This window comes from Phyllopteryx taeniolatus, chromosome 4 (genome assembly GCF_024500385.1).
Source record: "Phyllopteryx taeniolatus isolate TA_2022b chromosome 4, UOR_Ptae_1.2, whole genome shotgun sequence".
Lineage (NCBI taxonomy): Eukaryota > Metazoa > Chordata > Actinopteri > Syngnathiformes > Syngnathidae > Phyllopteryx > Phyllopteryx taeniolatus.
Window position 1 is genome coordinate 11960636 of NC_084505.1, and position 131165 is coordinate 12091800.

The window sequence follows — 131165 nt, forward strand, 5'->3', positions numbered from 1 at the left end:
GTACTCAATATTATGGCCGACATGTGAATGTTGTATACGGGACATGAATGAACGTCTCTCTTCTTTCCTCTGTCTGACTCCAGGTGAACCAGGGATGTTAGTGGGCCACATCAACGATAAGGATCCACTCAGAAGATTCGATGGCTATGCTGATCAGGATTCCACCAATCAGAAAATAGCACACCATGTCTTCAAGACGGGGGACTCAGCCTACGTCTCAGGCATGATGCCATTTGTCATTTGCTGAGTCACATACTGCAAATAATGCTTCTGACTGAGACAAGTGAGGATGATTCAGACAGAGTTGGAACATGTCTGAAGTGTTTCCCAACTTTCAGCCATTGTGGGACAGCTCAGTGTCTTGTGCATGGGAAAGCAATGACTGTTGATGATTAATTACACAAAAATAATAGAAAATACAAAATTATGATACACTAAAGGAAGTGAACCATTCAGGTGAAGTTATTGGTAATATTGTCTCCCGACTGAGTATAGCACACAGGGGGCAGAGATGTCAGAGATTGCCTAATGTCAGCAGGGATTGGTTTCTTTCATTTACAATCACTTATGTTGCCTGGTTAACAATATTCGTTCTAGTTAGCCCAAAGGTTTTTGATGGGGTTAAAGGTCAAGGCTCTCAAATTCCCCTACACCAAGCATGCCTATATGGACCTTGCTTTGTGTACCTGGAACAGAATAGGGCCTTTCCCAAACTGTTGGAAGTACGGAATTGTCCAAAATGGGTTGAGCCAACCCTAATAGATTATTTAATTAGTAAAGTCGTTTGTCACAATGATTAAGATTTTATAGCGTGCGTCTAAACATGACCAGAAGGCTTGTCTGTGTTCATGAGTGGGCGGTACCTGGATGACACGACCTGACGTGACTTGCCAAGAACTATTTACTTGGCAGTATATGTAGCAATGTGTCCACAATACAAAAACATAAATAAATCAATACATTTTTAAAAATCCATACTTTCTTTTTTTGTGCTGTGTTGTGAGAAAGACAAAAATTGGATTTCCTACCTGTAAAATTCTGTCTCGTCATCTCTCAGGTGACATAATGGTGATGGACGATTACGGCTATATGTACTTCAGGGACCGCTGCGGCGACACCTTTCGCTGGCGAGGGGAGAATGTTTCCACCATGGAGGTGGAGGGAGTCCTCAGTGGCCTGCTGGGACACACTGATGTCGCTGTCTATGGAGTTTGTGTGCCAGGTGGGTGCCAATGCAGCGATTGCGCAATGATACAGTCTATTGGAAGAAATCTAATATACAATATATCCAATATAGCCAATCTTTGAAGACCTAACCCATGTGGTCTACTGAGGCCTTTGCTGCAACTTCCAGATGTCAGTCCTTGTTAAATGGGACACTCAAGCCATACAGTCTGTTCCCACTCTTACGATGCTAGATGGCTACATGTTTACATGACTAAAATCATACAATAAAAACTATTTTAAGCTGAGTTCCAAGATCCCCTGAACATTTCATGTGCTAAGCTATCTCGCATGCTTTGGCATTCGGACCCTCCGGTGTGGATTTTTCAATTCAATTAACCTACCATCCATGGGGGGGTAGGAACCCAGAGTACCCGGGGAAGACCCATGCATGCCTGGGGAGAACATGCAAACTCCACAAAGGGGAGGCCGGATTTGAACCCGGCTCCTCAGAACTGTGAGGCAGAGGTGCTAACCAGTCATACCGCCGAGTCTGAATGCTTGTTTGTAAATATGAGCCCTGTGATTGGGTGTCGTCCAGTCCAGGGGTGTACTTCGCCTGTTGCCCAGTCACCTGGGATAGGCTCAAACTCACCAGCAACCCTAATATGAGGACGAGCCTTAAAGAAAATGGATGGAAGCATCAATAGCAACCAAAATGAGAGAAATACAACCAAAATATACAATGAGCTCTTGAGTGAGCTCTTAATAAGGCCACAACATGAATACTGTAAGAGAGCACACGTGTTTTAGTCAATGCTTACTTATCCCAGCAATATAGTCTAGAGCTATAACAAAAGGAAAACACCCATGCTTCACATTGCCGGCATACAACAATTTAAGATAAAAATAGACAAAAATATGGATGGTAAAATTCCAAACAAACTGAAATTAGTGGTCTAGAAATACCCACAGGCCAGAACTGTGCACAGCTGATTAGCACAAGCGGATGGTAAGCAATAGTCCAGTGCAATACAAGAGTATTTCAACACACAGGCATTTGTAACGGGGGTCATCCGTGAGGTTTGAAGCCGCACGACCACCGTCCCCTGAGTTGGGAGTCGAGTGCGCTAACCAGCTGGCTAAAAACACAAGCTATCAACCCACTGACCAACGCTACTCTTAAGGCTTCCGAGAAGTGAGGTTTGACATGTAATTTTGCACAGAGAGCTGGCATCCATTAGACATAAGCGATACTATACAGTACATCAAATCTTTTGTTTTTGTGAATTGAGTGCTGCTTTACATAGCTTTCTTGTCACAACTTGTGAATATATACAGGTGTGGAGGGGAGGGCTTGTATGGCAGCAATAGCACACGAAGAAGGCCAGTTTGACCTTGATGCCTTCTTGTCCGTTGTCCAAAAAGCCCTCGCCCCTTACGCTCGTCCAGTCTTCCTGCGACTTATGCCAGCTGTAGACACTACAGGTGAGACACCAGTGGAAACTCAAGACACTACACACACACACGCATGCACTTACAGACAGACAGATACACACACACACACACACACAGTTGGGGGCGTGGGATCTCATAAGCTTCTTTTCTGCTTCCTCAATAGGCACCTTTAAGATTCAGAAGATGCGGCTGCAGAAGGAAGGTTACAAGTCACAAAACTCCAGAGAGAAGATCTATTTTCTTAACAGCCCTGTCAGGCGTTATGAGGCTGTCACTGATGAATTGTATGACTCCATCATGGCGGGACGTGTGCGTCTATGAGACTGAAGAGACAGACATTGTTAACCACAGCAAATGATTTCTTTTTTTGTATCCTCACGGAAGGGATTTAAGACCAATAAAAATGGAAATATGGAAATGATTTTGCATTAGTATAGTGTGAGAGAGGTACTTTACACCCTTAAGTACTAAAATCCAGTCCTTGGATAAGGAGTTTAACCATGCTTACACATTTTAGGGGGAGACTGATGATAAAAGATAAAGCACACATTATAGAACAGTTTTTGTGGTTATTAGTAGCTGTTCACTGTGTTCACAGTTTAGTGTTCAGGGCCTGATTCATTGTTTTATTCTCCAGCTCGTTTAGCACCATCTAGTGAGCAAAAGGATAATCACTGCAAAACCACACTATGGAACTACAAGATATGGACAAAAGTATTGCGGCACTTGAAGGAAGAGAAAATGGAATACAATCTGGATTTCTTTTTCACTTCGCTGCTATAATAGCTTCCACTCTTCTGGTATAGTTCTCCAAATGATTTTGGGGTGTGTCTGTGTGAAATTTTGACATAGTCGTGATTAATTAACTGAGCCGGCTCATAATCTCACCCCAAAGGTGTTCAATGGGGTTGAGGTAAGGGTTCTCTACCCCACCGAACTCACACAATCATGCCTCGGTGGACTTTGTTTTGTGCATGAGATACAGCCATGCTGGCACAGAAAAGCGCCTACCCTGAATTGTTCTCAAAAAACTGGAACAATCCATGTGACAGTCATCATATCCATGAACTGCATCATGCAGCCTGCTGCTACAAAATGCTCCTATAATATACAGTGTGTGTGTTTGTGTGCACACTGTATGAATTATCTATGATTCATCTAAAAGGCATCTGTTTGCAAAATTTATTTACAAAGGATGAGAACATGGCCAAGCTGTGGTCACAGGAAAGCTTTTGGATGAAATTCTAGGCAACAGGCATGAGAGGGTTTCTTTTGTGTGCTCCTTGGAGAGGTCTGCTCTCACTTGATGACTTTGTACAACTGTATGGCTTTGTAACAACCTTGTAACCCAAAGAAACAGTAATAATCAGACAGACTGTGTGTACACGCTCTGTGAAAGTGCTGTTATACATCACTATTGATGGGACAACTGCCCCCTGCCAATTTTTATCCTTTTGTGGTCTTGAATAGCAGGGAGAGGGACCATGAAAAATGTTTCTGATATGGTCTTGCAACTGTTCAAAGTTAAAGAAGCCAATTAAGTTTTATAGTGTTACTACTGTCAGTGTGCCTAGTAGGTGTTTTTTTTTTTTTGTAAATGAAAGACACATTGCTTCATTTTATAACAGTGTTTTCATAGCAGACAATATCCATAAAAGTTGAATTGAGGGAACTTTTCTTGTTTCTTCTCAACAACCATGAAGAGTCCAGTTGCCTTGATTCAACTTTTGCGGATATTGGTCTTGTTATGAAAACACACAGAGCCGGATGCCTGAGAATATACAAAGACATACCTGACAAAACACAATACATGAATACCTGATTTCTTCTGGCAGTCCACTGAGGTCACAAAAGTAAACGATGTCCTCCATGTCTGCATATTGTTTACGTGAAGACTGCTCACTTTGCTTTGATGCTCAAGGGACCATACAGGCTCTGACTCATCATCAGGAAATGAAACAGGGAGGTTTGGAGGGGGCAGGTGGTGGTGGTGGGGAATCCACATATGAAGACACTTTGGTTTGGCTCAGCTGGAATGTACCAAATGAAAGCAGGGAACACTGGAGTGTGTATTTGGTAGGACACCTGTTACAGGCACTAGTCTTAATGGGAGGCCAACTGGAAGTTTGTGAGATGTGTGGAAGGCACTGATAATGCAAGATGTAAAGTGTGATGTTCAGACAAAGTGTGCAATTCACCCTGTAAGTTGGTACTTAGCTGTACTGATAGGTGTCATTTGGTTCGTGAAATACAATTATGCTGGTTCTTGGCTTTGGCCACATTGAGCTCAGAAAACGATATTGTCGAAGATTAGTTTAAAAAGTGATTTTTCACACTCGCATACATTACTATGCAACAGTGGCGGGCTGTTCATTTGGTACCTAGGCCTTCAGTGGGGACATGTCTAACTTAATCCACCTCTTAATGCCACTCTCTATTATAAAAACCATCAATAACAGCAATAACAACTATATCATACAATAACAACTATATCATACTCACCAGAGATGCTGATTATTAAATATATTAATGTGTGCAGATGGCTACAGGTGTGTTTTGCTAGTCAAAGTTGGCTGTAACAAGTTTTTATCTGACCATCCAATCAAAGGGTGGTAAAATGCTGACATCATTAAGGGCCATGTGAGCATGAATTTAAAATCAGATTGGTTCAAGAAACACTTCCATTGCGAATGTAGTTTAACCCTCTGATGCGTGCGGTCACTACAGTGGACAGCTACTTATAGGAATCTCATTAGTCATGCATCAGAGGGTTAAGTTATATAAACCAGTACTACTGATTCTGAAGGCCGTGGGCAGATTAGATTGAGATGGCAAGTTGGCAAAACACCCTCAAACCTGACTAGACAAAGAATCTACCACGTAAATACCTAGCCAAGTGAAATGCTATGAAAGGAAGAGCAGCAAAACAAGGTGTTTGACATTGGCAGAGAAGATGTGGCAATTTTTCCTGGGTGCAACCCACATACTCAGCGCTGCTGCTCATGATGATTGCTATTATACCCGTTAGATATTTATTTAAGTTTTTCATCACTGTTTGAACATTGCACAACGGCATTTCATTATTCGTGACCTACTTTAATCAATAATAATCACCCAATAATAATTACTCTACATTACACAGAATGAACTTCAAATAGTGAAAGGTTTTAATTCTGGAGCAGACATACAGTACTCAGAGACAACAACAGGTTTTGTTGACAGTATCGTGTTGTTAACCCGCAAGCGGTTAGAGCAAGTCTGAATCAGTCAGAACTGTTATCTGCAAGCTTCCCCTCTTCCCCCCCCCCCCCCCCCCTCTTGGAGAGGGGCACGGCAACTGCTACCAAGAGTTTTATTTTGTGTGATTCGAGGATTTTGTTTCATCGGACCTGTGTGTTGATGCGAAAGACCAGCGCTGAAATTATCCTGCTATACAGTATTGCTGATTCTATCAATATTCTTTGCAAACTTAACGTTTGCCTTTTCACTGAGTCTCTTCCGACAAGCAAGAAATTCTGTTTTTTTCTGTAGTTACATGAGTATCATTGTCTGTGTATAATGTACAATGTATGCATGCTGCTATTGCTCCTGGCATTTGGAAAAGGTAGGGGTGGAGGGCGAAGTGATCGCTCAGAAATCATGTTAGTTTTACACGTGTCAACACATTGCAAGTGTGCAATGTACTGTACTGTACAGGTTCGCGAGTACAGTTGTTTTTATCTGCTTGTCGCAAAATGCCACAATAAGCAAGTGCTGGTGTTTATTTGGCCATTTAAGACGAGCAAGTACAGCATTTACAAATATGTCAAAGCCACTTTTGAAAAAAAGGGTTCATTTGCCATCCATGCTCACTGGCAGGCCTTCCTGAATGCAGTGTCTTAGATACAATAAATCAGTCAAAGAAGGTGCTGTATGGGGGCCCAGACTCTGGTGCCCCTGCCAATGATGCATGCATGGTTTTCATGCGTCATTCGCTTGGGCTGCGGAAACAGAATCACCAGCCATAAGATTAGCACAACCGCACTGTATAAATAGCTTTACAATTATAACAATGTTTGTGTAAAATTGACAATGCCAGCGTTAAACCTCATTCCATCAAATTAGGTTGTCTTTGTGCTGACTATTTAAAGGATGGAATTTCTTTTTAATTAACCGCAAAGACAGATGTTTAAAAGCTTTAAGGCTGCACGCATTATTTAGATCAAGTTTACAATTGATACATTTAAATATGCATTATCCTCAACTCCCTGGCTTATCAAATGATATTACTACTATGGATGGGACTAAGCGAAACAAGCTGAGCGGTTGCAGTTCATCAAATTCAAGGATAATTCAATGATTTCCAACGACAACTCACACATGATGACGTTTCACCCACCATTGGGCCTTCTTGAATGTTGTTTTAATAAATGTTCCTCGCTGTCCATCATCTCTTTCCACTCTTCTCTCAGAAGGCTGACATTTGAGCTGAAATGTTCTTCAGCTGGTGTCATGATTCCTGACTCTCGACAGCTTGCGCAGTTGAGCTGTGTGGGGTCAGGCATAGTGTGGGTAAGGTTTGTGTGAAACTTTATTGCAGTTCATTTTTGATGTCATATTCACTGCCAGAATTTATATGTATTTGCATCTACGTATGTGTGCATGATCATATTTATTTTGGTTTAAGAAGCTGGCTGAGAAGAGGGAATCGCTGCAATTCCGCATCTTCCTCTTGAGCACAGAGACGTTTCCATTGAGACTGTCAATTAATTGCGGCACATTTAAAGGGAATGAGAGGAGCCACTTTGATTGGAGGCGAACTAGGTCGGCTGTAAACACTCCCACCCAGTGGCACAACTCGCCCACTCTTGGATCTGTTGGCCTGTGATGGCCAACACGTCACAAAAGGTATACTGTATATACACCAATATAATGATCTCGTCTCAGTTTACTCACAAATGTACTTAGTGTGAAAGTAATAGCGGTATTCATGAGATGGTGCCAAAGTATAAATACCCTGTTGCTGTACTTATAGTAGATTTTTCTGATATCTGTACTTTGCCTGAAATGTATTTTTCTGGCAACTTTTTACCTTTACTCTTTATATTTGAAAACAGATATTTGTACTTTCTACTGCTTACTTTCCAAGGTGGGTTTGTCACTTTTCTCATACTCTGCGGATAATGACGAGAGGTAAAAACGAAGTAAATATATAGAAGTAAAGTTAACATGGTTGGGATCTAGATTGACTACGATCTTCGGGTTTTAAAAGACGGAAAAAACGGGGACAGCAGCGACACATGAAACATGGTGCAGGGAATATTAACGACCAAGGCAATAGATTCAGAGAAGTAAGCTATTCCTCATCCATGGCCTTATTTAAGAGAATTGTTGGATGTTGTATGGCAGTCTACTAGAATACGTGGTGGTGAATGTGATGTCTTGTGCCAGCCTAAAAACCACCATCTTCTGCTGTTCAAAATTGCCTGTCTAATTTGAAAAAAAAACAAAAAAACACAAGTAAGGTGTATTTTTCAGTTTTCTTCATGAGCTTATTTAGCATTTTTGTTACTCAGTTCACAGCTTTAGCAAAGCTATGGGGACATATTATTTCGACAACATAAAAGTCGTACCAATGCTAGCTAGATCTTAAAAAAAAAAAACATGCGACAGGTAATATGATTTTTTTTCCTTTTTCTCAGTATGAGCACCACAGTAAGTTAGTATAAGATGGAAACTTTTTTTGTGTGCTGGTAGGTTTTTTGTTGTTGTTGTGCCAAGAGATCAAGACAGGTATTGCATATAATTGACAGTGGATTATTATTCTTATTTTACTGTTGCACTAAAGTAGATTTCAGAGTCTTTACTTTTGTTTACTTAACAACATGAGTTGAATCAATACAACTTTTTCCAGATTGTTTTGCCTATCTGTACTTCTAGCGCAGTGTGTGAGTGGGCTGGTAAGATTCTGCAGTTAGCAGTAATCCCCGGGGTCCATTCGTAAATGCGAAGAAAAGTAACAAGCCGCCTGTGTGGATGCTCCTCGACTTCCCGTATGACAGCCAGTCGAGCGCCAGTATTCTTAAAGGGGAGGAGACGAGGGCGCGCGCGCGCACACAAGCGGGACAGACCGGGAGGAGCAATGGCCATCTATGGCACGGACGGAAATAATAGTTGACAAAATGTTCCTATTAATATAACTGTGGAAGTGCGCTGTGGGTTTCATCGTGTTAACCAAAGCACGACGACCCATTGTTCGGAAGGCGAAGCTTCCCTGGGACCGGGCCGGACCTTCCCCTTTAACTCCGCCACCTCCTCCGCCATGTCGCCACTATCGGCATAACGCAACAGTCAGCAGGACCCGTTGTATCGGTGTCTTACCTCTCGTCCGTCCGTGTCCTCGTCGTCGGCAAACTGCGCCTCTCCCTGCCATGCCCCGCGTCGCCTCGCTGCTATCCGCCCTGCTGTTCGTCCACTTTTCGGGCCGGGGCCGGGGCTACTTCCCCGAAGAGCGCTGGAGCCCCGAGTCCCCTCTCCTCGCCCCGCGGGTGGTTGTGGCGCTCGTCTGCCGCAACTCGGCGCACTCTCTGCCGCTCTTCCTCGGAGCCTTGGAGCGCCTCCGCTACCCGAAGGACCGCATTGCTCTGTGGTGAGTACTGCCGCCGCTGCTGCAAAGTCACTAATATAGCATTTGCACAGAAGAACAGATGTCTTGCTAGTTCAGTTTGATGAAAAGTGTCAAAGCAGGTGTGACAGAAACGTCTGTTTTAGGAGCAGACGTCCTTATGTTAGTCCCATTCGTCCCAGTATATCTAACCCTGGCAATTTATTTATCCATATGTTGTGTTTAGATCGTTTGGGGAGGGAGGCTTGAACTCATTCATGTCTGCGAGAATCATCTGGGAGTGATGCTCGTCAAAGGAGAACTCTGGGCCCGTTGCGCTAGTCGAGTCGTGTCTATGAAAAGTTCCATTCAGTTTGGGATCTTCTCTCGTCCCCCCTTACTCTCCCTCCTCTGTCCCTCCCCCTCTTTTCCTGCCACATCTTTAGACTCGACTGGAAACACCGCCTCACGCTATATTCCACAATCCTGGCACAAAAGCTGCAGAAGGTTAATTTCCTTGTATCCCAGACAGAGCAGGCGAAGGTTCTCACGATCTCTACTCAAATCGAAATAAAAGGTACTTATGTAAAACAAACAAACAAACAAACAAAAAGAGACCCTGGTTAAATGTAGTATTGATTTCACTCCTGTTTGTGGAAAAAAAGGCGTAGACTCTAAAACCAGATTAAAAATGGATTTTATCTCTCAATTATCTACAATTATCTTCTCCGGCTCCCTGTTTTTTTCTTCTTCAGTCTAATAAAACCCTAAGATCACAATCAATCAATATTCTACCCACGTTAACTTTAATTCATTCTATTTATCTTTTTTTTTTTTTTTTTTTTAACGTCGTGATATCACCTGTGGAGTTTGAAAAAAGTAATGAGCCTTTTCTTGAACAGGTAGGTTTATCTGTTTTCAGATGTAGGGAGTAAATGTAAAATGTCATCAGAAAAATTAATACTGCTAGTACAGGTACTTCCTTTAGAATTTAGTTATTTCCCACTACTTATCCCACTATCTTTCTCCTGCTTTTATCCAGTTCAAGCCTTTCAGATCTTTATTATCTCTGCAGCTCAATTCCTCTCGTTTTGATCATGTCAAAGTAGACCTGCTTCTTGGAGATGAATCTAATCTTTTCATTTGCATTCATATTCGACAGGTTAGTTTATATTCTGGCACCCAAGTGGTTTAGCAACGCAACGATGTGTCAGCAGCATCAAGGAGGCTTGAATGTGGTTCGAATAATTTCATGCTTTTGAGCTACATTTAGACAAAAGTAAATATATTGTTCAATCAAGTGGGAGCTCGGTCTCCTTTGAATGTTGAATGTAGTAAACCAGCATGCATTCATCTGTTTCCCTGGATTCTGGCCAGACATTTAGGATTAGTATACCCAGGTGGCAACCTGACACAGCCCTTTTTCTGCGTTCTCCATTAAAGAGCTTCCTAAAAGTCTCAAAAGATAAACTCAGTGGCCCTGGCCACCTGTCGATACCTGCAGCTGTCAACCTGACACGTGAAGATGAAGTACCCTGCCAAGCAGCCTCATATAAACCCATACATGTCGGTTCTTATGGTGTAAGCGTGTGCTGCGTGGACTTGCAGGATAGTGAATAACCTTCCATAAAGCTTACGTTCTCACGTATCTCAGGTCTCTCCCAGTGTTTAGCTCTGGTTTTGTTCCTAATATTTAAATAGTGCTGCATACACATGTGGGGAACTTCATTTTGAATGCAATGCAAGGTTACGTATGCCTTTCTAAAGATTAGTACAGTGCAACCTACAAGTTTTAATGTCCTTAAAGTAGTACAAATTATGAATTCCGCCAACATTTTGGGAATAAAAAAAAAACGTATTAAATAAGAGAAGAAAAACAAAAAAGATCAAAACAAAGACAAAAAAATAGAAGGCGAGCAGTAGATTTTACCCTTCAATACCAATGTAAATGTTCAGTAGGAGTAGGAAGACGTAAAAAACTTATCGGGTCGTACCCTTAAAACCTAAGAACAGATTTGACTTTGATAATAATAATAATGGAATAGGAAGCTATTTTTATACAATATACGGGTACACGAAGGGAATCACTACAGTCAAGCTAACATAGCCAAGCTTCATCGATATCAAAGTTTTGTTTATACAGTAATTGATTTGTATATATTTTTTTAAATTACTCTTGTTTTAAACAAAGTAAGGGCGCTGCATGTTTTCAATTCATTCTCCTCGTCGTTCCACATGTTAACTCAAATGGAGAGACATCTCTCTTTTATATTTGTTCTTGTTTTAGAGTTTTTAGATACACTTGTTCCCCTAAGATTGTAATAACAAAGTTGTTTCTAATGTCGCATAATACAGTATCAAACTGGAACATCTTTTTTAATTTTTTATTATGCATTTTCTTAGGCTTTTTTTTGGTCACACTTATTCCAGAGCAAGTACTTGGGACATTCACATTGTACAGTGGTTAACATATTTTGGCATTTTTGTGTCACTTAAAATGTTAATAAGTGAGATACATGGTGAGGCATATCTGCTTTGTGAATCATCTTTAAAGAAATGTTTTTGTGGCCTAAATATTAGACATGCCAACAAAAAGCATATCATTCAATCAATTGATCACTCACTCTCATGATAAAATAAACTGTGTCCTTGAAAACTTACATTTTTATATTTATAGTTTAAGTAGTGGCACAGTGGCCGACTGGTTAGAGCGTCAGCCTCACAGTTCTGAGGACCTGGGTTCAATCCCCGGCCCCGCCTGTGTGGAGTTTGCATGTTCTCCCCGTGCCTGCGTGGGTTTTCTCCGGGCACTCCGGTTTCCTCCCACATCCCTAAAACATCCATTAATTGGAGACTCTAAATTGCCCGTAGGCATGACTGTGAGTGCGAATGGTTGTTTGTTTCTATGTGCCCTGAGATTGGCTAGCAATCAGTTCAGGGTGTACCCCGCCTCCTGCCCGATGACAGCTGGGAGAGGCTCCAGCACGCCCGCGACCCTAGTGAGGAGAAGTGGCTCAGAAAATGGATGGATGGATGGTTAGTTTAAGTAAAGCACCACTAAACTGGGCCTCTCACCAAGTTGACAATAAATAAATTAAATTACTCACCTTAATTTCAAAATTTTTCTTTTGGCATTCTGACTGCTACGATTTGAAAAGTAGTTCAGAATGTTCAGAATAAATTTGTCTAAAGAAACATTTTTGGTTTACATGTTGAGTGTGGCAGCACGGTGTACGACTGGTTAGAGCGTCTGCCTCACAGTTCTGAGGACCGGGGTTCAATCCCCGCCCCCGTCTGTGTGGAGTTTGGATGTTCTCCCCGTGCCTGTGTGGATTTTCTCCGGGCACTTCAGTTTCCTCCCACATCCCAAAAACATGCATGGTAGGTTAATTGACAACTCTAAATTGCCCGTAGGTGTGAATGTGAGTGGAAATGGTTGTTTGTTTCTATGTGCCCTGCGATTGGCTGGCAACCAGTTCAGGGTGTGCCCCGCCTCCTGCCCGATGACAGCTGGGATAGGCTCCAGCACGCCCGCGACCCTAGTGAGGAGAAGCGGCTCAGAAAATGGATGGATGGATGGATGGAAGTTGAGTGTATTATGGACAGCAAACTTTATGTCAATGTCACGGAGTGACAGGTTCATCATGGACAGATTGCTCATGAAGTAGACTGTTTTAGACTCTATTCAACGTGGCAGCATTACACCTGCTGATTATTTGATGTTTGAAGAGCAGAATGTACTGATAAAAGTCTTCCTGTTCAATTACTGAAACACTGTGGTGGGACACAATTTTATGAAGAAAACTACTATATTTCTAAAGTGTTTCGCAGACTGGAAAACATTTTTTGGGGGGAAAAACCTTGTGTGGTGTGGCAAGTATAAAGTATGACTGTCATGTAATGCTACATTAACAAAGGAATGTTTTATTTTATAAGCGGTAAGTGCCTGAGACATCTGTGGCCACAAAATATATAGAAATCCTCTTTTGTGTTGACTGGATTATGCATAATGTACTTCAATTGATCCATCCGTCCGTCCACCCATCCATCTTCTATACTGGCTATCCTCACTATAGGGTCGCAAGTGAACAGGAGCCTATTCCTGACTTTAGGCAAGAGGCAGTGTACACCCTGGGCTGGTCGCCAGCCAATTGCATGGCACATTTAGACAAATAACCATTCACACTCACATTCACATGTAAGGACAATTTAGTCTTCAATCAACTTAATATACATGTTTTTGGAATGTGGGGGGAAGTCGGAGTACCTGGAAAAAAACTCCGCAGGGAGCCATGACCACTCCAAACGCGAAGGTCCGGTCCGGATTCAAAGCTTCATCCTCAGAACCGCGAGGTGGATGTAATGACTACTCGGCCAACATGCAGCACTTAATGTTGTCATTACATTATATTTTAGAGAAGTGCATTTAGAGTTTTTCTCAAAGTATATAATTCTACTTGTCTGTAAAAAATACAGAAATGTTGTTGCAGCCCGTCATTAGACTGTGCAAGTGTGCTATGTGGTACAGATGGTTCCAAGTGCAGGGAAAGGCATGTAGACATTAGAGAGAGCATGAGAACATGCAGATGGCTGTGCTGTGAAGTGGTCGCATGGCAGTGCCGAGACAGCACTTGAATGTGAGAACACCACACACAGATGGCAAAGTAACCGCCTGCAGCACGCTGCCCGTCAACGGCTACATGATGGAGTTGGGAGTGAATCCATTTTCTCTCAGACCTACACATTCCATGTGTCACTCTTTGCCTCTGTCCATCATGCTCAAAGATTTGTTTGGATAACGGTGACAGTAAGCAAGCCGCCCCCCCCTCCTCCCACTAAGTCTTTGTCTGTGTGCCACAGGTCACATTGATTCGTACATAGCTGCACTCTCGTCAAAGAAGCTACAGACTCATCATATGATGTCAACACTATGAAATAGGGTTCTGTATCATCCAGTCATTATGATACAAATCAAACATTGCCTGTAAATTGGTCAGATTGTTTACAGCAGAGGTGTCAAACATATGGCCCGAGGGCCAGAACCGGCCCGTCAGGGGGTGCAATCCGGCCCGTGCAGATGGAGAACACATTCACTGCTATTTTTCAATAAAAGTAACTTTTGTTGCTAATTTTGTCCACTGGAGGCTGCACTTACAACACTTAAATGACATTGATGCACTTGTGAAGGCCAAACGATGCCAAGTTTCAGGAGCACACTCATATAAAATTATGTGCCATCTTCACATTACAATTCTGTGAAAATAAATGCCTCCTGTAGAAATGTTTTAAGACAGTGAATATTACAAAATTTCAGTCAAAAGCTTTGCTTAAAAAGAGGTTGGTTTTCTGGAACCGTTTTTTTTCTCTTTCTCCCCGATGCAGAGTCAAAATTTTCAAAGGATGCATAACTGAATGGTGCACGCTCACTGAATCATAATACTGTTGAAATAATGTTTGGTTAAAAATTTCAGACTGAAAATGATTTGGGCAGCACGGTTGCCGACTGGTTAAATCTTCCAAATAATACTTTTCAAGAAGCTGTGACATTGTATGTAAAAATTAAAATAAATGATCCATGCATTTCTCCAGCTCAGATCCTAATGAGGGCTACTCTATAGAAGCATCTGTAAGGCAGACATTTTAATGAAGTACTTGTATTTTCACTCTGCAAAATCTAATGCAACAGATATTTGAATACATTTCATATAAGTATACTCTTCCTTTGTAAGATGACAGCACATGCAAACTTAAACTACTACGGATGTTCACATTGAGATATTAATATGCATTACAGACATGAGAGGCTTTGTTCTTTTACTGCTTGCTATTGGTGGCAGTGGTGTCCAGGTTTGAAGTCATTGGAGATGGAGCAGGACAAAAAAACAATAGGCCCGCGCTCTGGGCATTAGTGTGTCAGACTAATGAGGTGATTATATTACACCACTGTGATTGATACGGTGCTTCATATTCAGTCATTGAACTGGTGCAGCCAAATTATATCACCGTAGAATCCTTTTTATGAAGACCATATTTTATAAGGAGACATTATAATTAGGCATCAGCACCTCTGCTGTTCCAATATATTTAATCATTGCATCTCTATGAAGTGCCTGGTGTTACGTTCACACTTCACTGAAAATGTTTCAATGTCTCTCATCATGCCACAGGGTGGCGACAGACCACAACATAGATAACACCACCGCCCTGCTTCGAGAGTGGCTCATCAAGGTGCAGAATGACTATCACTATGTGGAGTGGAGACCTGATGATGGATCCAGGTAATTTCGAGTGAGTGACAAACAGACAGACCGACCGACCGACCTTGAGTGACAGACAGACAGACAGACGGACACTGTGTTTGAGTTCCTAACACCAGTGTTATCTGTGCTCACCTTAGTGCCTTTGAGGATGAGGTGGGGCCCAAACACTGGAATAATCTTCGTTATGAACACGTAATGAAACTTCGTCAGGGGGCACTGGACACAGCCCGTGAGATCTGGGCTGACTACCTCCTGGTATGTTGTCAATCAGTTAACATCCTGCATAGAGCTGCTTTTGTTTTGCACTCCGCATGATGGATAAATGGATGGTCAGACATTAATACCACGAGGGAATTTAAATTAAGTGATGATATGAAACTGTGTGAAAAATACTCAGTCTAACTGAAGCAGTTTAAATTTTAATGTAGAGGTACTGATGTCTTTCTTTGTTTTAATTGCAAAATCAATTGTAATGCCCAGACACCCACAGTATGTCCTAGTGAAACATGAGCCACAATGTTAAGACGTATTTTATTCACTCACTTTGGCTTTGGACATTTAAATGGAGGAGGTGGAGGTAACAGAGATGTTCAGCAGTGGATGATAAAGCGTACATCCTGTTGCTATGGTTACATGTATCGAAATGTAAATTTTCTTTTTTTATTATTATTTTTTATTTTTTTTAATCAGGGAGAGCTCCTTGCATATTTGATATGTTTCCCAGCCAGACACATTTTCAGCCAGTATATTTGTTGTAAAAGAACCCACAGCAGATCCAAGAGCAGAACAGTAGTCTTTTCAATAAGGCATGGTGTTCAACTGCAGAATCATACTCTTTTCTTTGTCTACAGGTGGCCGACTGCGACAACCTGCTCATCAACCCAGATGTATTGTGGAAACTGATGAGCGAAAATAAGACCATTGTTGCTCCAATGTTGGAGTCCAGAGCCGCATACTCCAACTTCTGGTGCGGCATGACTTCACAGGTAATGTCGATGGTCGTTTATGAGTCATTTACACTGTGTACACGTACTGTATGTTAGAGCCACTTTACATGTCCTTCAAATTTGAAAGATTAGCCTAGCTCTGTAAAATATATTGTTTCACTAATATTCACTTGGTACATCGAAATGCTGTTTAAATAAATTATTATATTACATATTAAATAATAATAATTATGAAAGTTACATACCATTTAGGTGTCTATCTTTGGCAGTCATTTTGCTTATCTGATTATCGACACAGTAATAATGTCACATATACACTGTGTCAATGTAAATTCAGCATTAACCCGAGTATATACAGTGGACATAAAAGGTCCACGCACCCCTGTTGAAATACCAGCTGTTTGTGATATTAAAAAAATTAGACAGAACAACATATTTTCCCACGTGTTTAGAATATGTTGTTATGTTTAACATTTTGGCCATAATTCCATATGCTATGTATGCAAACCCAACACTGCACATCACCAAAAAAACAACCACCATAACGAGAGTGAAGCATGGTGGTGGCTGCATTATGCTTTGGGGCTGTTATTGTTCAGCCGGAACTGTAGTCTTAAAAAAATGGTGGAAGGAATTATGAGCAGTTGGAAATGGAAGTCAGTGTTAGCACAAAAACTTCAGGCTTTAGGTAGAAAGAAAGAGGGGGAAAAAAATAAGTCACGAAAAGCCTACTAAAAAAACAGCTGAAACTTATTTGGGGTTAATCAGAGGCACTTTAAATGGTGGCAGGTGTGTGCTGACTCCCATTTAACATGAGTTTGAATGCGATTGGTTAATGCGGAACACGCACATCCCAGTGAAAAGAGCGTGTGCACATTGTGCAACCACATTATCTCAGTTGTTTCTTTTTACTTCCTCTCTTGAAAGGATTTAAACAAAATCAATTGTGTTGTACAGTTTATAGGTCTCGTTAATGGTGGAAAACGTTTTCAAATGACTTATTTTGGTTTCATTTTATTTATATATCATAAAAACCTGGCATTTGAACAGGGGTGTGTTGGTGGTTCAAGCGGTACTGTTTGTGGAGGACAATGGAAATGCCATGAAACTTCCTGCCTTCATTCTGAGATGATGACAACTGAGCATTAAAATGTTTGTAAAGGCATGCTTTCAGGTACAGCTCTTGTACGGGGTCTGATTTAATTGTCCATGTGAATCAGAGTGTATCATACAATGCATGCAAATACTGTACTTATATACTGTTCCTTGTAAGGTGATTGCACACGATACTTTCTTGTATTGTATGCATGTGAGATTTATGGCCCAGCTGCACATAGTATGCAAGTTATGCACCCGAGAAATAATAGGAGTCGGGACACTGGGCATGCGTCTGAATTCCAAATACAGGAATCTCCTCAATAGTTCCGAAACAGATGTTCAGCTGCAGCAAAATAAATGATGGTGACCATCTACGAAGATGTATTAATTATAATTCTGATCGAGTACTTTCCTCTATATAGTTAGTACATCTGCCTCTCAGCCATTAACCGAATATAACATTGTGTAAGCAAATGTGCTATTAGAAACAGACAAACTTTTTTGGGCATGGTTAATGAATGAGGCCCAATGTGTGTGACCATCTTGGCAGGGCTACTACAAGCGAACGCCAGCCTACATTCCAATCAGGAAGCATGAGCGTCTCGGGTGCTTTGCCGTGCCGATGGTCCACTCAACGTACTTGGTGGACTTACGGAAGGAAGCCTCTCATCAGTTGGCTTTTTACCCACCACACCCGGAGTACAGCTGGGCCTTTGATGATGTCATCGTCTTTGCCTACTCCGCTCGCATGGCAGGTGAGAGGGATTTAATTTTTTTTTGGCTTGGCGGGGATAAATATCTTACACGTGTGATTCTGCATTGACTGTCATCGTCTGTTGCTGTCAGATGTTCAGATGTATGTGTGCAACAAAGAAACCTATGGATATTTTCCTGTGCCCGTGCGTTCCCACGCTACTTTGTTGGATGAAGCAGAGAGCTTCTTGCACACTCATTTTGAGATTATGGGTGAGTTCAAAATCAAATTGTAACACAAGAGCGTGCATATATAAAAAGGCAACACAACATATTGTATAGGGCAGTTAAAGCAGGTTTCATTTTACTACTAAAATAGCTCTATAGTCAGTCTTTTTCTCCAGTTTCAAACATTAGCGGACAATTATAGAAAATAATACATTATGCATTATGCACAGCAGAAACTACCCTGTAATCTCTGGAGTTCATCAGAGCGTCCAGTGAATGTTTTTGATTGAGGTATTAATCCTACTGAAAAAATCTTTTGGTAACCAAAGCTCTCTAGTCATAATGTTTTATATGCCACACGATATGTAATCGTCCATAGAGGAAAGACACAAGCCGTGAAGAATGATAAAATAGACAGTATACCTTTGCTTTGCTCAGTGTGACTGGGCAAGGCATTTGGAGCTGAAGGCTGCATTTTGGGAGCCTCTGATCCATTACACATTCTCTTTGTAACCCGATGCCATCTTCTTTCAAAGTGAAAAATCCTCCACTGGAATATTCCAGCTTCCTTACTCTTCCTCCCAAGCAGCCCAACAAGATTGGCTTTGATGAGGTACAGTCTTGTCTTTCTCACACACTTGTATAAACAAAAAGACACACAGGCCTGAGCACATTGGTGAGATTTTGCATCTGCCTGCACGCAGGTCTTCATGATAAATCTGGTGCGGCGAGCTGACCGGCGTGAGCGCATGCTAAGAACTTTACACGAGATGGAGCTAAGCTGTAAAGTTATTGCTGCTGTGGATGGCAAGTACGTTTCTCCTCGTCATCCTCCCTCCTCACAGCAGCCAGCACCTGTATCATTTGGGCTAAGAGTCGCCCAGCATTTGCAAATTCAATTAACATGACATGGATTGGGAATTAAGAGCTCGAAAAGAGTGTGTACTTATTATGTACACCTGCTGACAAATGAGATCCAATACAAGTGTTTATCAAGTTATGCAAAGATAATAATCAGTTAAGATGAAAATATAAGGGAGCTATTATTCACCATATGGTTTATTGTTGTGCCATCAGACTTAGAATGATAGCTTACAATATATTTTGCCCCTTGCTAAATGTAGAAAATATTACTAACGTCTCTCATTATTATACATTGCAGTTCTACACCACTGCAATAATAAACATTTTAAATGAAAACTTCGAGTACCAATTGTGAAGCTAGACATTTTATTAGGGCTACAACTAATGATTATTTTAATAATCGATTAATCTGTCGATTATTTTTCAATGAATCGGATAAAAAATTCATTTTTTAATTTCCATCTCTTTATCAAAAAACTGGACCTTATTTCAAATTGACATTGCAAAAAAAAATGCACAAGGATAAATAAATTGATTACAATTCAGTTACTGGTCTGTAACATGTCAGAAAATAGGCAACGATTTTGATCATTGTTTTCCAAAGTAAAAGCAAATGTTTTCAAATGTCTTGTTTTGATTAAACACAAACATAATCAGTCGGCTTTCATGGAGGCCTACAGAAATCGGAGAATATTTACTGGTGAGAGGTGAAATTTTGAGGATTTGGACAACTTTTCTAAAGGAATGTCGATTAATTTGCTAATCGATTAGTTGTCGACTTGTATTTGGTCTCATAAGAGTGAGGTTGTAATCCCTGTAAAACAATCTCATCCATACGATGTGTTATTCCCATCGCTAATCTCCATGTTTATCCCTGGTCTGTTCATCAGAGCTCTGAACAAGAGTGACATCAAGGCGATGGGGATTAATATGCTGCCGGGGTACAAAGACCCATATCACGGTCGACCTCTCACCAAGGGTGAACTGGGTTGTTTCCTCTCTCATTACAACATCTGGAAGGAGGTGAGGGTTCTGTCACTAGATTCATAACAGTTATTACAACATTTTGCTTCAGCACGTGTGAAGTATTTTTGTTAATATGAATGCCCTCTAAGTCTGCTAAACAATATATTGTCAAGAATTTAGTTATCTTATGCAGGTATCAGATAGACCAAATTAAAAAAATCAAAAGAATCCTTGACTTTTGAATAAAGGGGCAGCGTGGCGCTCAGGGTAAGAGTACGGCCTGTAACCAGAGGGGCGCCGGTTCGTATCGAGTGCATGTCGTCGTTGTATCCTTGGGCAAGACACTTAACCCACATTGCATAGAAATGAAAGTGGTTGTATGTTTGATGGTAGTAGGAGGGGCCGTAGGTGCAGACTAGCAGCCATGCTGCAGCTGTGGCTACACAAGTAGCTTGCCACCACTTGGGTGTGACTGAGGAGTGAATGAATAATGCATGAAATTGTAAAGCGTCTTTGAGTCTCTCGAAAAGCACTATGTAAGTCTAATGCATTATTATTACTGTTAAAGTGATTTAAAATTTCTGAAATTGTAACTATTTTTTTATTTCTCGCTGTGTTTGTTAGCTGGAGAATTAGTCAGATGCTTTATATATTTTGTGCATAAAATGCCCTTTGCAAAAGATGCTTTACATAATTGTGCTTGTTTGTAGCATACTGCCATCTCCCCTAATTCAAATCATATAAATATATAAATAATAAAGTGTGTTTGTGCAGATCGTGGATCGCGGTCTGCACACATCCCTGGTCATTGAGGACGACCTGCGCTTTGAGGTGTTCTTTAAACGCCGTCTCCAGGCGTTGCTGCAGGAGGTGACCACACACAAGCTTGACTGGGATCTCATGTGAGTGTTGCTTCACTCAATGCAATGAAAACTCAGTTTTAAAAATAGAGAGGATTATTTCTCCCTTCTACAAAGAAATCCTTCCATCTGTCATCTGCTGTTTCCTCGACACCAGTGACCAGACACAAATCACTCTGACCTAGTCTTTTCACATTCATAGGCACCACAAAAATAGTAAAAGGAATGATTTTATATCTGCTGTAATATATAATTGTCTCCCTTAACTCACTTATGCAGTTATATTGGACGGAAGCGAATGCAGGTGGATCATCCAGAGAAGTCAGTACCAAATGTTCACAATCTGGTGGAGGCTGACTACTCCTACTGGACTTTAGGCTACATGTTGTCCTTGCAAGGAGCCCAAAAGCTCCTCAAGGCTGAGCCTCTGAAAAAGATGCTTCCTGTTGATGAGTTCCTTCCTGTCATGTATGACAAACATCCTGTGTGAGTACAAATCAATTCTCTTCTGTTTTTTTTTTTTTTTTTTTTTTTAACCTCCTCCAAAAAGCTCATATTTTTCCTGAATTGGTTTTGCTTGTGTCCAACATCTCTTATATCACAGATTAGGAGATATGCACCTTTTTTTTTTTTTTTTTTGGTGGGGGTGATATTGTTCTGGATTGTCCCATTTATGTATTTATTTTTTAAAAACTATGCTGTTTGATAATGTCAATAAAATGGTTTAATTTTCCAAAGAGACCAGCTGAAATGGTTTTCCCCAGATCTGATCCAGAGACTTCATTTCAATGTAATACGGAAAGTCCCATTTAACAGTTGAGATGATTAAATTACTGGCAGATCTCATTGGATCATTTTGCAACTCATTGTAGAGTTATGTGGGCTTTTACTACTTTTTGTTGAAGAAATTCTCCATCGGGATGGATGTTAATTTCTAGTTCTTTACTGGGTTCTGCATAAATGTTGGAATTTTACTGTTGTGTTTTCAAGGTTTTTAAAATGACTTGAGTTACGGATAAAGGGCTTTAGAGTGCTTCGAATTGTCTATTCTTTTGTATCAATTAAGCCTAATCTTCTTCAATATGGTGACAAAATGTATTAAGTTAGTGTTTTTCCCCCCATAAATGCTATCTCTTTAAAAACTTCACAATTCCACTTAGAAGTGAATCCTGTTATAACATCCGAGACCTAGATCGTTGCAATGCACTCATTGTGTTGCCCCAAATGGTCAAATCTTCACACAGGTGTGCTCTTTTTTTGCCAGTATCTCCTCCTATTTTTATAGGTGTGTCCCTTGGCAACCTAGTAAATCTACTTTTTTTTGCCATCCTTTCCCTCTTCAGTTTAGACTACATGGAGCACTTTGAGGATCGGAAACTGCGTGCGTTCTCCGCAGAACCGCTTCTGGTGTATCCGACCCACTACACAGGAGATGCAGGCTACATCAGTGACACGGAGACCTCAGTAGTCTGGAACAATGAGACAAGCAAAACTGACTGGGACCGAGCCAAGTCCAGGAAAACTCAGGAGCAGGTGGAGCTAAGCCTCGAGGCACAGAACTCTGATGTACTACAGTCTGAGCTGGAGAACTGGAGTGCGCGGGATGAATTGTGATGCCTTCGGAGAGCACTCCGTGGCACACACTGAGCAGGTTGACATACTGTACAACAGAACAAAGCTGTGATAGTGGGAGGAATGTAAAAGAGGCTCGAAAGATAGACACAGGTCCAGTGAGGCTTCTACCATCACTTGATTTTTCTCTTAAAGGAGGAGGTTCGATATAAAGGTAAAATAACTCTTGAAGAGTCATCATTCGGGTGTCATTCGTTCTTTCCATTTTCAATTTGCAATCAAAAGTCAAAGCTTGAAAAGTAGGACTGATTATTTTATTTGTTTCTTTAATCTAACAGATTTTTCACATTTCAGTTTTAGTCTGCATCCATCCATCCTCCGTACTGCTTATCCTCACTAGGCTCACAGACGCGTTGGAGCCCATCCCAGCTGACTCCGGGCGAGAGGACCCTGAACTGAACTGGTCGCCAGCAAATCGCAGGGCAAATAGAAACAAACAACCATTCGCACTCACATTCAATTTAGTCTTCAATTAACCTACCTTGCATGTTTTTGGGATGTGGGAGAAACCACACAGGCACGGGGGGAACAGGCGAGGCCGGGATTTGAACCCAGTCCTCAGAACTGTGAGGCAGGTGTGCTAATCAGACGACCACTGTGCCTTACATTTTTTTTATTAACTAACAGATGAACAACTGCACAAATCAAATACAGGTACTGTACAACAGTCAACACAATTTGAAGTGCAATAAATACAATTGAATAATACTGCTTCTGGAGTAGATGCATCACAATGTACGTAAAACCATTCATTATTCATTCATGCTGTGGTATGGCCTTTTAATTTAAAAAAAATGTTTTAACTTAAATAGCCTTCTGTTCATTATTGTTATTATTTTTTTAATATAACAAATTCAAATACTTATTTGCATGATTTCCATTCCTTGCTGCTAAATTGCAAACTTCACAAGCGGACTCTCAGATTTGTGGCTGTAATTTCCCTTGATAAGTTTTCACACATATCACCCACCTCCGCTACGAGCCTCTTGCTTGTGTCTGTTACAGTCATAGTCAAAATATTAGACAGAGTAGATAGATAGATAGACAGACAGCTATATTTACTGACTTACTTGAACTAACAACAGAGGAGAATACCTCCATTTCAGATGCAATACATGAAACCGATTACATAAATAATTCAAACACATTTGTTTTATATAATATAGCTGACATGTCATTTAATGGATCATAGTCATGGTCCGGACTGATTGTGGCGGCTAATAAGCCAACGTAGCTTTATTAATGCTCAGTATCAAACTTTTGGGTCATGTAAACACGGCTAAATAAATATTAAAATCTAATTCAGTACCATTCCATTGCATATTTTCGATCATAGCCTAAAATTGAAAAATGGAAAATCTGTTTTTTTTGTGTTACCTTAGATTAAAAACAAATAATGAACAAATCAGTCATTTTATAATTTTCTTACATTTTTAATTGCCATTTGAATATGGAAAGAATGAATGTTACAAGGGTTACGTAGCAGCTTTTGTTGTATTTATTGCGCCCCCTCGGTCCAGAAGTGACTAGGCTGAAAGATGTCGTAATCACTTAGCTACTACATCAACCAGCTCTTTCAAATACTGAATATAAGGAGTATTCGTTTTTTTTTTTGTAATCGATTGAAAAATACATTGAAATGGTAAATGATAACGTAATACTATTAATCGATAGTATGCTTTGGGTTTCAATTTGTGACTCGACTGGGCGATGTCTTCTGTGTGATGTCAACGTATGCAAGTTTGTCCCACTTGTTTCCTCCATCACTACCAGTTGCCTTGTTTTCCTCTGCTGTGACAAGTTCAAAGACCAATGACTGTAACGTTAGCCTCTAATGTACCAGAACAAAATGCATTGATCTACAGTATTGACACCTGGGGCTTGTTTTGACAGCGTAGGTGGGTGCACTAATTCTATTGCTCTTGGCACCAACTATTTGTGTTTTATTTATTATCCATTTCTAACATTACAAAATGAATTTGTCACTAGTTAATGTATGTGTGTCATTTTCTATTAAATATCACAACACAACTGTACTTTTATTTCCTCACCATCGTTTTACGGAAGCTCAATTGGTGCATGTTGTTTGCAAATCAAAAATAATATATCAGTTGACTTTATTTTCCATGCAAGAACATTTGATATACTATGGTTTCGCTGCTGTGAAAGGCAGCCGTGCTTAGATGGAGAGCCACTCCATCAAAGCGCCTCAGTTGTGATGATGTCAATATGAGCTGCACCCAGTAGAGGAATCTCTTTTAATTAGTGCCTGCTGGTGCATGGCTGCCAGCACACAGGTGACTGCATGCAGCAGTCAGCCTCCGTTACGTCTCATCCTTCACTGTACTTCCAATGAGAGTCTCCTATAGTCACTCCTCACTTGTGATGTATGACTGCAAGCTCCTGTACACTTTCATGATATTTGACTTTGTCACTGAACAAAACGGCTGCAGTCCGCAACCAAGGGGAACATTTGTGTTCACTGTATGTGTTTACTCATCCATGTGCCGCTGCAGAGGTGTGAGCCAGACTAATCCTATTAGATATCTCTCTCCTCACCTCTATATTTAACTCACCCCTTTCCCTGAGATTAACTCAGGTTATTTTTCAGCAAAAGGCTCCACAGATCAATAGTCGCTTTTCCGCTGTGGCACTCGCTGAGGTGTAATAGAAGTGAGCTCCAATCAAACTATCGACTTACTCAGTTCATTTCCGCGACTCTTCGCGTCGTGGCTGTCACAACATCTTGATAACGGGTTGCGAAAAGAATCATAGTTCTGCTTGGAGGGATAAATGACTGACATCGGTAATTAGTGAGAGGCCAGGTAGCACAGTGTGCCCATGAGAGGAGATTGTCTCATTTCGTGCTAAAATGTCTGTTTTGGCTTTTATCTTGTCCTCACCATGGCATCCAGTACATCCCCTTTCCTTCATCCTTGTTGTCTTCCCTTCTCTCTCTCTTTTTTTTTTTTTGTCCTGTTCGGTCAAGCAGAATGGAGGATCTATCGCTTTTATGCCGAAACTGTGTCACAGTGGAGTTTTTAAGCTTCCGCTGTGGTTTCTTAGTATTTGATGTTTATTGACAGAATCGATCAGTCGAACAGAACAAAGTTTCTAGAGGCGAGAGAGAAACGAAGACAAAAGACAAAGCACTAATTGCAAACAGGATGACAAAAGTAATTCATTACATATCTACAACAATGAAACAATAGATCTGAGTGTTGCATGGGGCTGTAGTGCTACACCCTGTGAGGGAAGGACAGGACAAGATAGAACAGGACAAGGACAGGAGAAGGAGCATGTAGGACAAGTAGGACGACCTCTTGAAGTAATAAGATTGCCGCTCCTGAGCCGGAGTTTTCAGGGCCTACACAATGACCTCTGCTCTGCTAAATTACAGCATGGACACACCCACTGTAACACACTCGTAATCTCCATCTGTAAATCCTGCCGTCGCTTGACTTCAAAGCACAAAGTGAAGAGACGAGGCAGTGAAGGTGTCTCTGAAAGGGAAAATAATAATGAACTGAAGTGAAAGGGAACAGGGTGGAGGAGGAGAGTCAACAAATCAAAGATGAATACAAAGGCTCGGAGGAGAAAGCTGGGATACGTTTGAGACGAGGAGTTTCAAGGTGAGGTAAATTACTTGTGCTGTATTCAGCTGCCACCACACGTACAAAGATTGATTGCCTATTAAATGAGCTATTAACTAAACAAGGCAGTGGCGCTAGTATTTTAGGCCAGGATCAAAGAACTTCAAAAAGTGAACCGTATGACTGCAAAATTACTTTTCCAAATGTAGGATTTAAGCTTTGACCTCTCGAGTTTTACAGTAAATCCCCTTTTCCAGGCAATGTCCAGCTTCCGACATATTTCTGCTCAATCAGCGTCGGATGTTGCAGTGTGGAATTGTAGTGCCAAATAGATCCACTGAAAGCCAGAGAGCCACATCTAATTTGTGAGGTTATCAATGTCAATTCACGGCCAGCAGTGACTCCTGCGACACTTCAATACAGGCTGGCCAACAAAGATAAAGCACATTTCGGAGATGTCGGCCTCAACTTTATTTCTACATCAGAGAAGTATTTCTTGTGCGGTGTTTCATCGATTGACACCATCATTTCGGTTCCAAAAGGCTGCCTGTATATATGTTGTTAACTCCAACATTAAATAACATCGCATTTGATTATTATTTTATTTTTTTTCACACAAACTGGGATATTCAAGGGGTCATTATTTGATTGTACCTGCAATTTTTCTGAGGATGTGGTGTCTCATGTAAGCAACATGAGAGGGCAAAATGTTACTCACCCACTATAATTCTGTGCATTTCTACACCACTGCAATGTGCATTGACAATAATCTATAATTGCTTATTAAATACTTACTGTATACGATTGATGTTAGAAACACCCCGAATGAGTAATAAGCAGTCACAAAGCCCTTGCTCACAATTCAGCAATTTCAAACTGCTATTGACAACTACAGTTTTTGTAATAGAAAAATCAATGCGGCTCACTATATGGTGAACATTTAGTTTATGTTCTTGTGTAGTGAGTAGTTGCAGTTCATTAATGCTCTATAAAAGGCCTAGCAAATTAATTAGTAACCAATGTATAAAGCAAGGATAAAAACCTTTACTGTATAAGAGAGCAGTTTGTGTATTGATTGTCACTGAGCATCAGTGAGTCTGCAGTATGTGCATGTTGTTGGGTTGATGGTATCATGTGAATCCGGCCGGGTCCTGGACTCAAATATGAAATAGTAATATTATATAACATTACATGTACTGTATGTATCTGAGTTTGGATTTCCCCATGATAACAGCCAATATTACAGCAGGCAATACACTGCAATTGTAACAAAGTTGGTCTCTCCACAGAGGGAGCTTGGATCTATCATTCCATCACTCGTGTTCCATCATGGTGGACTTTTTCGTCAACCGAGTTCTGGTGGAGAACAACTGGGACCAGGATGAGCTCAACACCGAGCGAGAAATTGTTGGAATTCTGGAAAACCGCATCCTCCTGCTGCTCTTTGCATCCGCAGAGTGCGGCAAGTGCAAGGAGTTTGTGCCTGTTCTCAATGACTTTTTTAAGCGACTGAAAGATCCAGCTTACATTGAATATCCCAGACTGCTGGCGCTCATTTACATCAGGTCTCAACCAGCCACTTGGCTTGTTTTTATGACACCGCGCAAGATGAGATCATGTGCATTCACTTGTTCATTTCCATCTCTCCGCAGCTTGGACCAATCAGAGGAACAGCAGGGAAGATTTCTCAAAGAGATGCACAAAAAGGTTCTGTTTTTGGCCTTTGAGGACCCATACAGGAAGTAAGCAGGGTGGGGGCACTATGTTTAATTTGCATATGTCTTTGGCAGTGTTCAGAATCATTTACTCTTTCCCTGCTCTGTTATCACCAGTGTTGGGAACATTACTTTGAAATTGAAGTTGTTACAATTACAAGTTACCCTATTGAAAATGTAATAGTAGTGTATTTTGATTTCTTTCTGAAAGTAATATAACTAATCACATTTGATTACATTTTGATTAGTTTTCTTAATTTTGGAATTAATGCATCAACAGCATCCTTGGATGTTTCCTCTAAAAAAGTGAATTCAAAACATAGATCATTATTTTGGAATTAACCACACATTTGTTTTTTTTACACAAGTAATAAACTGATAACAAAGCACGATAAAATGTATACACAAAAAAACATTTTTTTATTGCGTTATAGAGTATGTGTACAGCATGTGGAAAAGATGACACCATGTTGACCTAATGACAAATGCGCACAATTTAGATGATAGTGCTTCATACTGTATGACAACCCAGATAAGTGAATGTTTCATAAATAGGTAAGTGTGAAAAGATGCAACTGTTCAAAAGTCAATGTTATTTTAAGTGTTCAAAAGTGTCACTATGTGTCTAACTTATTCAAAATTTCAGACAAACTAGTAGAATTCACCACAAGGTGGCACTTCAAAGTCATCATGTTTGACACTACTGCAGAATGCCACATGACCAAAGAAAGCCAATCACAAGCATTGGCTTTAGAAGGACGAAGTGATATGGGAACAAAATCTGAGCTTTTTGGGCTATTTTTCAAATATAACTAAAATTGTAATCATGGAAATTTAGTTACACATTTTACACTCCCAATAATAGAATGGATTACAATTGCATAAATATTGTCATTAAATTACATAATCTAGTTCCATGTAATTACTTTCTCCCCAACACTGCCTGATGATGATGATGATTTTTATATAGTGGACTTTATAATTCCCTTATCAGTCAAATGAAAAATAGTTTTCCAACACTACTTGGGCATGCCGTTAATTACGTCATTGCTGTTGCATAATTCAAGGCGCCGGATCAACTTCAGCTAGTTTACCTTCTGTCATAAATTGGCTGTTCACTACTTTCCATGATGTATTGTGGATTACATTGAGTGGACTATGCAGGGAAATATATATACTCAAAATACATTCAAACAGCACAACAAAATGTCAAACTCACCAGAGACGAGACTTAGAAGTGGACGGGGAGTGATTGAACACAAAATTTCTTTTGTGATACTAAAAATACACGTATGTTTAGGGAACTTCAGGCCAAGTTCAAGGTGAAAGATGTCCCCACCGTGGTGGTCCTTCGTCCAGATGGCTCTGTCCTGTCTCCGAACGCTGTGCAGGACATTTATCGATTGGGTTCCGAGTGTTTCCTCAACTGGCAGGAATCGTCAGAGCTGATTGAAAGAAGCTTCATGCTAAACGAGGAGTTCGACAACCTGAATATGCGAAGCGCCACAGACCCTGTGAGGAGGCTCAAATACAAGACAGAGGACGACAAGAGGAAAAAAAGATGGTGGCGGTTGTGGGGTAGAGGGAGAGCTGACAATGAAGAAAGTGGAAGCGTGGGATACAAAGAGAGAGGAGGACTGTAAATTAACACAAAAGGAAGGACCAAAAAGGAGTACAAATTATTTCTTGAAAAGGCAAAGCTTATCCGGCTTTGTTGTTTTCATTCCTAAAAGTCCTAAAAAACAATACTAATTCATATGATTACTGAGAAATATCGAGTGCCGCCCCCTACAGAATGCCGCCCTGGGCAGCTGCCCATATCGCCAATATCAGAAGCCGCCCCTGGAGCTGCTTTACTGATTCCCCGCCACCACTCCTCCACATTAGTTTGATTTTCTAGCTTTGTAATTGACCACTGCTACTCGCTGGTTTAAAGGGGTGTTTATTTCAGCTTGATCTGGCATTCCCTCGCAAACCCAGCTCAAGCCTTATAGATTGGGCGAGAAAACTCCGATGTCTAGGGGAAGATTGAAGGCTTGACTCCATCATACACTGAAAAGGACTCACTGTTAATATTGTTGGTAGAGAGCAGTATTACAAGAAGATTCAAATACGTGCAATAAGTGCACCCTTAAGAATGCTTTTGCAGGTGCTGGCACCTGCCCTTAAGAAGAGAAGGTAAAACAGAGCCAACCCAAGCCTACGTAGCATCAGAAGCAAAATTAGATTTTGGGGTCCTCAATTTTGGCCAATAATACTGATTATTGATCATTCATTGTTGATTTTCCGCTTGAGAGATTATAATGAGTATCATAAAATAAAATTAAAACTCGCTTTGAGAGTGCAAAACAAAGTACAAGGACTAATTGAGAAAAAAAGGGAAAATGTAAACTAAAAAATATGACTTCAGTCTCTTGGGGCCTCGAGTGGCCCTAAGGAGGTGCCTAGTTCCCTTATGCCTTGGGTGGACTCTGAATGTGAATATACAGTATGTAGTTTAAGGTCTTTCTAGAACCCACTGGATATTCTTAAAGGTTGAGTTGAATTTTGCATTTGTTGTTATTTTACGTGTTATTTAAAGATCCTGTAAAGCAGGGGTGTCAAAGTCATTTTTGTCGCGGGCCACATCGTAGTTATGGTTTCCCTCGGAGGGCCGTTATGACTTAATTGGGAAGGGTGAATACCGATACCAGGGCCGGTACCGGCCTTATTTATATAACTAGTTATGAAATCAGAAGTCAGTAAAAAAAGTTATTCAACTATTATTTCATTTTATTTTAAAAGTGGAATTGGTTACAAAGAAATTCTTACAATAGCTGAATGTTACCAAAAGTGAAGACAATTGGTAGTTTTGGTATTTCAGCAAGAGATATGAAGCGGACGTATGTGATTTGCTTTTGCGGGCCACTTAAAATTATGTCACGGGCCGGATCTGGCCCCCGGGCCATGGGTTTGACACCTGCACTGTAAAGTGATTTCAGTGATTTGTATCTAAATACATAAAATATGTTTGAATTGCTGAAACCGTGCAAAGATTGAGAACAATTTAGTCCTGAATTGTTGAGCTATGGCGTGAAATTCTTTTTCACCGTTTCAGTTGTCAGCATTTTTGGGGGCGTGGCAAAAACCTAGCCCAAGGACACACTTGGGCTTTCTGAGTCACTATATAAGTATGGAGTGCTGTCATTCCATCAGTGTCTTTCCGGCGCTTGCTCGCTCACTGGTTCCCTCGCCCGGTAACCCGAGGGCCCCGGACCGGCGTCGGCCAATAAGCCTCCCTCGGTTTTGTGTTGTGTGTGGGTCCACATAACAGCACAACAACAACACAGCGGGCCACGTTATTCAGCCTGTGGCTCTCACTGCAGACATTTGAGCACATACTGTAACATTTGTATTTGATAGCTGAAGTTAGTGTTTTCAGCGCATTCAGTGGACACGCCCTCAAAGTTTTTCAAGATTTTGGAGCCTCATTTTATATACTTGGCAAAAACATTTACTCATTTAAATTTACAAAATTGGTTTGTCAATTGTATGAGACATTGCTATTTTCACGTTACAGGAATTAATAATTTTAAAAAATGTAAACCTGGATGATAGAAAACAAGGAATTATAGTTGCAGTGTGCGAATGTTACTGTTACCTCCATTAGTTCTAAGCTATTCACTGGCTTATTTTATCATTTGCAGGGGTCACATCTGCGGCCTCCTGCTTTGCATTCATCGCTTCCTGTTGAGACACACGCACGCACACACGTTATGTCCCTCTGTCACCTTATCCCAACCCCTCCCAGACAGACACAAGAGAGGAGGTGCAACGCAGACAGACACGCAAAAAGGACACAGGAGTGAACAGCAATCAAGGTGAAGGAGACAGTTTGTGAGAAGGTGATTTGAAGAGACAGACTTGGGAATGATTCCACTCAGGAAGAGGAGATAAGAGGGGGCAAAAAAGGTTGTTCTCTTTTTGGATTTGCAACTGTGAGATAGAGGGAGGCAAGAATAAGGATTATCAGATTTAACGCCAAGCGAGATGTGCTCATGTGATTAATGGGAGCTCTATGAGAATGACAGCGAGGAGACTCATTGGTTCATTTCAAAGACTGCCTTTGAACGACACAACCCAGCGATCAGGTCTCTTCATTTCCCCTTTGTCACATGCTATGTTGCATTGTTTTCATGGTGCTGATAAAACAAACGCCCATAGGTTCTCTGTAGCGCACCATCCTGAGACCGTTCATGATGGTGGACCTGTTCGTTGATCGGGTCCTGGTGAAGAACAACAGGGACCAGGACGAGCTGGACACTGAACATGAGATTGCCATTCGCCTGCAGAACCGCATCCTGATGCTCTTCTTTGCTTCTGCTGCATGCGACAGATGTCAGGAGTTTGCACCCAAACTCGGCGACTTCTTCACACGTTTGACGGATGAGTTCTATGTGGATCGCTCTGCCCAGCTGGTCCTCCTGTACATCAGGTAGAGCAGACACACATTGTACATTACAAACCTCAATATACTGTACATGGACCACAGTTCATTACCACAAGCGATATTTAAGCAGCGGCACGGTGGCCGACTGGTTAGAGCGTCAGCCTCACAGTTCTGAGGACCCGGGTTCAATCCCTGTCTCCGCCTGTGTGGAGTTTGCATGTTCTCCCCGTGCCTGCGTGGGTTTTCTCCGGGCACTCCGGTTTCCTCCCACATCCCAAAAACATGCATTAATTGGAGACTCTAAATTGCCCGTAGGCATGACTGTGAGTGCGAATGGTTGTTTGTTTCTATGTGCCCTGCGATTGGCTGGCAACCAGTTCAGAGTGTACCCCGCCTCCTGCCCGATGAGAGCTGGGATAGGCTCCAGCACGCCCGCGACCCTAGTGAGGAGAAGCGGCTCAGATAATGGATGGATGGATATTTAAGCAGGTTGTACAATAATCCCACTGTATCCTTTGGAAATGGGAAATGATGAATGTTGAATCGGAATCCGTCCATCCATCTTTCTATACAGTATATCCTCATGAGGGTCGCGGGTGAGCTGGATTTTGTTGCCGCTGAGCTTGGGTTGGAGGTGGGGTCCACCCTGGACTGCCATTTGCAGCTCACACAAAGACAAAGAGACGTTCACATTCACACATATGGACCATTTGGACTCTTCAGTTAACCTAACATGAATGTTTTTCAAATGTGAGAGGAAGCGAAAGTGATGGCGAAACCCCGCACAAGCACTAACATGCTACACAACTCAACACAGGAGGGCCCTCCAGCCATCCATCCATTTGAATGAATGAATGGATCCATCGATCGATCGATCGAGCAATTCCTTCATCAATCCAACCATCTGTTAATTCATTCGGCAAACATCCTCACTCCTGTAAATGTCTTCATCCATCCATCCATTTTCTGCACCGCTTATCCTGTTGGAGGTTGCAGGGAGCTGGAGCCGATCCCAGCTGACTTTCAGCAAACGGCGAACTACACCCTGCACTGGTCACCAGTCAATCGCAGGGCACATATAGAGATGGACAACCGTTCACACTCACACCATCACTGAGTTAGAAGTGACTGCACCCAAGTCAGGCAAATGTACCTTTACACACACCATCAGTAATGTCTACCCATCTACCAATCCATTCGTTCTTCCATTCACCCATCTTATCATTTATCCTTCCGTCAGTTCATTCATGCATACATTTATTCATTTGTTAGAGTATTTATTGAACAAGTATTTATGTGTTACATGTGAGTTTGGACAAATCTGAGGGACATCAAAACGACTTCCTCCAAGAGCTGCCCAAAAAGTGCCTGTTCCTCACCTATGAGGACCCCTACCGGAGGTGAGTGGTACAGTCCAAAAGGTAGCATAAACGTCCTGCTGGTTAAGAAGATTAGAATGTAAACACACTCAGCTGGCTAAGTCTATTCATCATGTGCCACTGTGAGCACCATTGCGTGTCCACAGGCAGCTGGAGGACAAGTTTAACGTCAAGGAGCTTCCCACTGTGGTGGTCCTGCGTCCCGACTGCTCTGTCCTCATCCCGAACGCAGTGGATGAGATCCTCCGCCTCGGTCCGGACTGCTACAGCAACTGGCGAGAAGCGGCAGAGCTAATTGACAGGAACTTCATGATCACTGAGGACTTTCAGGGGAAGCCCATGCGCAGCTTCACTGACCCCCTGAGAAGACTCAAGTACAAGGTGGAGGATGAGAAGAAAAGGAACAAAAAAAAAAGAGGCTGGGGTGCAGGTAGAGATGATGATGCAGAGGCGGATGGAAAAGGAGTTGGGTCGCCATGGTGACAAGGAAAGTACCAACAAAATATTGACTGAGATGGTTTCTGCAAAGATGCCACATTGACCTCTCCAAAGGAGTGGATTTGTCACATTGGGTTGACTGAAGGTCTTTAAGTAGGATTATAGCAAAAAGAATAATGAGTGTATCATTCAATAATTCTGCCCTGCGATTGGCTGGCAACCAGTTCAGGGTGTGCCCCGCCTCCTGCCCGATGACAGCTGGGATAGGCTCCAGCACGCCCGCGACCCTAGTGAGGAGAAGCGGCTCAGAAAATGGATGGATTCTATAATTCTTTTCTTCAATTCTTTATTTCAGCCAGCGATCATCATTAGATCAGGTGAGGTCTTTTGGGAGACATTTAGGTCAAGACCAAGTTGACATTTTGGGCTATAACTTTTCTGTATGCATTGATGCATTATTCTAATGCAAATCGACACGAAACTGTCACTTGTGTCAGTAGAGATAAAATTGCACTGAATTGTTTCAATTGGTGAAACCGATAGATTTATGTGTACTGTAATAAAAAATAAACACATTCTGGCTGTATTGCTTGTAAACGTGCCAGTAGTTTGTGTCAGCATTTTTATTCATGATTGTTTCATTGCAATTCAAATCACCTCCCTGCTGTCAGCGGCCAAATCTCATGCCATTGTGAGTCTAGCCACAGCACAGGTATCTTGGAGCCTCTGGAAACGCTTTATACCAGTGTTGCCCATCCTTTATTGAGTTAAGGCACCCATTTTACATTCCAAAAATCTAACAGCACGCCACCTAAAAGAAATGGCACGAAAAGTATGAATGCTAAAATAACGATGATCTTGTCTTAATTTGCTCAAAAATGTACTTCCACAGAATGAAATCCGGGTCTGTTTAGATGAACATAAAGCTGAGATAGCTCGCAGGAACCCTGATCTATTCTGTGTTATGAAAGGCGACAGGTGGATACACAAGTTTACGATACCTTCTGCCAACTAATGGAAGAGCACTTAATTGGTCTACCTGTCACCATTTGTTGCTGGCATAGATACATGCTTCAAAGATTTCTAATCAATAAATAAGAATTTTCAGACAATTGAAGTAAAACTGGATAATTTCCCGCATCAACCCTGATGATCTCTCACGGCACCCTGGTTGGGAATTACTGCTTTATACGTAACCCTATGCAATATATTGTTGACCGTGTCAATCAAGATGACTTGCATTAGCCAAATGAGGGAAATGGAAATCCTAATCCGAATATTGCTTATTGATCACCTTTGGCACTGCATTTATAAATAAATAAATAAATATATATATCCACACTATTACTTTATTAAACAGATTTCATTATTTCAGCATAATAGAATGATAACATAATAATATTTGTGATGCAACAACTATCGACATCTATGCAACTGTGGAGGGGTGTTGCATTACCTATAGAAAACTATTCTTATTAATGACAGTTAGCGATTTTGTAAAACATTTTAACCGATTTTTTAAAGTTGAGAGACCCCGACACAATGAGGAAAAAAAATCACTGTGCATTTTCATACTGCTCTTATAGTGTGTGTTGTGCTTGAGATGACCAACACAGCACACTACACGCATAAGTACAGTAAATGCGCCACACATTTTCAATGGGAGCCAGGTCTGGACTGCTGGCAGGCCAGTCTAGTACCTGCACTCTTTTACTAGTTAATGTTCTCCACACTCATAAGACATTGAGATCATAAATTTTTTTTTGTTTTTTTTAAACAGATCGGAAAGGATAATATCAGTCTTAACACCACACACCACAGGATAATCTCTCAGGACATCAGAGAATTGGGCCTTTGCTGACTTTGATTACAAGGGAAAAATGCTCAAATTTGTCGTATTGTCATACTCCACTTTAGACTTTTTCCTGCCCTGGCCCTCTCACAGTATTACAGTAGTCACTAAGCAAGGGGGGGGGAGGACTCCTACTCCTACCACTACCTAGCATTATTGTTTGGCCTTACAACTGGATACTCTTGTCAGTAGTTAAATGTTTTCTGTCAGACGTTACAACTGGCACCACCCACAACAGTTCCCCCCCAGACAACCAAACCCTTATTTGTTCAAAGATAAAGACTTCTGTTGATGTAGTTGCCAGTCTGATGATAGTGTGATTACATTGCTTTCTTATTTACAGAAATGGCTTTGCACTCACTTCTAACAAGAGTGTGTATTGATTTACTATCCACCAATTAAAGTAAAGCAAACGGCCCCAAACAGTATTAACACGAACCAATGCTAATTTCAGTTGAGCTGCCATGTTGATTGTGAGCCAAGTCGCATAGCCGTAAATGGGGAAGTGGTTACAAGAATCATGTTGAAGTATAACGTGAGCCATTTGCACCATGCAATCAAAACATGTCATGTTTAGTCTGAGATCTGAGACGCCTATGAATTATTCAGTGCCATGAGGATAATTTTGTCAGTGAATGTTGTGCTTGTACAATATGTTTATCCGATGAAGACTGGCTCCTGTTTTTCAGCCGCACAAGAGGCAATCAGAGTTACTCTGAGTCGCTTGTCTATGACTCACGCATAATTAGTGATTTCTTTTGACTGTGACACATTTTCCTTCATCCTAAGGACCTTATGTTTCCACACTGATGATGATGATGGTGGTGGTGCTTTTATTCGATCAGGCAGGATCTTCAAATTGCCTTGCAACATTTCCTGATCTCTAAGCTCTCAAAGGCTTTTCCCCTTCGTCTCACGTCAAAGGATTGCGACGCTGCCATTAATGTGCGCCTGTGCGTTATCGTAGTGATTGCAGGAAACTCAATGAATAAAATACGTGTGCAAAGACAAGAGTGACATGGTGAATTGGCCTCATTTGCATACTTCAAACCATCTGCGATTGTTGCTTTTACACCTTTGATGAGTGCAAACACTATCCCGCTCACCTCTTACCAACCTCAAGGGGTCATGTTGCCATCGGAGGGGGGCTGTTTATTGTTTTTGTTATTGATTTAAATATAGGACAGCACAGTGAACTAGCGGTTAGCAGACACGCCTCACTGTTGAGGTCCTGTTGAGGTTTTTGTATCTCCTTGGGATGTTCTACATGTGCTTGCTTGGGTTTTCTCAGCACAGTCCATCTTCCTCACATGTTCAAAAAACATGCATTCTAGGTTAATTGAAGGCTCAATCTCGGGGTGTCGCACAGGGCGCCATTCGGTCCAGGACTGCCACTGGTCCAACTCACCGTGAACTCTAGTGAGGACACACACGCAATAGTAAATAGACAAATAAAAAAAATATATATATAACTTTTTACATGAATGTCAAGTCAAGTTCAATCCAGATCTAATCAAGATAGCGCTTTGGCAGCAGTTAAAATTGGATATAAATATGTAGAACCTTATTAATGGTGACCGCCTGTGGGGCACAAGGGCAGTGCCCCATCAACTCCATTTGATGGTGCTGTTTTTCTTTCTCTCCAATCTATAGTTCAAATCTAATAAATAAATACAAAAAAAAAAGCCAAAGCCAAAAATGGAATCGTTTCTTTTTGTTCATATTGAACACCACTATACCCAACCTCTGATTTGTTTGGATTTCAAACAAGAAACAAGGTATAGCCTAAAACTATAATCTTCATAAAACATTTATTAATACTTAAGGCAATGTTTGACCATTTTGGTAGGAATTTTACACTGCTGCATTTGAGGATTTAGTTTCCACTTTGTTCCTGGCTGACTTCCTGTTTGTTTACCCTGCAGGCAATCTCTGTCCAAGGGCACACACTCACCGTCATGATTGCATAGTGGGTTTGGGGGGCATGTCAAGATGTATTTGAGGCTGGATTTCCACTGCAGGTCCAAGTGTCCAATTCTGAATGAATCCCATGTACCTTTCAAGTGATACATATCTGACAGAACACACAAAAGCACCCACATGCACGGATGCCCAAATTGCACGTGAGCAACTTCAACTTCTACTTGAAATGAAATGTTACAATCGGCTGTGAGGCTAACCTCCACATTAGTCCACTGGACATTGGCAGTTTTTTCCCTTTGCGATCTAATGATAGACACAAATCAAATGCAGTGTTTCCAAAGATTTATTGAGCCAAGGCAGGCATTTAACATAAGAAAAATCTCACGGCACACCACCAAAGAAAAATACAACAAGAAGTATGAATATTGAAATAATGACGATCTCATCTTAATTACTCACAAATCGACTTACTTAGTGTGGACTCTGGGCCTGTTTAATTGAACACAAAGCTATATAATCACAAGAAGCCTTGACTTTTTCTGTAGTATCAATGGCAACAGGTGGATACTCTTTACCATATAATGGTAGAGCATTTAATTGTTTTGACATAGACATGAACAAAAATATATATGTAATTAATAAATATTTCCGAACAAAAGAAATGAACAAAGTGAAATTGGACAAATTCCTGGGACACAACTAGGGTTGGGCATCATTTGAATTTGAGCGATTCTGGTCCCGATTCCGTTTTTTCTCATTTCGATTCCTGTTCCAAACGATTCTTTATTCCAATTCTTTTAGGGGGCTGGGTCAAAGAAAAAGGTTTGCATGGTTTAAATAAAGGGTGTCCAAATTATGAACATCAATTTTCTTTGCAGCCCGCAGCATAAACTAAAATGAACATTTGACTCGGCGTTCTTTCTAACCAGTATCAATATCAAACCTATGAACTAAAAGGCAATGTGCGTGGAAGGAACCCAATTGTCTTAATATTCATTATTGTTTCAGCTCAAAGTTAAATATAGCATTGTTAAAATAGTTATTTGACACTGGTGAATTTTGAAAATGAAAGTAAACCTAGACGGCAAGAAAAAGAGTAATGCATGGAACCAAATGCTCTGAAAACATTGATTCCTTTCCTAGCCACTGATGAGGCACAAGGTTCGTGTTTGTGATACTGTGAGACAAAGTTTTCGTGAATTTTGTCCCAATTCATTGTGATGTAAAGTTAATAGTTTGACCTTTGGTGAAGTTTTAGCTCAATGTTAAGCTTTTTTTTTTTTTTTTTTTTTTTAATTCTGTGATCAGCTATTACGTTGGTTTATTTTAGCTTCCTCAGTGTTGGCATAAACGTATTTTATTGTTTCACTCATCCAATTTGACTTCACTGCGGTTCCGTGTGGTGTAGGCTGAGGCTCGTAGCTGGAGGGACTTCTACACATCGTCAAAAGCCTCCTTTGCACAATAAAATATTATTGGAAGTGCTACATTGAGGCGACTGGTCATTAATTTGAACAAAGTGAATAGACACTTTTGTTTGCCGCCGCTGTTGTGCAGAAGCACGTCTTTGTGCACGTTCTTCTTTGTTGGTTTTCGCCACTTTCTTCTTAGGGGTCAGCGGACTGCAGGCATCGAAACTGGGAACCTAATTTTTTTAATTCGAACGATTCCGGGAGAACCGGAACGTTAGTCCCTGTTCCAATCGGTTCTCAATTCTCGATGCCCAACCCTATATAAGCACCACTGAGATATCCAATATCCATCCATGCATCTTCTATACCGCTTATCTTCATGGTGTGCTGGTTGCCAGCCAATTGCAGGGCACATATAGACAAACAACTATTCACACTCACATTGACAACTAAAGACAATTTAGAGTCTTCAATGTACCTAATATGCATGTTTTTGGAATGTGGGAAGAAACCAGAGTCCCCGGAGAAAAAGCACACAAGCATGAGGAGAACCTGCAAACTCCACCCAGGAAGACTGGTGCTCACATTGGAACCCGAACCGCAGACCTGTGAGGTGGATGTGTGAACCACTCAGTCACCGTGCTGCCTAATGGAATAATCATACAATCACTTCTTTTATAGTTTAAGCCTTGAAGTACCCCTCCCACACAGTAGCTCAGCTGGCTTTAATGGCGCCCTGTGCGGCGCCCCTAAATGGTGTCCCCCTGGGTGTGTGTGGGATAAGTGGTGCGGATTCCTTGAGCAGCCCCACCCCAGAAATTTATTGAAACACACTTTTTGATTTGGATTACCATTGGGAAAAAGCCTGATTCCGAGCTAAAGATATCCACTTCCACGCGCTTATCCGAATTTGAGAGCAAACAAAATGTGAATTGTGTCACTTGAACCATGCAGTGTAAATCTAAATTGGATCCGGTGTTATTATTGAGCCCTACGAATTCTGCCTAACAACAATTGCGCGAGTGTGTGACATTCTGTTGAGCTGTAGGTAGCTGAAATGTTCATTTAGTGATGAAGTAAAACATATATTGCATGTTTTATTACCTCTGAGAAATAGTCAACACACACACACACACAAACCCCACGTTCTGCTTTTCATGACGATGTCTTGCCCTCCCAGCAGCTTGTTGTTGCTCAGTCAGACAGACCTTATAGAACATAGTCGAAGCATCCACTCACTCACTCAGTCACTCGCACGCTCGCACGCACGCACGCAGGCAGGCGTTGCGCGCTCCCGAGCACAGAACGCGCAACAAGCGGACCAGCGGATGAAGCGAGAGCGCGCACTCGGAAAACAGAGGCGATGCCAGGAGCGGGAAACCATAGCCTCTGACTCCAGCTGTTTATGTGTTTTTATTTGCATTTTTTATATTAGTGAATATCAACGGCTTGGAATTTAACGTACGTATTGTTTTTTTTTTTTTTTTTTGAAACATTGAAGTGATAGAGCATCCGCCCTTGCTGTTGCGCCTGAGCACAATTCATCGAGAGGATGCATTTTCACGTCGACGCTGTTTGGCGCTAAGTGCAAAGAAGGATGTCTTGGAACAATGTCGGCGGAAGATACGCGGTCATGACTCGGTGAAGTGTAGACAACGACGGAGGTCCACACGGGCTCTGCGGCTCGCGTTTGTCTTTTCTTGCCGCAAACCTGATCGGAGCCCTACACAACAAGGCCGACAGCCCGTGGCGACCGTGCATGGGCATGAATGCCGTGGGAATGAAGGTACCAACGTGACGCACAGTGCAGCGGGGACGTCATCGAGTGGACGGAGGTCCGGCAGAGAGCCCTCATAACTGGAGGAGGGAGGAGGGAGGAGGGAGGAGGAGGCGTGCCGGGGCGCCCAGTTGTTGTCGGACGCCAAATGACTGCTTCACTGTCCGCTGTGTCACCCGCCATCACCACTGCATAGAGAAGATTTCACTGGTTTTCATGCAACTGGCAGCGAAGTGGGGGGAGCAGACAAACGGGAGGATGGAGACGCAGTGAGCGAGGAGGAGGAGGAGGAGGAGGAGGAGGAGGAGGATTGACGGTAAGAAATGGACCTAAGCGAGGATGCACCCCGCCCCTTTCTCTCTCTCTCTCTCTCTCTCTCTCTCTCCATCTTTCTTTTTCTCAGCATGTGCACATGCACGTATACGGTGATCAATGCAATGGTGGTTTATCTCCTCCAATTCATTAAAAAAAATAGAATACATTATTGCTCGTAGGGCTTGTCAATTGTGTGGTATACTCTCAAACGTATATGCATTTTCTACCCTTGACCAGGGCAGCACTCATGCACTAATTGATGATTTTATGATGCAGGGCTCCCTGACAGCCACTGAAAAGCATTAACAATACTACACCAAACACTTCAATATCAATAAATGCAAAAAAAAAAAAAAAAAAGAGGTTAGTACATCAATTCTGAGTTCCCCACAGACATTGTCGCCTAGAGAACCCCAATCACTTTAATCTGTTTTAATTGCCTTTATTGCCACAATTGTACAACAAACAGTCCAAAAATGATGAATATTGGATAAGTGTAAGATTGTACCAAGAATGGACTCCATACACAACCTCCGTTTTTTCAGCAAGCCACAGGGATAGTGCTCATTTCGCCATATCCACTGCCAAAGCAACAATAGAAACATCTGCAACTTACCGCAAGGTGTTTTCTCAAGTTAGAAGTGGGCTGAGAAATCCAAGTTTGAGCAGTCACAATTTAAGAGCTGCATGATAAAGCTGTTGTTTTTTGAATTCTGTAAACTAATCACAGTCGTGAGGCTGTTTCCCCCCCAAAATGAGTCATTTTAATTGGCTCGCGAAGGCTGCGTGCGCGGTCATGTGACCGCCTTGTGTCATCCGATTGGTGAATTGGAGTCAAATGACATTCATGATGCCATTTGATTGGCGTAACGGGTGCCCTATGCGAAAGTCGAAGATGGAGTCTAAAAATAGACGCGCACACGCAAAAATGAATAAAAGTAGCGAACGGCACGTCGATCATTTTAACGGAGTACAAGTAGCGATCCTTCTTCACATAAATACTCAAGTAAAAGTAAAAAGTATGGTGCATTTAAAGTACTCTGACAAGTACACTTTATGGAAAACGTTACTTGACTAAATGTAACGCGTTACTACCCACCACTGCTTGGCAGTGAGTGTTCGAGTGTGAGGTAAGGTTTGAAATATTCATGTGCACGTGATTAGCTTTCTCAGGGCCTTGCCAGATAGAGAGGTCTCAGAGCGTCCCACCAAAGGGTTACACCGTGATGACGATCCCACATGCAGCTTCTCAGCAGCTTCCGCCATCCTCTTTGCATGTGCACACTTCGATCTGTGAGCACTGTTTTTCCCAATTCACTGCAAATTTTAACCCACACAAGAAAAAGATTAGCATCGAGTGGGAGAGCGTTTAGCATGAATGACAGTTCATCATCCATTTCAGAGAGGTGGGGGTCAATAGAGGAGGGTAGGCAAGCCTGCATGGTAGTGGATGGAGGGAGGCAGACGGGTAAAGGATGAAAGGATGGAGGAGAGAGGGACCTGAGGGAGAAGTGCTCTGCTCTTGTGTCAGCCTGAATTTTAGCTGCATGTGTAACCTTCACTGTGTGCATGTGAAGGTAATGGAGTATAGCGTCGTATATTCACCAGCGGGCCACAACATCATGACCACTTGCACAATCTAATTAGATGCAATACAAGCACTGCATCAAATATTCTGTTTGCAAAGATAATAATGCTCAGTTTTGATGGGCTTTCTCAAGGAAGTCTTAATTTAAGAATATCTCTATTAGTGTGCCTATAGTTTGCTATAACCTACCCCAAAATCATGATATTTTTTTTTACTTTCTTGTCACCATTTAGTATGTGTGTGTATGTGTGTGCGTGCGTGTGTGTGCGTGTGTGTGTGTGCTACATGGTTCATGTGGAAGAGAAAACACAACGTAATCAGGTTTGCTTTCAAGTACGGGTAATATATATCGACAACCAAGGCGCAAAGGAAGAGAATTGATTTGTTTTAACCCAAGCACACACGCAAACGCATTTGGGATGGATTTATTTTTGCTCTCGTCCACTTCAAAAACATCAGAATCCGAATCAGAATCATCTTTATTTGATGATTATGTTAAAAACACACAAGGAATTTGTCTCCGGTAGTTGGAGCCGCTCTAGTACGACAACAGACAGTCGATTGACAGAGAATACTTTTGAGACATAAAGACATTGAGAAAAACAGTCACTGAGCAATAAAGGTATGTGGTACTGCCGGTACAATTTGTTATTTTATTTATTTATTTTTGACAATTGTGCAAAATGATTCTGAGTCCTCTAGCAATTAGAGCAGTTTGAAATGACGAATAGAACAACACCACAACGACAGTGACAGTATCCATTTGTCAATCTAAATGAGAGCTTAAACACAGTATGAGCACTTGCACAACCAAATATGATCCATTACAATAGTGCATGAAAGTCTGCTATTGCAAAGATAAAAATCCATTAGTCGTGGCTGCATCATGGCTGCATCAAAAACTGCATCATACTGAGAGTTGTGTCTAATCTTTTGACTCTCATGTAGCTCAATGATAACCAAAAGGGACAGCATGCACTGTATACCTGCAAAATGAATGGAGCTCTACCTACGCTGCTTTTCCAAGCTCAGCCATGCAGTCGTCCGTGTATAGGATACACACCAATGTTATACTGTATGTCTTTACCCTTGATTTGAAGTAGAGAGCTGTCCAATTTCTTCTTTTTAGCTTTTGTTGCTAATCAGAGTTAAATAATCGGGCCAAGAAACTATAATAGTCTACTCTGTGAGAGGCTGCGGTACGTCCCCGCAAACCTCCGTGCGAGCGGTGGGCATATGCAAATGATCGACATCGCTTCCGTTACGCCTTCTGTCTCTGCACTCTCTGATTGGCTATTTTTGTCCTGCCGTGCTCGGTTATGAACTAATAACTACAATTAAATTAGAGGCATTAGATGCAGCAAGAGAGGGGGGATTCTTCACAAGATCATTTGAATAATATTTTACTGAAGGTCAAACAGACAGTATTCACATCTATGACAAAAAGTATTTCGTTTTTTTAAAGGGCAAACTATATCTTTAACGTCAACCGTAAAATTGATACAACATGTGTTTAATAAAATGTATCGCAGCTAGTTAATGCCTCATGCTGGCAGCTTATGTTGGGGTATACTGTTTCTTGTTACTCGTCTCATGTTTTGGAATAATAATTGCAAAAAAGTGAAAAAACAGAAAAATATAGACAAGAAGAGTTCATGGCTATTATAGAAGCCAGCGACACAATAGAAAAATGCAATATAACAGCACACACCTGTGCCATGTACATCATTTGGAGAAGTTCAGAATCTATATTTACAAAACATGACAAACACATAAGCAATTAAATAAAATACATAATACTCACCAGAGATGCTAGATATTAAACGTATACATGCGTGCAGGTCGATAGAGACGAGGCCCAGCACGCTGGCTCTGTGAGTATAAATTTGAAATCTGATTGGTCAAAGAAACAAATTACTGGGTCTAAAGGCCGTGAGCGGATTAGATTGACATTGCAGCACATGGACACAAAAAAAATAAATAAAATAAAAAATAAACAAACCTAACATTTATAATATCTACTTGGAGGCATTGAAATGCTACAAAATGAAGAGAACAGACTGTTGGGAATAAATTGGATTAGTTTTATGGAACAAATATTGGAATTCAGGTTGTAAATGCAGATCACTGCTTCTGAGAGTGTTTAGGCCAGCAGAGAAGGCCTTGCTGGTCCCGATGAAAGTGTTCCCAAAGACCAATAAGTGCTTTGTAATGGAGTGACGAAAAGGCCTGAGATCATCAAACTGGTGAAGAGGTAATGCTGGCCTTTTGCCATCATTTGTGCTTATTGTGTAGTCAAACTCCCCCTTGTCCAGCAACAAGGTGAAGTCTGACTGTCAAGGTGAAGCATGTCTGACAAGAGTGCAACCTTTGAATATGTGCTCCCACCGCCACCGGTCTGGTACTGGCTCTTTAATTGTCAACAGCGCATATAGTGTCCTTTGAATGCTCTGGTGAATCTGTATAATCAAATGTTCTCAAAGGGAGGAGTGCATCATTCACAGACCATTCTTGCTCCTTGAGTTAATCATGACACCGGCAAGCTTGTAATGATGTTTATGAATGACAGTGTTAATTAGGAGCGCTGTGAGCAAGATTTATGGCATGATAAATAGAGATGAGGTGGTTCCAAGGCTGAAACGCTCATCTTGTGTCTATTCGTTCAACTCTTGAAATGAAAAACATTCCAATTAATAATTTTTTTCCCCCCCCCTTAACGACATAAAGGGAGTAGATGGCATTTGAATTATGCATTTTGAACCAGCAAAATCAGGTCAGCCACAGATTACAGAATATAGCTTTATATGCTATGGATGGTGATCTTTAGTCAGTGGCCTTTTTCATGACACTTTATTTTTTTTCTTCTTCACTGCATACACTCCATCTTTATATTTTCTAGCTGCGGCCTATTCCACCTGCCTGCTTACAAGAGCTATATTGGACCTGTTCTGCTCAGATGTGCTCTGTCATACCTTGGCTTCAACAACCATTTGAGAGGTTGCAGGGACACTTTTTATTGCAATGACATTTTGCTCTTCCATTCTGTTCTTTGTCCAAGGTTTGATACTGCGACATTTTGAGGTGTATCATTGTACAGCTTACACTGATGTAAAAACAATTATTGATACATACAATACACAGAAGGTTTTATTTAAATCTCAGCATGTGGTGGTCGTTAAATTGTTCCTTCTTAACAACATTTTATGTGACCCATGTTGGAAAATGGAAAATGAATAATTAACTAACCCTGTGATATTTGGCTTGCTTCAGTGTCCTATACAAACTCGTCCATTTTACAGAAAGGTTGTGGTCCAACACAATATTTCCTATTGCTTTCATTTTAAATCCAATTCAATTCAGAAATTCAATCTTTTTTTTTTTTTTTTTTTTAAATGGTGTATTAATACTGTACAGGCCCATTGTGAGTTTGAAAGTTGTGTTGTTGTGGACACACAGTGGAGTAGTGACAAATACTTAAATTAAAATAATTCAACCAAAAGTCTGAAATGATCATGGAAACATAAAAAGGGAAAACTGGAAGCAGAATGATTTTAGTTAACACCATGCTCAACACTGCCTCTTCTAATATGACGCTTGCTAATTTCCGCTACTTTGCTTTATGTACAGAGTTCAAATAAAAAACGGAGAAACTCAGGTGCAACATTGTAAATCCTGGAGATTTTCAGATGCTGAGAAAGCTCCATGAGTCACAGGGACGCAGTGTTCTGTTATCTCAGCGGCTGCGTGCCGGGGGTAGGATTACAAGCTTGATGAATATGTGAGGAACCTTATCAACATTTAATCAACTTTCTAGGTGCCTTGAGACGATACGTTATTCTTCAGGTAAACAGAAAAGCTACATCAGTTTCACACTCCATCCTTTTCACAAAGCGTGCATCTGTCTGTTGCTATTATGGTTCATCATTAGGCTGCTACTGTAGTTTAGTTGTAGTCCCGTCTTCTGATCAAATTCTGCAAAGGCTAAATGATTGGATCTCTCGAAAAGATTATCCTGAGCTACTATCTTGTGGTGTGAGGTATTGTGATGAGTGTTTTTTTCCCCTCCTTGATCTGGCCAACAATCCTTGTTGTTAAACTTGTTCAACACTTACGATCGCAAATCCTTATGCGTGTGGTCAACACAAAGTTAAGCTGAGCCATGGCTTCTGTGATTGTGATGTGAAACTGATTATTGGCTATAGGAATTAGGAAGGACTCAAATAGAGGAGTAACTTGCTGCGTTGCATGTTTGTACTGCAGAACGTGTCTCCTAAGTCATTCACTTCAATAAAAATGACAAGGAGAAGAGTTTGCAACCACAATGATGCTACCAGTTAGCCTAGCTTCTACTATTTCATCTTCTATAGCTACTCCTCCTTCTTCTTCTTCTTCTTCTTCTTCTTCTTCACATCTGATCTAAAAACCTAAGTTTGAGGTCATGCGTACAATGAATGGGGCTATCCTTGCCAGCAGCCTCTCAAATCCACAGTCTTTCCTTTTTTCTTGCCTTTTTTCTCTCTTTGTATTTTCCACCAACTAAGAAATACAGCTGCAGGAGGCAGGCAATCTGCTTATTCCTTGACAATTGTGCCTGTTTGTTGTAGTTCAATAAAATATTATAGGTGGGGATTCAAAATGTTATTTTCCAATAAGAACGCCAGGTGTGGCATTTTTTGTTTTTGTTGACAGGTACAACAGGTATGAAAGGGTCAGTCGTAGCGATTGTTCTCAATTGTTTAGTTCCGTCTCGTTTGGCTGTATCCCTTGGTGTGAGTCAAAGTGTGTTCAGTCTTTGTCTGGTTGTTGTCTTTCATGGTGACTCTTCTCCCTGGCTCTTTGTATTTCTTGTGCTTCTCGTTTTCTCGTTCAACGCGTTTGTTTCTTTTGGATGTTCTGATTTATTTTTCAAACAAACCTTTGTGCAATTCCCTTGCACCCATGCTTTGTGTTTTCCTCCTTTTCATGTGGCCCACCTGCCTCTGCCGCCACACCGCATAACCTGACAGTACTGTAACCTGATGTCACATAAACCGAATTGTCGGTCACCGAATGTCCCGGAAATTTGAAGCTACTTAAAAGTCAACCAGCTTCACGGAACTGAGAAATGCTGAAGGTTCCACTGCAATTAATTAGAGAGCAATTTTAAGGAGTGAAATTAATAAAATGCTGGTGTTGAAATACACAGCTGGGTATTTGCCAACATGTCAGCTATGTCATATTGTTATAGGGACAGTTTTTGTCTGGGGTTTGTTTTTTTATTTGGAGCCCATCATGCGGAGTAATGTTGTTGCATAGCAGCATATCATGCGCTCTCATGACTATTCCGGCATAAAAATGCAAACTGCAAAGAAAAAGCTGATGATTTTTACAAGATCTTATTTTTCTTCAGAATTTTGCACATTTTCCAGAGGAAGTTATAACACATTTTTTTCTTCTTCTTCTTTCAGCATTTCCCTGCAGATTTTTTGACATGAAAAAAAACTATTACAAGTCTATTACAATGTTGCACCGTACAGCAGAAGATTTTTTTTCAAACCACATCTTGTGAAGCATGGCGCAGAAAATAAAGGCTTTAGGTGGTCAAATACTTGCAGACAGCCAAACTGAATAGGGATTCCCAACCAGCAGAAAACATTTCAGGGGATGTGACGTTTGAATTTTACAATTTTCAAATTTAGTATAAAAGAAATCTTTTCTCAAAGTCAAAATACCTATTATTTAGAGAGTGGCTTTTCAAGTGACCCAAGAATGCTTAGCAATATTTAATGGGGAAATTATGGCATGATTATGTTACGTGGAGCAGCGAATGTTTGCTAAAATGTGTACAAAAGATGTTAAAAGATGATAGCACATATCTATTCTGTTTGCCCTTCTGGCACATAGCATAATGTGCCGGCTCCCAGCTAAGGTCATAAAAAGATATAAATATATCTGCAAGCAATTTGCTCTCTTTTTTGTGTGTGTGCAAATTGGGGTTCCTACTGCATCCAGCAACAAACGTCGATGGTGTCAAGAGTGGCGTACATTACGTGCAATGTTGGTCCTAATGCTCCTGACCTGGTCCTGAGCGTCACTTGTGTTTCCTGCCTGAAAAAAAATAAACACAAATGATGGACATGCGGCGACACCGCTATTCCTCGGAGACACGCATCGACCAGACAGACACACAGGCTCTAAAGCCCCGTAAGTGGTCGGACTGCAGCGTGCAGGCCTCAGCCCTGTGGGAGCTGTAGAGGTCAAACGTCTGCAAGTAGACTTCACTACATCACACACACAGGACACAGTGGAGTGATTTAAAATCCACTTCTAATCCCTAAATATTATGGACGGAGCATTTCATGCCACATGAAAGTGTTTTTGTCTGTTGTCAGACTCGTGATGTTTGAGTCCCTCCCGCATTCTTTGACTCCCCTTCACACACTCACGCATTCACTTGTCCATTAGCAGCCCAGCGCGCCTGTTTTGTCACTTTGTGCTTTATAGTAAATTACCCTCAGGCTTGCTGCAGTCCGCAGCCAAATGAGGAGGCAGTTACTCTCTGTTGATTTTTTCTGGTTGGTTTTATTATAAAGTGAATCTTTGTACCTGTGTGATTTACATCATTTTTTACTCAATTCCAGTAGTCTGACTTTATTGGCTTTGACGTATCACTTGTATTGAGTAGAGCAGGTTCTGTTTTTACTCTATCTGCCAAGTGCAACTTGTGGTAGCTGTTTGATGGTTAGCGCATCGAGGACGTTATGGTCGCTGTTACAGTGCACTTGCATGAGGACAAAGTGGTAGGTGGAGCTGCGGTGGAAAAAGGCGGGAGGACGTTTTGATCACCGTTTGTTGGTTTATTAGCTATGTTTTAGTGAGTCCCTGCACTAAAATATCACATACAATAGGTTTCTACTTTTTGCTGTTGCATTCTACTTGCATTGGGGCCAAGTGCGACAGTAACAAATAATATCCAGCAGATGGAAATGGAGCAACAGGGCCACTCTAGCCAGCAGCATGGCATTGCACGGCATACTTTTCAATGTGAACATGCCAGATAGACACGTTTATTCAGCCTCAGCAGAGTTCTGTGCTCTACCGAGTACCATTTTAATTTAGCTAATTATGTATGTTTTCTAGACCATGTAAAATACTAAAAATAGCACCTCAAATACGCAGACCTCCTCAGAGGCTTATACATTTCCATCCATCCATTTTCTGTTCCGTTTATCCTCACTAGGGTGGCGGGCGTGCTGAAGCCTATCCCAGCTCTCTTCGGGCGAGAGACGGTGTACATCCTGAACTGGTCGCCAGCCAATCGCGGGCCACATATAAACAAACAACCTTTCGCACTCACATTCACACATACGGGCAATTTAAAGTCAGTCGCTCACCGTGCCGCCCTTATACATTTGTTCTGTGTTAAATGAATGAGTGAAAAGCTACGACCTGGGATCTTTAGTGCTAACAGGAGGTAAAAAGTCATCCATTCTAGATGCAAGAAATTATAATAAGATCCTACAAAAACATGGAATTACAATGTGATATCTGAGGATTTCACTGTGTTAATATAATTTTCTTGAATCTAAATTTCAGACGGCTGCATCATGTCTGTCTCACAGTTCAGGGTTCAAATCTCGGCCCAAGTTTGCATGTTCTTATGGGGTTTTTCTGTGGGTACGCTGTCTTCCTCCCACCTTCCCAAGTTGATTGAAGACTCTAAATTGTCCAACGGCTTGAATGGCGAGAGTTTGTTTGACAACCAGTCCAGTGTGTGACCCGCTGCCTCACCCAAAGTCAGCTGGAATATGCTTAGTGCCGCGTGAGTCCTGACAGGTGATATAGAAAAGGGAGGAAAAGATATATTGCTATCAAACGTGAGTCTGCATGTACAGTTAATTACAATCACATTATAGTGTGTGACCCTGAATTGACAGGTATTATTTTTTTACTGAAGAAACAGGCTCATATGGACATGCATGTATGCCCTCAGCAGTTCATGTATAGGACATTCTATTGTTTTTGTCCATAGGGGGTCATACCCAGCAGCATTTAGTCCCGACAGACTTTGAGCGAGTCCTGCTGCAACACATCCCACAAAGCCAAGTTTCACACAGCCAGCAAAGGTGCTGGCTTAAATGGCACCTTGTGCCACGCCCCGAAATAAGTAAGTTGCACATAAAGCTGTAGATAGAGAAAGCGACGAAGTATTGGTTTTTCTGTGCTTTGGTCAAAGTAGCTTTTGTCTTTTCAAGTCAACGCGTTCAAGTCCAAGTGAAGTCACGAGTCATAGCGAGTTGCAAGTCTTTTAACATATTGTAATGTCGAGTAGAAACTCATCAAATTCATGACTCGAGTCCAAGTCTTGTGACTTGACTCCACACTTCTGCTGACGACTAATTACAGTGTGTCTCTTTTTTGTGACACATCCCACAAAGTACTTGTGAAGAGGATCATCACCTTAAACAGAGGATCAACCAAATACAAATTCTTGTAATTTTCAAACAACACATTTTAATTCGATGGTGATTGATCCACTTGATATAAAACTTTGCATATTAGTGATTTAATGAACTCTGAAGATGGGGTAAGGAGGTGGGGGGATTTTGACCTATTTTACCAACATTTGAGAGGTTTTACAGCAGTGTAAGCAAAATGCCACAGTGCGTTTGGGTATGAACACCTACGCTATGCATTCCTGTCTGTGTGTGATTATTTCACTCCAGGCCTACTCACATACACTTTCATTTTGATTGCTGCTCCTTCAAGTAGGCCGGCCGGTGGCCCGGGGCTGCATCCTGGTTCCAGGCAGGGAGCGCGGTGCTGTGAACAGGGGCACTGGGTGTGTGGCTTTGTCAAGGCCCATCAGTGTCCTTGCTCTACTTACTCTGCACCAACACTTAAGGATGTCTGTGTGGGTGTGTGTGTGTAAGCATGTGTGTGTGAGAGAGCGTGAGAGAGAGAGAGAGAGAGAGAGAGAGAGAGAGCGAAATGGGGAATGCAAGCAAAAGAACATGCTGCCATAAGGCTTTCTGGCTGAGATGAGACATTTATGTGCACTCAAATTCTTAGTGTGTGTCCAGTATGTGCGCGTGTGATAACACTGGAGATGGTCTCATTCGAGGGAGTCTTTTTATGTACTGTTATTACTGTGTGGGGGTGCGTATGTGTGTGTCACTGTGGTCCTAAGGCCTTTATTGCAGTTGTGATAGTTCAGTGGACTTCAGTGGAAAGGAAAGTATCTCACTTTCTATTTTTCTTTGGTTGTATCATGTTTTTCTTATAATGTGGGGACATGCATACGTATTATCACATGATATGGACTAAGAACATGCTCATCATGTAAATCAGTATCATTTCAAGTGGATACATGCTGTTTATTTGGATTTACTGAGGCATGGTTGAACTTGGAAATCGGATGTAATCTATCTAATATTCCGTCAAGGTTGGAAATACTGTGTGTGTTTATGTGTGTGTGTGTGTGTGTGTGTGTTGGGTACACACTGCTCTAGTCTGTGAATGGATGTTGGACATTTGTTCAGGAATGACCTAAATCTGTCTCCCGTCATTATCAAAAAAGAGGTTGCAGGGAAGCACAAGTCACAAGTGAGCACACACAATGTGAGTGCAATATTAACCCGTGTACTTTCATTCCACAAACATACATACAGTATATGGTTTTGATTATTGTTTTCCACCTTGTAATATTAGCCATCATATAAGCCCAAATATGACCTTCTCCTGAACCCAGTTCAGCTCAAAGCAGAACTAACCTGTAATCCTTCGACGGCCGTTTTCAAGGATTGCCATAAACACACGCACGCACGCGCCCACACACGCACACACAGTTTATTATAGCAGCAGGCTGCATGATGCAGTTTAGCCTCAATCCTCCTTCCATTCCAGACCTTGTTGCCAGTTTATATTGAGCGGCCATCTTACTGTTGTTTCTCATGCTCCAGTGTGCATACATCACGTGTGTTTTGTACGCTGTAAACAGTCTGCAGCGCATCGCACATTCAGCAATGTTCAGCTACATTCAGTCGTGTGGCCCGCCACTCTGTTTTGGGGGTGGGGGAGATCGTCTCTACTGCATCATTTATTTAGGATTACTGAAAAGTGGCCTAATGTGTGTGTGTGTATGTGTGTGCGTGTGTGTATATGTCTGCGCGTTTGTTTGTGATTTCAACGAGCTGCTTGTGGATAGAAGGATTACAATTGTTTAGTGGGTCAGTGGCCACTGTTGCTCCTGGGCTAACTATGGACTTATAACACACATTCAAACATATTTACCCTCAAAAATGCAGACGTACACAAACCCGGCATGTCTCTTTGCTCTCTTTCACTCTCCAGCCATCGCTCCCTCCTTCCCCAGACTGCACTGGGTTGTCACCATGGTAACAGCAGATTGAGAGACTTTGCTGCTCGATTGCTCAATTGTTATCTCAGTTTCTCCTGCGCTCTGCTCTCTGTCGGTCTGTTATTCTGCCCTCCTCCCATCTGCCGCATTTCACGTGTGCCCCATAACCGCTGCGACTGCGTGTCATTCAACATCCATCCAGCACACACAAAGATGCGAGCACACACGTTGTTATTTTGCACACGAGGAGAGGGTGCAGCGCCTCACTCTGCGTGGCTCACCTCCACCTCTGCTTCCTCCCCAGGCTCTCCTAACGCGGCTGGTGGTGTGACGACCCAACTCTTCCTTCCCGGCATGGCTGTGTCATTTTGGTTCTTGTGCGTGTGCGTGCTGACTTTGGCACATGTCACCCCCTCCAGCCAAGGTAAGCCTCACCACCCCCTGAGCAAGTATCATGTCAAGATATTGGCACCGGATTTTTGGGTGCAACAAAAAATACCAACGGACCCAGTGTCTGAGGTTTTAGATGGACTGACCTCAGCCAAGCTCATCAAACCCAAGAAAAAGCCACCTATGCAAAGTTTTTGAAAGACAGTGACCTACATGAACAGAAAACTATGAACACCTTTGAAGTGTGGCCAAAGGGAGTGTTTTGAAGCTGCCTCGAGCTGCTCCTTAATAAAGCATCAGTCATTCAGCACCATGGAGAGTTACGACACACCGGCAGCATACTGATCACACCGCTGTCGTGTGCTCGCTTCCATCCTTGTTCGGCAACGACCTTTTCATGTGTACACACCACTCTGCTTGATATGAACAGCAGATTTGGGTAATGGGATTGTTTCCACTAACCCAGGTTTAGATGGCTTGATATGCCTTTTTGTATCGAATGAGGTCAGAAACTGAAAATCCTACCTGGTATTTAGCATTTTGTTTTCTGCATTATTTAAGATTTGAGTGAGTGTGCCTTTTTTTTTTAATTCAGAGATTTATTAGGGTACAGGGTTTTGAAAACACGTACGTATTTTTATAAATTAGTGTTTGTTCTTAAATATATGAGTATTCAAGTAATGGTGAGGTGTGGGATGACTTTGGACAAGAATGTACGACTGTCACTGTACCAATGGTACCTTACCATGATGCAAGATGAAATCTGGCCAGTCCCCAGTGCTTGGGAGAATGCTGACGATTTGATTTTCATGCTAGATGGGGCCTTCCATTGTTTCCATGAATGGCTGAAAACTCCCTTCCCCAGCAGAAGGTCCGTACGCCTGAACAGCCAGGAGTCACAACTTAATACCCTTTTTTTTTTTGTCAATTATGTGCCCTGTGATCGGCTGGTCCGGCTGCATTTTCTCAGAATAATAAAAAAAGAATTAATAATGAGCAGAGGGAGTACATCTTTCAAACACAAAAGGCATACACAGCCACCATTCTGCAAGGCCATGGAGCTGAACAGGACAGGTTAAAAACATTTTTATTCAAAGCGGGACGTTTTCCATGGGGAAAAAAAACAAAACATAGTTTGCCAAAATATTGCAATCAAAGCCCAAAATGCCAGTTCTACAATGCAATATCTCCCCTTACAAGTTTTTGTTTCTGTCCAAACGTCTTTGATAAATACAAAACATTTCATTCTAAAATACATTTCAATCCTTTATCAGCAATTTGTTTGTGTAGTACACACAGTCTAATGTTCCATTTTATGAAATAGAACAATTCAAAAGTAGAACAGCACTTTAAATTTGTAAAGATGTAAATGAGATTGTAACCACTCTTATTTGTCCTTCACAGATTCCATCAAGTGATCTTTGCCACTGAACATGCGTTGTTAATGCAAATGTATTTCTTCTTTTTTCTTGCACTTTCCACCCTCACCGTTACATTCCCATCATTCTCACATGGTCAGCCATGTCCCGGGCCGCCATGCCATTCGGACTGTTGCGCAGGGAACTGGCATGCGAGGGTTACCCTATTGAACTGCGCTGCCCAGGAAGTGATGTGGTGATGGTGGAGACTGCCAACTATGGACGCACCGATGACAAGATTTGTGACGCAGAGCCGTTCCAGATGGAAAACACACAGTGTTACCTCCCCGATGCACTGAAGATAATGGCTCAGAGGTGTGTGTGTGTGTGTGTGTGTGTGTGTGTGTGTGTGTGTGCTTGGTCCTCTTGTTCGTGTCTTGCATAAAAGATGCAAATCGCTTTTGTCGCTATGAATGGATACAGATAAATCAATGGAAGCATCTGCTGTTTGCAAAATACTCCTGACCAAACCTGTGTTCGACAAAACATTACACCCAGCAAATGCTTTTGTCGTGTGTTTGTGTGTGTGTGTGTGTTTGCAAGTGCAATAATCACTCCGGCTAAATCTGGCTGCACCATTAGCTGTGTACTCAGCAGTGTTTTCCTCGAAGAACAAATCAATATTCAGGGCGAGGAGACAAACGGACAGCCCTTTGCTTCTCCTTTCCTGTAAATTAGTCACCCTCCTTCTTTCTCTTCCTACTACATCCATCAATCTGTTGTGCAGGTGCAACAACAGGACGCAGTGTGTGGTGGTGGCAGGGGTGGACGTTTTCCCAGACCCTTGTCCTGGAACATATAAATACCTGGAGATCCAGTACGAGTGTGTCCCTTACAGTGAGTTTACATCTGCATATATGTATCCATAGTGTGTACATAGTGTGTATGTACTGTAAAAATATTCAAACACACTATTCATATGAACAATGTAACATGACGACAACATGAGCATGTATGTGATTATACTGTATATTGCACACAAAGATTCACCATATGGGCAAATGTATTGGAACACCTGGCTATTACACCTATAGAAAGTGAAAATGTGAGAAAGTGTGTCTTTGGGCCCCCTTTGGGGTGAAAACAGCTTCCACACTTGTGGGAAGATTTTCTCCAAAATGGCTGACAATATCTGTTGCAGTTCAGCACAAAAAACGTTTGGATTGAGATCTTTTCAGTCCGGCCAAGTTTTTCAAGAACTCGAAGCACAGAAAATCAACAATACCCAAATGTCTCGGTAAGATGAAGAACTGATGAGTACGAGCACAACCACTGATTGACAGGGATTGAATTAATTGATTAAGTTGTGTGTCCCAATATTTTTTGTTCATGTGGTGTAAAACCTTTTTTTTTTTTTTTTTTTTTTTTTTTTTTATTTACAGATTTTTACAACCTTTTGAATCCCTGAGATGCTTTCTCTCCTCAGAGAGTGTGTGAGTGCGTGCCTGAAATACAAACAGAAAGTCTAAGGAAAAAACTAGAGAACGGCATTGGCACACTGTATGTCTCCTGTGTGCGCGTGTGTGTGCATGGGAGGGGCGCACATGTGCATCTGCGTGTGCATGTGGGTGCGTTTTCTTTTCCAGAGTCACGCCAAGCCCAGGACTTGCTCTCTTTTCTCCACAGGAATTCGACTAAGGGATTGAGCAAAGGGGAGGAGGAGGGTGAAGGGTGGAAAAGTGGTGATGAAGGGATGTGGGGCTGAGGGACTGGTTTGGGGTACTATAATGTTTGTGAGAATGGAACTCATAATCTGTGCAATTCTTTCTTTACTTTCTTTTTTCTTCTCTGTCTGTCTTTCTCGCTTGCATTCTTGCTTCTTTCATTTCTTCTTTTCTTTCCCCCTCTGATTTCTCTTTCTTTCTCTCCCTCTTTTTTCCCCAATGCTTGAGTAGAAGTGGACCAAAAAGGTAAAGACAATACATTGTAGCATCTTGATCTCCTTACCCACCCACGCGCGGCTATTTCTCTCTTCCTTCTCTTCCTCTCCCTTACCATTTCTCTCTCTTCCTCCTACCCTAGGACGTTGTTTGTGGTCATGCTGGATGTTGCCCCCTTTTTTTCATTTTCTTCTGTTCCTTTTACCCCATTTTTCCCTCCATCCCTCGTTGTATGGAAATCTGTGCTTTTATCCAATTTGATGCAGGTTCTGCACATACTCGTTCCTTTTTCTCTCTACATCTACTCTTTTTGCTCTTTCTGTCCTGGTCGATCTCATTGCACACGTCAGGCTGTATTTTTGTAGACGGCTTTCCTGGCGTATCCTGATCTTCGTGCAAGCGCAAGGTTCGCTGAGCGTGTTTGCCAATTCGGCAGACCGGTCTGCGACAAGAACGGAACGCCCGGCGCATCGACGGTGTGTGACAATGTGACAATTTGGTGGCAGAAAGTCAGTCTAATCTTAGGCCTGCTGAGACCACGTGTAAGTCTGGCGCAGTATGTGGAGTAATGCAATTTTCGCTGAATTTGATTGGGACACACGCAGACAGGTACCGAACATGTGTTGAATCACTGTGGAAATCAATTCACTGAATGTGTTATTGTTTAGTTTATTATTATTATTATTATTGCTATTATACCTTTTAAGTCATCCCACTGGCCAGCACAGCTTTTGTGGGGTGGTCGGTTGGGGTTGTACACAAACAATCGGGGGTGTCGATGCATCTGTTCCGTCGACATATTTAAGTGGCCAGCGGTTATCACTGGCAGCTCATTCTGTACTAGCGCTCGTCGTCTGGTACCACACCGCCAAGAGAGGTGGGAAGGCTCCACTCACGTACGAGTCGCTGCGATTACGCATGGTCCTCTTCCGCACGTGTCTCCGTGCCGCGAGCGCGCCACATTTCAAGGGAATGAGAGGAGCCGCTTTGGTTGAACATGATTGAAATCAGGTGTAGACACAGCCACAGTGACGTAGACTTCACTCTTTCCGGTACGCCGGCTTGCGTTCGTCTGCAAAATGACCAAAACACGATCTAACACGCCTCCGCGCAGATTTACGCCTCCTGTCGCGCCGGATTTACGCCGGTCACAAAAATACAGCCCATAAAATCAACAGCTCAATACATTCTTTCTTTCTTTCTTTCTTTCTTTTTCTTTCTTTCTTTCTTTCTTTCTTTCTTTCTTTCTTTCTTTCTTTCTTTCTTTCTTTCTTTCCTTCCTTCCTTCCTTCCTTCCTCCTTTCAGTCCTTCCTTTGTTCGTTTGTTCCTCCCATCCTTCCTTCCTTCCTTCCTTCCTTCCTTCCTTCCTCCCTTCATTCCTTCCATCTTTCCTTCCTTCCTTCCTCCCTTCATTCCTTCCATCTTTCCTTCCTTCCTTCCTTCCTTCCTTCCTTCCTTCCTTCCCTAGTTCCTTCCTTCCTTCTTCTTTATGCTTATTTTGCCTTTTCTTCTCCTATAGGCAGAGCCCCTTATTTACCATCATAGGAAAAATAAGACCAAATGTGCGTGATGTCTGGATGTGTGCTTACCAAGCACTGCTAATATATGTGCGTGTGTGTACTGTTTGTGTGTGCGCGTTTGTATGTTTGGGTGTATGCATGCCTTCTTGCATGCCAGCGTGTGATTGTACAGTAAACATGTGTCCATATAATTATTTTTTTGACATGTGGGTGGACCAATCTTTGTGCTCGATGTAAACTAACCTGCCCTCTCATTCACTTCAAGGCAAAATGTAGCCCCGCCCTGTGCGCCCCTGATTCTACCTCACACTGCACTAACCGACACGCTCACACACCTATAACATACTCACACACCTTTCATTGCAGTGTCCCGTTATATTACTCACCACAGAAACATACACACACATACACACAAAAACACAGACAAACACTCACTTTTACGTCTCGTCTCTTGCTTGCCTTTTGAGATCAGCGCAGGTGTTTTAAAGCCCTCTATGTCTCCTCTTCTTTGTCTTTCTTTAATCTCATTGCATCAACTGCATCTGTCTCAATGCAATTTTCATGCGTTGATCCATTTCCACCCACAATCTTCCCCCTCTCTCTCTCTCTCTCTCTCTCTTGCTCACTCACCATCATCCATCCATATCCTCTGTCCTCCCTCTCACATCCTTCTCTCTGACAACTCCCATCTCCCAGTTTTCGTCTGTCCCGGATCACTGCTCAGCATCCAGCCACCTTCCTCTCAGCTGGAGGCAGAACATCAGTCAGGGGCGTGGTGTAAAGACCCTCTGCAGGCTGGTGACCGACTATACGTCATGCCATGGACGCCGTACAGGACAGAAGTGCTGTACGAATATGCTTCCTGGGACGACTACCGTCAGAACCGTGTCACTACTACCTATAAGTGAGTGTGTCTAGTGAATCCAAGTGCCAATTTTGGTTAACATGTTGTAAAACATCTGCAGGTCTGGTTTTTACAGTTGTTCTTGATTGCTAAAACACATTTCTTGAAACCTCCACCCATGTTCTCAATACCCCAAATTAAAATCCAAAAATTGAAACTAAACTGTTGCATCAAAACATATCCAGAGTCAATCAAAATGAAAAAAAACACACTGAATAGACACATTACAGAAAAAGGAAAAACACAATGATCAGATCATAAAGCTGTACAAATAACCTTTATTGTTCCCAATAGCAATGCATTTTGCAAGGCAAAACAAAATCCTGTTTAACACTTTTAAAGAAAAGAAAAAAATAAAAAAGTACTAGGCCTACGAGTATAATGGAAAATTTATCTATTTTGATGTATTGTACTTTGTGTGTACAGCTCAATAGAGTCATACTGTAAACATGTAGGCAATGAAAAAAGCAATTACCCGTTCACATCTCTGAATCTTCTGACTATGGTGGACACAGTGAATTTACTTAGGTTGGAGTTTGCATTCCCGCTTGCCTCATTGTCAAACTGTGACAAAAACATGTTCTACGAAAATTGCCCATATTTCATTTGAAATACATAATTGTTCCTTGTCTTATACTTCCTCCTCGACCACCTCTTTCTTACTCAGCCTCTGTCTCTTGGATCGTCTCTATCCGTAGTGAAACTTCAACAACCAGTGCTCCTTGAACTGGCTTATATGTGTGATCACTTTTAAGTTGTGCCACGTTTGTTGAGACACCTGCGCTTTAACTGAGTTTTACTTTTGCTACCTGTGCTTACCACTGTGCAACACAAGGGCATCAGAGTACAGAATGTGTTTGAGTGGGTGAAAATGTTTGTTGTATGGTTGTGTCTAACTAGGTGAACACTGGCACTTATTCCATAGTAGGGTATTTAAAAACATTGCCTGCAGAGAGAATTCCACCCAATAGCGACATTATATAAAATATGATTAAATATTGCCACTTTATAGTCTCCAGCACATTCCCTTTTCCATACTGACTTTGCAGTGAATTTGTTATCCACTTCTGCCACTGACATCACACCAAGACACGGGGGGGGGGCGTGCCGATTTTGGCGATTAAAAGTGGGAGGTTCTAAAGGCAATTAGTTATTTACCAATTACTCCAAAAGGGATTGATATTATTGGAAATGAATGCCACTTTCATTTCTTGAGCAAAAAATACATAAAATCAACTTGTTAGTGAAATATGGACCATTTAGATTCCATACCTCCTTGAAGGTTTTACCAAAAGAGTGACCAATTCAATAAGTGAGTTCAGGGACACTGAGCATTTGGTTCAGACAATACGGTTTTGTGTTTCAGAAATTCAAAAACACTTGAAGTGAGTACTTTTTTTCTTCCTCTTTGGTGTTTGACAATTATAATGTTGCTTACTCACATGAGTAAGCAACATTAGTCACTTACAATCAAAGTCACTTTAAAGTCATGGCTTGAGGCCCTACCTTTATGATTCCATTCAAGCCGTTTTGAATGATTAATATAATGTAATTCTTTCTATAGTGTATACAAAAGTAGATATGGAATTTGAGGCTAAAATTATACTAAGCAGGTTTTCCATCCATCCATCCCTTTTCTGAGCCGCTTATCCTCACAAGGGTCGCGGGAGCGCTGTAGCCTATCCCAGCTATCATTGGGAAGGAGGCGGGGTACACCCTGGGGCAATTTAGAGACTTCAATTAATCTACCATGCATGTTTTGGGGATGTGGGAGGAAACCGGAGTTCCCGGAGAAAACCCACGCAGGCACGGGGAGAACATGCAAACTCCACACAGGCGGGGCCGGGGATTGAACCCCGGTCCTCAGAACTGTGAGGCAGACGCGCTAACCAGTCCCACCGTGCCCTAAGCCGGTTTTCTGGGGGAAAAACTACATAAAGTTAAATATCCCTTTCGAAAATCATACAGTAAAAGTAGTCTTGAAGCGTTTTAACACTCAAACTAAAACGTGTGTGCATGCGTGTGTGAATCATTGTGGAGGGTTGATAAATGCAAAGGAAGAATACTTTTCAACCTGTTGCAAATATTGTATAAATAAATTTTGTTCAGTTGAGATTGCTACTGGCGGCATTTTGGATGACTGGTTAGTACATCTGCCACACAGTTCTGAGGACCGGGGTTCAAATCCCGTCCTCGCCTGTGTGGAGTTTGCATGTTCTCCCCGTGCCTGCGTGAGTTTTGTCTGGGTACTCAGGTTTCCGCCCACATCCCAAAAAGGTGCATGGTAGATTAATTGAAGAATCTCAGTTGCCCGTAGGTGTGAATGTGAGCGGTTGTTTGTTTATATGTGCCCTCCGATTGGATTGGCGACCAGTTCCGGGTGTACCCCGCCTCTCGCCCAAAGATAGCAAAAATAGGCTCCAGCATGCCTGGGACCGTAGTGAGGATAAGCGTTACAGAAAATGGATGGATGGAGATTGCTACTCTACTTTTCTATTGCAACATTGTTATAGAAAAAAACAGATAATGTGTCTTTTCTCCATTATCCCAGGCTGCCAAGTCGTGTAGATGGTACAGGTTTTGTGGTATATGATGGCGCCGCGTTTTATAACAAGGAACGAACACGGAACCTGGTCAAATACGACCTGCGGACACGCATTAAAAGCGGAGAGGCGGTGGTGGTCAATGCCAACTACCATGACACGTCGCCTTACCGCTGGGGAGGGAAGTCAGACATCGACCTGGCAGTGGATGAGAATGGCCTCTGGGTGATCTACTCCACTGAAGCCAATAATGGACGGATTGTGGTCAGCCAGGTAACCCAAATTCCAAGGCAAAAATAGTGAAGGACAAGCTCCAACAACATTCAAGAATTGTCTCTCATCTTTCCACCTCTTCTTCGTTCCTCAGGTGAACCCGTACACCTTGCGCTTCGAGGGCACGTGGGCCACGGGCTTTGACAAACGTGGGGCGAGCAATGCCTTCATGGCCTGTGGCGTGCTCTACGCGGTGCGCTCAGTCTTCCAGGATGACGAGGGGCAGGCGGACGGCCGTGTGGGCAATGATATGGTGGTGTATGCCTATGACACTAGCCGCGGGCAAGAGCTGCCCATTCAGATACCGTTCCCCAATCCCTACCAGTACATCTCTTCCATAGACTACAACCCTAGAGACAACCAGTTATATGTGTGGAATAACTATTACGTTCTGAGATACCCGCTTCAGTTCACGCCGCCACCGCCAACTAAAGGTCTGTTGATTCAGAACCTGGATTGATGTCACTTTGAGGATTGTACACACCTAAAGCAAAGTTTTCTTTCCCTCCAGGTCCCCTTTCTTCTCTGATGACGACCGTCCGCTCTTACACAGCCACAGTTGCACTGAGCCCCGTGCGGCCATCAGCCTCCCATCCAGTGGGCGTCATCAACCGAGGACCCTTTGACCAAAGGCCGATAACAGCCATGGTCCCCCTAACGCCGCGCCCCCCTTTGCGTGTCCCTTTGGTCCCGGGGGGACCTGGTCAAGTGGGTGGATGTGAAGGAAGGGTGGCCCGAGGAGTACAGTGGCCCCCCACTCTGAAAGGGGAGACAGTGGAGAGACCCTGTCCCAAAGGCTCATTGGGTAAGACAGACAGACAGACCTGTGTATATGTGTGTTTGTTTGATCATGTCAGGGTTTTATGGTGTGCATGGTAGTGTACGTGTGTGTACGTGTGTGTATGTGTGTGTGTGTGTGTGTGCACGCGGGTGTGTGTGTGTGTGGGTGTGTGTATGTGTGTGTGTCTGTATCTTGTTTCCCTTTGAAATATAGTCACATGCCCTCTCTTTGAACTCTTTGAACACATAACAGAGAAGAAACAGTAGTTAGACTTTTTATGGTCACGGTCCGTCAGCCCTTCCTCTCGAAGTGCAGCTGTCTTCCTCAGTCCTGCTCTGCCTCAGAGGAAAGGAGGACATTTTGTCTGTTGCACATGGTGTGCCTCCTAATCCTGTTTTATGGCTAGATTTTGGAGTCAAGTTAAATTGGGGAATAATTTCCTATCGTAAGTGAAGTGACCTAGTTGCATCTAATTTGCAGACCTGTAAACCAATGCAATGAAACAGCATTTCTGCCTTTCACGGACTAATTATTCTGTCCTATGACTTGCCCTTCTTGAGTGTTTGTGGCTGTCTTGTTCTGCAGGTATTGCGTCCTACGAGTGCATAACATCACCAGTGAGCTGGAGCTCCAGAGGTCCCGACCTCTCTAACTGTACCTCTCCCTGGGTTAGCCAGATTGCACAAAAGGTCAGTTACATAAGTGCATACCTTGTGCAAATGGTACAAATCCAGTTACCAAGCAACTTCTTTTTTTAATGTAAAAATAAAAAGTGATTCTGTACACTCCTACCTCCCTCCAGATTAAAAGTGGAGAGAATGCAGCAAACATAGCTGGGGAGCTGGTCAACCTGACCCGGGGGCGGATCTATGCTGGTGATGTCAGCATGTCTGTAAAATTAATTGAACAGCTACTGGACATCTTGGACTCCCAGCTTCAAGCCTTGAGACCAGCCAATAAAGAGTCTGCGGCACGCAATTACAACAAGGTGAATTGCTCCTCAGTTTCATGCTGATGTGTACTTGACCTTATCCAGAAAAGAGGAACCAAATGTCAGTGCTGATATTTGTAACACAGATGTTGTTTGCTGTCTTTGTAGCTGCAGAAAAGGGAACGCACATGCAGGGCTTATGTGCAGGTATGTAATGGATGGATGGCATACAATACAATGGTTGGATGTACTGTAAGATGGATGGATGTAAGGGGGAATGGTGGGTGGGGAATGAGGGAGGAAGGGATAATGGATGGCCAGATGGAGGGATGTAAGATTGTAAGATGGACAGATGATTGATGGATGAATGGCAGCACTATAAATGGATGGATGCCTGACGGATGGATCTAAAATGGATGATGGACAGATGGAATGAGAATGGACAAACAGGTTGATCATACGCAAGTGGACAAGTACAAAGGGACAGATGAGTGAAGGTCTTGACGATAGATGAATGGATGGACAGACAAAAATATTTAAAATGAACACAAGGATGGCTTCAGAGATGATTGATGCATGACGGACGGATGAATGAATGGATGAATGATGGCTGTTTAAATTGATTTATTAACAATAGAGAGATAGAGTGATGCGAGGTCAAAGAATGGATGGATGGACGGACAGATGAATTCATGGATAAGAGGATAGATTCATGTATAAACTAACAGAGGAAGAAAAGTGGGAAGGACAAACAAATGAACGGATACACTAACAAAATGGAATGCACCTTTCTCCTTGTTAGGCCGTGGTTCAGACAGTAGATAACTTGTTGGGTCCTGAGGCTCTGGTGTCCTGGGCTGACATGAGCGGTCCGGACCAGTCCCGCTCTGCGTCACTCCTGTTAGATGCGGTAGAGAAAGGAGCGTTCTTATTGGCTAACAACCTCTATGAAGGTCGATTCAGTGACAGAGCACCAAACGTCGGTATGTTGTCTCTCTTTTTCCGAGCTCTCAACATATGACGATTAAAACAAGCTTCTCATCCAGACTTTCTGTATGTGTGTGATTAGATCTGGAGGTGTATGTGCTCAACGCAGAGGCGGACATACAAGACCTAACGTTCCCGCACTCCTACGATAGCGACAGCATCCTGCAGATCTCGGCTGTGGCCCTGCAGCAGTACAGCAATAATGGTATGAGGCACACTCATCTCAATTTTAAAACATCGGATAAGCCACAATTACAAAAGTTAATGGATTGTGGAATTAATGGTATGAATACTATAGTACACAGTTAATTATAATCTATACAGATATGCCGGAAAGTAACTTTCTTCCTTCGTTCGCTGTACAGGCCAAGTGAAGTTGGTCCTCTCTCTGTACAAGAACCTGGGCTCCTTCCTGACCACCCAGAACTCCACCTTGCGTCTCGGACTTGGACTCGGACAGGGTTCAGAGGTCAGGCGTAGGAGCCTGGTGGTCAACTCCCATGTCATCTCTGCTTCTGTGCACAGAGGCTCCAATAGAGTGTTCCTCTCTGAGCCCGTGGTGTTCACTCTCAGGCACCTGCAGGTTTGCTGGGAAATATTAACTTGGGCAAGAAAGTAGTGCTGCACAATATATCGTTTGAGCATTGTCATCGCAATGTACGTGCAGGGTCCTGTGCAATGTTGGTGTATTGACATGCAGTCAATCGGCTGTAATATTAATAAGTGACAAGAAGATGGACCAGATTAGACATGTTAATAAGATTAGCACCGATGTTACAGTAAATTATAACCCATCAAACAACACTACTTGATGACTATTACATGAGGACACAGGAAACAACTACACGCCTGCATTTACTGTATTTCTCTTCAGAATATGACAGAACAACGTGTTTTGCTTAAACTAATGCACTCAAATATAGAAATACTAATGCATATGTTAAAACATAGGTGTAAAAACAGATTGATTAAAAGCAAATGAATAGTGTTAAGAATCTGCAAATGACTCTACTGTATAACTGGGCATGAAAAGAAATGATTTTAACTTTTATCTTTCTCGACTATTGCTCAATACTACAGTCCATTTAAATCCAGGTAGACTTCATACGAATGACTCCGTATGCTTTTGTGCGCTACTGAGCATAGTGTTTCTAGAGAGGCAAAAAGAGAAATATGTGCTGGTTTTCACGTTACATGTGTGTTATCCTGTATTTTTTATCATCGCAATATATATCAGAGGGTTAAAGAAGATCCCAATTTCACATATCCTGGAGCCCTACAAGAAAGATTCCTGATGATATTCATAAACACAACTGTTGTTTTGTGTCGTATTCACAGCTGGACAACCACTTTGGTCCCAACTGCTCTTTCTGGAATGCCTCAGGGGTGTCTGGGACCGGCAGGTGGTCCACGCAGGGATGTCGCCTGTTACACACCAACAATACGCACACAACCTGCGCCTGTAACCACCTGTCCAGCTATGCTGTACTCATGATGTACCAGCAACCTGCTGTAAGTTAGCACTCAAGCCCACAAACTTGCAGTGACTGTGATTGTTTTTGTTTGCAGAAGATGGCAGTGAAAGGTTGACGGAAAGAAAAAAAAAATTAAACTGCTCGAGTTTGGATGTTCCAACCTCTGTGTTCAGCACTAAATGCAAAATAATCTTGCCACAGGATGAATGACTGGTAGATGTTGTCAGCTTTATTGTCTGTATGACATGCACCATGTTTTTGCACTATTTGCAAGTTTTATTCAACAACAACCAACCAAAAATGTTATAACAGAATCATCAATCAATTGTGGAAAGCTTGTATATCATTCTCTTCTCTAATTATAGCAACACTGATGCTCCTCAAACTCAAAGATAGGGGTTAGTTCCCAAATTAGAAAGGCTGATGAAATGTTATTATTCCTAGTCGTCTTTAGCCATCAGATCCCATTTGTACGCACTAATTTGTAAGATAAAGACGTTTTTTAATTAAACATTCAATTCTCTCGAGTTGATGGCGTGAGAAAGATGTTTCTAAATGCTGCCGGCTTTTGTGGTCTCCCGTGAAACGGCATTCAAGTGTTTTATGTAATGCGTATGTAAAATAACAAACACTCAACATGTCAACATTTTGTCTTTTCATCTTCACAGTCTGGTGTGGGAGTAGAGGAGCTTCTTGTCTATGTTGTCTCCTGGGTGGGCATCTCTGTTGCTCTGGTGTGTTTGGCCACCTGTCTTACTACCCTATGCTGCCAGGCAGCACCCTGTCACACTGACCACGGCACCATCCACTGCAACCTGTGGGCCAACCTGCTCATAACTGAGCTGCTCTTCCTTGTCGGATCCAATAAGACACAATATACCGTGAGTTCTTATTTTAACTAACATGAGGGGTGCTTGTTAAAAGTGTATTTTTTTCCTCTTGCGGCATTATGCTTCTCTCACATTTATAGGTTGTGTGCTCCATCATTGCCGGCCTGCTGCACTTCTCATTGCTCTCAGTATTCTGCTGGTTGTGTCTGGAAGCAGTGGAACTGTACATTTTGCAGCGTGAAGTGTTTGAGGGTCGTAACTCCAGGCGGAAGTATTTGTACCTGAGTGGCTACTCTGTGCCCGGGCTGGTGGTGGCTGTGTCTGCAGCCATTGACTTCAGAGGCTACGGCTCAAAAGCTTCGTAAGTTCATCACAATTGCTCAGCACACCTACACACATGCACACACACACACACACACACACACACACACACACACACTATATTGCCAAACATATTCTCTCACCCATCCAAATAATCGAAATTAAGTGTTTCAATTACTTGCACGGCCTCAGGTGAATAAAATAAAGCAGCTGAGCATGCAGACTGTTTTTACAAACATTTGTGAAAGAATGGGTCGCTCTCAGGAGCTCAGTGAATTCCAGTGTGGAACTGTGATATGCTGACACCTGTGCAACAAGTCCAAGTCATGACATTTCCTCGCTCCTAAATATTCCACAGTCTACTGTCAACTGTGTTATAAGAACGTGGATGTGTTTGGGAATAACAGCAACTCAGCCACGAAGTTGTAGGCCACATAAACTGACGGCGCGAGGTCAGCGGATGCATAGTGCGAAGAGGTCGCCAACTTCAGCTGCCGGAAAGCTTCATGGAATGGGTTTCCATGGCCGAGCAGCTGCATCCAAGCCATACATCAGCAAGTGCAATGCAAAGCATCGGATGCAGTGGTGTAAAGCACGGCCGCCACTGGAGTCGAGAGCAGTTCTCTGAAGTGTTGAATCACGCTTCTCCATCTGGCACCTTTGGGATGAATTAGAGCGGAGACTGAGAGCCAGGCCTTCTCGTCCAACATCCGTGTGTAACCTCACAAATGTGCTTCTGGAAGAATGGTCAAAAATTCCCATAAATACACTCCTAAACCTTGTGGGCAGCCTTCACAGAAGAGTTGAAGCGACATCATATTGAACCCTAAGGATTAAGGATGTATGTATATATATATATATATATATATATATACATACGTGTGTGTGTGTGTGTGTGTGTTATTCATTTCCAATCAAAACTGAATATTATTATCTTTGTAAAGGCACATTTTCTGATACCACGATTGAATTGCCTTGCAATAAATACGTTGTGTAGGTAATAGGTGTTTCCTGCTCATTTTTGGGGGTGCTCAAGGGCCTCTTAACGTTGTGCACCCCTAAATGTTAAAGACTGTGATTGTATAGATGGTATCGTTGCTGTTTGTGTTCCTCCTCTAACTTGTTTGTGTGTCATTATGCACAGCTGCTGGCTGCGAACCGACAATTTCTTCATTTGGAGTTTCCTTGGACCGGTGGCTGTTATTATCACTGTGAGATTTTCATCTCTGGCCCCATACAGATTCAATCATTTATGTCATGTACAAATGTATTCGTGAAAGTAGAGCGTTGACAGCAGTCTTTGTTGTTGTTTACAGCTTAACCTTCTAATCTTAGTGATGACCTTACATAAGATGCATAGCACTGCTGCCTTGAAACCAGACTCCAGTCGCCATGACAACCTGAGGTTTGTAATTGTCTGTATATTTTTATGATCCTTGTTCCTCGTGTTTCATTATGTTTAGATTATTTCACAAATTTATTTTGAAACCATTTTGCATACTTTGTGTGAAAACAAAAGGTCAGGCCTTCACAATGATTAAAATAAAATTATTGATTTTTATTTTAATCATCGTGATATTACTTGTACATTCTACAACTATTTCAAGCACAATGATACTAAAGAAATGGGATTCAAAGAACACTTAATACCTGCGCTAAACATATTTTTCATGTTTGTCAAGGTAGGTAATCATAGGAATGAAAATTATGACTGTGAGGCAATTTCCTCTGTTAAGGATGTACTATGAGTGCTGCTCATGAGATGCTCAGCATGAAGTGGCAGGTAGATTTGAAGGCCTTAAAATGGTAAAATTTATTCTCAAAAGATAACAAGGCCAATACGTGTAGCCTACATTCACACCTATGGGCAATTTAGAGTCTTCAATTAACCTACCATGCATGTTTTTGGCATGTGGGAGGAAACCGGAGTACCCGGAGAAAACCCACGCAGGCACGGGGGAGAAAATGCCGTCCCGTCTCCGATGCCTACCAGTCATCCATCGTGCCAGCTCCAAACATCCTAAGCTCTATTATTGAAAGCTTAACTTGATCAGAATTGTATTTATTTTATTTACGTTTTTTCTATTTTAAAAGGATCATTGCAACTTTCAATCCGTCAGTGTCTCATGAAGGTTCACTGAAATTGGCTTTTGTTATTATGAATGCCTCTCCTTGTAGGAGAATTTTGCAAAGCAAAAATAAAATAAGATTACACTCACACTGGGCACATTCGCATCATAGCTCTTACAGCATAGTGCTGTAGATGGATTTTGTTTGTTTGCTGATTGGTGCAAATGTTGGGTCTTATGTGTTCGTTTATCTTCTGTCCGAGCTTGACACAGTATACGAACAAACAGCATCTTGATTAAATACTTGTGTCCATTCCGGCAACACCCAAGTCAAAAGACATCCAGACGTCGAGCATGTGATGTAATTTGAAGCCAGACTTTCATTTTCCACGCTTACAGTTTGATCATGAATGCCTCTAATGTGCCCAGATTTTGACTTTGGGTCAAAATCAGTCGTGATTCTGAAAAACAATGTGGTAGTTTTGAATTTCACCTCGTGATGTTAGCTGCAGGAATTCAATATGCCTACCAACTTAATGAATTAAAGATAATATAAAGTTAGGTAGTCTGATAGTAGGTAGGAGTCAATTAAGCTCCAAAAAACTGTTTAGTATAGTCTGTTGCATGCTGAATAGTACACCTTCATTTAATGGTGAAAAAAAACATGCTAAAATTGATTCGGTATTAATATTGTCCATGAATGTAAGAATGTATTGAAGTGGTCCAATGGGGGCAGTGCTTAATTACTGCAACTGGGATGAGAAAGCATCAGGACCCCTTCTACTGGTACTGTGGTGTTGCAGCCTGTTGCTTAGTTCAAGATCCAGCCACAGCTTGAAGCTTTGTGCTGCTTCGTGTTGGGCTGTGGGCTGCTTCGTGTTGGGATGAGGGCTCGGCAGCCATCCAGCTCTCACACGTCCCCTCGGACAAACCGGTTCATGACATGCGTGTGTTCGCCTTCTTCTGATGACCCATTGATTCTGTAGAATTAGAAAAGATCCGATGAAAGCAAATATTTCCTTATGATGTGTGCTCTCGTGTGTCCAGGGCATGGGCGGTGGGCTCGTTGACGCTGCTCTTCCTGCAGTGTGTCAACTGGTCCTCAGGCTTGATGTTCCTGTCTGCGCCATCTCTCCTCCTGGCTTACCTCTTTGCCTCACTTAATACTGCGCAGGGCCTCCTCATCACTATCCTGCACTGCACCCTCGCCAGGAAGGTCAGCCTCGGAGCTGAGCATCATTATCTTGGCGGTTGTGTGACCGTGCACCGCCAATGGTTTGTGTTTTGTGTTAAGGGTCAGAAAGACTACGGCCGATGTCTCCGCCTCTCCAAGTGCTGTGCGACCTCTTCGTCCAGCTCTCCAGACTCGGTGAAGGCAGCCGCGCTGCGCTCCAACAGCCGCTACAGCAGCAGCCAGGGTCGGAGAGCCACGGCAAACAGACAGGCAAGCGTTCCGTTCCACACTCTTTCTCCATGTCTTCCTGACTTTTTGTTGATGCAAGCTTCATTAGACTGTGCGCTGATATTCTGTGCTCCAGAGTCGTATTCGGAGGATGTGGAACGACACGGTGCGAAGACAAACCGAGTCGTCTTTCATCGCCGCTGATGTTAACAGCACCCCGACTCTTAACAGAGGTGAGGGTCTGCTTTATTGTTTTTGTACACCTTCTTTGTAGTTGCACTCGGCAGCATTTATTCATCTCTTTTCTGCACATAGCTGCATTGGGGAATCATTTCCTGACCAATCCAGTCCTGCAGACTCACGTAGGAGCCTCTCCTTATGACACCATGTTGGCGCAGGGATACAATCAGCCCTTCACCTCCACAGGTATACCTCATCGCAACCTCAGAGGCCATTCCTCTGTACACTAATGATTAACCCTAACCTGTTCAGCTGCATGGCCATGAAGAATGGTTGATCTGTAGGCCTTTTGTGCCAGAACGGTTTTACTGTGCAACAGGGGAGTTTGAAATACTCCCTCTGCTCATTTTTTAATTAAAGATAGCCACTTAAATGACATTCTGAAAATGGCTGCTACTCAGGATTTGACGCCTGATATTGGAGAATTTATGAAGGCTAAAAGATGTTTCATGAGCAAAGTAAGCCTACGTCATATAAAATTCGGTGCCACCTTTGTACTGTGAAGAACAGTTCTGTGAAAATGAATAGCCTTTTAAGAGAATGAAAATTGCAAAATATCAGTTAACAGCGTCACTTCAAAAGAGACTCGTTTGGTGGAACCCTTTTAGGTTTTGGTCATACACTGCCACTTGTATTATGTTTACATTTACAAGGTAGGCCAATAACGGCTCCTTCTTTATGAATAGTTACTACTTTAGTTTGCATGATGCGATGAGACAGTTGAGGTAGGCGAGATTTCCAAATGGATTTGGAAATGTATGTCAATTTAAACAAATTTCTAGCACAGTGGAAAACTGGTAAGCACATCTGCCTCACACTTCTGAGGTCCTGGTTTCAAATCCGGCCTTCCTGTGTGTGGAATTTGCCTGTTCTCCCCGTGCCTGTGTGGGTTTTCTCTGGATACTTCGGTTTCCTCCAAAATTAAAAAAATATGCATGGTAGCTTAACATTTTCAAGATTTTTTTTAATCGTAAGGCACATATAAACAAACAAACATTCACACTCACATTCACACCCACGGGCAATTTAGAGTCTTCAATTAACCTACCATGCATTTTTTTGGGATGTGTGAGAAAACCGGAATACCTGGAGAAAACCCACGCAGGCAGGGGGAGAACATGCAAACTTTGTACAGGCGAGGCCAGATTTAAACCTGGGTCCTCAGAACTGTGAGGCAGATGTGCTAACCAGTCGCCCACCGTGGCACCAAAATGGATGGTTGATGGGTTAATGTTTATTGTTTGTGTTGTCAGTTTGTGTTATCAGAGGAAGGTACTCAAGCAAATTCCATTATACTTTGTGTTTTTTTTTATACTGTATTGTTTATTGGACTCAATTATTTTGCAGGTCACACACACATACTGTAAACAATTTTACCTTGGTGAACATTGGTGTGCTGCCTTTTCTTTCAACTTTTCTTTCTGCTGTGATTTTGTTTTTATATTTATTTTGGAATGTTTTTTTTTACTCTTTCCCTCTCTGTCCCTCTCTTACATGGACCAGTTGGAACCTTCCGAAACAAGAGTATGAGCTCTTCTTTATTGTGCTTACCCAAATCATTTAGCACCGTGGTTGTCTTCATAGACCACCCTTTCACACATTTGCACACATTAACCATACATAGATCCTATCCCTTTCTCGAACCAACCACATTCGATATTTCATGTAAAACTGAAAAAGCCTCAATCTTTGGAAGAAGCTCTACTCATTTGCTCATACATCTACTCATTCAACTCTTTTCACAAAAATATTTTGATGATACACACTATAATGCCAAAAGAATTCGCTCACCTGTCTTGAATTTATGTGAAATCCCATTCTTCTGAGAAAGGTTTAAAATCTCTAGGTATGCTGAAACGTTCAGAAGAGAAACATTCAGAGTTCCTTTCACTGGAGCTCAAGGGCTAATATTTCGGACATTTCCAACTTTGTGGGAACAATTTGGACATGGCCCCTTCCTGACATGACTGTGCATCAGTGCACAAATCAAGGTTCATAAATACATGGATGAGAGAATTTGATGTGGATGAACTCAATTGGCTTGCATAATCCTGACCTCAACCCTATAGAATTTACACACTTTTGTATGAATTACAGCAGAGACTGAGAGCCTGGCGTTCTCATCCAACATCAGGGTGTAACCTCACAAATATGCTCCTGAAAAAAATTGTCATAAATTCCCATAACCTCACTCCTAAACCTTGTTGAAATCCTTCAACCCAAGAGTTTAAGACGTTATAACTGCAGAGGGTGGACCAATGTCATATTAAACCCTACGGATTAAGAATGGGATTTCACTTAAATTCATATCTAAGTCAAGACAGGTGAGCGAATACTTTAGGCAATATAGAGTTTGTTTTTCTTTTTTATAACTGAGCATTTCCTGTTTCTTCATGTAGAAGTTGGTGTGTCACAAAGTCAGGAGTCCTGTGGGTTGGACAGCATGTGTCTCAACGGAGGCTACACCCCCAATACCTTCACCCTACATGGACTCGGGGCAATGCCCGGATCCCGAGCTGGAGTGGTGGGCAGCACTGACCTTCTGAAGGAGGGAGGCGTCGTGATGGGAGGCGATGACATCTCCCCTGCCCTGCTAACCCCCCATGGCGCTGCAGATCTGGGCACCGGTGTTGGAATGCGTCGTAACCTGTCTGATGCAGCGGCACTGGAGAAAATGATCATCTCTGAGCTGGTGCAGAGCAACCTGAGGCCTTCGGGTGACATGCCTGACCCTCCAGAGCGCTACGGAAGCCTGGCAAGGCCTCATCATCTGGACAGAGCAGCCATTGCTCACACCGCTACACTGACTCGCCACGCACAGCAACCCCAGGAGGGCTGGGCGGCCACCATGCAGCCCACCAATCGACCCAACGCACAAGAGGGTTGGCCGCATTTGAGTCATCACCTACAAGGTGCTGAGACACATTCCACATCACAGGAACAAGATCATGGCACGACACCACGCTCACAAGACGGCTGGTCGCACGCACGCACTCTAGGAGATGCTGAATCGATGGGGGAGAGGCTGCAGCTTCAAGGCACTCTGGGTCGTCGCGGGCTCCAGGAGAGACAACAAGCGCGCCCCCCCGATGTTCAGGCTCGGCCATACTCCACCCTCAGCCGCACCACTGGCACCCTGTCACGCCACCGCAGCACAGCTGAGACGGGTGGGGCGACAGACAAAGACAGGGAGCGAGACCGAGATCGTTATCGCGACAGGCCCTTGCCGCCTCCGCCTCCCCCACCCCCACAGGAGTCGGAGCCCTTGTACAAAGCTCTGGAGGAGCCACTTCTGATGAAAGCAAGAGAGGCCACTGTAGATGCTTGGCGAGGAGGGCAGGATAGGGAGAAGGGTGAGACATTTTTTCTAAAAAGAGATGGACTTATGGATGAGTGGAGGGGAGGTAACAGAGTAAGGGAGGAGTCTTTTAGCTCTCAAAAGAGAAACGGAGACATGGCTGAGTGGAGAGGTGGAATGGAGAGAGGAAGGGATGAATCTCATCTCCTGGAGAAAAGAGATGGAAGGATGGATGCATGGCGAGGAGCAGTGGAGACAGACCGAGAAGAAACTTTCATTACTCAGAGAAAAGATTTTGGAATTGAGGGCTGGAGAGTTGGGATAGAGAGAGAGAAGGACAGAGATGGTTGGAGAGCAGGAATTGAAAGAGAAAATGACAAACAGAAAGACAGAGCACTAGATGTGTGGTGTGGTGGCGTCGATGTAGACAGACAGGAGTCTTTCTTGTTTGAGGGCAATGATGGGTGTCTTGATGGGAGGAAAAGAGGAAAAGATAGAGGCTCTCTAAGGTACCATGGCGACCGAGAGGATTCCGATGGCTTTACTCTGCCTCTGACCCCTGATCTTGACCTTGACCCTGACACCGCACCAATATACGGCCAGGATTCAAACCCGTCGCCACTCTACCCCGGGGACCGGCGATCACCACCTCTCGGTCTCTTCCCACGAAGCTCACCCCCAACTAACATCTTTGCTGCCCGAGACAATAATTCTCCTCCCAACAATCCCTACTCCCGCCACTCCCCCCAAGTCTACAGCCGCAGTAGTTCCCCTCCCCGCTTCTACAGCCGCACCTCCCCTCCTACGCTCTCCTACCCTGACAGTAGCCCCGAAGTTCCAGAACAGCTCAGCCCCACCAGTCAGCCCCAGCAGCCCACCCTGGAGCTGCCCTACAGCCTTGGGAGACCCCCTCTCGGCCCACGGCCCAATCACCTGCAGACCTTTTATCAGCCACCACCACCGACGACTAACGGAGAGGCTCTATACACGTCTGAGCCCTCTTCGGAAGGAGAAGACGGCCAGATGCAGCGGGTGACGAGCCTGTGACTAGGGCGGTGGTGATCGGGGCATAGAAACCAGGGAGGTGGAGAGAAGCACAACCAACAGTGTTAAAGATAACATTAAACATAACGAAGATGATGATTCAATTCAATTGTCCGATGAAGGCAACGATGATGTCAGAGATGGCTCCTCCCTCCTTCTATCTCCCGATCACCACGAGACTCCCCCTTGCCCCTTCTCATTTTTTGTTACTTTTCTAGAAGTGTGACTCATTCATCATACCTCTTCCTCTGCTCTCCTTCCCCGAACCCTCGCCGTGTCTTCCCGCTATACAGGTACTTTATTTCTTACTGGCCCATTGTCTGACTTTCTGTTGGTCCATTGGCCGGCTGTCGCCCTTCCTCGTAGCAAGAGAACAATGTCGTGACAGATCAAAAACACTTGTGTGTTACCAAAAAACAAATCCTTTCAAAGAACACATGCATGACTTTCTAGTGGCTTTTACGAGGCCACGCGTACTGTAAGAAGGAAGTGCTCAAGTGCAAGTGAACGAATGTGTGTGTAGCTTGATGAGCATGCGTGTGTAAGGTGCGTATGTGTGTGTGTGAGAGATCAAGAGTGGGTGCGTGTGTGTGTGTATATATATATATATATATATATATATATATATATATATATGTGTGTGTGTGTGTGTGTGTGTATATATATATATATATATATATATGTGTGTGTATATATATATATATATATATATATATATATATATATATATACACAAATCTTTTATGTTTATGATTTAGGATTAATGTATCACAAATTAATGTATCACAGTGGACCATTTTACCAATGTCAATGAAGGTGGGCTTTACACACGTGCCCTCCTTCTGATTTTCAATTTGTTCCATCACATCAAGACCAAAACCTGTCCTCCAGTCACCATTAACTGTTGGCAATGGAACAGTTTGCAGCAGAGTTTTCATAGCAACAGAACTATTATCTCCAGAGCAGATCATGTGAAACCTCAGAACTTTTTCTGCAACCCTTGATATCCTTGTACATATTACCCTGAAGTGTTCTAATTGTCTTGTATTGCTATTGAAGTTCGAGTAAACGTGAAATTAATCTTTGTTGTCCTGTCTTTGACTATTAATGATGCTTAGACAGTCAGGAAGCATAAAAAGTAAAAATGTACTCGTAGCCCATACACCTAGTCAGTGTAACCTTTTATACTACAGTACTCAGTTACAGATATTTGTGGAAATTGTGGACTGTAAATATTAAAAACTACATTTTCTTTTTTTTTTTTTTGTCGATCTATACATTAGTGTGGTCAGTGGCGGTCCTTCATCCACCTTAATATCACCACTATTTCATCGCAATTTTAGAAACCATAAGTACTATACAAAAATGCAATATGGCAGCTCACAACTGCCGTGTAAATCATCTGAAACAATTGAGAATCTATTTATATAACATAACAAAAACATAAAACATTTAAATAAGATACATCCTACTTATCAGAGATGTTGATTATTAAATTTATGAATGTGTGTAGATCGCTACAGAGATGTTTTGCTAATTTAACATGAGCAAAACATTTAACAACACAACAGTTGGAGGAACAAAAGATGCTGACGTTATTGTGGAAATCTGACTGGCGCTTCTGATCGTATTTACCTCAGCTGAGAAGGCCTTGCTGGCGCTGATGGTTCACCACTGTGTGGTTGCAAAGGAGCAGAACATTTCTAGATACCACTCGATGGAAATTCATTTACAACTCTTTGATTTGGTTGTGATTTCAGTGGCAGCCTACTAATCAAGGACTTTCATGAACAATAAATATACCAGGAAGAGCAGTGCTTCCCAACCAGGGTGCCATGAGACACCGATGTACCGTGAGAGATCATTGTGGGTGCTGCTGGAAATGGTCTGCTTTTGTTCAATTTGGGCCAGAATTATAAGTAATTATAAGTAATTAAGTTAATTATGTTATTTTTGTTCATCTCTCTATACCAGCAACATATGGTGACAGGCAGAACAATTACAGTAAATACTCTTTCATATTAAATGGCGGAAGGTACAATAAAACTGTGTCCAACTGTTGCTATTCATACAACATAATAGCTTTGTGTTCAACTGAACAGGCTCAAATTTCACACTAAGTACATTTGGGATTAAATTGAGACAAGATCATTATTATTTCAGTATTCATACTTTTTGTGACATTTTTGTTTGGCGATGTGCAGATTTTTCCAGTGTAAAGGTTGGGTAACACTGCTAGAGTACTATTAATTTGCATATTTTCCAACTTGGCGGCACGGTGATAGACTGGTTAGAGCGTCTGCCTCACAGTTCTGAGGACCGGGGTTCAAACCCCACTTGTGTGGAGTTTGCATGTTCTCCCCGTGCCTGCGTGGGTTTTCTCCGGGCACTCCGGTTTCCTCCCACATCCCAAAGACATGTGTGGTAGGTTAATTGAGGTCTCTAAATTGACCCTAGGTGTGAATGTGAGTGTGAATGGTTGTTTATGTATGTGTGCCCTGCGATCTGCTGGCAACCAGTTCAGGGTGTACCCCGCCTCCTGCCCGATGATAGCTGGGATAGGCTCCAGCACGCCCGCGACCCTACTGAGGATAAGCGGCTCAGAAAATGGATGGATAGATGGATTTGAAAAAATTGCTGTTTTAGAGGTAGCCTACAAAAGTCACAATGTGAACTAATAACTACAACAGTTAACACGGCATTTCTATACTGTACTGATACTGTACAGAAAAATAACTAGTCCAATAATCCTTTAAATAATGTGTCAATAAAGTAGCATAAGGTAAATGTTCATTTGTTAAAATGAACTTTGTGCGTATCATAATTTGAATGTTGTCTGTCAAAAGAAAAATTGATGGCAGCACGGTGAAGGACTGGTTAGCATATCTGCCTCACAGTTCTGAGGACTGGGGTTCAAATCCCGGCCCCACCTTTGTAGAGTTTGGATGGTGTCCCCGTGCCTGCGTGGGTTTTCTCCTGCTCATATGGTTTCCTCCCACATCCCAAAAACATGCACGGTAGGTTAATTGAAGACTCCAAATTGCCCGTGTTTCTTATTAGCATAAAGAATAAGAAACCAAAAGTATTAATAGCAACATCAAATCCATGTAAGGGTGGGTGAAAAAAGAATAGGAGGGTGGTTGCAATTAAAACTTTTTGTCATATAATGTAATACTATGTTACATAAAAAGTCATTATAACTTCACTGTAGTTCATGATAAATATCCATCCCTCCATCCATTTTCCGTACCGCTTATCCTCACTAGGGTCGCAGGCATGCTGGAGCCTATATTTTGGGGCGAGAGGCTGGGTACAAACTGAACTGGTCGCTAGCCAATCGCAGTGCACATACTGTATAAACAAACAAACATTCACAATCACATTCATACCTACAGGCAATTTAAAGTCTTCAATTAACCTACCATACATGTTTTTGGGATGTGGGGGGAAAGTGGAGTACCATGAGAAAACCCATGCAGGCACAGGAAGAACATGCAAACTCGATACAGGCGAGGCTAGAGTTGAACCCAGTCTTAAGAACTGTGAGCCAGATCTGCTAACCAGTAGGTCACCGTGTCACCCGTGATAAATATGAAAAAAAGTGAAACAAATCAACTATCTCTTGCCCAATCTTGGGCCTCTAAATTGATATACAAGATAGCACCACACCCAAGGAAAAACCAATCAGAGACAGAAGGCTTGACTTACGAGTTGTCAGTAATTTGTTATGCACTCATGGGCACTCTCATCGCAGGCACACCCCACGGTCTCGCAATGACCTGTTACCGTGTTACTCCAGAAGAGCGCCTTATTTGTAATGGAGTGTTAGTATCACGGTAAATCTTAGCTAAATCTTATCAGTTTTTAAGTTTTATTTTTTGGAAGGCCCGCAAGTGCACAACAAATGATTACAACTCAGAAGTCAAGCCTGTCTGATTGCTTGTTTTTACTCGGGAGCATCGGTTTCTTGTATAGAGGCATAGATGGGCCTGAGACTGGTGATTATTTTTTTTTACAGATCATATTTATCATATACTACTGTCAAGTCATAATGACTGTTTTAACATATGCAAAAATTTTGTTTTTTTTATTTTCAAAATTTCAAACTCCCCTTTAACAATATGAGAGTGACAAATAATGGACATGTATTCAGTTATTGGAAAATCAGTAAATATAGTGAATATTTGTTTTGCAAAAGAAAATGTAGTGCAGTTAAAAGATAACAACAAGCATGAATAAATAAAAACCTTTAATGATTTGTGAACTCTGGATCTGTTATGTATTCTGGGAGCATACATACTATATCGTAAAACACACTGTAAATGAAAAGAACCATTTTTTTTCAGATTATCTCAATATTCTTATAGTCATATCAACTCTTGACAAGATCATACAGCTTAGTTGTGCCACTGTCATTTGTGAATTACATTCAGTTCTATTTTCATAAAAAGAAAGTACAGGTGGAATGTTTGATACATTTGCTTGAAATATTTTTTTAACACAATCAAATATTTTCATGGTGGTGGCACTGCTAAAATATGTTGGGGTTTTTTCCAGATACAAAATTTGCATATATTTTACATGCAGTGGTTCGTGATTGACCCGATCATCTTAACTGAATCACAAGGTCGGGTGCACACTATTGAAATCAACGATAAGGAAACTGTGATTAATACGAACTGGCAGCATTAAGAAACATTCAGAAAATAAAGGCGGCAAGCTGGTGAAGGTACCTGCTCTACACTGACAAAACATGACTGTTATAATTGCCTTGATCATTTTAATGAACAGCAAAGTTTGTATAAGCACGGCAGACACCTCTGAACAGAGCTAGTGCTAAAAGAACCTGTAGGGTGTCCTGGCTGGTCCACCGTTCCAAAAACAACACCGTAAGAGATGCGTTGTTGCCATGACAACAACAGACACTATTCTTAACACGCACCAACCCAATGTCACAATGATTTCCAAACTGTTCCGATAGCGCAAAATTACACTGTCAGATTCAGTATGTCACATCCTTACCCCACACACATTTGTCCAAAATAGCGAGGTACAGTATGTGGTAGGACTTCAGAGGAAACAGTCTCACATTCTTCAGATTCATAAGCGCTCATGGCTGGTGGATGCTGCGGAATGCTGGGAGGTAAGGTGGAGCTTACTTTAGCAGATGCTGTGCTGTGCTGGTAACTGGTTATCCTGGGTCTCAATTGGAGACTGATTCAAGCTGGGTCTCTTAAACATGGATGAGATGTAGAAGGCCTGACAAGACGCCAACGATTTGAATTGAGAGGGGAACATGTACCTAGTCAAGCGAACGGGGTAAACTCACCACCCAGTATGCAGTGAAGGCTCCAATTATGTAGCCGAACACGACGTCCGATGGGTGGTGTCTGTTGTCAGTGACGCGGGTCAGACCTGTGTAGATGGCCAGCAGAAACAGGAAGAACTGGAGCACGGGTCTTAGCAGGCGAGCTTTGCGCCATGTCAACCGCGCTTGAAGATAAAACTACACCAAAAACAAAATGGACAGCATGCTGTAATACATGGCTCATGAACAGCAAGCTCACTACAGCGTGACTGGAATTAATCTTTTCCCTGGACATTTTTATTTTTGGGGGCCAACATAAAAGCATCTAATCTAGATTTTAATATCATCTGGCATTTTACATCCAACTGCACGTTTGTTCTCCATTGCACCTTCCTGTATGATAACTGATAGTATGACTGCGTTTACATCCACTACGTACAGTACATGAAACAACCCAGACTTCCAAAATGCAAGTGAACAAACCAATAGTGGGCAGCGACAACATGGATGAAAAAATGTTTTCATAAAAGTAACTTAATTTGAATGTGTTTTAACAAAAATACTGTTATATTATATTACTATTGGTTTAGTTTATTTGTGTCTTTCTCTTTGTGGCAAGATGTAGCTAGATGACTTAACTATCTTAGATTTTTGTCGGTCTGTTAATTGACAACTCTAAATTGCCCGTAGGTGTGAATGTGAGTGCGAATGGTTGTTTGTTTGTATGTGCCCTGCGATTGGCTGGCAACCAGTTCAGGGTGTACCCCGCCTCCTGCACGATGATAGCTGGGATGGGCTCCAGCACGCCTGCGACCCTAGTGAGGAGAAGCGGCTCAGAAAATGGATGGATGGATAGGATTTTTTTTTCCTGCGTGTTTTACAATTTACTATATGCCCTTCTTGCCCCGGCTCAAAGTTGGAAGAGCGGGATAGCCTACATCGACCACACAGTGAAGTCCAGTTGGCCAAAAAAACTGAAAAATCTGTGTTGACGGCATGAATTGCCAGTTATCATTTTTCTTGTTATGCAGCCCACAATCTTTCTATGTTGCCAGAGAGCTATGTGATAATCGGTTACTTCCAGTTAGTGTGAAAGTTAGCTGATGCAGAAAAAAAAGGATCAACCAAACAAAACATCCCACATAAGATAAACAGTCAAAATAAGACTAGCACAACCCACTCCTACCTACCATTCCTAAGTTGAGACTTACAATTAAGCATGTAATAGTATCAGTGCGAGCATGAATTCTTAGACATAGTTCTCCATCGACACCTAAAAATGCAGCACATCTCATACAAACACACCCAGACAATAGACGGGAGCAGTGAAGCAGCAAGCCGAGGTCACACCCCTCCCACAGCAAAACAAAGCGACCTCTGTGTTTCTCATTTCTCCTTTCAGTACCCCCCGTTCACTCTACGCTGCCCACTGGACTGGTGATGGCTCTGTGTCTCATTCCTTTTCACAATAAAACAGTGGTAAATGGGAAATGGAAAAACCATACAGCAATAACAACCGAAAGTAATGGGGATATACTTACAGCTAAATACAGCATTGTGTACATCGCAAAAGAGGCATGACCAGAGAAGAAGGACTTCCTAAATTGAGCGAAAAAAGGTTTAGAATAGCAACAATAAATACAATTTGGGATTATTATACTTCAAAGTTATAAACAAAACAAAATTGTTGTTTCACGGTGTCGAGGGTCTGAAAAAGTGACATGCTGATGGTTACATGGATGGATGAATGGACGGATGGATGCACATTTGTACTTTTTAAAGAGATTGTGAATGCATTTCAAGTGCATGTACTGTAATGTCCGTGTGCCAGCATGTGCCTTTAAGAGGCGGGGCCTGGTGGGATGGCATGTGACTTCAGCGAGTCTGCGTGGTAGTGTCTGGGAGTGAGCTGTGACCAACAGCAGCCAGTGTGTGAATGTGATCATTGTGTTTATGTGTGTTACTGTTTTCCTAAAATTCAAGAAATGCCTTGGCGACTGTGCCTCTCCTTTGCCACATGTGAGGGTATCACAGTAAGTATACTGTAAAAAAAAACAAATCACTTTAAAAAGCACGCTATAATGTAGCTGGGGAGTCCCATAAAATGGGAAAACAGTAGATGGAAGGAAGGAGGGATAGAGACGCAGATGAATGAATGGGCGGTAGCAGGTAGTATGGATAGATGGAAACATAATATACACACCTGGCCTCTTCTATAGAGCGGTGGTCAGTGCTGGGGCAGCTGACAGACTCCAAATAAGTTCCTTCCGTGCAGTTGAGTGACGTGTAGGTGACGCCACACACCGACAAGAAGTGCGGCCGCAGACGGCCAACGCTCAGCTTGGCCGTGTTTGTCAGGGATTGGCCGACGAAGCAGCCAAACAGGAAGGCGCCAAACTCCTTGTAGAGACAGGACACATACTTGTTCCTAACGAAGGACTTGGTGCTGACACCTAGTAAGCGCACACGGTAACATTCCCCTACAACGACCTGCGGGTGGACATGTGGTCACAACCACTGTGTTAAGGGTCCACATGAATGGAATTGTTAATGCACTAAAGTGTTTTTACAGTGCAGCACTCACTACGAGGCCCGCGATAAGGATGCCGGCAGCAATGAGTAATGTGTCCGGTATGACCTCTGAGAGCAGGTACGGATAGGCGATGCTGGGGTCTCCACAACTGAAACCTCTTCTGTATGGTCTGACGGCCTTCAGCTCACTTGCCAAGAATGGGATGGAAACTGAGGGGGAGAGATGAGCGTGATTATGATTAATGCTGAGAGACTCAAACACTGACACATTCACGATTTCATTCCACAACAAAATAATTAGTGATGCACCAAAATGAAAATTCTTGGTCTGACCCGAAAAATAAAAATGAGGGACCCATGGCCGAAAACCAAAGCCGAAACACTAAAAGAAATTACTCTGCCAATTATCGTTTAAAAAATTGCATTTATGGCTATGACTGCAGAGCTGCCAACCTATATAAATTCACTTCCAGAACAATTTGTCTGAATGGTTTTATTTTTAAAATTGTGTCTATAACATTACAATGGGACAAGTATAGTATGTAACAGTATAAAAATAATTCAACATACTGTTCAATTGCACAACATAATAATTACTCTCCAATCATAATCATTAATAAATTATGCTTTCAATATTTGTTATTTTCATGTATTTATTGCCTCAACCTTGTAATGGCGAATGGACAGTATTTCCAGCTAAATGTATTCTTTTGCATGTCATTTTTGCATTTTCTGTATTCACTATGGCTACTGAAACGATGCAAATTTTCCCTTGTGGGAATTATTAAGGTTATGTACTTATTGGGCAGCACGGTGGGCGACTGGTTAGCACATCTGCCTCACAGTTCTGAATCAGGGTCGAATTGTCGCCCCGCCTGTGTGGAGTTTGCATGTTCTCCCCGTGTCTGCGTGGGTTTTCTCCGGGTACTCTGGTTTCCTCCCACATCCCCAAAACATGCGTGGTAGGTTGATTGAAGACTCTAAATTGCCCGTAGGTGTGAATGTGAGTACGACTGGTTGGTTGTTTCTATATGCCCTGCGATTGGCTGGCGACCAGTTCAGGGTGTACCCTGCCTCTCGCCCGAAGATAGCTGGGATAGGCTCCAGCACACCCGCGACCCTAGTGAGGATAAGTGATGCGGTAAAGAAAATGGATGGATGGATGGATGGATTGATACAGTGATATTCAGACCCCCTTAAATTTTTCATTCTTTGTTATATTGCAGCCATTTGCTAAAATCATTTAAGTTCATTTTGACATGTTTAGGAAAGGCACACATTAAGCATTCGCGACAAGAAAAGATGCAGTTGGATAAGACAGCAGACGTGAGTTACCGACATCATTCAAAAAAATAAAAAGCCTTAAATGGAAATGGGCTGGCCACGTTGCCCGAAGAGCTGACAAAAGGTGGACCACAGAAACTGTCACTGGGCACAAAGCGGCCACGACGAAAAGCTAAAAGTAGAAAGGAGAAAACCCACGCAGGCACGGGGAGAACATGCAAACTCCACACAGGCATGGCCGGATTTGGACCCAGGTCCTCAGAACTGTGAGGCAGACGTGCTAACCAGTTGCTCACTGTGCTGCTGATCCTCATCCTCTAGAATGAATCTCATTAGAATGTAAATGGATAATGTATATGGGTCCAGTGCCTGTATATAGACTTTAAAGTCAAGGTGACCACATTTAAATCGACCTTTGACAATTACATCTAGATGAGGCTTTGAAATTTTACACAAACTTCCACAAAAGTCAATACAAATACTGCTTAAAAACGTTATCCAGAAAACTGGCAGACATATGTGTAATCCCTTTGACATTATAAATGCTAAACCAAAAAAAAGAAGAAGAAATGAAAGCGAATAAGTTTTAGCAAAATGTGGCCAGTTAATGTTCCATATTTAGTGGAAATCTTGACGTCCTGTTCTTCTGCCATCTAAAATTTCAATGTCAATTGAAATTATAGAGTTGTTCTTGCATCGAAATACTGTGAAACAACATCTGTGGGAAATTTGAAGCCTAGTTGAAATGGGTACAGTTAGAGAGGTGACTTTGGGATAAAGTGTCTGGGCCTTCTGACAAGAAACCACTATGGACAACCTATTGCACCTCTAGGGACTACTGTACTTTTTTAGTGCAACGGATACAACAAAGGTCTTAACCCTCTCACTTTTTAGACAATTTTCAAACACAACTGCTGCAGAAACCTGAACAAAACACTGCACCAATTCTTCATGTAAGGTATGTGGTCAGAAAATAGACACATCATTCTGGTAATGTTGAATACGCCATACTGTTGCCATTCATACAACAGAATGGCTTTCTGAGTACATCAACTTTTTGTTCAATGAAACAGGCCCAGATTTTACATGGAGTACATCTTTGAAAAAACTGAGACAAGATCATCATTATTTCAGTATTCATACTTTTTGTGACATTGATGTTTCGTGGTGTCCCATGAGGTTTTAAAATTTAAAATGGGTGCCTCGGCTCAATAAAGATTGGGAAACACTGGCCTAGTGGTTGTCTCTGGAGAAACTCAGTCATTAGACCATAAGAAGAATGTGAAGGTCACGACATGGCTCCAGAGAGTTTGAAGGAACTTTCAGAATGTTCCTGTTTCCATATGCACATTTTAAAAAGGTTTGGCTAGAACTGGGTTACAGTGTGAGAACATGACAGATGAGGAAGAAAGGCGGATTGTTTGTGACTTAAATTCAACTCTTCTCCAGAAAACAAAAGAGTGAATGCTGAAACAAACCAGAGCCAGAAGCAGCCTGACACTGCCTACAACAAGATGCCCCCCCCCCCCCCCATAGTCCCCCCCCTCACACTGCACGCACACATTAGAGGAGGCAACTGGACAGACAGTAATGCACAACACACTGCCCTGTGCACTACCTCTCCAGCCAGGGAGTGTGTTCACATTAACCATCATGACATGACCTCTTCCTGTCACTGTGAGGGACAGTGACACACACACACACAATATATCATACACATATTTATTTATAGCGAATACTTCTACGATTCCCTGCCGACTTTGCTCTACCCTGAGAACAAGTGGTTGCTATGGAAACAAGAGAATTCCCTGGGCAATGCATGAAGCAGCTGGCAGAGAGTCGGAGAGCATGCATGGGTGGGAAATAAGAGCCTTACATGCACATAGAGGGAGTGAAAAAAGTTTTGTCTGATATTTTTCTTCATGTGCAATCATCACATGAAAAACACTATATGCTGAGCATTTGAATGACAAAAATATGAAAAAAGTCAACCTCCAGATCCCCAAACCAAAATTGAATCATTAAACGTCAAAATGTGCTTAAAATGTGCACACTGTATCATAATGTGGCCTTGTCAAGCACTTTACTCTAGCAAATATACGTAAATCCATCCGATCCATTCTCTACACTGCTTAACCTATTCAGGGTCACGGGCGCTGCAACCTAGCCCAGCTAACTTTGGGCAAAAGGCAGACTACGCCCTGAACTGGTCGCCAGTGCGTCGCAGGGCACATGTCGAGACAGACAACCATTCAGACTCACATTCACACCATCACTGAGTGGGAACTGAAGTCACACTGCCTGCACCAATCTACCACTACAGCATCAATGACTTAAAATGCAAATACTTGTAATGTTTTAAATTAATTGACAACAAGAGCATGTGTGCTCATTATCTATTTAAATGTGCAAAAAGCATCACTGAGGTGTTAGTGTAGCTTACCTGGCGTTTTTAATTGTGCATATGATTCCCAATCAGTATGCTGTGGCATGTCATCAAGTGCACCACAAGAAATAATCCACTTTCACTTAATTTGTAGGACAATTATTTATTTACTTTAAATTATGTTTGTGGTCTCCAAATTTTCCCCAAATTATGTTTGCCAGTGACATATAGGGATAGGCAGAATTAAATACTCTTCCACTAGAGGGCATAAGGTAAATTTTTTAGCTGTTTATCCGTGGTGGTATGCCTAGATTTTACGAATGTAGAACATACATGTATGCTTTGGTGCAATAAACACTGAGAAGCCCGAGTATACACAGACACTTTAGGTAGTAGTAGTGGTGGTAGCAATGTGGAGTGTATCTGTATCAAAAAGTCTGCCTTTACAAAGTTAATCTCTTTTGATGCCTACTGTCAAATGTCACACTTACCATTATGTTAATTACTTTTGTTCTAACTTTAAAATCTCTAAAAGTGCATCCCATCATACTGTACACCAAATTAGTGTTTCCTTTTGAGGATATTGGCAATTACAACCCCAATTCCAATGAAGGTGGGATGTTGTGTTAAACATAAATAAAAACAGAACACAATGATTTGCAAATCATGTTCGACCTATATTTAATTGAATACACTACAAAGACAAGATATTTAATGTTTCTAACTGATCAACTTTTTTGTTTTTAGCAAATAATCATGAACTTAGAAATTTATGGCTGCAACACGTTCCAAAAAATCTGGAACAGGGTCATGTTTACCACTGTGTTACATCACCTTTTCTTTTAACAACATTCAATCAACGTTTGGGAACTGAGGAACACTAATTGTTGAAGCTTTATAGGTGGAATTCTTTCCCATTCTTGCTTGATGTACAGCTTCAGCTGTTCAACAGTCCGGGGTCTCTGTTGTCGTATTTTACGCTTCATAATGCGCCACACATTTTCAATGGGAGACAGGTCTGGACTGCAGGCAGGCCAGTCTAGTACCCGAACTCTTTTACTACGAAGCCACGCTGTTGTAACACGTGCAGAATGTGGTTTGGCATTGTCTTGCTGAAATAAGCAGGTGCGTCCATGAAAAAGATCTTGCTTGGATGGCAGCATGTTTCTCCTAACAGTCCATAACAGTCCGGATGGTTCTTTTCCTCTTTGGCCCGGAGGACACAACATCCACAATTTCCAAAAACAATTTGAAATGTGGACTCGTCCGACCACAGAATACTTTTCCACTTTGCATCAGTCCATCTTAGATGAGCTCGGGCCCAGAGAAGCCGGCGGCATTTCTGGGTGTTGTTGATCAACGGCTTTTGCTTTGCATAGTAGAGTTTCAAGTTGCACTCACGGATGAAGCCCCAAACTGTATTTACTGACATTGGTTTTCTGAAGTGTTCCTGAGCCCATGTGGTGATATCCTTTACACATTGATCTTTGTTTTTGATGCAGTGCCGCCTGAGGCAGCGAAGGTCACGGGCATTCAATGTTGGTTTTCGGCCTTGCCGCTTACATGCGGTGATTTCTCTAGATTCTCTGAACCTTTCGATGATATTATGGACTGTAGATGATGAAATCCATAAATTCCTTGCAATTGTATGTTGAGGAACATTGTCCTTAAATTGTTTGACAATTTTCTCACGCACTTGTTCACAAGGAGGTGAACCTCGCCCCATCTTTGCTTGTGAATGTTCCCAATTAGCCTGTTCACCTGCGGGATGTTCCAAACGGGTGTTTGATGAGCATTCCTCAACTTTCTCAGTCTTTTTTGCCACCTGTCCAGCTTTTTTGGAATGTGTTGCAGCCATGAAATTCTAAGTTAATGATTATTTGCTAAAAACAAAGTTTATCAGTTTGCACATTAAATATCTTGTCTTTGTAGTGTGTTTAATTAAATATAGGTTGAACATGATTTGCAAATCATTGTATTCTGTTTTTATTTATGTTTAACACAACGTCCCAACTTCATTGAAATTGGGGTTGTATAATACTTTTAAGGGCATAAACTGAAAATCTATTGACTTCTGTCGTATTAGATCTCTTCACACGAGTGATGTCCAACTAGTGAGCCGTGAGAGATCCTCAGGTGGGCAATTTCGCTTTGTCCGAAAATTACTATTTATTTACTTCAAATAATGTATCTTTGTTTATCCATCTATTCCAACGACCTATAGGGACAAGCAAAACAATTAAATGTAATTTCACTCGGTGGCAAATGTTACAGTGAAGATTTTTGTTTAATGTACACTTCATAGCCTGTGTACACTGAAGCCATATAAGCACTTTGAAACAGACCTGCCACCATTATGTTGTCTTCAGAACAGGAAAAAAAGTAAGCGAAACGTTTTCGTTCTTCAGAAGTAGAAAAGATGATTATTATATTTACCTAGGAATAGGCACAAGACGTCTGAAACCACCAGGAGCTTGCTTGTGAATAAAGCTTGTGACATTTGCATGGGTTTATTCTCATTGTCGTTCTCCATCCCCGCTGCGTCAGCCGGTAGCGAGCCGCTCTTGGTGTGCAAGCCTTTGGGGCGGTCGGGTCGAGTCTCTGCGCTCACACGGGCACGCTGCGGCCCCAGTCGGCCCAGCATCACAAAAACACGAGTTGAACCAATTTTCATTCGAAGGTTTACAGAGCCCTTACTTTTGACGCAAGCGCGAGCAAATATGGACGCATCACAAAGACGTTGCCTTTTGACGCGCGCGTTTGTTGATGCGATGGCACGACAAAACCTGCAAAACTCGTCCAGATGGCCAACACGAACTTGATGAACATCCTTCACCTTCAGACTATGCGCTGCTTGTGGTTGTCTTGCCAAAACTCTCCCGCTCTCTCGCTTCGCCTCTGCCCACGTGACTCAAGGTGAAATGCGGACAACGCCCTGGACTGGTCGCCAGTCAGTCGCAAGGCACGTTAAACAGACAGCCGGTCACTACTCACACCGTCACTGAGCGGGAATTGCACCCACACTCAGAGGTAGGTAGGAACGGTTAGGTAGGTATTACTCCGTGGCATTTACTCAAGTAACATTTTGGATAAATTGGACCTGTCAGGGTGGCACGTTGGAAAACTGCCTCACATTTCTGAGGGCCCGGGTTCAAATCTGGCCGCCACCTGTTTGGAGTTTGCATGTTCTCCCCGTGCCTGTGTGGGGTTTTCTACGGGTACTCTGGTTTCGTCCCACATCCAGAGGAGGGTAGAGTAGCCAAATATTGTACTCAAGTCAGAGTACTGTCACTTTAGAATAATATGACTCAAGTAAAAGTAAAAAGTAGCCATCCAAATATTTACTTGAGTAACAAAGTACTCAATGAAAAAAATTACTCAAGAGTAACTTGAGTAAATTCTGATTGTTGTTTTTTTTTTAATGAGAGCATGAACATCAAATAAAATAAAATAAATAATAATATAAGGTAGTCGTGATTCCCAATGAAGTTGGGACGTTGTGTAAACATAAATAAAAACAGAATACAATGATTTGCAAATCATGTTCCACCTGTATTTAATTGAATACACTACAAAGACAAGATATTTAATGTTCAAACTGATAAACTATTGTTTTAGCAAATAATCATTAACTTAGAATTTTATGGCTGCAACACGTTCCAAAAAAGCTGAGGCAAGGTCCTGTTTACGACTGTGTTACATCACGTTTTCTTTTAACAACATTCAATAAACATTTGGGAACTGAGAACACTATTTGTTGAAGCTTTGTAGGTGTAATTCTTTCCCATTCTTGCTTGATGTACAGCTTCAGCTGTTCAACAGTCCGGGGTCTCCAGTGTCGTATTTTACGCTTCATGTGTCACACATTTTCAATGGGAGACAGGTCTGGAGTGCAGGCAGGCCAGTCTAGTACCTGCACTCTTTTACTACGAAGCCACGCTGTTGTAACACGTGCAGAATGTGGTTTGGCATTGTCTTGCTGAAATAAGCAGGGACGTCCATGAAAAAGATGTTGCTTGGATGGCAGCATATGTTTCTCCAAAACCTGTATGTACCTTTCAGCATTAATGGTGCCGTCACAGATGTGTAAGTTAGCCATGCTATTGGCACTAACACACCATCACAGATGCTGTCTTTTGAACTTTGCGTCCATAACAGTCCGAAAGGTTCTTTTCCTCTTTGGTCCGGAGGACACGACGTCCGCAATTTCCCAAAACAATTCTCGTCGGACCACAGAACACTCTTCCACTTTGCATCAGTCCATCTTAGATGAGCTCGGGCCCATAGAAGCCGGCGGCGTTTCTGGGTGTTGTTGATCAATGGCTTTTGCTTTGCATAGTAGAGTTTCAAGTTGCACTTACCGATGTAGCGCTGAATTGTATTCACTGACATTGGTTTTCTGAAGTGTTCCTGAGCCCATGTGGTGATATCGTTTACACATTGATGTCGGTTTTTGATGCAGTGCCGCCTGAGGGATCGAAGGTCACGGGCATTCAATGTTGGTTTTCGGCCTTGCCGCTTACATGCAGTGATTTCTCCAGATTCTCTGAACCTCTTGATGATATTATGGACCATAGATGATGAAATCCGTAAATTCCTTGCAATTGTATATTGAGGAACATTATCCTTAAATTGTTTGACTATTTTCTCACGCACTTGTTCACAAGGTGAACCTCGCCCCATCTTTGCTTGTGAATGACTGAGCAATTCTGGGAAGCTCCTTTTATACCCAATCACGGCACCCACTTGTTCCCAATTAGCCTGTTCACCTGTTGGATGTTCCAAACAGGTGTTTGATGAGCATGCCTCAACTTTCTCAGTCTTTTTTGCCATATGTCCCAGCTTTTTTTGCAGCCATAAAATTCTAAGTAAAGGATTATTTGCTAAAACAATAGTTTATCAGTTTGAACATTAAATATCTTGTCTTTGTAGTGTATTCAATTAAATACAGGTGGAACATGATTTGCAAATCATTGTATTCTGTTTTTATTTATGTTTACACAACGTCCCAACTTCATTGGAATTGGGGTTGTACAAATATTTTATTTTAAAAATATTTTATTTATTATGTTTTAGATTAAATGATATTGTTCAACAATATCTTGATTTGGAGATTCATGTTTGATTTTGTTATCCATCCATCCATTTTCTGAGCCGCTTCTCCTCACTAGGGTCGCGGGCGTGCTGAAGCCTATCCCAGCTGTCATCGGGCAGGAGGCGGGGTACACCCAGAACTGGTTGCCAGCCAATCGCAGGGCACATAGAAACAAACAACCATTCGCACTCACAGTCATGCCTACGGGCAATTTAGAGTCTCCAATTAATGCATGTTTTTGGGATGTGGTAGGAAACCGGAGTGCCCGGAGAAAACCCACGCAGGCACGGGGAGAACATGCAAACTCCACACAGGCGGGGCCGGGGATTGAACCCGGGTCCTCAGAACTGTGAGGCTGACGCTCTAACCAGTCGCCCACCGTGCCGCCTGTCACGAAACAAAATGAAAGAAAACAAACAAAAACATTATACTGTACAGTAGTAAATTATTTGGCAAAATGGGAAAAAATATTAGGGCAATTAATTAAATTAGTTATATATAATTACACTATCACAGAGTTCCAGGGAGCACTATTATCAATTAGAATTTGTATATATGTAGCAGTACAAATTTTTAAGTTTCCCAGGGATGCAAGGGGATCTGATAGCCATGTGACTCTCTTCACCCAATTAGAGGTGGCGCCAATCAACGCCCATCCTTTTGATTCAGGCCCCAGCCATTTCTGGTTTTCTTGCAGCTCCTTACAAGTACAGCACACCAATACAATTTGCTACTGTATACACAACAATGAATATGTTACTGTATATACTGTAGTACATCGTACTTTAGTGTTTCTCAAGCCTATTGCACCAAGTACCACCATTATGACCTCCATTAAAATACTGTAGTGTAGTAGTCCTAAGTGTTCCTTCAAAATTGAGGCAGAGGTTTTATTTCTAAAAAAATATATATATTCAATATTATTGTGAGCCACCGTAACATTATGCACAGTTAGAACATCAACACCCTTAATATTGAAAACTGGGAAAAAAAATTAAAAATAACTTACATAACGATTCTATTCACTCGGGGCATTCACTCAGAGGGGAGATTTGCAGATTTGGGGATGAAGGTAGTTCTGGGGGTTTCCCAGGGGGTGTGGCTGGTCGCCTCTACACCCCGACCGGGCCCCTGAGCGTGGCCCCCTCTGAGTGGAGGCCCAGGTGGCGGAGGCCGTGGCGCAGGCACTACCTGACAGATTGGGCAGGGGCGGAGCTCCGTGGTGGCCAGGGGTGGCGGTGGGAGCAGCCAAGCAAACGGCGGCCACGGCCACCCTGTTTGGCTCCACACTATCATGTTTTTCAAGGCAGAAAACTGGGGATGTTATTGACGAGCCTGCAACTCGAATCAGATTCGACCAAATGAAACCCAGGGGTGGCGAAGAAGCAGTATTTCGACACTTTGTTCAAACATGCCGAACATCACGTGACTACTGCGAACGAGGCTGCGTTACGTCACAGCAGTATTGAATTGAGTGGGCATGTCTATAGTTGTCTGTCAAAACGTCTTCAAATGTGTCAGCCTGCCAAATGGTGGCTTTTTGTATTGTCGCGTATAATCGTCCTTTCACAGTAGTACACACTGAAGTGGCAATGTTTACAAAATGTGCTGCACGAGGTGCATGCTTAAATGCCTTCATTTGCCATATTTGAATTGTTTTAATGTCTCATTACTGCCATGATCTGTGTTTTGCTTTGGGTTGTGGTTTGGTTTGGTTTGTTTTGTTTCATGTTTTCCTGTGTTCCATGTTGTTCATGTCGTGTGCTCATTCATTTATTTATTGTGTCCACCTGTTGTCATCAACCTTATACCTCGTGTCGACCAATCAGCTCCCTCCAGCCGCTTGTGTCTTGTCCAGGTGTTCCTCGTTGTCTCGTCAATCTCTTTGTATTTAGTTCCCTGGTTTCTTTCAGTTATTGTCGGCTCGTTTTCGTTGTCAGGTGTTATTGTCTCTGTCTGTGCCACATCATAGTTGTCAGTTGTCACTCAGTTATTTCAACAGTCATGTTTTGTTTCCAGTTTTAGGTTCGTTCAAGTGTTTCTTGTTGTTCTGTTGTGGGACTTTGTTTAGTTTGCTTTATCCGTGTTCCTTGTTTGCCTTTCTTTGGAAATTAAATATCATTTTTTGAGACTCCTGCACACCGGCCTTGCCTCCCTGCCTCCCTGCTTCCCTGCACCTGGGTCCTCCACGTTTTTACCTTGCCTTCCTCGCCTTCGAAAACCCTAATTGTGACAATTAAAGCCCTTTGCTTTATTTTACACTTGGATGGCAGTAAAACATGTTACTTAAAATGTTTTTGCTTGTGCACTTAATTAAGATTGTGTGTGTTGGAACCAATTCAATATATAAATATTTTAAATTCAACATCGCAAAATGAATTGTGTTCGACCTGTATTTAAGGAAAGTGAATTCATGCGTCCACTGGTTTTGTAATGTAGTTTTAGTGGTTTATCAGCTAGGTGGCAGTAAAGCCATCTTTTCTCCTCTGTTGAGTGTCAGCGTGGTCTAATTCATTGTGAAACAGTCGGCCCTTTTTTAAGTGTGAAAAGACAGTGAATAAGAAAAAACAAAAATAAATCACACGTACACAAATTGACAAAATTGTTCATTAAGTGGTTGAACTTAGAATTGATTGATAAAATGCATATCGACAAGCCACAAAGCTTGGGGGGTGAATGTCCTTTGGACAAATGAGACAAAAACGGAAGCTTTTTGGTAAGTCACATCAAGTCTACAACAGATACAAAAAAGAAGCATACAGAAAGAAAAGAACACTAGCTACTGTGAACCATGGAGAAAGTTCAGTTAGGTTCTGAGGCTGCTTTGCTGGATCCAGTAGAGCGTGTCTTGAATCTCTGCTGGGAACAATCAAATCTATCCAGGCATTCTTGAGAAAAATGTAGTTTAAGCTTAGTTTCAGTTGTAGGTCATCCAACAGGATACGGATAACACTGCTAAAACCACCCGAGAATGGTTAAGAACCAGAATCTGAATAATTATTGGCCGTGTATGTTAAAAACACAAGGAATGTTTCTCCAATAGTTGGAGCCACTCTAGTTCTGCAGAAAACAAGCCACAAATATATATATATATATATATATAGGACATAAATGCATACGTACAGGGGAGTCGTTGAGCAATGTAAGGGGACCAGTAGTGCGGTAATGCTGATACAATGACAATTGTGCAAAGAGTCTTCAAGCAATTTAGGGTCTCCAGTGGTATCGTAATACTGATCAACAACAGTAATGCAAATAAGGTAACATCATGAAGCGACAAGAATGAATCCCGTAATAATGTCACAACAGATGTGCAAAATTGGCAAAATATCACTATGGAATTATAAGTCCGATGTTTAAGAAGATAATGGCAGAGGGAAAGAGGCTATTGAATGCCTGCTGCTTTTAGTGTGAATTGTTTGATAGCATTAACATGTGGAAGGAGAAAATGAATAACACTCCTGCCAATTTGGAAGAGCCTCATTGTTATTAAACATCCGTCAAAGGCCCTGAAACACACAGTTTGGAGAAACCTGAGCGTTAGAGCAGTTTGCTCATGAGGAGTGAGCCAACATGCCTGTCATTGTACTTGTTATAATGCCAATTAAGACATTCTCATTCTGATTTATTCTTAGCCAAAAAGGTGTACTGAGAGCTACAGAAATGGTGAGACTGCAGAGGATGTGCAGCAAAATATTACAGGTAAGTTGAGGGTCACTTTTCTTTTTTTTGTTCAGCCTAGTTTCATTATTTTATTGTACTTTTTAAATTATATCAGACCACAGGTGGATGAGAAGTTATCCCACCCGCCTCACAGTTCTGAGGTCCTGGGTTCGAATCCGGGCTTCGGCCATGCTGTGTGAGGTTTGCATGTTCTCCCTGTGCTTGCGTGGGTTTCGCCAGGTACTCCGGCTTCCTCCCACATTAAAAAAAAAACAAAAAACACGCAAGACTCTAAATATCTGTAAATTGTCTGTAAATATGAATGTGACTGGTTGTTTGTCCATATGTGCCGTGCAATTGGCTGGCATCTTGATGAGGGTGCTCTCCGCTTCTCGTGGCCCCTCACCCTCAATCTGAGTGAAGATAAGCATCATAGATGGATTTGAGATGTTGGGTATGTATGTTTTTGTGGTTTGATTAAGGAACAAAGGCTTGTGTTTCTGGCTCACAGTGATTACATGACTTTTCCTGACTGGCTGTGATACTGTCATCAGTGCGACATGCTGACTTTCACATCTCAGTCCGCACATTTCCCCATCACACCCACTGTTTTTCGCAGTTGTCGTTTCTTATGATAATTCGAATTAGCGAAGCACTGACCTGAAAGTCAGCACGTCATGTGTGATTACATCATCTGGGGAGACATTGCCATTTCAACTTTTTCAGTGCAAAATGTTTCAGTGGACTTCACACATCTGAAACAGAAAAGGTAGCCCAAGCACATCAGGAAATGAAAAATAATATTGTTATTTGTCATATTGTGATGAATCCAAATCATTTTTTTTTAAATCTAATTTGATCTTTTCCCCCTCTTTTCTGAGCACAGTGCGAATTGCTTTTTGAGTGTGAAAATACTAAAACTTTGATTCCAAATAATCACTGTATTGATGTCATAATTTATTGTCTTCTATTTTATCTTGATTGTTTACTATTCATCGTATGACTATAAAGTCATATGCATGTCAATTAAAAGGTGCATCACGATGTGGGTAGTATGTTTACCTCACAGTCAAAGGTTCCACTCTTCTCTCAGGCCTTTCTGTGTGGTGTTTCTGCAGGTACTCTGGCTTCTACCCACGTTCCCAAAAAAATCATGTTTGGTTAATTGAAAGCTCTAAATTACCTGTGAATGTGAATGTGAATGATTGTTTGTCTGTATGTGACCAGCAATTGCCTGGCGACCACTCCAGGGTGTATCCCATCTGTCGCCCAAACACTCTTTGAAGAAGCACTCCTGGTGACAAAAAAAATATGATTAGCTGTTGAAATCTGCACGGTTAGCAGGTGAGAAATTTAATGAAAGGAAGTTTGTGGTTCGTACAGAGTGGGAAGTTTTCTGTCATTTATATATTAAAAAAAAATATGATAAAATTATTTTTTTTATTTTTTTTATGTGGTGATACAGGGCGGCACGGTGTACGTCTGGTTAGAGCGTCTGCCTCACAGTTCTGAGTATTGGGGTTCAATCCCCGGCCCCACCTTTGTGGAGTTTGCATGTTCTCCACGTGCCTGTGTGGGTTTTTCCCGGGAACTCTGGTTTCCTCCCACATCCCAAAAAACATGCATGGTAGGTTAATTGAAGACTCTAAATTGCCTGTAGGTATGAATGTGAGTGCGAATGGTTGTTTGTTTATATGTGCCCTGCGATTTAAAAAAAAAAGCTTGAAAATTGTAAGCGACCATGCATGTTTTTTTAATTTTGGAGGAAACCGGAGTATCCAGAGATACCATAATTATGCAATATATTAACTTTACTGATGGAAACAGACTTGCCAACAAACAGTATTGCAAGTTCTAACCATTAATTTGCCACTCTTGCTCACCTGCAACACACAACCCTTCATCAACAATTACAGCAACGTGTTATGACAAAAGCTGCACATAAGGTTGCAGGACTCCTTTCCCAGATTTGAAGAACACCATAGCTGTCTCAGGTGCCTTGATGAACTTCAACAAATATTTTATATAATTAGCCACTGATAAATTACTGGAGTCTCGATACATAAGCGTTCAAAAAAATTGCAACAAAATAAAATACTGTATGCAGTACATGGGTAGGAAGCATGGCTCAATTAACTAATGAAGCCATCATTGTCAATCAACACTATTACAATCGGTCCCACGCTCTGAATATCATCCATCCATCAATTTTCTACCACTTCAATATATAAACCTAAACCTCATTAGAGTTGTGGGTGAGGTGGGATGGTGTACACCTTGGACTGGTTGCAAGTCACATACAGTATAGACAAAGAACCATTCACATGTGGTGTGGTCTTATTGTGTTATATTTTTTTTTTATTATAGTTTTATTGATGTATCCTTTGCACTGGTCCCGTAAACGATTTACTTTGTCCTGATGTGGTTACTCTGGGTTGTTTGTTGTGGCTGAATGTGCACCTGGATCTGAAAGCTGTAAACAAATTGCCCATACGGGATCAATAAAGTTGTCTTAATCTGACTCTGAATCTGAACACCTATGGGAAATTTAGAGGCTGCAGGTAATCTTAGAAGCATGTTTTAGGAACGTGGGAGAAAACTGGAGTACAGTACGTGGAGCACACCCACGCAGGCACAGAGAGGACTTGTCCACACTCCACACAAAAAGCCTGAGCCAAGATCAATTTGGCTGAGAGCCAGATGAGCCTAACATACCGCATCTTAATCATGCGGCGTACTTTATAATAATAACACCTATCATTGCCTCACTTTTTAGTCATGACTATTTTTAAAAACTATTTAAAAGAAAAAATCCCACCCAGTATGAACCACATACTTCCATCTTTCCATTTTAAACACCGCTTATCCAGGTTAGGGTCGCGGGGCGCTGGAGTCTATCCCAGCTGACTTCGGGCAAAAGGTGGACTACACCCTGAACTGGTCACCAGTCAGCCACAGGGCACATATAGACACAGACAACCAGTCGCAACTCACATTCACACCATCACTTAGTGGGAACTGAACCCACGCTGCCTGCACCAAAGTCAGGCGAGTGTACCACCACACCATCAGTGACTCCTTTTAATAGTTCCCCTTTGCTAAGTGTAAAAATTTGAACAGACAATCATATTTGGTCACCGGCAGAGCTTCGAAGAGTGACTACATGTATTGCTCATGGGGCCTGGAGCACAATGATTTGGTAGAACAGCCGCCCTGATCTGAACTCATGTAGCGGTATGTTATTGGTCTTCTGCGCCAACCGATTTGTGTCAATAAAAAACACAAAGGTGTCGATAAGTACACTTGGCATTAGGACAGGAAGCGTTAGACGGGGCCACTGTAGTACCTCCGGATTGGCACACTGGAAAGAATTGAGACTGATGGGTGTGTTGTTGGGACACCTATTCCTCAGTCTCCCTTGTAAAGTCTATTCCCAAGTGTTGCAGGAAACTCTGACTGTAAGTCAAACCTTGGAAGCAGGAGCTACAGCTTGTGCGATAGATAGATAGATAGATAGATAGATAGATAGATAGATAGATAGATAGATAGATAGATAGATAGATAGATAGATAGATAGATAGATAGATAGATAGATAGATAGATAGATAGATAGATAGATAGATAGATAGATAGATAGATAGATAGATAGATAGATAGATGGATGTGTTTATTCTGTTCTGATAAAGCAACACAATGAAAACAAATACGACAGAGAAGACGTCAGGAAAGCGATTGCCTCACATTTGCTCTCCCTTCCAGTTGTCACACCCCCCGCCCACATGACGGGGAATTCCTGACGTCACATGAACACTTTCATCTTGTTAGTTGGCATGAGCGTCGAAACCGTTTGTTGTAGTTTTGCCAGAATTGCGCCAGATAACTTTTTTTTTTTTTTTTTAGCTTGATGTTGAATGTCAAACACTACAACCCCCCGCGAAATTATTATTTATTTTTAGATTTAACCGCTTAACAGGCGTTTTTGTTTCAGTTATTTATAGATCGGATAGGCTTTGAGGCTGTTGCTTTGTTTGTTTATTTGTAGATATGACTGGTCTAAAGTTTTGTTTTTGTTGTATTCATATGGATTTGACAGGTTGACCGGTTTTGTTGATGTTGATTTATTCGAATGCAAAGTATGTAGAGTCGGCCGTTTTGTTGTTGTTGTTTTTTTGCATTGATTAATTTATAGATTTGAAAGGTTCACGTGTTCGACGCGCTCTTGTGTCATTTTTTAATTTTTTTTTTTTTTTTACGAGTTGACAGTATGAGCCAAGTGTGAGGAGACTCGAGTGATGGAACCGGTTTCTCTTCCTCTGTCGCTGGCGCGTCCGGCTGCGGCAGGAGGTTGCGAAACATCAGGGAGTCTCGGAAAGTTTTCACGCCCCCGGAAAATGCATCGTGGAGGAGGAGGCGGCGGCGTGAGAGCGGCGAGGAGGGAAACCCGTGACTTCCGTGATTTTTCCTCTTGAGTGTGAAACCGAACTCTCACTATAACACTATAAAAGGGCCGGCTCGACGACACTCCGTTCAATCTCGTGGACCGGACCGGACCGTGGTGCAGAGAGCCGCCATCCTGTGGAGGTTACCCGCTGAACAATTCGACGTCTCGTGCCCTCAGCCGTCCCCATGTGCGCATTGTTGGGACCTAAAGACATGGACATTGAGTGTCAGGAGAAGAAAGGCCGCGAGCGTGTACGGTGTCTGGATGTGTGCGTGGTGGTTTCCATCCTGGTCCTGTTTGCAGCGCTCACTGTTGTGGCTGCAGCGTGTGTGCCGGCTCTGATGAAGCTGAGCTCCCAAGTGGACTCCCCGCTGAAGCCGTTTCAATTTGCAACGGCAGAACTAAGAGGACTCTCACCGAGTCCGGCATACCAGGTACATTTGGATTAAAAAAAAAAAAATACATTAAGTAATCAATTACACGTGATCTTATCTTGCATACATATGACTTATTACAGTATATCATTATTGTCTGTGTGTTGACAGATGCAGAACTTTGCTTTCTTGGAGGCAGTCTCAAGTAAGTCTGCGTATTTTGGGTGAAATGCAAATTTAACACGTAGCCATCCATTTTATTGTGGTTATCCTGAGTAGGGTCGCAGGTGAGCTGGAGCTTATCGCAGGTGACTGACTGGGTTGCCCGTAGCATAGCACGTAATGAACAAATAACCGCTCACACCTTTTAGGGGAGTCGTCGAAAACGCTTAACGTAAAAAAGGCTTAATGTCGCTTAATGTCTGAAAACTGCGATCAATCGTCACCGAAAAATGATGTGGACAGCTCTACTTATGCCCACTTCTACCTCGAAAAATATTTAAACAATCGGCCAAATATTTAGGATTTTATGTTTGTATGTCTCAAATCCACAAATATATCTGCGATTTACAGGTGTGTGTTTCAAATCCCCAAATTACTTGCACGTTTTTCAAATTCACAAATATAGCCGCGATTCACACATGTTTTGTCAATGTTGTGAGTGTAATTCTTATGACTTATCATTTTTCTGAAAATATTACAATGATCGGCCCAATATTTTGGATTTTATGGATGCTAAACGTTTTCCTCTCCATAGACGCTCACTATACTGAAAAAGCTTAATGAGGAACAAGCTTAATGTCCATGAAATCCATAATATTTGGGGCTATTGTTCTGATATTTCAGAGGTGGAAGGGGGCATAAGTAGATTGGCTAGGTGGGATCAGACTGAAGCATTTTTGCCCCGTTATTGGCTCGATTTGCTATCGATCAGGCCCAACATATTTTGTCGGGAACAACAAAACTTCTTGTAGTGTGACATAATCCATGACCAACGATTTGGCCCTGCAATTGACCTCCGACACCAAAATCAAAAGTCTAGCATGGTTGATTTTTTGGGATATCTTCCATGTAGTGTGACATATAAAACAGAACCCCCCGACATAGCGCCTTGACGTCAACCAATAGGACTGCGCATTTGAACCAATGGGATTGTGTATTGTGACCGGCGCATTGCCTCCCTTGCTCGGCGTGCTCAACGTTTATTCGCGCACATAAACCAATGTTAACCGAAGCTTTAGAGCATGAATCAACAGAACGCTGGTATGTTTACGTACAAGCGTTAGTGCTAGCACTAACTAGCGCAATAACCTGATGTTGCCTGCTTGGTAGCATTATTAAAAGTACATGAATATTACCTCAAATGTGTTCCTATCGTAATACATGCCATGCAGTGTTGCCATTGTCTGACCGAGACACGGCAAGATATTATGACAGTAGTCTGTCAGTGCAATCGTGAGGGACTAAATCTGTCTTGCAGTCTGATCCAGGCATAAGCAAGTGCATGTTCCTAATTGGATGTGTTTGTCTCCGACAGGCAAGTTGGGGAACTCAACCGTTCAGTGGGATCCAGTCCACTACAGTGCCGGGGAGTCTGTTGGAAGCAACTTCCAGTTTGACTCAAAGCAACACTTGCTGCGGCCCAGACGTGCGGGGACTTACTTCATATACCTGAACCTCAACCTGACCTGCACGTACAGGTGCAGTGCTGGCCTCCTGAGTGTCCGTGTGGGGGACAAGCTGAGCTGCCAAGTTCACCTTCTCGCGGAGTCCGAACAAGAGAGCAAGAGGTGCTGGACAGTAGGCTGGTTGGACACCAACACGAGGCTGCTCACCCACATGAGCGTGCCAAAGGAGGGGCTGCAGAACTGGAAGCTGGAGCTCAACGGTTCTAACTTGGGCATGTTCCTCGTGGACTAACGTCTGAAATCAGAACTGCTTGCATGTGACCTGCAAGTAACCCAACTAAAGAATGTAACAGGAGCACAGCATGAGAGACTCCGCGGACCTCTCCTGAAAAAGGATGCAAAAGAAGAGACGTTGCAATCAGGGAGGAGATATGGACTAGACACTTATTATCTTTTTGACTTTTTGTAATGACGTGCATATTTATTTAACAACATGGGACTACTTATGTTGCAGGTTGCTATATGTCAAATATGATGTTATTGTAGGTCGATAACACTACATGAGTGTTAATGTGCAATCCTCTTCAAGTTTTTATTTGAGTTGCTGGTTCTCTTTTGATTTTATAGATGGCTACAAGGTTCTCATCTGGATTCACTTCATAGCATGTTGGATAATAAGCAGCAATGTGATCACAGTCAATGTAAGGTCACAGACTCACAACATTGCAACACTGACAGTAAATCACTCATTTGGTTTTAACACAATAGACAGCAGAAGATGTGATTTGTTACCCAGTGAATAGCATAACATATTTACTGAGCACTTCAGTTTTGCTAAATAAAAACAAATTAATAGGTCAAATGCATCACAGGCCTATATAAAATGAAGTTTCAGAACTTCAATCCCTGCGAAACCATTGGAGCACACTCAAAAATGATTTGATTGAATTTTCCATGCAATAGTTTTCTAGTTAAAATACAAATCTGAAGTTAATCTAACAATGCCAGTAAATGAACAGGTTGATGAGGAAATATAACATATTTCCTTTCAAGTGTAAAATGCGGTGATGTAGCTATACATTTGGGAACCTTTAAAATAAAGTGGAACCAAAAGATCAGATGTATTGTATGATGTTCAAAATTTGGACTTGCAAAATGTGATGAAGCAATGTTAAATCCAATGGACAAACTGCATAGTGGTGATTGTATCCATATTAACATGGAAATAAATATATGTGTGCGCGCATGCATGAAAAGGAGAAAATGACGTCTGTGACAGTGATTGTGGCAATGTACAAGTGGAATATTTGAAAAGTGTCTAGCGAAGGGGAAAGTTCCCTGTTGTTGCATGTAGCGGGAAGTAACAATGCATCACTTCCTGTTGATTTATTTTTATAGTGCCAAAAACACCTTACAGCATGGAGATGACATAGTTGCATCAAATTGAATGTATACAATAATTATTATCTTATTATATATACATATATACATTCAATTATAAATTGAATGTATATTATTATTATTATTATTATAGTTTTACACCACTGCAAACCAACCACAATAATAAACATAATGTTAAGGCATCTTTGACTATTTCAATCCATTTTGAACACTTGCATTGGATCTCGTCAGACAAGATATTTAGAAAAAAAACAGCATCTAAATTAAAAATTGATATTTTCTTTTTGTTTATGGAAAGATAATCGGTGGAGAGGTACTGTAAAAAAAATAATTCTTGGCAAAAATATTCTATTATAACGGAACAGATGTAAATTCAGAGTAAAGGAGAGTTTAAATTGCTTCTTGCAGGTTGCCATCAACCACATAATGGCCAACTTTCATGTTCTAAGGTGTGCACAGGAGATGTGCATGTGTTGATTTGGGGCTTACAACAGGAAATAACCCAATTATTCTATCTAAACACTCTCCATGTCACTTTCATATCATGCTGTCTTTGTCAACATTGCCTGTTGAAGCCTTGCATGCCCTTTTTTCTCAGAATGGTGCTTTTATTTACAAATACATTTATACAGTAAGATGCAGAAGTATTTTGACAATGACTTTTCCCCCCCGATATTTCCTCTTTCCATCGTCACAATGGTTTGTAAATATAAGTCAAGACATAATTAAAGTATAAACTTTCAACTTTAATTAAAGATGTTTTTACCATTTCGGAATTGAAACCATTTCACGCAGAGTAAATCCATTTTCAGGGGCTCAGAAGTGTTTTGATAAGATGATGTAACAATAATTACAACAACAACCACAATTTGTATGACTTAGATGGAAATAGTTTGTGGTAAATGACTACCTGAATTCTGGAGCACATTCTGAGTTTCCACCCTGGCGAGGGCCTGCTTTGCCAGGCATTCAATGCAGTAACCTTCAACCTGACTGCTTGTTTGTGGGTCTCTCTGCCTTTACTTTTGTCTTGAGTGAAAAGCATGCTCGATTTGAGATCAGGTAACTGACTCGGCCATTGAAGAATATTCAATTTATTCACCTTTCAAAAAGTATTTTATAGGATGGTATGTTTATCAGGACATTGTGTGTTGACTGCCATTTAACGTGTTTAATTGTGCTTGCTATATTCTGAAAAGAGCCACATCCCCATCTTTAAGAGGGTGTGTGCACTTGTGCAACCACATTATCACAGTTGTTTATTTTTACTTCCTCTCTCTAATGTGTGTGTGTGTGTGTAAGATATCCTGTGCACACCTTCGAACATATATAGAACAGATAGGGAGAGAACAGATAGATAGATAGATAGATAGATAGATAGATAGACAGATAGATAGATAGATAGATAGATAGATAGATAGATAGATAGATAGATAGATAGATAGATAGACAGATAGATAGATAGACAGACAGACAGACAGATAGATAGATAGATAGATAGATAGATAGATAGATAGATAGAAAGATAGATAGATTGATTGATTGATTGAGAGAGAGAGAGAGAGAGAGAGAAATTGTATATGTATATACAATTGTCCTTTCTGCATTGCAAGGAAACGCTGAGTCAGTCACACCAGCTTCAGCATCTTTGTTCTGGTCACCCTTCTATCCTCTTGCATCCTTACCGCACCACATCCTGCTCTTCACACACACACATTGCTTTTTGCAAGGTGCGTGTTTTACAACACATCAATAAATCTTTGACTATCTAATGTGGGTGGCCTCTAAGTTTATGGTTTGTCTATATGTGCTTGGGACGCTTAATAGACTTGCAGACAAACTTAAGAGGATGTTTTCACAGTCTGGTTGTATTCATTACATATTTTGTTAATATGCAGACCAATCAAGAGACAGTATTTTATTCAAGCAACAAATAATGTAGTCTGAATATCAGATACAGTTTCATGAGATTACAATCATTTGCTGCTTTTTCCACAAGTGCTTCTAATACATACAAAGAGAAAGGAAGACGTTAATCACAATGAGTCAAATGTGCGATTAGTTGTTTGTTTGTTTGCTTGTTTTTTTCTCTGGAGATATCATAAAGGCTCCCATAAAATTTTCAGTAGGTCCAGGACGCAACGTCTGTATACTATCTAATGTGACAAAAATTTGATCTCCGGACAGCAGGTGGAAGATCCCCGCCAGGTAACTGTCCCATATATCCTCCCCACCTGATGACATCACACTTGAAGGTTTTGGGGTCCAGCAGCGGGACCTGGAGGAAGAAGTCAGAGTGGTGCCCATCCAGACTGAGAATACACTGGAAATGGTTGTGCAGCAAGAGAGGGAGGAAACAAGGCGCCCACTAACCTCTTTGATTTCATAAGTTCTATAGATTGGTCATATGCCATGGTGTCTTTCATCACTTTGTGCTGGATGAGAGAACAAACCTCGACAGCATTTATCTGCACTTTGGAGTAGAGGTAGTAGTAACCGTCCTGCTCCACCAACAGGCGGCCATTGTTGTAGCTCATCTGGTGGGTGATGGCGTCGCCATCTTTGTCAACCCATTGCACCACATTTTTCTCCCCGACAGGATTGCTACTGCCTGAAATAAAGATGGGGGGGGGTTCACCAAGACATTCAAGGAGTTCATGTCAATTTGGATTTTGTGTAGTATTTTAGGTGGTTTATTAAAAGAGGACTCTTACACATCAGGTGAGCGAAGGGCTTATGCCCCAGCAGAGTTGACACTGGGTGAACCTCATTGGGGCCTCCTGTTGCCATAAGAGGGAGAAAATCCATCAGTACAACTATACATCTAATTAATCTGTTTTAAAGCTTACCGATCCGTCTATTAAGGGTGGGCATCATCATATATTAATCTATTGATTATGCTGTATCTTTAAGAATTCTGTCAAGTGTGTGAAATGGATTGTTGATTGATTGCATCATGAAGCAATTGAGACATGTTTATCCTACTTGGCTGCAGCCACAAGAGCCATACTCGTCTCAGTCGCCACTAGTTTGTGGCGTAAAGAAGACTCAGCTATTGAATCATCCACACAGACCTCAGGATTAGGTATCTAACGATCTTTGTACAAACTTAGTGTTTATAATAAGGACATTTTTAAGTGATGGCATTGACATTGTAATGCTGTCTGTTTTGTTTACATTTCAACATAATAATCATACCTTCAGATGCCACTCGGCCTTTCAATGCGCCAACCTGCAAGAGAGAGAAAAAAGAACTACAGTAAACCTTGAGCAATTTGGAAGTGTAATGTGACTTATTAGGCACTGACACACTCATTCATTCAATCTTACCTGCTCAGCAAATATTTTAGAGTTGGACATGTTTTGACAGAGAGGATCCGACACACAGATGGAAAATGCCTGCAAGGGGAAAGCGAGAAGAAAGGAGAAAGTCACAAGATGTCACAAGTTCAAGGGCAGGAAGTCTTGTTGTTGAGGTTTACAAAACCAATGAGGGCCCTAATGTAGCAATTTGAAAGATGTCCACACACACACACAAACTCAATGTGTTTCCCAATACCATTACATTTGTAAATTCAATATTAAATTCTTTGTACAAATATATTGTGTATATATATATATATATATATATATACTTTTTCTTTTTAAATGACTGAAACGACTATCAGAATAACTACTATTTGAACTTCACTCATGATTATAATGTCAAGATTATACCAGGACACAGGCAAATGCCATTTTGATTATCTGTGCACATTGTGCACCAGAAGGACAATTAAAGACCCTCAAAGCTTTAGAACACAACCTGAAAGAGCAAACTAACAACAAAAAAAAAACACAAAAACAACCAGGGGAAAAAAGGGGAAAACGCCAAAAAAGAATACAATATATAACGCTTCCATAGAGTAGTAGGGTCTGAACTATTTTGAGTGACCTCTCCTTACACTTTCAGTAAACCATTATAGGAGGCTGTTAATCTTAAATCTTGTCATTGTCAGTGGAACAAAAAAAGTTTTAAAAGTATTTGAGAAAAGCTATTATTATTCTTTCATTCAATACATTAGCGTCTTTTATTCAATACATTAGCGTCTTTCGCACAGTACTGTATGTAATAAATTGCAAAGTGCAAAATGTATTGTAATATTTATTTTTGGAACGTGAGAGACCGTATCAACCACTTGAGACATTTGACACAATGGGCATGTGACTTAAGAGTGAATGCTAAGCATAAAGGGGATGTTCAGTTGAATTGCAGCCTATGTGTGTGTGTGTGTGTGCGTGTGTGTGCAGATAGAGAGCGAGAGAGAGAGAGAGAGAGAGAGAGAGGGAGAGAGAGAGAGAGAGAGAGAAAGAGAAAAGAGAGAAAGATTGTGATCGTAAGGAACAGGGAAATTTCCGATGGAGAAATGTACGCAAAACACTAAGCACGTTCATCTTTAGTTGAAAAGGCAAAGATATGCAGACATGAATCTCACCTTGGTTTTCATGTAAAGTTTATAGACGAAACATCCCTCGACAACAAGTCCCAGCACGCCAAGCGTCACCACCAGCAGAAGAAACTTGTGCCCTATCAGAGTCCATCGTGTTTTTTTCGCAGGTCTGGGCAGGGGGAAGAAGCTGGCTCGGCTGTCCACCACAAAGACTTGGGGGTGGCTGGCCGCGTTGCCCTCTGCCATCTCCTCTCTCCCGCTCCACCTGCGATGCAAAGGGGGCACAAGGTCACAAGGCCCATCTGGGCAAGCAGATAGCAGGCAAACTCGGAGACAAGTCTAGACACAAAATGAAAGATAATGACAGGAAGACAGACAGGCAAAATAAATAGCGGTCGCTCCTTGCGCGAGGACATGCGATGCAACCTGACTTCACGGAAGTGATTACGCCATTCTCTGACTATTGCGAGCAAATGAGAATAGAATCTATCAGAGAACAGACATTACTACATGCTACAACTAAAACCATCTAGGTTCTTTTTATGAAGAGAATACCTTGGCTTTATTGGCGCTCCAGATGCTTCTTCTTAACTCAGCCACACATTCAGCAGCTAATCTCCTCAACTTGGGAAAATTACAGCTCAAGAAAAAAAATAAAAAATACAAAAATGATCAAAACAAACAAATGAATGAGAGAATTCTTCCAAAAATATGTTGTGAGCTTTGAAAATGCCTAACCTTATAGTCAACACTTGAGGAGTAAGTACTGTACACTTCGTCCAGCTGCCTCGCATATACCCTGCCAACTGTCACCAATATTGCTCTTTTTAGCATGCTCATGTAAGTAGGAAATGAAGATGAGGGAAGAAACAAGCCGAGAGCAAGAGAAGGCTATGCGCGTGGGACACTCCCCACAACATACTGAATAAATATATTGTTATCGTCTTGCAGCTGACACTTCCTTTACTCTCTTTTTGTGTCTATTGGATATTTCCATGCTCTTTTCTTCCATTTATAGAAAATGTTCGCCATTTCTTCTGCTCGCTGACATGCATGCATTTGTTACAACTGAATCAAAGCCAAGGCTTTACTTACTGTACACCTGTCCAAATGGCTTGGTATTTGCTCCAAAGTAACACATTACTTTCTCTTTAGACTAATCTTAGCAATGCAAACACTGTAGATGAATAGTTTCCACATTACGTATTTCTGTTACTGTTTGAAGGTGATAAATGTGTTGCACAGACATGAAGAAGTAGTAATGTACCCATGTTATTTAAAAAAAAGAAAAAAAGGAAAAATCACATTAGTTGCCCTTGTCCTCTTTGTCACATCTTTAAATGGCCTCACAATGAGTATCATTTCCTCGTAGTAAGTATGACAAATAGTGGAGGCTGTGGGTGTGATTGTGATTTACAAACATCCTGCATGAAAACATTTTCTTCAGTGTGTGTTTGAACATGCTTCTTTTAACGCCACATCAGCAGTCTTTTTTGGGGGGGGTTGTTTGTTTTGTTTTGCTCTAGAGCTCTGCCTGCAATTGTGAAGTGTTGAAATGTGGGAAATACAAATTGGCAGCTGTAACCACTCATTCGATGCCAGCCTTGCCATTCCTTCATTCATTCATCTTCCGTTCCGCTTATCCTCACTAGGGTCCCGGGCGTACTGAAGCCTATCCCAGCTATCCTCGGGCGAGAGGCGGGGTACACCCCAAACTGGACGCCAGCCAATCGCCACCCTTCCCAGTTAATCCATATTTGACATGCAGTATATAAATTTCAATGGCAATGAATTAATAACAGGCAAATGCATGTTCAAAAGGTAAAGAAGCCAAGTCAAACAATCTACATTAAGCTAAGCTAATGCACTCATCTGTGTATTATCGATATATAACACTGAACAGTTACATTAGCAATGATGCTAGCACAAACGCAACAAGAGCATGGAAGGAAATACAGTGAACCCTGCACATTAGTAGCTGCTCAGCATCCACAAAGTCACCTATTTCTCTGTGTGTGTGTGTGTGTGTGTGTGTGTGTGTGTGTGTGTGTGTCTGTGTGTGTATCCATATCTATCCATCAATCCATTTTCTGAGCCGCTTATCCTCACAAGGGTCGCGGGAGTGCTGGAGCCTATTCCAGCTATCAACGGGGAGTAGGCTCTCTTTGTCCATATTTGTGTGTGTGTTTGTGTGTGTGTGTGTGTGTGTGCGTGTGCGTGTGTGTGTGCACATCACACACACATATGGACAAAGAGGATAAATAACATTAGATCTACATTTTTATTCTCTGGCTTTCAACTCGGCTTAAGACTCAGAATCTGTTTTAGTGTTTTTATTGTTTTTCTGTTTGTTTTTGTTTTAATAGTTTTTCTTAAAGTTTGATTCAAATTTATTTGCAGCACTTTGTTTTCAGCTGTGTTTGAGTTTAAAATGTTTTGTAAATAAAGTTTAGTTGAGAAATATGGACCCTTTAATCGCTTCACAAATACTGCACTTGGATAACTATCAATTATAAAAGTAATATGTAATTCACGGTCACTTTACATAATTCCACCAAATAGCAAGTATATAGTTTGAAGAACTCGATCCTGTCAGTTTTCACTTTGCGTTTGCCTGGCGACTGGAAGCTAACGTTCTCCTACACCAAAGATGAGTGCTGCATGGCTAGATTCCTCAGGCTGCGTTCACACTGCACGCGAATTGGATGTTTTCACGCGGCATGATTATATGTAAAATCAATACAAACAGAACGCAGTTGGCGCGAAATGGCACAAGGCGACAGGAAAGACGTGACACGAATGCGAATAAGTGAAACACGAGACATTGAACTACTCGCGCCACCTTGATCACATTCTGTATTGTATAGTCATTGCAAATGTGCGATGCCCGTGACATCGGGGACGAATACATAAATATTTGCCTCATCTCCTTTTGCTCGTGTTGAAAGGATTTCAACTCTTGTGACAAATTAGCATAAAGCTGTATTGTAAAAGGGGCGGCACGGTGGACGACTGGTTAGAGCGTCAGCCTTACATTTCCGAGGACCGGCCTGTGTGGAGTTTGCATGTTCTCCCCATGCCTGCGTGGGTTTTCTCCGGGCACTCCAGTTTCCTCCCACATCCCAAAAACATGCATGAATTGGAGACTCTAAATTGCCCGTTGGTGTGAATGTGTGTGCGAATGGTTGTTTGTTTGTATGTGCCCTGCGATTGGCTGGCAACCAGTTCAGGGTGTACCCCGCCTCCTGCCCGATGATGGCTGGGATAGGCTCCAGCATTCCCGCGACCCTAGTGAGGAGAAGCGGCTCAGAAAATGGATGGATGGATGGATGTATTGCAAATGCCAATCAGCTGCATAAGCACCAACCACAGCAGACACCAATTGTCTGACTTCTTTTTTTATTTTTATTTATTTTTTTACAGCAGCCGGTGGCCGCATCTGCTTGTGGACAAGCGGCAAGGCCGGACTGGCGTATGGGGAGACCGGCAATGACGTGCGGTGAGGTTCATGATTGGTGAGGCACTGACTACGTCAGTCAGTCAACGTGACGTCTGGAGCTCAATGAAGCTCAACTAAACACTGCCACATGCTGGTTGTGGCACCGTACATACCAGACTCCACTGTGCACTTTTACTGTTTTTTCTGGTCGATAAGAAAGACCAAATGTCACACACTTTCATTAAATATATTAGACAGTCTGTTAAACGTCAGTAAGTGCAGGACATGTGTGATAAAACGTATATTATTGGCGATGTAATGAGGAAACACCAATGTCTCTTGTGTGAAGCCACGGACCAATCACAGCCTGTCTGAATGGTCTCTTGAACCATCATGGGAGCGATGACTCAACATGACTCGTAGCTGCGCTTCCTAGGCATTTGAACAGGAAATTCAGCTATTTTAATGATTAAATAATTAAATAAGGAAATTATTGGGGAGACCAAGCAAACTCCATACAGCCGAGGCCGGATTTGAACCCTGGTCCTCAGAACTGTGAGGTGGATGTGCTAATCAGTCGTCCCCATGCCGCCATCGCACAAATACCACTCAATATTTGTATCCAAGCAATTAAAAAGTAAATTTTCCATAATGTGTCCCTTGAATTAAATAAATTCAAGCATTTTTTTGTTTTCATATTTTTCCAAATTACTTCCTAACATTCTATTTTCCTTTGTAGTATAAGAATTGTATAAATGTATGCATTAAATAAAAGTGGAGTTTGTACAATTATCTTTGTATAGCAAGAGAGAACTGTTTAACATGATTCTTTCCATATGGCTAAGCCAGGAATTCATCATGCATATGCACGCATTGTGTTCATTGGAAATAAAGATGCAGGGACAACAGATGGAAGTGTGCAGCCAGTTGCGTTGGGCTTGAATGAGTCTTGTTAAATGCACAGCTATTGAGTAAGCGCACATTGGAAGTGTTTGTTTGACCTCCTGGACAAAACAGTTGCAGTGCAAGAATTTCCTCTCAATAGAAAAATAAAAGAATCCTGTGGAAAATGCGATTTAAACTAAACGAAATCACAGGTCAGCCCCATTTGTGACCCCTTTAGGGAGTCTTTTGCAATAGTTTTTCACTAAAATCTAATCATATTTCATGGTGAGTAATTTCCATTCCTCCCTGGTAAATTAAATATGTTTAACCCAAAACTGAGTTGGCTGTGGCTCAGTCAGGAAAGAGTTAGCTGTTAGGACTTGGCTTAGGGGTCTAAAGATGGTGGGCTCGAGACCTTCAATGTAGCAAAGAAGTTGAACAACTCCCACCTGTGGGAAAGATAGCAATGTTATATTTCTTAAGGAGTGTCAATTAAAGTTCCCCTCACAGGGACTATCAAAGGGTGTTGTTTTCCTCAGCAGCTTGTTTTTCTTTTCTTTTTTTAGCACAATAACATAACACTCAAGAGCTGTATCAAAAAGTATGTTGGTGGTGTAGAATTGCATTGCATCATGTTTGTAATATTTTCATTTTCTTACTCATGGAGTTGAATGTTCAGTGCCGGTACATGCAACGCAAACACGTGTTTACATTGAAAATGAAAACTGTGTTTAATGAACTTTTATCTGTGTTACAGTCTGTACAGTATGTTGTACCGTATGCTTTCCAAAGAGAATGAACAAATTCTGCTTTTTTATTATTACTGTTGCAGTGACTTGCAGTAAGGTTCATGGCTGGTGAGGCTCTAATATTATAGTCCATCCATCCATCCATTTTCTTCTGCTTATCCGATGTTGGGTTGCAGGGGCAGGAGCTTAAGCAGGGAAACCCGGACTTTCCTCTCCCCAGCCACTTCCTCCGGCTCTTCCGGTGGGATCCCGAGCTATTCCAGGCCAGCTAGGAGACAGACTCTCCAGCGTGCCCAGGGTTGTCCCTGGGGCCTCCTCCCAGTGAGAAGTGCACAGAACACCCCACCAGGGAGGCTTCCAAGGGGCATCTTGATCAGATGCTTGAGCCATGTCATATGGCTCCTCTTGATGCGGAGGAGCAGCGGCTCGAATCTGAGCGTTTCAGAGCGATGACGAGATTTTCACCTTATCTTTAAGGAGGAGCACACCCTGCGAAGGAAACTCATTTCGGCGGCTTGTAGCCGCAATCTTGTTCCTGCAGGTAAATTGAGAGCTTTGCCTTTTGGCTCAGCTACTTCTTTACCACAACAGACCGATGCGTCTATCAGTCTCCCTCACCATTCTTCCCTTACCCGTAAACAAGACCCCAAGATACTTAAACTCCTCCACTTGGGGCACAATCTCTACCTTGACCCATAAAGAGGGCATGCCACCCTTTTCCGACTGAGGACCATGGCCTCAGATTTTGAGGTGCTGATATTCATCCCAGCCACTTCACACTCCACTGTGAACCACTCCAGCAAGAGTTGAAGATCACGGCTTGATGAAGCCATCAGAACCACATTAACTGCAAAAAAGCAGAGACATAATACTGAGATCATGAAACCGGACACCCTCAACACCTCGGCTGTCCCTAGAAACTCTGTCCATAAAGGTAATGAACAGAATTGGTGACAAAGAGCAGCCTTGGTGGAGTTTAACCCTCACTGGAAATGAATCTGACTTACTGCCAGCAATGTGGACCAAACTCTCACACCAGTCATATGGGGACTGTTAGATAAATTGTAAATTTTTATCTTCTATTTTTGTGATGAGCTGCAGTAATACAGAGAGCAGCATGTGTACCAATCCCACGCACATTGTTAAATTCATTAAGACCAGACGCTACTGTGTTTACAGTAGTGGACATAAGTAATGCATTCTTTTCAGTACCAATAGAAAATAACAGTCAATTTTGGTTTGCATTCACATTTGAAAAAAAAAATATATATATACATTTACGAGATTACCGCAAGGTTACTGTGAACGTCCAACTATTTATTCACAAGTTATGACAACACACATGTCTTCTGGCATCTACAGATGGAGAGACATGCAAGGATTCATTGGCCTTGCTGCATCATCTAACAGAAGAGGGACATAAAGTTAACAAAAATAAATTGCAATGATGTAAAAGGCAAGTCGAATATCTAGGCCATAATTTAAGTATAGGAGGAAAGACTATATTAGAAGACAGGAGAGCTATAGTCTTAAAAAATCCTAAACCACAGACGAAGAAACATATAATAATCATTTTTAGGTCTGACGAATTATTGTAGAGCATGGATTCCAAACTATGCAGAAATTGTTGCACCATTGTCAAAATTAATGTATGAAAACAACCTTAAAATTACATCACCTGTTTAATGGAGTACAGAGGCAGAAAAGGCCTTCTGTGACATTAAACAACATTTGGTGTCCAGTGCTGCGCTAGGCCTTCCAAATTTAATGATAAAACATTCATTCAAATGGTAGATTGTAAAAGCTATTGCATGACCTCCGTACTTACACAACAATACGGTGATAAGCTAAGACCAATAGCTTATTTTTCAACTAGAGAGCAGTTCACCCTTAAGGTCCCACATACAGTGTCTGCTCTCCTATTGCAAACCAATATGGCGTTTTTATCACCTGCAAGACATTTATCTTGCATTGCCATCTTGCTGTCACAACCACATTTGACTGTTGAGCGATGCACAACCTTAAATCCAGCCACACTAATACCCTTACTTGATGAAGGCACACAGCATGATTGACAGGAATTGGCTGAACAAGCTGCTGAATTAGTAGCATTAACCGAGGCATGCAAACTAATGAAAAAATAAAGATGGTACAATCTATACTGATAGCCAATATGAGTATTCCACAACAAGACCGTAATTATTGTGAAAAACAAAGTGCAAAACTACAAAATGAAATTTATATTAGCACAGGAAAAAAAAAAAAAAAACCTATTCAAATGGGCTGCTATATTGAGCCATGCTGTGTCACATGTCTCAACCGGAGGGATGGTGGCACAGATAGATTGACACTTTACAGCCCTAAAAAATAGCAGAAAGAAACACGTGGGTTCATTTAACACACTGTAAAAGTACTCAAATAGGGAAGGTGAGCAAAAGTCTGATAACGGAGCGGGAGCAGATGTGTAGATTCTGAAAACGCTTGCTGGTCAGTGAAGAAAAAAGACACCAACCCTTTTAGTGAGAACTCAGCAGAAAGGCACACCCACGTTGGTTATGAGATTTGATAGGTTGTTACGTAGCAACTTTGGCTACTATGATGTTGGTTTTGTTTTTGTGGTACATGGGACGTCCCACCCTAAATGATAAAACCCATTTTTTAGATAGAAAATCACCTACCAACTGGACCAATATGACGAACCCAATAATAAAAAAACAATTTTTGAATCATTAACTCGTATCAAAAGGAGTACAGCTGATGATCAAAATTGTGGGCATGGCCTCCAAATGCGGCAAAACGGTTTAATATTTTGTGCCCCCAAAATCAAGCTGCTTTAATCATAATTCCATATGCGGCTCTCACCAATGATGCTCAAGAGAATGGGCAGAATTGGGGATTTGGATATGACTGGTATGCAACTATAGGCTTTGGATGGGAACACCTCATTGGTGAAACAGGTTATGATTGGTCCAGTTGGTCAAAAAGAACAGCAAAAGAACATAGAAAGAAATTTAACCTAAGCAAAACGGTCCATAGTTTAATATTGAAATACAAATCAAATCACCCAATGTGTTTGATAGCGAGCTTGTGGGCATATACTGGCGGAAAAGATCCCCACTTCCAAGTAGCATTGTGTTATGGGAACCATGTTAAACCAAAAATGCCATTAAAAACTTCAAATAAAGGTGGACAAATTTTAATGGTTAACAACATAACTACTGATGATTGGTTCCTTGTTGTCACAGGAGTTTCAGGACAAAATAACAATTGGTTACTATTGATGGAACAAGCAGCAAATGTAACGAGAAAAGATTGTGTAGTTTGCATGGGTCCCAGGCCTTTGTTGCGCATAGTTCCGGCACAATTATCACAAGATTGTATTATTCCATTTATGAACGCTACTGTACCAACTAAGAGGTGTAAATCATGGGATCCTATATATCCCGTAACAGAAGCAGATAAACACAAACCGATGTTTTCTACTTTAGTAGCACCAAATAATTTCACTTGTATAAACATGATTAGTAAAGGGAAAAAATTAGGACCACTGAACAACACACAGTGTTAAGTAATCTTAAAAGTCGGACCAAATTTTGTGCCAGTATCACGGAGGGACATCTGGTGGTGGTGCGGAGATGATAGACTGTTTGATAGATTACCTAAAGATATATCTGGATTGTGCGCTATTATCACTTTGATATTGCATGTGTCAGTATACCCTATGCCTGTTCAAGATTTAATGGAAAGGGCACCAATGTTTTTGTCCAATCTAGAACATAGACAAAAAAGAGATTTGTCCTGGCAGGGGCAAAATAATCCAACATACATCGACGCCATAGGTGTTCCTCGTGGGGTTCCGAATCAATACAAATTGGCTGACCAAGTTGCAGGAGGATTTGAGTCTTTCATATGCTGGTGGTGTACGATTAATAAAAATGTTGATGGGATAAACTACATCCACTTCAATGTACAGAGATGAGGAAATTGGACTCAGAGTGGGTTGGAAGCTGTGCACGAGCAGCTCAAGGACGTTCCAAGACCGCATAGCTGTCGACATGCTCCTCGCAAGAGAGGGAGGTGTTTGCGGTATGTTTGGAGAACAAACAATACTGCTTCAGATGGCAGCTTGACCAGAGCCATCGATGGTCTACGGACCCTCAATCAACACTCTTTGTGGGACAGCTGGATGGACGTTTTTGGTAAATATAAAACCCTAATTTCACCAATATTGATATCAATTGCTGTTTTTGCAGCCATTCTGACATTATGTGGATGTTGTTGTATCCCATGCATTCGGGCATTAATCAGTAAATTAATCACCACAGCCATAACCCCCATGGAGAAATCGTATGGAGCTGATGTATCCATTACTGTATGATGATAATGATGATTATGATGATAATGATGATTTTGCTTTAACTGATTTGTTTCCTGATACAGATGATTACGACGTTTAAACTACAACATTCATATATGACAAGTTTACTCTGAGTGTAAATGTATTTGTTTCATAAAAATGATTCTACAGTTAAAAATCGAAATGAAGTGACTGTAAGATGATATGAGAATTTGTGCAAATACATGATAAACAGGAGGGAAATGTTAGATAAATTGTAGAAGTTATCATTTATTTGCTTAGCTTGCATTAGTATAATGGACAATTTTAGATGTCTCGCCTTCAAAAAGAAGACTCAGCATCATCCGATGGAAGGGCGCCTGGACCAAGGACGTGATCGGATGTGGTCGGGTCGTGACAGGTGTTGGTTCAATATTATGTGTTGTGTCTTATTATTTAGAATACTATGTCTGGGAAAAACCCTCTTATTATCAAATATTTTGTGTTGTGTCTTATTGCTTAGAACATTATGATTTGTAAATCCCTCCTATTTCAAATAAATACAGGAGCGAGGGGGGGGGGATTGTTTAGAGCATGTTGAGAGGCTGTGATCTGAACAATCTCCCATACGCCGTCCTCATGAGAAAAAGAAACCAGCTTCTTCATTCCTTTTGTGTCTATTTTTTATAATGTTGGGTAAGATAAATCCAACAGGGACCGAATGGCCCGTATTAAGGGTTCCGGTACCCCATACTAGCTTTTGTCCACAAAGCACATGGAGACTGCTTGGGCGAACTCCCATTGATCCTTCAGAACCCTGATGAGGGTGTACACTGGTCCATTGTTCCATGGGCAGGATGAAAACCACACTACTCCTCCTGAATTTGAGATTTGACTTCCCGACAGACCCTCCTCTCCAGCACTCCTGAATAGACCTTACCACGGAGGCTGAGTAGTGTGATCCCCTTGGGGTTGGAACACACCCTGCAGTCCCCCTTGTTAAAAAGGGGGTCTGCAGGGTGGTTTACCAATCCAGAGGCACTGTCCCCCGATGTCCATGTGATGTTGCAGAAGCGTGTAAACCAGGATGGCTCCGCAACATCCAGTGCCTTTAGGGACTGGGCAGATCTCATCCACTTCCAGGTTCCTGTCACCGAGGAGCTTTTTAACCACCTCAGAGACCTCAACTCAGGGATAGAAGAGGTCAACTCAGGGTCCCAGGCTCTGCTTCCTCATAAGAAGAAAACCGGTGGAATTGAGGAGGTTTTCAAAGTATTCGGCCCACCAATTCACAATGTCCCAAGTTGTCCCCACTACACACAGTGTTGATGGTCCACTGCTTTCCCCTCCTGAGACGCAAGATAGTGGACCAGAAAGTCGTCCGGAAGTCATTCTCCATGGCTTCACCAAACTCCTCCCATGTTTCCATGAGTTCTCAATAGAATTCTTTCTTCATCTTGACAACATCCCTCATTGCTGGTGTCCACCAACAGATTTGGGGATTCCCACCACAACAGGCACCGACCACCTTATAACCGCTGCTGTGGTCGGCCGCCTCAACAGTGGAGGCGTGGAACATGGTCCACTTGAACTCAATGTTACTCGCCTCCCACGGGACATTGATGAAGTTCTGCTGGAGGCGGAACTTGAAGCTCCTTCTGACAGACGTTCCCAGCAGACCCTCACAATACTTGCCAATCACGCCATTCCATCTCCCTGCTCATGTGAGTGTTGAAGTCCACTAGAAAAACAAGGGAGTCCCCAACAGCGGCACTCTCCATCACCCTTTGAAATGACTCCAAGGAGGGTAGGTACTCAGAGCTGCTGCTTGGTGCATAGGCACAAACAACAGTCAGTTCACATCCCCCCACCCAAAGGTGGAGGGAGGCTACCCTCTCGTCTGCCGGGGGGTGGACCCTAACGTACAGGAACCAACAAGACGTGGGGCAATCACTATGCTCACACCTCCTCGACGCCTCTCACCATGGGCACCTCCAGAGTGGAAGAGAGTGCAACCCCTCTTGAGAAGACTGGCGCCCAACCTGTGTGTTGAGGCAAGCCTGACTATGTCTAGGCGGAATTTATCAACCTCACACAACAGCTCAGGCTCTGACCGGCAAGGTCTCTGCCTTCGGCCGCCGCCCATCTCACACTGCACCCAACCGTCTCGACTGTTCCCACAGGTGCTGAGCCCATGGGAAGGGGGACCACCAGCCACCTCCTTGCCTGGCTCTAGAGGGGGCCTTCAGTAACTTGCATCCGGGCGAGGGAAAACAAGGACCGGAATTGTATCGCTTCATAGGTTTTTTTTTGGTTTTTTTTGAGTCGTGCTTTGTCTGGTCCCTCACCTAGGACCTGTTTGCGCTGGGTGACCCTGTCAGGGGCATAAAGCCCCAGACAACTTAGCACCAAGAATCTTCAATAGATCTCTGGAACTGTGCGAAGTTCCATCCTGTTTCAAACGCTCCACCATCATTCCAGTCCCCAAGAAACCTGCAATCTCGGGTCTGAATGACTACAGGCCTGTCGCTTTGACATCTGTGGTCATGAAGTCCTTTGAACGTCTCGTGCTGGACCACCTCAAGAGTGTCACAGGTCCCCTGCTGGACCCCCTGCAGTTTGCCTACCAAGCGAACAGGTCTGCGGATGATGCAGTCAACATGGGACTGCACTTCATCCTAGAACACCTCGACAGTGCAGGGACCTACGCGAGGATCCTGTTCGTGGACTTCAGCTCAGCGTTCAACACGATCATCCCTGAACTCCTTTCATCCAAGCTTCTCCAGCTCAGCGTCTCACCTGCCATCTGCCAGTGGATTTACAGCTTTCTGACGGGCAGGACACAGCAGGTGAGGCTGGGTGAGACCATCTCATCCACACGCAGCATCAGCACTGGGGCGCCCCAAGGTTGTGTCCTCTCTCCGCTGCTCTTCTCTCTCTACATGAACGACTGCACCTCAGCGAACCCGACTGTCAAACTCCTGAAGTTTGCAGATGACACCACTGTCATCGGCCTCATCAAGGACGGTGACGAGTCTGCATATCGACAGGAAGTGGAGCGGCTGGAGCTGTGGTGCGGCCGACACAACCTGGAGCTGAACACGCTCAAGACTGTAGAGATGATCGTGGACTTCAGGAGGCCTCCTTCGCCACAGCTGCCCCTCACGTTGTCCAGCCGCCTTGTGTCAACCGTCGAGACCTTCAAGTTCCTGGGAATTACAATCTCTCAGGACCTGAAGTGGGCGACTAACATCAACTCCGTCCTCAAAAAGGCCCAGCAGAGGATGTACTTCCTGCGGCTTCTGAGAAAGCACGGCCTGCCACCGGAGCTGCTGAGACAGTTCTACACAGCGGTCATCGAATCAGTCCTGTGTTCTTCCATCACAGTCTGGTTCGGTGCTGCTACAAAAAAGGACAAACTCCGACTGCAACGGACAATCAAAACTGCTGAAAGGATTGTCGGTACCCCCCTACCCACCATTGAGGACTTGCACGCTGCCAGAACTAAGACAAGGGCGTGCAAAATCCTCTCGGACCCTCCGCACCCCGGTCACCAGCTCTTCCAGCTCCTTCCCTCAGGTAGGCGCTACCAATCAATGCAAACTAGAACTAGTAGACATTCCAACAGCTTCTTCCCTCTTGCGATCAACTTCTTAAACACCTGACCTACAATTCCATTACAACATGCTGGCAATTTTTTGACTTCGTTGTCACATTTCTGTGGGGCCAATTATGTATTACTCGTGCACTCACTGTAGTTGTCTCGCCATGCTGCACTATTTGCATATACTGGCCACTCTTGCCAGAGTAGCATCTGCTCCATTGCACACTGTTTGAGGAGTATCTGTAACATTTGCACAACCATTGTCCCAGATTATCGCACTACTCGTCACTTTAAACCGCATACACTCCTTGAAGTCTCAGCGCCCCTTGCACAATGGTCATTGCACCGGTCTATTGCGATATTGGTCATTCGAACTGCTCTAGGTGCTAGAGGACTCTGCATCTTTTTGCACAATTGTTTTTTGTCAATGTCTTTGTCTCCAAAGTGTTCTGTAAATTGACTGTCTGTTGTGCTAGAGCGGCTCCAACTACCGGAGACAAATTCCTTGTGTGTTTGGACATACTTGGCAAATAAAGATGATTCTGATTCTGATTAGGACACACAAACGCCTCCACCTTGATAAGGTGATCGCTTAAGGAGGGAAATATTAGTCAGGTTTAAAAAAATTATGAGTGGTGTATTTACCAATAAAATAGCAGCCGGACATTAAAAATCATAAATAAAACAAACAAACAACAACAACAAAAACATATATAGTACATATGATCAGCATTATTTTTAAACACATATCTGGGCAAAGCTTATTAGCTGTTGCATTTTCTTACTTATTTGAAAGGTTATTCATTAAAATTACTAGGATGTGGTAGTGTTGTGCGAAAAAAATATTCTTTTATTTTGGCCTATACCAAAATATTACATTCATATTTTAAACTATTTCATTGTAATGCTCTAATATTTTGACTACTGACAATTCAGCAACAAACAACAAAACAATATTTTAAAATCTAGTTTTTAATTGTGGATTATTTGTTTCATAAATTTTATTTCCGTACGTTGTTTTTGGTTCTTAGCTACTGTATTTCCCAAATGCTGTATATTAGGTGTGTGTGTTTGTGTGTGTGTGTGTGTGTGTGCGTGTGTGCTTGTGTGTGCGTGCTTGCGTCTAAATGGTTAAATGAGAGGCATTCACTTTGTAAGTAGGTTGTCGCTTTCCGAAGTTCAGTCCATTGACATCCATTCGTTCACGGGCAGAGCTGACACATTCAATATGGCGGACGCGCTTACGTATACCCAAAAAACGATCGAATCACCGTGCAAGGTCATTCCCGGAAGGGAAAACGTTCTCTGCAGTCATTGGTTTAGAAGAGGTAGGCGAGCTCCTCTTATTGGTCATAATGTCACGTGACGTAACGTTTGCTATCCACCCAATCACAGTACGAGAAAGTTCTCCTGCGGAAGAACGATTTCAAGGAATGTCTGAGTGTAACCTGTAGCCGTGTTTGAGCAAATATTCTTGCTATGGAGCTACTCCATGTGAGCAAAACACGACTACTGCTCGTCGCAGTGTTCGGATGGTGTTTCGGGGAGGTGTTTAGTTACGGAGAGGAGAGCAGCGAGTTCACTTTCCTTTTGCAAGCCGGGAAATCCGATTGTTTCTTCCAGCGGGCAATACAGAATGGTACGATGGAGGTCGAATATCAGGTAACTTTATGCCCAATCGGCTTAATGCTCCCTATTTAAGGATTCCAGCAGTTCTTTATCCTTATTATTTGCTCTTTTCATCACTTTAGTTAACCAAGGCAAGGCAACTCTTTATATATCATAATTTTAAATATTTTTACATACAGCTTGTTTTTGAGATTTGAGTAAACATTTCATTTGTTTAAAAATTATTTATCTTTGTTCATCTAGCTATTGCGGCGACCTATAATGAGAGGCCGAACATTAAATTCTCTTGGCACAAAGTATACAATTGACCGGTGTATCCATTTTTTGATCACAATTTTTGTTTGATGGTGTGTGTGCTGTGACATTTTTCTCATGTGCAATATCTGGCTTGGTTCAATAAAGGTTTGGAAACACTGCATTAGAATATGCAGGTGTGCATAATGTGACCATGAAATATATGGATTGTAAACATGGGTATTGATATATAGTTGTACTAAACAGCAGTGCTTATTTAGTATGTAGCCTACACACAGTACTCACTATTGCAGATGACTGAACCTTTTACACTGAGAAAAACACTATATTGAGAAAATTGGAAGAAGGGGTCCACTTCCCCTTGTGTTTATGAAAATGCTAAAACCAGCAGTTCAACGTATTTAAAACAAATATATAGTTGATCTCAGCTAGGTGGTACTATTGACAAAGCAAAAATGTATTAGTGTGATATTTATTTTTGTATTTAAAAAAAATATAACATCTTTAAACATTCAAATATATTTACAATTTTAACTAAAAATACAGATTTTTTTTTTTCCTTTACATTACAAATAATAAAAGTGTGACCGCTTGTAAAATTCACCTTCAGTTGCATTTTTATTTTTCATTTAAAAAAACTGTGCAGTCTCTCATCATTTTAACTTTTTCTCTTAACCTTTTGATTTGGATGTTTTCGTTTTATAAGCAGCGGGCTGCAACCGACCCTCGGGCCGGACTTTGGACACCCCTGCCCTGTCACTATTGTTTGCTTGTCTCACGTGCTTGTGGGTCCATCTGTTAGGAAGCTAAAATGTGTGTTCGTGGGTGTGTTTTTAACACCAGGTTATAGGAGGAGCCGGCATGGATGTGGATTTCACCATCCTGAATCCAGAGGGCACCCCGATGGTTGTAGAGACCCGTCGCTCTGATGGAGTGCATGTGTTAGTGCAACCTCAAATCACACCCAGATCCTCAATCTTGTTCCTGGAAACATCTATTTATTGCCGGCTTTACTTCCTGTTTTTGCTCTTTGCCCAGGGTGGAGCCCACAGTGGAGGGAGACTATCAAGTCTGCTTTGACAACAGCTTCAGCCGCTTCTCAGAGAAAATGGTGTTCTTTGAGCTTTACGTCGAGGGGCAAGGAGGAGACGTGGGTGGTGATGAGGAGTGGGCGGGTTTAGAGGAGTTGGATGAAAACATGTTGCAGTACAAGCTGCAGGATATGAGGGTGAGCTAGCCGTTGCTAAGTTTCTGAGGAGTTCACTTTATTAATATACTCGCCTAGGGCTGTGGAAAAAAAAAATTGGCTAAGTCGACCACAAAAATTGATGGATGTGAAAATGTCTGCCTCGAGGCCATAAAAAATATTCATGAAAGCATATTTGCACGGCCCAGAACCATTTGGCCACGGTTCCATGTTTACCGCACGGACATTTGTTGCAGATGTATACACTGTTGGGTCCGTGAAAAACATTGCCAAAAACGAGGGAGGAGCATCTGTTCGTGATTTTTAAGACACTATTAGATGTGTAATGTACTTATAACATGTATTAGTGATCTAAACGGTAGTTAGTTTTTCTTGAACTAAAGTGATATTTGCTAGCACACTAATGCTAATCACAAATGTTAACTGTTGAGCAAAGGCTGACTTTCGTCTCAAATTCTGTACAGTTTATACTTCTTTTCCTTTCGGCCACAGCATGTCATCCTTTTCCATGTTAGCCTATCTCCTGCATCTTCCTCTCGAACACCAACTGCCCTCATGTCTTCCCTCATGACATCTATTAACCTTCCCTTTGGACTTCCTCTTGCTCTCTTGCCTGGCAGCTCCATCCTCATCACCCTTCTACCAATATACTCACTATTTCTCCTCTGGATGTGTCCAAACCATCGAAGTCTGCTCTCTCAACTTTGTCTCCAAAACATCTGACCTTGGCTGTCCCTCTGATGAACTCATTTTAAATTTTATCCAACCAGGTCACTCAGAGAGAGAACCTCAACATCTTCATTATCGCCACCTCCAGCTCTGCTTCCTGTCGTCTCTTCAGTGCCGCTGTCTCTAATCCGTACATCGTGGCTGGCCTCACCACTGTCTTATAAACTTTGCCTTTCATCCTGGCAGAGACTCTTCTGTCACACAACACATCTGACACCTTCCTCCATCCGCGCCAACCTGCTTGGACTCGTTTCTCCACTTCCTTACCACACTCACCATTGCTCTGGACTGTTGACCCAAAGTATTTGAAGTCCTCCACCTTTCTTCCCCCTGTAGCCTCACTCTTCCCCCTCCTCATATCTGTCTGCCGTATTTTCACGACCATAAGGCGCACTTAAAAGTCTTAAATTTTCTCCAAAATGGACGTGGCGCCTTATAATGCGGTGCGCCTTGTGTGTGCACCAAGTTCCAAAATTTGTAAATGTGTTTGTGACTTTAATGAGTGCTCTGCTTGACTGACTGGGAGCATTGTCCTGCCGACACGCTGCTTATATAGAGGAAGGCGGACGTGACTGAGAACAGTATGCGGACGTAAAGGGTGCGCGTGACAGAGGAGGCAAAAGACACGGCCCCAGTAGGTATATAGTTCCGGTATGTGCATTGGTTTGGATAAGGACCCCCGAAAATGGCACCTACGAAGAGACGCACTTACGAAGCACAGTTTAAACTGCAAGCTATTAGTTACGCGGAGGAACATGGGAATCGAGCAGCCGCGAGAGAATTCAAGATCGACAAATCCATGGTTCGCAAGTGCAGGAAGCAGGAAAATGAGCTTCGCCAAGTCAAGAAGACGAAGCAGAGTTTCTGCGGAGAAAAAAAAGAAAAACAGAAGGAGGAAACAAGGCGAGGTGGTCCAAGTTGGAAGACCAACTCGAGGAAGCAGGAAAACGAGCTTCGCCAAGCTGAGTTTCCGCGGGGGAAAAACAAGAGGCGGAAACAAGGCGAGGTGGCCCGAGTTGGCAGACACACGCAAGCAATGGATTAATTGGCAAAGAACAGCCGGGAGAAGCGTCTCTACAGTCACCATTTGACTGAGTGCAATAACTCTGAGCTTGCCATCATTCCGGGAGGCTTGACGAACCGCTGGACATCGGTGTAAACAGGGCGTTCAAAGTGAAGTTGCGAGCGGCGTGGGAGCGATGGATGACAGATGGCGAACACGGCTCTACTAAGACTAGGAGGCAGCGCCGGGCGAGTTACGCCACAATTTGTGAATGGATTGTGGATGCTCGGGCTAACGTGTCTGCTTGCACTGTTGTTCGAGCTTTCGTAAAAGCCGGCATCTTTTCTGAGGAGCCGCACGGCAACGAGACTGACTCCGACAATGACGAGCGGGAACCCGGCGTGTTTGATGGAGAACTTGCCCGGCTGTTCATTTCGGATACAGATGATGAGGACTTTGATGGATTTGTGGATGAGGATTGATCAAAAAATAACGTGACTACATCGTTAAATCAATAAAGTACAACCGAACTCAGTTTTGCTCGCGCTGCCTTTTTAAAAACATTGTTTTAGCGTGCATGCATGCTACCGTATGTTTTAAGCTATTGTATGTTTTACCATGTCTGCGCCCAATAATACGGCGTGCCTTGTGTATGTGTTACATACAGAAATAGACCCCGTAACTGAGACTGCGCCTTTTAATACGGTGCGCCTTATGGTCATGAAAATACTGTATCTATCTATCTATCTATCTATCTATCTATCTATCTATCTATCTATCTATCTATCTATCTATCTATCTATCTATCTATCTGTCTATCTGTCTGTCTGTCTGTCTGTCTCAATATCTCTCTCTTATTGTCTTCAACTTATTTTCATTCCTTTCCAGTGCATGCCTCCACCTTTCTAACTGCTCCTCCACCTGCTCCCTGCTTTCACTGCAGATCACAATGTCATCTGCGAACATCATGGTCCATGGGGATTCCAGTCTAACCTCATCTGTCAGCGTATGCACTTCTATTACTGCAAATAGGAAGGGGCTTAGGGCTGATCCCTGATGCAGTCCACCTTAAATTCCTCTGTCACACCTACACCACACCTCATCACTCTTTTGCTGCCCTCATACATGTCCTGTACTATTCTAACATACTTCTCTCGCACTCCAGACTTCGACATGCAGTACCACAGTTCCTCTCTGGGTACTCTGTCATAGGCTTTCTCTAGATCCACAAAAACACAATGTAGCTCCTTCTGACCTTCTCTGCACTTTTCCACAAACATCCTCAAGGCAAATAATGAATCTGTTGTACTCTTTCCAGGCATGAAACCATAATGTTGCTTGCAAATACTCACTTCTGTCCTGAGTCTAGCCTCCACTACTCATTCCCATAACTTCATTGTGTAGCTCATAAACTTTATTCCTTTATAGTTCCCACAGCTCTGCACATCACCCTTGTTTTTAAAAATGGGCACCAGCACACTTTTCCTCGGTCTGGGATGCTCAGAGCTACTTCGTCTAGGTCCTTCCAGAATTTCTCTTTCACCTCTAGGTCACATCCTACTTGTGGGGCATAGCCACTAATCACATTATACATAACACGCTCAATTTCAAGTTTCAGCCTCATCACTCGATCTGATACTCATTTCACCTCCAAGACATTCCTAGCGAACTCTTCTTTTTAAAATAACCCCTACTTCATTTCTCTTCCCATCTATACCATGGTAAAATAATTTGAACCCTGCCCCTAAACCTCTAGCCTTACAGCCTTTCTACATGCTCTCCTGGACACACAATATATCAACCTTTCTCCTAATCATCATGTCAACCAACCCCCGAGATTTTCCTGTCATAGTCCCCACATTCAGCTCTAGGCCCTGTGCTTTCCTCTTCTCTTTCCGCTGAAAAACCCTCTTTCCACCTCTCCTTCATCTTTGACCCACAGTAGATGAATTTCCACTGGCGACCTGTAGGTTAACGGTGCTGGTGGCGGACGTTGTTAACCTGGGCCACGACCGATCTGGTATGGAATTCTTTGGATGAATGCTCATATTTGTTTGGCAAAGGTTTAAGGCGGATGCCCTTCCTGACGCAACCCTCTGCATTTATCCGGGCTTACTCAGGTTCTCGAATTAACAATAGGATAATCGATTTAAGAAGATTCGATAGTGACAGCCCTAATTCGCTGACCAGCCGTAACATTATGACCACTTGCACAACATTAGAATCTCAAATATTTTGCATTCAATAATTGTGGATGTAGTTTGTCAAGGTGTAGTATTGTACTGCGTCATACTGAACACTGTTTTAACTGATTGACATAAGCAAAATATTCGGCACAGCTCTACATCACTGCCAACCACGACATGCGTAAATACAATTTAATACCAATTCCTCTGCCTCATGCATTGTTTTGCTGTAATTACTGTAATAATAATTTGTGAAAATGCATGTTTAAAAAAAAAAATTCCCCTCATTCCATTTGTTGTTGCATGGAGGTGCCGATTCTCTGTTGACCAATCAAAACACTGCAGTATAGGTAGCTACATCTGTTATGTAACGCTCCACTGATATCCAGCCATCCATTCTCTGTACAATTATCCTCACTAGGGTCACAGGCGTGCTGACGCCAACCAGTCGCCGTCCACTGATGTTGGTCCTGCAATTATACCAGTTCATATTATTGTTTGATATCCCTGGCGGATTTGACATTGGACCTGCACTCTGCATCTCTTTGGCGCTCTCAACTCTCACTGCAGTTTGGTCGAAAAGTGTAGAATTATTAATGTGTGCTGAAAACTAGACACAAAGGCTGATTACCCTTTACTTCCTCAGGAGTATATGGACTCTGTACACAAACGTCTAGAGCGTAGTCGGCAGATGCAAACTGTGCTGCGAGCTTTTGAGGCGCGGGACCGAAACCTTCTGGAAGACAACCTGTGGAGGGTCTCGTTTTGGTCGTGTGCCAGTGTGCTGGTGATGCTGTGCGTGGCCTTCACGCAGGTAACATGCTGTTCATTACTACGTTTAGTGAATCATATGGCTGATTTTTACAAATTTGTGGACCCCTCCCCCTCTTTAGGTCTACACTGTGCGTAAACTTTTTGACGATAAGCGTAGAGTGTTTACATAGAAGGAACTCTCAACTGTGACAAGACAGACTGGGCGAGGATCCCAATCCACTACAAGGGTGGAGATATTTAATTGTATATAAACACCAGCTGACGGCATCAATTGATGTGGTTCACATCTGAAAGCTTGTCACGCACCAGTCTGAGCATGAAGTTCACGATGAAGAGCAATTCCTATGTTGGTGGCCTTTTTGTTTCCTTTAGTGCCTTTATAATGTGAAATTTTAGCACAAACTGATGCAAAAATACATTTGAAAAGGCACTGCAGTTCATTTTGCAGTTAAACAATGTTGTGTCTGGCTTTATGCTCCTTAAGTTCTTCTAATTTTTGTTTTTGCGAAAGGTGAAAGGGCAGTGGCTTGTAAAACCTGTTATCCCTTCCAGTTTACACATGGTAACAATGTGCAATAGTTTTGTATTTGTTGTACCATTTACTTCTTTCGAGCTTGTTTTTAAAAAATCAATTACAATAATGGTACTGTGCCTTTGTGCTAAAGGATTCTACTCTGTACTTTTTGGGGGAATGTATCCAATGAGTGATACTGCCATTGTAAAATTTAAAAGCAAGAATTTCAAGAGAGTCATTGCTTTGATTTTAATGTTTTTAGGTTTTGTGAGATAAGACTGTCTTGGACATTGTGTAAAAAATATGTTGTACTCGCAGCTATTTAAACAATAAAATCACAATAATTACAAAAATCTACATTTTATTTTCTACAGTTATGGCAATGTTCTGTTCGCAAATAAAAAGTTGTTTTATATTGCGGTGGTATGTGGCATGTTTGCTTTATGTGGTGAGAAGTGATCCAAGTTGTTTTGACAAGGTGAAACGTTCAAGATACAGTATATGTATAAACATTTCTTCCTATCCACATGATGATTGTTTGAATATTCACACATATGGCACTCATTTTCGATACATACATACAGCCAGGTATATCTCGCTAAATTTGTTTAATGTCAAATGCTATTTCAGTGGTTATAAAAGTGAGAGAGTCACCACACACAGCATAAAGTGTAATTTTATTTTTGTAAATTTGATGACCAACATCCACCATCTCAAGAAATTATACTACATAAGAAAACATCAAAATGGTTAAGCTCAGTCTGGAAGAAGTTGGGCTTTGGAGTCAGAGGACATGGGTTTGAGTCCCACTCTTGGCAAAATATAAAGAGAAAAAAATTGTCTGCGAGTTGTTGCATAGATACACTAGTCTGCTTTCTGGCTACTGTCAACGTGCCCTCGAGCAACAACCCAGCTCAACTGGTGCACCACACTTTGCGCACCTCTCACTCAGAATCTCTCCTTGCATGCCTACATGTGTGTGTCTGGTTCTGAATGTGATGTGTAGTACAAAGTATACATTGGAGTGGTGAGTTGGAGTTCCCCTTGAAGGACACCATTGAGTGAAATATAGTTAAATCTAGTTAATTAGTCTTCTGATAATTATTTTCCTGTGTTTAATGAATTTGGTAGATTGTGGATTTCACTTTTTGAATTACTACTGTATTAAATTAACCTTTCTACGATATCTTACTTGAGATGCCCCTGTACATACAGTGTGTACTTTCATGCTCAGAAGTAGATTGAGGTTCACATCCATCATGTTTTGCCACAAATTCCACTTTACTGAACATAAAAACCATCATTTATTTTAGTGGTCATCCTCTCCTGTGGGAAACAAATTCCTGATGTGCCACGGGCCGTGTGGGCATCCATCCCTAGGAGGTATGTCAAAGCTTCCATCATCTTTGGTTGTTACGAGAGTGCGGAGGTCGTCTGTGGGAAGAGGCAGATGTTTTTTTTCTTTATTCAAATGCCAAATGATAAACACAATG

At 42.1% G+C, this 131165-nt stretch overlaps 9 protein-coding genes across 23 annotated transcripts in view; 7 read left to right on the forward strand and 2 right to left on the reverse strand.

Annotated features, from left to right (window-relative positions):
- Nucleotides 1-3043, forward strand: part of LOC133476295 (long-chain fatty acid transport protein 1-like) — a 14693-nt gene extending 11650 nt beyond the window's left edge. For 4 of the 5 annotated variants that reach the window (XM_061769476.1, XM_061769479.1, XM_061769477.1 and 1 more), the window contains 4 exons: nucleotides 84-221; nucleotides 1058-1222; nucleotides 2506-2652; nucleotides 2786-3043. In XM_061769476.1, coding sequence (XP_061625460.1) covers nucleotides 84-221; nucleotides 1058-1222; nucleotides 2506-2652; nucleotides 2786-2943 — 608 coding nt within the window. In that variant the 3' untranslated portion in view covers nucleotides 2944-3043. Of the gene's footprint in view, nucleotides 1-83; nucleotides 222-1057; nucleotides 1223-1297; nucleotides 1450-2505; nucleotides 2653-2785 lie in introns of those variants that run through there. The other variant, XM_061769480.1, reaches the window with a different exon arrangement.
- A 5535-nt stretch (nucleotides 3044-8578) lies between these two features.
- Nucleotides 8579-24789, forward strand: LOC133476296 (procollagen galactosyltransferase 1-like). The gene is made up of 12 exons (XM_061769481.1): nucleotides 8579-9250; nucleotides 15373-15483; nucleotides 15603-15720; nucleotides 16317-16451; nucleotides 18061-18265; nucleotides 18357-18476; nucleotides 18968-19044; nucleotides 19136-19242; nucleotides 20186-20318; nucleotides 21036-21163; nucleotides 21401-21607; nucleotides 22465-24789. The coding sequence occupies exons 1-12, from the start codon at nucleotides 9033-9035 to the stop codon at nucleotides 22733-22735; spliced, it is 1830 nt and encodes a 609-aa protein (XP_061625465.1). The 5' UTR covers nucleotides 8579-9032; the 3' UTR covers nucleotides 22736-24789.
- On the forward strand, nucleotides 22769-29820 carry LOC133476298 (nucleoredoxin-like protein 1). Of its 2 annotated transcripts, XM_061769488.1 has the most exons (5): nucleotides 22769-22907; nucleotides 26154-26385; nucleotides 27636-27911; nucleotides 27999-28088; nucleotides 29362-29820. In XM_061769488.1, the coding sequence occupies exons 3-5, from the start codon at nucleotides 27676-27678 to the stop codon at nucleotides 29702-29704; spliced, it is 669 nt and encodes a 222-aa protein (XP_061625472.1). In that variant the 5' UTR covers nucleotides 22769-22907; nucleotides 26154-26385; nucleotides 27636-27675; the 3' UTR covers nucleotides 29705-29820. The 2 variants fall into 2 exon arrangements, with proteins under 2 accessions (XP_061625472.1, XP_061625471.1); XM_061769487.1 differs by having other exon boundaries at nucleotides 27636-28088.
- A 281-nt stretch (nucleotides 29821-30101) lies between these two features.
- Nucleotides 30102-34908, forward strand: LOC133476297 (nucleoredoxin-like protein 1). 4 transcript variants are annotated; one of them, XM_061769483.1, is made up of 5 exons: nucleotides 30102-30239; nucleotides 31748-31921; nucleotides 32437-32535; nucleotides 33780-33890; nucleotides 34016-34908. In XM_061769483.1, exons 1-5 carry the CDS (start codon nucleotides 30199-30201, stop codon nucleotides 34350-34352), a joined length of 762 nt encoding a protein of 253 aa, XP_061625467.1. In that variant the 5' UTR covers nucleotides 30102-30198; the 3' UTR covers nucleotides 34353-34908. The 4 variants fall into 4 exon arrangements, with proteins under 4 accessions (XP_061625467.1, XP_061625466.1, XP_061625469.1 ...); XM_061769482.1 differs by lacking the exon at nucleotides 30102-30239 and having other exon boundaries at nucleotides 31689-31921; XM_061769485.1 differs by lacking the exons at nucleotides 30102-30239; nucleotides 31748-31921 and having other exon boundaries at nucleotides 32297-32535.
- A 5895-nt stretch (nucleotides 34909-40803) lies between these two features.
- Nucleotides 40804-76901, forward strand: LOC133476299 (adhesion G protein-coupled receptor L1-like). Of its 4 annotated transcripts, XM_061769489.1 has the most exons (26): nucleotides 40804-41587; nucleotides 53818-53937; nucleotides 55423-55636; nucleotides 56049-56158; nucleotides 57217-57231; nucleotides 59419-59626; nucleotides 62178-62442; nucleotides 62537-62876; nucleotides 62954-63247; nucleotides 63809-63912; nucleotides 64026-64211; nucleotides 64323-64361; nucleotides 64957-65137; nucleotides 65224-65346; nucleotides 65507-65724; nucleotides 66480-66653; nucleotides 67285-67497; nucleotides 67587-67807; nucleotides 68912-68978; nucleotides 69084-69172; nucleotides 70884-71052; nucleotides 71131-71280; nucleotides 71375-71471; nucleotides 71554-71664; nucleotides 72982-73002; nucleotides 73878-76901. In XM_061769489.1, the coding sequence occupies exons 2-26, from the start codon at nucleotides 53868-53870 to the stop codon at nucleotides 75821-75823; spliced, it is 5625 nt and encodes a 1874-aa protein (XP_061625473.1). In that variant the 5' UTR covers nucleotides 40804-41587; nucleotides 53818-53867; the 3' UTR covers nucleotides 75824-76901. The 4 variants fall into 4 exon arrangements, with proteins under 4 accessions (XP_061625473.1, XP_061625475.1, XP_061625474.1 ...); XM_061769491.1 differs by lacking the exon at nucleotides 72982-73002; XM_061769490.1 differs by lacking the exon at nucleotides 57217-57231.
- A 3153-nt stretch (nucleotides 76902-80054) lies between these two features.
- LOC133476300 (phospholipid phosphatase 3-like) lies at nucleotides 80055-90336 on the reverse strand. Of its 3 annotated transcripts, none has more exons than XM_061769496.1 (6): nucleotides 89767-90336; nucleotides 83767-83870; nucleotides 83332-83528; nucleotides 82670-82727; nucleotides 81150-81326; nucleotides 80055-81079 (listed from the first exon to the last, which is right to left on the reverse strand). In XM_061769496.1, exons 1-6 carry the CDS (start codon nucleotides 90002-90004, stop codon nucleotides 80981-80983), a joined length of 873 nt encoding a protein of 290 aa, XP_061625480.1. In that variant the 5' UTR covers nucleotides 90005-90336; the 3' UTR covers nucleotides 80055-80980. The 3 variants fall into 3 exon arrangements, with proteins under 3 accessions (XP_061625480.1, XP_061625479.1, XP_061625478.1); XM_061769495.1 differs by having other exon boundaries at nucleotides 83713-83870; XM_061769494.1 differs by having other exon boundaries at nucleotides 83332-83618; nucleotides 83713-83870; nucleotides 89767-90334.
- Nucleotides 90337-96429: 6093 nt separating this feature from the next.
- Nucleotides 96430-104676, forward strand: LOC133476302 (uncharacterized). Of its 2 annotated transcripts, XM_061769499.1 has the most exons (4): nucleotides 96430-96542; nucleotides 100352-100963; nucleotides 101075-101108; nucleotides 102441-104676. In XM_061769499.1, exons 2-4 carry the CDS (start codon nucleotides 100715-100717, stop codon nucleotides 102821-102823), a joined length of 666 nt encoding a protein of 221 aa, XP_061625483.1. In that variant the 5' UTR covers nucleotides 96430-96542; nucleotides 100352-100714; the 3' UTR covers nucleotides 102824-104676. The 2 variants fall into 2 exon arrangements, with proteins under 2 accessions (XP_061625483.1, XP_061625482.1); XM_061769498.1 differs by lacking the exon at nucleotides 96430-96542 and having other exon boundaries at nucleotides 100068-100963.
- Nucleotides 104677-105835: 1159 nt separating this feature from the next.
- Nucleotides 105836-109255, reverse strand: LOC133476301 (tumor necrosis factor ligand superfamily member 14-like). The gene is made up of 8 exons (XM_061769497.1): nucleotides 109101-109255; nucleotides 108918-109002; nucleotides 108408-108627; nucleotides 107263-107331; nucleotides 107131-107164; nucleotides 106647-106712; nucleotides 106306-106543; nucleotides 105836-106210 (listed from the first exon to the last, which is right to left on the reverse strand). Exons 3-8 carry the CDS (start codon nucleotides 108606-108608, stop codon nucleotides 105991-105993), a joined length of 828 nt encoding a protein of 275 aa, XP_061625481.1. The 5' UTR covers nucleotides 108609-108627; nucleotides 108918-109002; nucleotides 109101-109255; the 3' UTR covers nucleotides 105836-105990.
- A 13508-nt stretch (nucleotides 109256-122763) lies between these two features.
- tmed1b (transmembrane p24 trafficking protein 1b) lies at nucleotides 122764-130087 on the forward strand. The gene is made up of 5 exons (XM_061769511.1): nucleotides 122764-123037; nucleotides 124103-124200; nucleotides 124298-124487; nucleotides 129031-129198; nucleotides 129278-130087. Exons 1-5 carry the CDS (start codon nucleotides 122855-122857, stop codon nucleotides 129326-129328), a joined length of 690 nt encoding a protein of 229 aa, XP_061625495.1. The 5' UTR covers nucleotides 122764-122854; the 3' UTR covers nucleotides 129329-130087.
- The last annotated feature ends 1078 nt before the right edge of the window (nucleotides 130088-131165 follow it).

Excerpts from the sequence above, each read along its gene's own strand:
- LOC133476296 (XM_061769481.1), top strand. The coding sequence starts at position 9,033 with ATGCCCCGCGTCGCCTCGCTGCTATCCGCCCTGCTGTTCGTCCACTTT. Across the intron at positions 15,484-15,602 it reads AGACCTGATGATGGATCCAG|TGCCTTTGAGGATGAGGTGG; the intron begins GTAATTTCGAGT and ends TGCTCACCTTAG. Across the intron at positions 15,721-16,316 it reads TCTGGGCTGACTACCTCCTG|GTGGCCGACTGCGACAACCT; the intron begins GTATGTTGTCAA and ends CTTTGTCTACAG.
- LOC133476299 (XM_061769489.1), top strand. The coding sequence starts at position 53,868 with ATGGCTGTGTCATTTTGGTTCTTGTGCGTGTGCGTGCTGACTTTGGCA. Across the intron at positions 63,913-64,025 it reads TTAGCCAGATTGCACAAAAG|ATTAAAAGTGGAGAGAATGC; the intron begins GTCAGTTACATA and ends ACCTCCCTCCAG. Across the intron at positions 67,808-68,911 it reads GGCTACGGCTCAAAAGCTTC|CTGCTGGCTGCGAACCGACA; the intron begins GTAAGTTCATCA and ends CATTATGCACAG.
- LOC133476298 (XM_061769487.1), top strand. The coding sequence starts at position 27,676 with ATGGTGGACTTTTTCGTCAACCGAGTTCTGGTGGAGAACAACTGGGAC. Across the intron at positions 28,089-29,361 it reads TTTGAGGACCCATACAGGAA|GGAACTTCAGGCCAAGTTCA; the intron begins GTAAGCAGGGTG and ends ACGTATGTTTAG.
- tmed1b (XM_061769511.1), top strand. The coding sequence starts at position 122,855 with ATGGAGCTACTCCATGTGAGCAAAACACGACTACTGCTCGTCGCAGTG. Across the intron at positions 124,488-129,030 it reads ACAAGCTGCAGGATATGAGG|GAGTATATGGACTCTGTACA; the intron begins GTGAGCTAGCCG and ends TTACTTCCTCAG. Across the intron at positions 129,199-129,277 it reads TGTGCGTGGCCTTCACGCAG|GTCTACACTGTGCGTAAACT; the intron begins GTAACATGCTGT and ends CCCCCTCTTTAG.
- LOC133476300 (XM_061769494.1), bottom strand. The coding sequence starts at position 90,004 with ATGAAAATTGGTTCAACTCGTGTTTTTGTGATGCTGGGCCGACTGGGG. Across the intron at positions 83,619-83,712 it reads TCCTTATCGCGGGCCTCGTA|GTCGTTGTAGGGGAATGTTA; the intron begins GTGAGTGCTGCA and ends GTCCACCCGCAG. Across the intron at positions 81,327-82,669 it reads ACACAATGCTGTATTTAGCT|TTTTATCTTCAAGCGCGGTT; the intron begins GTAAGTATATCC and ends TTTTTGGTGTAG.
- LOC133476302 (XM_061769499.1), top strand. The coding sequence starts at position 100,715 with ATGTGCGCATTGTTGGGACCTAAAGACATGGACATTGAGTGTCAGGAG. Across the intron at positions 100,964-101,074 it reads CACCGAGTCCGGCATACCAG|ATGCAGAACTTTGCTTTCTT; the intron begins GTACATTTGGAT and ends GTGTGTTGACAG. Across the intron at positions 101,109-102,440 it reads TTTCTTGGAGGCAGTCTCAA|GCAAGTTGGGGAACTCAACC; the intron begins GTAAGTCTGCGT and ends TGTCTCCGACAG.
- LOC133476297 (XM_061769482.1), top strand. The coding sequence starts at position 31,689 with ATGTTACTGTTACCTCCATTAGTTCTAAGCTATTCACTGGCTTATTTT. Across the intron at positions 31,922-32,436 it reads AGGAGTGAACAGCAATCAAG|ATGTCAGGAGTTTGCACCCA; the intron begins GTGAAGGAGACA and ends TGCATGCGACAG. Across the intron at positions 33,891-34,015 it reads TATGAGGACCCCTACCGGAG|GCAGCTGGAGGACAAGTTTA; the intron begins GTGAGTGGTACA and ends GCGTGTCCACAG.
- LOC133476301 (XM_061769497.1), bottom strand. The coding sequence starts at position 108,608 with ATGGCAGAGGGCAACGCGGCCAGCCACCCCCAAGTCTTTGTGGTGGAC. Across the intron at positions 106,544-106,646 it reads GCCCTTCGCTCACCTGATGT|GCAGTAGCAATCCTGTCGGG; the intron begins GTAAGAGTCCTC and ends TCTTTATTTCAG. Across the intron at positions 106,211-106,305 it reads GAACTTATGAAATCAAAGAG|GTCCCGCTGCTGGACCCCAA; the intron begins GTTAGTGGGCGC and ends TTCTTCCTCCAG.